Here is a 144,179-nt window from a genome sequence, read left to right on the forward strand (position 1 = left end):
GACTGAAACTGGACCCACACCTTTCCCCACTCACAAAAATTGATTCAAGATGGATAAAGAACTTAAATTTAAGGCATGAAACAATAAAAATCCTCCAAGAAAGCGTAGGAAAAACACTGGAAGATATTGGCCTGGGGAAAGACTTCATGAAGAAGACTGCCATGGCAATTGCAACAACAAGAAAAATAAAGAAATCGGACTTCATTAAACTGAAAAGCTTCTGTACAGCTAAGGAGACAATAACCAGAGCAAAGAGACAACCTACACAATGGGAAAGGATATTTGCATATTTTCAATCAGACAAAAGCTTGATAACTAGGATCTATAGAGAACTCAAATTAATCCACATGAAAAAAGCCAACAGTCCCATAAATCAATGGGCAAGAGACATGAATAGAACTTTCTCTAAAGATGACAGACGAATGGCTAACAAACACATGATAAAATGTTCATCATCTCTATATATTAGAGAAATGCAAATCAAAACAACCCTGAGATATCATCTAACCCCAGTGAGAATGGCCCACATCACAAAATCCCAAAACTGCAGATGCTGGCGTGGATGTGGAGAGAAGGGAACACTTTTACACTGCTGGTGGGACTGCAAACTAGTACAACCTTTCTGGAAGGAAGTATGGAGAAACCTGAAAGCACTCAAGCTAGACCTCCCATTTGATCCTGCAATCCCATTACTGGGCATCTACCCAGAAGGAAACAAATCCTTTTATCATAAGGACACTTGTACTAGACTGTTTATTGCAGCTCAATTTACAATCGCCAAAATGTGGAAACAGCCTAAATGCCCACCAACCCAGGAATGGATTAACAAGCTGTGGTATATGTATATCATGGAATACTATTCAGCTATTAAAAAAAATGGAGACTTTACATCCTTTGTATTAACCTGGATGTAAGTGGAAGACATTATTCTTAGTAAAGCATCCCAAGAATGGAGAAGCATGAATCCTATGTACTCAATTTTGATATGAGGACAATTAATGTCAATTAAGGTTATGGGGGGGGCAAGGAAAAGCAGAAAGAGGGACGGAGGGAGGGGGGTGGGGCTTTGGTGTGTGTCACACTTTATGGGGGCAAGACGTGATTGCAAGAGGGACTTTACCTAACAATTGCAATCAGTGTAACCTGGCTTATTGTACCCTCAAGGAAACGTCAACAATAAAAATAAATAAATTAAAAAATAATTTATAGCCTACGAAATACAAGGTTTGGAGTGATCTTTTCCGTAGACATCAATAAGATCTCTGCCAGGGAAAATTTATTTGTATGGTTTTAAAGCAGAATAATTTGCATTGCTATCAGTTTTCTATCAATTCTTAAACTAATCATTAGCATATCAGTTTCTATTAAGAGTGGGTTTCAGATTGTACAAATTGACACTTTTACCAGTGATGCACAAGAAGTCAGGTGAATAAGACTTGGTTTTGTGTTGTAGTTTTAATGGGCACTCACGTATTAATGAGATTGTTCATCTATGCTGTGATTATTTCTATTTATTCTTCATTTTAATTCTTGGGTTTTATAATCCCACTTTTGAGATTGCTTAGGTTTTGTTTATTTGCAATTATTTCATAGTCCTGATGCTAATAATTTTCCACTTTTGTTTATTGGAGATGTTTTCTCTAGTGTGTAGTTTGTGTTTGTTGTTGTTTATTTGTTTACAGTGGGTTTTTTTGGAAACAAAAGTAGAATTTAACTTGTAATTAAATGTATCAATCTCAGCTGGGCATGATGGTTTATGCCTGTAATCCTAGCATTCTGGGAGGCCTGGTTGAGAAGTTTGCTTGAGCTCAGGGGTTCATGATTGGCCTAAACAAGAATGAGACCTGTCTCTACTAAAAATAGAAAAATTAGCCAGGGTATTGTGGCACATGCCTGTAGTCCCAGCTATTTGGGAGAGTGAGCAAGAGGATCACTTGAACCCAGGAGTCTGAGGTTGCTGTGAACTAGGCTGGTATCATGGCACTCTAGCCTGGGCAACAGAATGAGAGTCTGTCTCAAACAAAAATTATCAATCTCTTTATTGTTTGAATTTTGGGCTTTGAAATCATTCCTTAACTCAAGATCATAAAGGTATTGTCTTATACATAGTTCTAACACTTTTTCAATGTTTTTCTTGTCACAGTTACAACCCTAAGTTGTATAGAATCAACTTTTTGGTATGATGTAGGAATGCAATATATTTCCCATATGCAGATCTCAGACCTATTTACATAGGGTGAAATGTTTTCCTTATTTTTATTAGATAATCTTTTAATATTGTTATTTATATCTTCTATATCCTCACTGATTTGTACACTTGATTTCTCAAATAATGAGAAAGGTATATTGAAATCACCCATTAACGTGGTGAATTATAAATTTTCCCTTTTGGTTCTATGTCATTTTCTGCAGCATACACTTAAAATGTATGCAACTGGATGTAATCCAGCTTAGAATTGTGTCATCCTGCTGAATCTATTACTCTTTTTTTGGTAAAATTTTAATCTCTTTTTTTCTTTTTACAATATTGCTACTCCAGGAATCCTTTGGTTATATTTGATATATATTTCCTATCATTTTAGTTTCATTCATTCTCTAACTTTGTATTTTAGGTGTGTCTTTTTTGAACAGAAGATAGCTGGATTTTGCTTATTTTGTTTTGTTCCACTCTTTATTCCATTCATTCTGTAACTTTATATTTTAGGTATGTCTCTTTTGAACAGAAGATAGCTGGATTTTGCTTGTTTTATTCCATTCTTTCTCTTCTATCTAGAGAATTTGGTCCAATTATATTTATTGTGATTAATATATTTTGATTTATTTCTATTTCTACCACCTTATTTTGTACTTTCTGTAAGTTCTTTTCTAATATTTCACTTTTTCTCTTTCCTTGTCTTTCTTTAGATTGATATTTAAGTACAGTTTTTTTTGTTTATTTGTTTGTTTGGGGGTTTTTTGTTGTTGTTGAGACAAAGTCTCACTTTATCACCCTTGGTAGAGTGCCATGGTATCACAGCTCACAGCAACCTTAAACTCTTGGGCTCAAATGATCCTCTTGCCTCTGCCTCCCAAGTAGCTGGGACTACGGGCACCCACTACAACACCTGCTTACTTTTAGAGATGGTGTCTCACTCTTGCTCAGACTGGTCTAGAACTCCTGAGCTCCAGCAATCCACCCACCTCCGCTGGCCTAAGTCCAGTTTTTTTCTCTCTGCAGGAGTTGGCTTTATGCACTCTATTTTAATCTTTGGGGGTTACAATCGTAATTTTTACATGTTTAATTAATATAAGCTTTATTAAGTCTAAAATATAAAATTAATCAATACCACAATATCATCTTCCTTTCCAACAACATAAGAAATTTATTATGTTTTTATTTTATCTCTCTCTCTCTTTGTCTTCAGCAGAGATCTCCTATGTTCCCCAGGCTATTCTCTCCCTCTTGGGCTCAAGTGATCCTCAGGAAACTGAGGCACACAGTCTGTATAGTTTAACTCTCCACACCACTATAGTTAGACTCTCCCAAGTTGCACATCACCATTGCCCAGTATTTCAACTGATCTTTTTTATTGCCATAATTTTTTTCATGTTTTGGTCAATGTTGACTTAGATTTATCTATGTTGTTACTATATTCTTTGCTTGCTGTTCTTTCTTGTTTACAGCAGCTCCACCATCAAGTATCATTTTGTTTCATCAATGCATTCACAAGAAGTTCCTTATGAAATTACAAGGAGGTGGAGAAATTTCTCAGATCTGTTCTCTGGAAATTCTAGGTCTCTAAAGATAGTTTTGAAAACACACATAGTGAGAATAAGATGCAGTCAGGGCCAACAAGACACAGCTCGTCTGCTGGGGTTAGGTCCTAAGTGACCTTTACCCCTGTCATCGTTTTATAATTGTAGCTTCCATTCTAAAGATGCCTATCTTGAGTAGATTAGGTGGATTGATTTAGGAGATTAGCTTTTGAACTGAAATGCTGTAATAGGTCACTGAGTTATGCTGATTATTATTTAGAATAAGAATTAATGTAGTCTTTGCTTTGAACTTTTGTGTATAAAACTGTAATTTCAGAAATGAAAGAACAGTCTTGGAGAGGCTACTGCGGCTGTTCTCCGGAATCTCCCGCCTTCTGACAAAGTTTAATGGATCTCTCCCAGTCTCTGCTCATTGGCTGACAGTGCAGCCACTGGCCCCTAGAGGGCCACTGGACCCTCTTTGACCAGTAACATTTTGGCTTACAAAGGGCTACATAATTGGATCTGCTAATTGTCTGGGTTCTGGATGGGAACATAGGGGTGTTGAAATTGTCTTCTTTGCTGCGTCCCTCTTGGCTGGGAGTCATAGCACCAGTTGAGTCAGTTCCTCGGTATAGGCCACAGGACTGGGTGAGTCAGCCATTCGACTGGAATGCAGGGCATGGAAGAAATCTCAGAACTTAGCCCCAGGTTTCACATGAGTGATGTTATCTATGGTAGCAGTGAAAAAAGCTAAGAACCTCTGTGGCTGTCACGTATGTGACTTTTGAGTAGTAAACAATTATAGGAAAGCAAGCTGGGGGGGAAGCTGTTTATACTCATATTTCCCCAACTATAGTTCCCACTTTGTGGCCCTTTATTAATTTTATGAGGGGTAGGTCCCTTACGTGAGAGTCGGGTGGCCATAATTCTCTCAATTTTTATTTAGCGCAGTCTAACAGGGACTACTTTACTGTAAAATTTTAACTTGGGAATATTCAAGCCACATTAATTAAATTCTAGCCCTACATCCATCTGAAGTCTGCAATAAATATTTGTTGTGGTTTTTTTGGAGACAAATCTTGCTCTGTTGCCAGGGCTAGCGTGCATGGTATCAGCTGAGTTCACTGCAACCTCAAACTCCTGGGCTCAAGCAATTGTCTTGCTTCAGCCTCCAGTGTAGCTGGGACTACAGGCACTCACGACCATGCTCAGCTAATTTTTTTAATTTTTTGTAGAGTCAGGATCTCCCTATATTTCTCAGGTTGGTCTCCAACTCTCAAGTGATCCTTAAGCCTTGACCTCCCAAAGTGCTGGGATTATAGGCCTGAGCCACCCCCATTAGCCCTGTTGTAAATTTATTGGTCTTAGTCAAGGCTGATAAAAGTGAATATATTTATGTTTCTGAGGGAAGAATTGAGGGGGACAGTGGGAGTGAGGTTTAAAGTTTTGTTTTGGTAGTTCACCTTTTCACCACTGGTGTTTCTTTTCAGTGGCCCCAGTTTTATGTAGGAATCTTTGATCTGATTTTTTTCATCTTTCTAGCTTTGAATGACATCCCTGGGACTTGTAAGCTCTGTTAAATGTAAGGCTGTATCTCCTCTCTAGGAGTAAGTCGTTTTGATGTTAAATACAGGTAATTCCAAGTTCAGGAAAACTCAGTATGAATTCTCCAGTGTGTGTGTGTGTGTGTGTGTGTGTGTGTGTCTGTGTCTGTGTGTGTGTGTGTGATTAAATGTAATTCAAGGAAAAAAGGAATCAGTGTTGAAAGCAATTCATATACTTGGCATTGAATTAAAAATCAAGGAAGCAACACACACAAAATAGCGGAGCTTCAGTTTTTCTGAACTCCTTGGCAGTTATAGCTGCTAAAGACAGCTTTTATGAAACAAACTGTCTTTGTGCAAAAAAGTATTTCCTTGTTTTTTTACCCTTCTGAGAAGGATTCTCAGTGTGAGGAGTGGTGCTGCCCGGCCGGATTAAATTGACAAGGGTCCACACACGTTGCAGCTAATTTTAGTTGGTAGGACACATGTTAGCTTATTTTTATCTGTCTTTCTGCTTCCACCGTCTACCTCCCAGGTACACATGTTATGAGATTCCCTAGAGTCAGAAGGTGGAAGTGAAGAGTTTCAGTGCAGATCTTGAAATCCTATTTGCTCTGACCAAAGGGGTTGGGGGGAGACACGGAAAAGAAAGAGGGGACAGGAGGAGGGAGGGACGGTAAGAAGGGAAGGTGAAGGAGGAGAAGAAAAGAAGAAAGAAAGGAGGGGAGAAGATTTTGAAATGAGAAAGAAAGGAGTGAAGCTTGAGTGCGGGAGAAAAAGGAGGGAGAAAGAGCCAAGAGTGTGAGAAGAGACGAGCTCCCGGTCTCGGGTCCTCCGCGCTGCAGAATCCGCAAGAGTCAGGGCATTGTTTTCTCAAAAGCCCCGAAGCTAAGCAATTCCAAGAATGTTTGGCGAAGCCCTTTGGGGAAGGGTGAGGTGGGGGAAAGGGGGGACTTTCTCCAGTCCATGCCGCCCCACGCCGGCCCCCACACTTGAAATGCTGGATCCGGGAGACCTCGCGGAAACCTTCAGGTCACCCGCGGAACTGCTGGTCCCACCGGTCCAGCCGCGGCGCGGGGGGGCGGGGTGGGGGCGCCGGGAGCACCGAGAGCGCAGGGCGCGATGTGCAAGTGGCGAGGCTCGGCCGAGCGCAGGCGGGAGCAGCCGCCCAACTCCCGGCGCGGGCTCTGCTGAGAGGCCACGGTGAGTCTCTCCGGGTGCGGGTCCCAGGGCTGCCCGGGTTCCCGTCGCCCCCTGGCCCGGGCGCGCCGGGGCCGATGCACCCACCGGGCGGCGCGCGCGGGGCTCCCCCGCCGCCTAGCCCGCAGCCCGCCGCGCCCGGCCCCGCGCGCTCATTGGTCGGGATGTGTCTGCTCCGCAGCCTCCAACTTCTCCCGAATCCCACGGGTGAGTCCCGGGAGAGCGAGCTGGCACCTGGGCGCGGAGGGAGAAGGGTCCAAAGGGCGCGAGCGTCCGGGGCGCCGGGAGCCGGTGGGCGGGAGCGGGAGGGCAGAGCCTCCGGGGGCAGCGGCTGCCCGGGGCGTCCAGCGGGGTCGGCGGCTGAGTCCGGCGCGACCCGAGCGCCCGGGACTCCACGGCCGTGGGCGAGGGAGGCGTGCCCCGGGGGGAGCCGCCGCTGGGACCTGGAGAGGGAGGGAGGGAACCGGGCGCAGGGGGGGATCCGAAGGAGGACTCCGCCAGGGTTGTCAGGTCGACCCTCCGAGTTCATTGCCCGGGGTGTTAGGCTTGGTTACCAAGATCAGCGCTACCAAATTGCTGCGGGGCTGATTTGGGGGCTGGGAATCTGCCAGTCTGCTGTACAGACGCTGATTTTTTTTTTTTTAAAGCAAGGTTTGTTTTTATTTTGTTTTCTGTCGGATTTTCTCAGTTATAACTCACTTTTCTGTTTTTGCTTTTCTTAACCTGAAGATCTTTTCATTTTCCTACCTCTTCGTCTTGCTTTGAACCTTAATTTTCTATTATGTAATTTATGCTTAAATCACACAAGGGTTCCTCTGTGCGGGGAGGAGGTGTTCTTTTGCAGATGAAAGTTCTAAGACCATCTCCTCGCTTAACTGGTCTCAATCTATTTTTATTGTTTTTAAGTAAGGATAATTGCAAAAGAAAGCCCTTCCTTAGCCTTTTGATCAAGTCTATTACTTCTCTCTATATGATTCAAATAGCAATTTTATTAAACTGAAAACTAGCACCCGACTTGCAGCGTCAGCGTTTGGAAGCTGCCTTTTGACTCGGCTATCAAGGCATAGAGTTTCACCCCCTTGAGTTATTGCTAAGTTCCAGCACTTTAAAAAAAACTGCCTGGTAGTTTCTTGAACCTGATGCTGTGTCTTTGGTTGTATAGCTACACTACGTATGGGGGGAAATGTGATTGGGACTTCGTGTCCGGAACTCATAGTTCAGGCCCAGAAAACACCTACAATTAATGTCTGGGACACAGGATGATTTCTCCTGATACCTCCCTCCTCAGCTTCCTCAGGCCTGGTTCCAACAGGGAACTTGTTTCTGCGTCTTCCTGTGCCTCAGTTTTCACAATGCAAACTGTATTTGCACAGCACACAGTCAGGGACACAGAAATAAGTTTATGTTGTCATGTGCTGTGAAGATGAAAATGGTTTAGATAAGTCTGCAAGTCTGCAAATAGACTCCCCTTAAAGAAATCAATTCCTCAGGTTCCCTGATTTGACTGTCTGATAAAGTGATGCTTGTGCTCAACTGCAGTAAGAATCGCTGCTTCACATTATTTGAAATTTAGCTTATCTTAAGCAAAATAATAATTTGGTGATGTTGTCGAGCTGAAGTTGGTCTGGTTCTTGTTGAGTGAGACCTATTCATTCTCTGTGGTTTAGACATGTTAACTACACATCTCCCGTTGAGGAGAAATATTTTAAGGATGTAGTTATGTTTTCGCATATCCTACTTTGTATGGGATTACAAGAATCAACTTTTCAGTTTTTTGTATTCTTTTGTTTACTTGTACCCCTTCTCCCTCCTCCTTAAATGCGATTGGGTGTGATTGAGTTGCATATTCAGATGTTGGGGTTTGTTAGTGATATGTTCCATCCTAAGGTTCAAGATTCTGTCCCCTATTTTCCTGAAGGAAAATAACAAATCCTCCAGAATTAACTGGAAAGGAATGACAATGTTACTCAAGAGGTTAAACTTGTGTTATTTTTGCTGTTGCTCAATGTTGCCAAAAAGTCCTACTTAGAAGCAAAAGACTTCTTTGAAGAATTCATGGAGCATTACAGGAGGGACAGATGGAGACTTTACAGGTTATCAAAGGTGATATTCATTTGCTGCGGTCTTCAGTCACTGCCTTCATTTCCCTGTTACTGTTTACAGCCCTAGGTGCCCAAGCATTAAGAGTCCAGCTGCATCACACCACAATCTCCAGGGTAAGAAGAAGAGCCAGGGAAAAGGAACTCAGAAATGGGAAAGAAATGACTGTCTACTGGCTTTACCACCCCGTGCTAACCCTTATCCACCCTTCTTCCCCTATCCTAACCTTTACTTTGCAGAGACACTGCTGTTTCTAAGGAAGAAGTATTAATTTTAAAAAAGTGGGTCATTTTATACCAGTAAAACATTTCTCCAGATTGTCTTCTGAAATATTATCAGACTAGGGGTAGATATATTCAAGAGGGAGAAATACTAAAGCAAATGTGATTAATATTCCAACGTTCTTTAGGTCAGTCTTGAAATCTGGAGGGACTGGAAAAATTACTCTTTTTATCGTTTACCTCTCTGTAAGGTGTCCAAGTATTACATTTGTTCCCATCTTTTCTTTGCCCAACCACTATGCCTATTAAAATAGGCCCCAGATCAATGAATGCAATTCCATATCATAACCCCAGGGGTGGTGAGACTAAGCCAACATGAGTTACATAACCATTAAGTAAGACATTTTAACATTCAGGTACATTACATTCCACTTTTATAGAGCAGACACAGTTTTCATTGTCTCATAAAGTATTTTTATTTCATAGTCTGTCTTTGCTTATAGAGCTTTGTAATCACAGGGACAACATATTTAAGACTTTGTATCAAGTACTTTAAAGTCTAGTTGTGGTTCACTTATTAGTAACTCACTGGGGAGGTTATATTTCTAATTATCTGCTATCTCCCCCCAGACCACACTTCAGATATAGAATATGTTTCTACTTTCTCCCATGCCTCAGTTCCCACCAAACAACCTCAGAGAATTGTGTGTATTCAACAAAAAAGAGCATTTCTGAGCAATCACTTCTCTAGGAACTAAATTCTAAGATTAATTTGTGCTAAGCTATAAACAGCCAATTTTTTTTAGTTTGAGATGTTCTTTTATGCAGTCGAGAAGAGAAGTGGAAATTGTATGTTCTAAGCTTTGGTGACTGACTTATGAAGAATCTCTAGGCCTCTAAAAAAAATATTGAAATGTAATATTTAGGCCTACCTCCCCTTAATGCCCCCTGCCCAATTTCTGCAATAAGATCTGAAATAGATTTTCTGGAATGATGAAACAGTTTTATTTAGAACAATGACCAGATGAGTTCTTTACAGAGAGTATTGACTAGTTGGGTCGCCTTGAGCAAGTTACCTGAATTCTCTGCGCTTCATTTCCCAGAAGATAAAAATTGGAATATTAATGCCCATGTTATGATGGTTAAGTTAATTAGTACATGTAAGATGCTGAGAACTGTAGCTGGCACATGAGAAATGTACAGTAAGTCTCAGCTATTATTAGTAGAATTATAACTATTATTAATTTAAATATAAGTGAAATTTATAGCTTAACACTTAAGACCCTGAGCTGCAAGGTAGAAATATTTTTAATCATGTCATTTTTTTTCCTTCGGTCCCCAAGAAGACATTGATGCGGTTAACATTTTTCATTCCACTGACTTTTGATCCAATGAGTGACCATTTTCAGAATGTTGTCTAACCTGTTAATAGATAAGATATCAGCAGTAGTAGTTATTTGGAGCTGTAAAAATAAAGTATGACTAAAATAATCTGCCTCAACTGTTCCTTTTGGGTTTTAATCTGTATTTATATTTGAAATTATTGCTTAGTCAAAACCTCTAGGTATTAGTCACTGATTTTTGACCTTATAAAGAAAGCCACTAGAGCAAGATACACAATTAACCTTTGACGTTAGTCTGAAGTTCAGAAGAGCCGTTTAAAACTTTCTTAATGACAGCACAGCAATTATTTGCTTATGAACTGCCGAAGCGTTCCTACATGAGCATTTAACCAAGTCTCTTTGCCTAAATTTACTTGGTTCTTCAGGGATATAGGGAAAAAAGCCCAAAAAGGTTGTAACAGGGACCTGTCCAATTTATCTGGCTCTCTATTCCTAGTTTTCAGGATCAAAATTTTCACTTTAAGAAAAAAATAAAAACTTTTATTTCTAACTTAAAAGAAATTGATTTTTTACTTTTATTTAGCCACATTAAGCATTTGGAAAATTGTCTGTGAGTTTTCTCTACTTATCAATTTATTCGTTATTATTGGTATTTTAACTTTTTGCAGATTTTAGGTGATGGGCAGATCAGAAAGTCAGATGGATATAACTGATATCAACACTCCAAAGCCAAAGAAGAAACAGCGATGGACTCCCCTGGAGATCAGTCTCTCGGTCCTGGTCCTGCTCCTCACTGTCATAGCTGTGACAATGATAGCTCTCTACGCAACCTATGATGGTGAGTTACGCCCATGTACATGTAAACACAGAAGAGAAGGGAATCTTCATCTGCCTAACAAATGGATTAACGCTAGAGACACGAAGAAAATCATACAAAGATTCATTTGTAAAATGTAACACCACTATGTCAAAACAACTAACTCTGACTACAGCACAATGTCTTTCAAGTTTGAGCTACCTTGGTTAATTGTCAAGTATATTTAGTGCACTTTGCTTACTTTATGGGGATTCTAACATACAATTTTATTTGATTAAAGTACACACAATTTTATGGCCAACTTTAGTAATGTTATTGGTCAACTTTTGTTGTGTCTTTAAAGTCTGAAAGACTTTACAGGAATGTAAGAAATCTAATTTGATTCTTGGAAGTTTTTCACAATAAGGATTAGGAAAGACTGGTTGTTTAATGGGAAAAAATGATTTCTAGACTAAAACAACTAATCATTTCAATTTAATAGGACTACAGCTTACTTGGTAGAAATGATATATAATAACATTTTCCTTCCTAATGGAAATTTTATATTTAAGATTGGCCTATTATATTTACTTATTTTTTTCTAACCACTGACAATGATATGCACTACTCCATTTTTAGTTCTTTTTGTAAAGGAATTGCTAATTTATTCAGTACCTTTTAAAGGAACAGAAGATGGGAAAAATTAGGAAAGCCTGTATTGCAAATATTTACGTATATACCCTCCTTTTTCTAGATGGTATTTGCAAGTCATCGGACTGCATAAAATCAGGTAAGAAAGTGGTTTTTACATTTAGTATTTTTACAATTAATGTATAACATTGAAAAATCATTTGTTTCGTTTATAATTTGATTTGTTATTGGTAACTTATTCACGTACCATGCTTTACAGTCAAGGAAAACTAAAATATATTTAAAGAGCCTATTAGGTTTTTGGCCGTAGGCTCTGTAGAACTGTGATAGAAAACCATTTCTTTATTTTTATGGAGCTTGCCATATAGTTGGAGAAAGAAAATGAACACAGGTGAAATAGCGGCATCATTTCATCAAATGTTAAGTTTCTCAGTGTTCATCCTTAGAGGGGGGAGAATTAGGAAGGCAGTGGCCTTGCACTCATGTGAGTTGAGGTGGAGGAGTTTAGATTTTGGAAGGGCCTTGAAGTGGAACAGGGATTTGGAAGTGGAGGTACAAAAGAGGGAATTCCAAACAAGGAGATAAAACAACAGGAATAAATCATGTTGTTAAGAAGCCATAAAAATGCACTGTAGGTGTGGTCCCACCATTTACACTCCCCTCACCTGTCCCCTCTACAGTGCATTTTACAAGGGTACATGTTGAATTTACTAAGTGTAGACTATAAATGTCTTAACACAATGACTAAGAGAATGCAGTGAAGGCTATGCTAACCAGTTTGATGTAAATATTTCAAATGGTATATAAAACCAGCACATTATACCCCATGATTGCATTAATGTACACAGCTATGATTTAATTAAAAAAAAAAAAAGAAGAAGAAGAAGAAGCCATAAAAACGTAGGCTGGATAGATAGGGGCATAGGTTGGAATGTCTGGAAAATCCATGTTTAGTTTTATTTTTAAAAAAGAAGAAAAACATGTTTTTTTAAACCAGGGAGTGACCAGGCAGAAATTGAAGGATGATTCTGGGAAAGCTAGACTGGATGGATGGAGTGAGATGTGATATGCCTGGGAGGGCAGGCTGGGCTGCTGCTGTGATCCAGATGTGCGCTGAGAAGGTCAGCCTGTAGGGCCACTGACGTGACAGCACGGGGGAGCTGGAGGAGTCAGTCAACTGACTTGCTAAGTGAAATGAAGGGTACAAATGAGTTGAAAATGATGTTAAGTTTTAAAACCCCCGGGGTCTAAGGAGAATGGTGGTAGCCCACACAGAAATAGAGAGGTTCAGAAGTGGATTTGGACATTTTTGGTAATATTCAAGTGAGGAGAGACAGCAGGAAGGCAGAGGTGGGGAAGAAGAAGCTGGAATTTGGATTTGGAATCTGTCGACGTAGGGGTGATAGTGTAAACCTTGGGAGCATTTGATTCCCAAAAAGAGAAGAAAAAAATACAGGGCTGACCTTAAGATGACATCAGTAAGGAGGGTAGGAGGAAAATAAAAGCCAGAGGGGGAAACAGAGAACTGTAGGGAGGTGTATAGTCAACAGTGAACACAGAAGGGCATTTGTCTTTGCTTCAAGGAGGAGCAAGATGATAGCCGGGTGCAGCAGCCTGGGATATGAACATAATGTTCACACCCCTTAACGAGAGATTCCAAACCTCCTTTCTTTTTGACAGAGTCTCACTATGTTGCCCTTGGTAGAATGCCGTGGTGTCACAGCTCACAGCAACCTCAAACCCTTGGGCTGAAGTGATTCTCTTGCCTCAGCCTCCCAAGTAGCTGGGACTACAGGGGCCCACCACAACGCCCGACTATTTTTTTTTTTTTTTTTTTTGCAGTTGTTTAGCTGACCTGGGCCAGGTTTGAACCTGCCACCCTCAGTGTATGTAGCTGGCTCTGTAACCACCGTCCTACGGGCACCAAGCCCCAAACCTCCTTTCTAATGTCCGCAAATTTTCTAAGAGACAAACTCTCCCAAATGATTTTATCCATTTTCTATCATATATTCTTACCTGGGATTTTGTTACTCACAGAACTTTGCATAAAAATGGCAGGAAAACGTCTTGGAATTCTAGGTTATAATCTTACATCTTGAATCCGTGCCCTTTGATTTTCTGTATTGCTTTTTGATGGATTTTTTGTTCTGCATCTCAGACTCAGTGGACGTACACCCTAGATGTGATGTGGGGAGCTTGAGGGAGGCCTCACTGAGATATTAGCCATTTGCTGCTCAGTAGAATCACATTCATTTTTCATCCAAGGCCTTTTCCAGAAACAAAGAAGTTTCTTTATTCCTCAGGGAAATGGTTGCACAGGTACTTCAGCTGGGAAATATTTCCATGTGAAATTCGTATGTGCCCACTGATGAAAGTTACCATTTACTTCCTCCCCCACATCTCCCAGCTCTTTTCTCTCTCACCTGCTACCCTATCATATGCCCATGTCTGTCCTGTTTTGAGAAACTTTCGCTTATGTATGGACATGGAAGGGTTAGTTCCTCTCTCCTTGATGAACTTGACACGTCTCTAAATTATCTTAATCTGTAAATTCTGTGCTTGCTTTCTCTCCCTTCCTTTTTGTTTCTTCTCCTCTCATTTTATTTGTGAAGAAACTGGATTCTTCAACTACGTAGACATATTTCCATCAACCCCTGAAGGTGGTTTTTCCCTAGTAATACCCATCCCTAGGAACAACTGGACCTTTGTAATCCTGAAGTATGATGTGATCTTTGGGGATATGGTTTTTAAATAGCATTTGACAAGTCTCAATTCACTAAAACGTGGTTAGCCCATATCCTTTAATTGTACCTTACCAATCATAGCAAATGTAAAATGCCTGGTGGAACTGTAGCTTGGCAGATAAATGTATACAGTAGAGACAGACTCATTGGTATGCATGGCTCTGTACAGCTGTGTTTTTCTCCATTTCTCTCTGTTCATTCCTAAGCCATGGGAATACTTTCATACTCTTTCATATCCTCCCTGGGGGAATTAATGATGACACACAGCGAATGGGTGGTGTACCTTCATACCTTCATATATACACTCTTCACGTCATGCCAAAAAACAAACAAACCAAAAAAAAAAAACATACACAATCTTCTGCTAATTAGGAAATCTTTTCTGCCACAGAAAATACAACTATTTTTTTTATAGGTTTTTGAAAATTAGGAAGACTCTAAAGGAAGTCTTGCACAGAAGCAAGTATTAAAGAAGAGTGAGTAGAGAGAAGTGGATAGAAAGGACAAGAAAGATGTTGAAAAGTTTGTTATAAAATATCCTTATATCCTACCAGCAATTCTTTAGATCCCTTTAAAAGACTGAGAGAGTGCAAATCTGAGCTCAGAAATTCCTGAGACTTGGAAAAGTAAGTATTGATTGCCAAGGTGCTTACTTTAAGTGAAAGTTGGCTCCAGCTTGAACCTGTGTTACAGTGGAAGGGAATGTCATGGCACTTGAACTTTTCTCTTTGATCCATTGAAGTCAAGGGATGCAAGCCAAGCCATTTCAAGGCAGAAATAAAATATTGCAAAAGGCTGTGCATAATGAAATTGTTTGGTGTTATGAATTTAAAATTTTTGCATATATGACTTAAATATTTATGATGTACATAAAATTGTGCTTATCATACATACTCTAAATTAAGTTGCCTATATGTGAAATGCATCATTATGAAAGATTATACCAGATATAAAACAAATACCACTTAACAAATAATAACTTAAGGCAGAGTCCAAAACCCTACTGTTAAGATGTATTATTCACAACTTATTTACCACAGAAAATTGTCAAAAACTTAGAGTTATAGAGTTTGTATGTGATTCTGTGCACTTCTCTGTGTAAGTGTAAATCCTGAAGCTGGCTTCCATTGCATTGAAACCTTCCTAACTTAGAAGATTTCAAGGAATTTTATGCTTTAAATCATAGTTTCTTAGCCTCATCACTGTTGACATTTGAGGCTGGAGACTTGTTCATTATGAGGCTGTCCTGTGCAAGACAGGATGTCTAGCAGCATTCCTGGCCTCTGCTGAGGGTAGATCCTCTACCCACAGCTCCCTACCTATTTTGACAACCAAACAATGTCTCCAGACATTATCAAATATCCCCTGGGGACAGCAGAATCCCCTTTGGTGTGTACCACTGGTTTAAATGATCTCAAGAGGTTGTCAATGCGTTTCTCTTTGTAACATGCAGAATAATGGCCCTCTGAAGATGTTTTCATGTGTAGTTCCCAGAACCTAGGATTTTGTAGCCTTATATGGCAAAGGGCAAGATTAAGTTAATGATTATCTTCTCTGAAATTATCCTAAATTATTTGGGTTCTTATTTAATTATAAGGGTCCTTAATAAGGGTCTTTTGCCCTCTTCCCTCTGCCATGGGAGAAGGGACACAGCAAGAAGACCCTCAACAAAGGGGCCTTCATCATGATCTGCGACTTCCCAGAACCTCCAGACTATGAGAAATAAATTTCTGTTCCTTTTAAATTATCCACTCTCAGGTAATTCATTATAGCAGCACAAAATAGACTAAGACAAAGAATAAATATAATAATAGATTATGGGAGAATAAAGACTGGTAGACTACAATAAAATTAAAATACAATAGTGATGGCTTGTGTGCGATGCTTGTGTGCTGGCACTCCTGTAGGCAGTTTGCACGGATTAACACACTTGATCCCCATAGAGACCCAGTGAGATAGGTAAAGTTAGGCCTTCTTTTTGTAGATGAACAGGCTATAGCTAGGATTCCAACCCAGGTGGCAGGGCTCCAGAGCCACTATTTGTGGCCACTTCTCTTTGTTCTCTCAAGGGAGACCAGAAGCCTGGCAAACTTTTTAATACCCTATGCCTATATAGACAGTACATGAGAGTAGATTCCTCCCCTCTCCTGCTAGAACATGGAGCTCAAAAGCCTAAGATAGATGACTCTCAGAGAGTTAAAATACAGTACGATCTCTGCAAGTTGGCCAGCCTAGGCACTCTAACCAAGTGGTCAACATACAGAGGTGCTCAAGAGAAGGAACAAGGCCTACTGCACCGATACGTATATGTGGTGTATGTGGTATATGTCTGGTCTGTGAAAATTAGGCCAAGTTAAGGAGGTGGTCAATGTAAGGAGATGGTCAACTATAGTGGGTCTGCTGGAATTAAATCCAGATTGAGAAGTAAGAAAATAAATACTTCTTAGGCTCCAGAAAACAGCTGCTTTACTAATAACAATGAGCAACATTATCAGTGATTTCAGTACATTCAAATACGACAGGGAACTGAGGGATCGAAAGAGGCAAATATTAGCAATGTGGCCCTAAACTATCCACGGGCCAGAGAAGCCAAGTCAAGATTCGTGAGCGATACAACTCACAGGAGAGTGCAGGACCACTGGGACAGTCACACATGCTGTACACTGAGCAATTGTCTGTGGCAGCCCTGAGGACAGGCTTGTGGAACATTAAGACCTGGGTGAAACACCTCTCAGAACTGTCCACTCTTTGTATTTTAATTCTGTACTTCCTAAGCAAACTTTTGATCTGTATTCAATTATTGATATAAGCAAAGTGGGGGACTGTGTTCACTTGAAGGATAGATGTAGCATGGTGAGATAATGCATAAGCAGTCAACCCTTATCTTCAGGGATAGCCACAAAACCCCCAGTGATTTCTCTGAAACTGCAGATATTACTATGTTTTTGTTTCTATAAATACCTATGGTAAAGTTTAATTTATATCTTAAACACAGTAAGAGATTAACAATAGCTGATAATAAAATAGAGCAATTATACTTAACAATATGTCAGCATCACTAGTCTTATGCTTTGGAGCCATTAGGGTTCCTTGAACCAAGCCACTGGTGGGAGATGAGGCTAGTTGATTATGTAATTAAGTTTGAGAAAATCCTTCATGCAACCAGAACGCAGCAGGCATCTTACTGGAAAGAACACTGAAGCATATTTTTGTTAATTTAAATGTGGCATGTGGCAGTCACCTTTGGGGGCTTCTCTGACACAATTCTTGTGACAATTGTATAAGAATACTGCCTTTAAATTTTTCCATCTAAAACTAGCAAATCAAATAATTCCCAAGAAAAAGAATCAATAATGTGACAAATACACAAATACAAGTGTTTTTAACCTTCTAGGGAAATTTTAAGCAGTAGTTGCCTATCTTTTTTTTTTTTTTGCAGTTTTTGGCTGGGGCTGGGTTTGAACCCACCACCTCTGGCATATGGGGCCAGCGCCTTACTCCTTTGAGCCACAGGCACTGCCCATAGTTGCCTATCATTTTTAATGCATGGTCAAAGGATGGAAAACATAGATAAGTCAAATAAAACCGTGTAAGGGAAAGAAAACCAGCAATGCCTGGGAAGCTTAGTGGCAATCCAAGGGTTCGTTTGGATAATTTACAAAGCTCATCTTTTATGTAAAGGGGGGGTGAATATAAACTGTAGCTCAGACTGGAGTAAGGATCCTGATTTTGCACTTAACATTTTAGAATAAGAGATATGGAAAGATTCTTCTCTCGTGGAAAGATCCTCTCTTGTCCTTCTCATCAGCAAATCCATGGGGTAGCAAGGTGCTTTCTCCCAAACCTTTGATATGATATGAAGCTCAAGTTGATAACATCAATGGATTATTGAAGGAAATGGAAAAATACAGAATTAAAGAGCTCATAAGAAGAAAGTTACATAAACCCTTGAATTCTAAAACTTGTCATTCTTAAGACTATTCAGAAATGGGGATTGGGTTGGTGGTAGGGCTGTTCTTGTCTTACTTCTGTACTGACTGAAAACTGGAGTAACTTCTTCCTGTTGAAAACATCCTCTGGAAGGGCTCATATTAGTCAGGGTGCTCCAGAGGAGCAGAATATATACACTCATCCATATATACACACTTAGTATGTAGATATATTTATATATACAGAGAGATATCATTACCGGAAGTAACTCAGGTGATTATGGAGGTCAAGAAGTCCCATGATATACCATCTGCAAACTGGAGAACTAGGGAAGAAAATAGCATAAGTTCCAGAGTCCAAAGGCCCAAGAATATGGAGTTTTGATGTCTGAGAATGAGAGATGATGGATAGGGAGGGAATTTGCCCTTCCTCCGCATTTTTGATCTATTCAGACCCCCCGTGGACTGAAGGTGCCCATCCACGTTGGTGAGGTTGGGGCTTCTTTACTCAGTCCACTGATTCGACTGCCAGTCTCTTCTGGAAGTACCTTCGCTAACACATTGAGAAATAATGCTGCTTCACTTATCTGGGTATGTCTTAATCTGGTCAAGTTGACACCTAAAATTAAGCACCATGGGCTAAAATAAAAAAGAGACAATCCCAAGTATTGGTGAAGATGTGAAGAAAGTTTACCATCATAAACTGCTGTTGGGAATATAAATGTCAATACATCTTGGCTCAAAATGTAAGAACAATTTTGGAAAACAGTTTGACATTTTTATGAAAAGCTAAACATACACTTTTCATACACTCTGCGATTCCACTCCTAGGTATTACCCAAGAGACGTGAAAGCCATGTGCTCATAAGGATTTGTATGTGATCGGTTATTACAACATCATGCATAATAGCCAAAATATGGAAACAACCCAAATGTCTTTCAATAGGCAAATATATAAAATGCCATCTGGTTACCAACTGGAATACTATCCAGCAATAAGCAGGAACAAACTACTGGTATATACAACAATATGGATGGACCTCAAGCACATTATGCTAAGTAAACTAATACAAGCACAAAAGGTTACATACTGTCTGATTCCATTTATGTTAAACGTTTAGAAAAGGCAAAACCAGAAAGAAAGCAGAACGGTGTCTAACTGGGCTAGAGGCACAGCAGGGATTGACACCAAATGGGCACAGGGAAATTTGAGGGTTAATAGAAGTGTTATAAAATGGTAGATTGTGATCAGTTCTCAGCCTTTTAACCAAGATCAAGTTTAAGTTGGTTGTGATTATGGTCACACAACTGTATAAATTTATAAAAAAAATCATTGGGCAACTTGCAAGGTGTGGTATGCAAATTCATAACCCAAACAAAAAATTACTCTCATTCTTTTTCCCACCTCTCTGTCCATTTTTGTGGAATTATCTTACATTTACATATATAATTTTTTCTGGTTTTTTTTTTTTTTTTTAGAGATAGAGTCTCACTTTGTCCCCCTCTGTAGAGTGCAACCTCACAGCAACCTCAACACCTGGGCTTAAGCGATTCTCTTGCCTCAGCCTCCCGAGTAGCTGGGACTACAGGCACTTGCCACAACGCCCAGCTATTTTTTATTGCAGTTTGGCCAGGGCTGGGTTTGAACCCGCCACCCTCGGTATATAAGGCTGGCACCCTACCCACTGAGCCACAGGCACCACTCAAATTATCTTATGTTTTGATCTTATGCTTGCTATTAAATGTCAAGTCCATTAGTCCCATTTGCACAATTCAAATGATTATGTGTACTTTTCAAAGTCTACCAAATTTTCATTAAATAAATTAACTCAAGTGTCTCAGTTTGAATGAACTCTGGTTATTTGATTATATTACAACCGTATTGATGAGAAGTCTATGGAAATAGTAAATCAACTGGGAGGTTAAAATTATTTCAGAATGAGGTATTGGAAGCAACGTTTGCATCCCCTGAGATATCACTCAGAGAGGAAGTCGGAGATAAATGAGGCCAGGTGTACCAGCCATCTGAATCAAAGCCAGACCGCTGGGTCTGCCGCAGAGCTGTTAGAAGTTCCTGTTTCTGGAAAAATGTGCAGGTTTTTTATACAGGGGCTGTGAGGTGGTTCCTTTTTCACCTTGACTGGTAGAAAGTCAAGCTAAATTTATAACCTGAAATTATGAGATCTCTTTGTATAAACTTGACTCATTAGCCATATTTCTGTTCTCTTTTGCTTTCTTACCTGAAATACATGAGTTTATTTTATGTATCCCTGTAAGGCCATTCAGAATTCTTTTAGGAACAATGTTAATAGTAAGATGAATAGAACATAAATTCCAGCAAGAGAGATAAGCAGGGGAATGGCTTGAAATTGTAAACTTTGTTTCAAAGAGATGCAAGTGTTAGGAATAATGAAACCATAATCTTTAGAAAGCTTACTGCTTCTTTTAGTTTTTGAAAGAACATCTCACTCTGTTGCCCAAGCTGGAGTGCAGTGCCATGGTCATAATCCACCATAGCCCCTAACCTCAAGGTTCAAAAAATCCTCCTACCTCAGCCTCCACAGACTACTTATGACACCATGCCTGGCTAACTTTTTTTTCCCCATTTTTTTGTAGAAGTGGGGTCTTTCTATTTTGCCCTGCCTGGTCTTGAACACCTGCCTCCAGTGATCCTCCCATCTTGGGTCCTCTGGTGCTAGGGTTACAGGGATGAGCGACTGTGTCTACTTGCTTTTTGCTTCTTTCCAGTTAAGACAACTTTTAGCATAGGAGCGCCAGGCTGTAAGTTCTAGCCACATTCTGAGTTGTTGGTATGTGACCTTAATTAAGTCATTAAGCCTTCTACATTGTACTTTCTCTATCTACAAAATTGGAATTAAAAGTGTCTCATTTTACAGAGAAACAGCAAAGACTAATGATAGCCCATTTCATGTTACGTATCTTTTAATGAGGTACCACAGGTATATTTTACTTAGCATTTCATTTCATGAAAATTACAAATGCACTATTTCAAGATTTTTATTGAGAATCAAGAAGCAAACAACATAGTTTTAAAAAGAAAGATGTGATGAGAGGGGAGAGAATTAGTTCCTTCAAGTCTTTGCAGGTAAAACTCTTTTATCCTTATTAACATTTTCTTTGACTGCAGTGTTCTATCCTAGCATGCAGATGATATTTCAGAGTTTGAATCAATTAAAATGAGCACAGTCAGAAAGGAGCACTTGAATTCATGTTTCTTTTAAAGCAAAACCCACCAACAGGTACATCTCGATTTGAAAACCTAGCTATTCTGCTCACCCGTGCAGGTACTTGCAGTTAGTCATTTTCTGATTACTACTGATTAACTTCTAAAAGTTAACTAACCAGAAGCTCAAGGCAGGGTCCTTGCTACTTAAAATGTGGTCTGTGGACCAACAGCATCAGCCTGAGCCTCAAGTGATCCTCCTGCCTCAGCCTCCCAAAGTGCTGAGGTTAGAGATGTGAACCCGGCCAGTTACTCCTTCTTTTTCAGTTAAACCAACTTTTAGCATGGGAGAGCTAGTATGTAAGTTTGGCCATTCCTATGTAGGAAACATCATCACTAAATTATAAAAGATAGTCAGAGATTGCCTGACCGAGTGGAGCAGAGGACATTATCCACACAGGCTGGATCCAAGATGGAAGTGAGAGCTCGGTAAGTTTAGGACCTGCAGGTGGTTTGTGATGGCTGGAGTGCAGTCTGGGGGCACACAGACTAGCCAGACGTGACGCTGGGCAAGTAAACAGGGCCTCTTATGCCAGGCTAAGCAGGTTAAAAGTCCTCCTAAATTCTATACAAAATGAGCAAAATAGGGGTGACGCCTGTGGCTGAAAGGAGTAGGGCGCCAGCCCCATATACTGGAGGTGGCAGGTTCAAACCTGGCCCCGGCCAAAAAAAAAAAAAGAAAATGAGTAAAATAAATATGTTACTGGGATCACCTAAAGGATTTTAAACAGGGGTGGGGGTGGGGTATGTTCAGGTTTGACAAAACCTAGATCTGGTCAAAAGAAGTAGAGGCAAAAATTTACCCAAACAAGGTGTTACCACCGCAGTGTCCCTAGTGTGAGAGAGAGACAGAGAGAGCTTACCAGGATCGAGGGACTGAAAGACTGTCTGCAGGGCTAAGTTACAGAGGCTGTGGATAAAGGTATGGAAGTGAGGACGAGAAAGGGAAGCGTTCAGTGTTGGCAAAGAGATAATCAGGGCCGGGCATAGTGGCCCACACCCGTAATCCTAGCACTCTGAGCGGCTGAGGCAGGTGGATTGCTTGAGCCCAGGAGTTTGAGACCAGCCGGAGCAAGGGTGAGACCCTGTCTCTACCAAACATAGAAAAACTAGCCAGGCATCGTGGTGCATGCTTGTAGTCCCGGCTACTCGGGAGGCTGCTGCAGGAGGATTGCTTGAGTCCAAGAATTTGAGGTTTCTATGAGCTATGATGCCACAGTTCTCTGACGGAGACTCTTGTCAATAAATAAATAAATAAATAAATGAGCAGTAGTTGGAGCTTGTCTGTGTTAAAATGTCCTTACCACCTACTCGTAGTAGTGGAAGTCACAGAAGGGTTTTCAGTTAGATACGACTTGATGAGAATTATTGAGAAGGACCACTGACGGTAACTAAAGAATGACTGTGGGCAGGAAATGAGGCTACAGCCTAATTTATTTATCTGGATGAGAGTTATAGTTGGTCGGATCTGAATGGTAATAGTCAGAGTGGTGAGAAATGGACAGATGTGAGAAATGTTGAGCAGGAGGTAGAATTCGTAAGGCATAGTGTTTCTGTGCATAGGTGAGATGATGATAAAAAGTGAGAAAAGATCACTTCTCCATGACCACTGGAGACCCTGGGCTGTGAGTGCAGTCCTGCACCAAGCCAGGGAACAGGAGGAGGAGCTCGCCGGGCGGCAGGCTGGGAAGGACACAGCAGAGTTCGCTTTGAGATCATTTAAATGCGGGGCCCTGGTAAGTTGTCTTTGGTTGTTTCTCAGAGGTATGGACTTCCTTCAAAATTAAAAAGAAAGAAAGAAAAACAGAATTATCACGTTTCAGAAGTCAAAATATCTTCTTTTTAAAGTCTTTAAGCCAGAGAAATTAGACTATTGCACCTTAGCTGTGAAGCTAATGAAAAGGGAGTTGGTCCAGGGAGGTCCAATTGAAGTTAGCAGGCAGGTAGGCCAAAGCCAGTAGTGGGTTTGCTTTTCTCTGCTTGATGCCTAAGCAAAAACCAGCAAGCCCAGTATAAACTGGTGGGTGTGGCCTAGGCCAGATATTTTAACTAGTTTCTTTTTGTTGTTGTTGTTGTTGTTCTTTTGGTTTGGGCTTTTGCTGTTGTTGTCAATCAGGAATTTCCTGACTTCAAAAAATTTCCTAAAGGCCTCCCAAGTTGTTAAAGAATTCTAATAAAATGTGTTTGAGGATCCAGTGGTTACTTAAAAATGCTTCCAGAAAAGAAAGTTTGCGTTAAATTATTTGGCTTAATTTTCTGGCATAATAAAATGAGGGTGTTTCTGATACCTTTGCCAGTCGGAAGGTAAAGGACTCTGTTATCTCCAAAGCATACAGGAACAGCAAATGATGATTTTACTTAGAAGTCCAGAAGCAAAATAGTATTAATTGTATTTGTGACAGGCAAGGAATTTCAATCATCTTTGGGTGAATTAAACATACCTATTCAGTAGAACTTTTGTACATCGACCACCAAGGGTGTCAACATATAGAGGTGGCAACCTAAGGAACTTGGCCAACTGTACTGATGCTCCTGTGTGGTGTGAGGCAGGTCTGTGAAGATTAGGTCAACTGAGGGAGGCAGTCAGGTAGGGAGGTGGTCAGCTGTGGAGGTTCTACTGTGTTCTGTGATGCAGTATACACTTCCTCATTAACTGTAATCTTCTCAGAGCACTGTGTATATAATATTCTGTAGCAAGATCAGACAGTATGTTGAAAAGAAATGATGCACATGAAACCTTGAAAGTTGCCTTCCACAAACTCATATCCCTGCAAATAGGACTCTTGTAAAAGCACATATAAAATAGTAGAGCCACGTGTGGTGGTACATGCCTGTAGGCTCATAGTCTAACTGTTCAGTAGGCTGGGATAAGAAGATCGCTTAAGCCCACAAGTTCGAAACCAGCCTGGACAACATAGTGAGACCTCATTTCTTAGGAAAAAAATGTAAAAAATTAAGGTAGTAGCAGTAGTTGCTATGAAACTTTGCATGGTACATATCAATTATAGTAATACAATTAAAATAAGACAAGATGTGAGAAGATTCAGAATATTGACAAATCACGTTGAGTGTTCCATGTGCGGCCCCCGTGCCAAGCCCAGCCCTGTTCCAGACCCCACACTTGCTGAGCCAAGGTCAGTCTGCTCAGCCTGCTCCTGGCAATCTGCTCCTGACCCCAGCTTTACTAGTCAGCTTTCTGCCTTGTCCTTTGTGGCTCTCACTTCTGATTGTTCCCCACTTCTGGAAAGTGAGTTCCTGCTTTTCTCTCCTGCCTTCTGGTACTGAAATGTAGTTTAGCCTACCCTCAGAACCTCTGCCAGGCCCTGAAGAGCTCCAGCTTTCTTGGGTCAGCACAAGCCATCACCCGAGATTGGAGCTCCTTCCTCAGTGGCCCGCTGGTCCCCTCCCTGGGTCGTTTCTTCCGGTTGCGTGTAGCTGGGAACGTCCTCCTTAGAGTTGGTCTAAGCCAGGATTGACGCTGACTGGACTGGTCAAGGTACTTCTACCTGCGTCCAGTTTATATGACAAACATTTTATATGGAAGAAAAATGTTTCTTCATTTATAGAGAAAGGAACAGCTTCATTGGTTATGTACACTGACATAAAAAGCCCAGGAACCTGCTTGCTGCTCTCCAGTCAGCCACCACACCTGTTATTTTGAAAACTTAGGGGTGGAGGAGAAATGAGTTTGTTCTGTTTTATTTAATAAAAAAGGCTAATGATCAGTGAAAATTTCAATAAGTTTTAAATCCTGCTTACTTGATATTTAAATGAGAGAGAGAAGTCACTTTTTTTTAATTCAAGGGTAGTAATAGGGAAAAAACTAGTACCAAAATATTTTAAAATTCTGGTGAAGTACGTGCTTGCATTTTAGTTTAAAAATAGCAGATGGTGATAACTTACTACAAGAAGACTTCATTAATTGAGAATGAAGGATCTTTGGGAGGTGTCCATCAGAGGCTAGGTGTTGGGATTAGAATCCTTCCCATGCAACACTCATGTTGAACTTTACTTGCCAACATAACAATATTAGTAGGTAGAACCTTTCAGAGGTGATTAGGTAATGAGGGCACAGCTTTTATAAATGGATCAAAGCCTCTATCTTGTGAGTGGCTTAGTTACTGCACAAGCATACTCTTGATAAAAGGATGAGTATGCATTCTCTTCACATGATGCCCTGCCCCCACATACGACCAAGGAGGCACCTCGATCTTGGACTTCCCTACCTACAGAATTATAAGAAATAAATATATTTTCTTTAAAAAAAAAAAAAAGAATCTTTCCCATGGGTGAATCATTGCTTATAATCACCTTGATATATATTTTATTTCAGAAATTGTGCGTAATATCCTGATCTGATAATTTGGTGCATTATTGATGATCTGAGGCTCTATCCCCTCACCTATCCATGCAGTCATATGTATTTGCCACGATGTGTGAACCTTAGGAAAGGGGGCAGCCGGCAGCCTAACATCTGCAGACCACAAGATAATCTCTCCCTAGATTCATGGAGAGTCCTTGCCCAGGCTCAGCCGTGTGAAAGCATAATTCAGTTTGCCAGGGCATTTGTTAAAGAGATGGTTTAAAACTTTGTGACAAAAAAAAAAAAAAAACTTTGTGACCAGCCATCATGGCAGCTTGGAATAAAGAAAAGCTATTCCCAGGAGATGCCCATGATGAGGAATTCTAGGGCAAGGCTGCCATTTCCTGCAACCTCAGCAAGAGTGTGTCCTCTTTCCAATGAATCAGGCCCCTTCCACTCACCGGTCACGATGACAAGGCTACTCTGTGCTTCCAGCAGCCAGACACGGGCAGCTGCCCCTCCACACTCATGCACAGCCACTCTACACGCCAATGTTTTGCTTGCCCCTCTTATCAAAATTGTCACCCACTCAAGGAGTAGGGCGCCGGTCCCATATGCCAGAGGTGGTGGGTTCAAACCCTGCCCCGGCCAAAACAAACAAACAAACAAAAAAAAGATTGTCACCCACTTTCTCTTCCTGGAGCACAACTGCGTGTACCTGAGTCAAATGTTTGTTGAATGGCTAATGGAGTGAATAAATCCATAAATAAAAAGGCTCTTTTCTCCTCTGCCTTTAACTAGCAACTCCATCTTCCTTTCCAGAGCACCCCATACAGTTCACCCATAGCTTATACCTCACTGGTTACTTGTCCCATGTTTGGTTTTTGCCCACTGAAAGGTAAGTTTTGACTGTTTCTGTCTTACTCATCATTCTACTTCCAGCAACTAGCAAAGGGTATAGCACACAGTAAGTTACCGGTAAATATTGGTTGAATGAGTGCTCGTAGTCTCAAGTTCCTTATCTTGAAGTTACAAAACCACTAGCCCTCTACACAAGGGGATTTGTCCAGGAACCTGATACACGAGTAGAGCAGCTAAGAAATATTTTCAGTCTACCGTTGTCCTGTTCATTCAAGTCAGATTTCTCAGTTCTGTAATTTTCTGTCAAGCCTTCTGAGGTTAGCCCCTTCCCGAGCCCTCTCCTTTGCCTAAAGTAAAGACAGTTACTGTCTTCTCAGTTGCCTAATTTAGGTCAACTAGTTCTATAACTAGGTCAATGAGGAAACAAGTTCTGTACGCATTTCTCTTTTCCCATTATTTTCCAGTTTGAGGGAGAAGTTTCAACTAATTTCCTAGTTGGGTAAAGCATTTCCAGCTCTCCAGCTTGAACGTGCCTACCACTTTTTCTTACCTGGTTTTTCCTTTCCAATTCAAGTTCTTTCTGAAGTCTTCCCTTCTCATCACTCATTTCTGTTCTCCTTTAATTAAGCCCCTGTGCTCTTCTTTTCCTGGACACCATTATTTAGCTCAGTCTTTCTGTTCTTCAGCAACCATCATCCTCTAAAGCTCCTCTCTCCCTGGGCACTTCATTCACAACCTGCCAATTCAAATTCCTAGTCAACACACATATGCAAGCATACGTTTATTTATGGAGGCACCTGCAAGCGACTCCTTACCTCTAGGTTACCAATAAAGTAGGGGATTTACTTGTCCATGGAACACTGGGTAAGTTGGGGAATTGAAGAAGACCCAAGCATAACAAAACAGCCCTTCCTACCTAGATACGGTTATGGAATAGGAACTCACGTGCGTTATCAAAGATGGAGTCTTGTCTATTTATCCACATGGCATATGCGGTTCCTGATAGTGTCAGACATAAAGAGGTACTCAGTGTTTGTAGGAATAAAATGGAAGTTTCAGAGTCTTTTCACGTTTTGCAAGGAGAAAATCCTTTGGAGAAGGCAAATGATTTAACATAATCCTCCGAGTCTTTTGTAAGAGAAAATAGCTATTTACTCAGTAAAAAATTTAAACAATGAGGAACCAAAGATTGTCTTTTGTCAACCAAATACTTGGTTAATTAATAGGTACTGAATTTAATAGTACTCTCCAGAGAAGAGCCTTTTTACAGTTTGTCTTCATTTTAGGCAGAATTCTAGAAGCACTGTTGATCTGGCTTGTCCCCTTGCTGGTCCTTTTATAAGAGACTTTTTATCATTTGACTTCATTTGAGGCAATATTCTAGACTCACTGTTGACCTCCCCCATCCTCCACTCCCTAATGAAAATTTATGCAAAGACAGGATACTTTTTATTACTCTCAGTGACTACATATTATTGAAGTCTGCTGGTCATACCTGACCAACAACATGATCCAAACTAATAAAACGCGAGGAAGGAGGGTGTGTGATCCCTTTGTTTCCCCTTCAGAGACATCTGCCAGGGTTCAGGAAACTTGGGTTCTACCTGAAGAGTGTTACTAAGGGAACAAAGTAGCCTTTTCGTGACCCTTCTATAGCTTTAGTTAAAAAAGGAACATTATCATTCCTTGACATTATAATCAACAGCAGATCTGATAACTTATTTTAAGTGATATATTGTATTTAAATTACAAGTATATTCCCTAATAGCTTTTTGTCAGCAGAGTCTTTGGGGATTCAATGCAAATTGCACCTGAAAAAGAAAAATTATTTTTAGACTTATAGCAGTTTAACTGTAACACAGTTACAGTGCTTCCTTTTTTTTTTTTTTTTTTGGAATTAACAGAATATGTTTTGGTTTTGAATTTTTGAAGAATCTCTACTGGAAAATTATTGCCAGTCCTCTCTTGGCTGTGAGCTATTTGTTGAAATGAAATATGAGATAAGGCTGAAGAATTTCACTAATTTGGGATGTGCTAACTAAAGATTATTACTGTGGGTGCATTGGACTTGAGATTTCTGCAATCATCTCAACAAGTTCTAAAACCCAGAGTCAAGTAAGGGAAAAAAAAAAAATCATATAGCTGTACACACGTTATGGAGCAATTAAAATCTTAATGGAGTGTCAAGAAAAACAGTGGTTACTGTGTAACTTAATTTGAATTCTCGTCCTCTCTCTGTAGAGCCTCTGAAATGTCTTTAGTGTTATTTGGGGGAAGGGTAGAACTATGCTGTGGAAAAATCATCAACTTAAAATTAGACCTAGGTTTTTCTAAATTCATATTGGTGACCTTGGGTATGTAACCACCTTTTGCTTAGATTTCCTTGGAGTAGGAATAAATGTGTCATAGTTGATAAAGCATATTTCATGGAAGAAAAATGATTAAAACCAAAGAGGTAGTTTAGCATAACAGCTAAGAGCCTACTCTTTGGTCATCAGGATAGTTGAGTTCAGACTCCAGCTTTGCCCCTTACCAACTATGTGACCTTGGCCACAAATTATTTATCTTTGGTTTCTGTATATCTAAAATAGGGACAAAAATATAGTTACCTTATAGGTTTAAATGAAAGCAAATATTAAAGAATACATTCAGAAGAGTGTCCAGCATGAGGTAAGCACTTGATGTTTGCCACATGTCAAACATTGGTTTCAATTTTGTTGCTGTTATTATTATTATTATATAAGCCTCTTTGGTTGAACTCAAAGGAGAATCCTACAGTTTACATTATATGTGTAAATAGAATGGTGAGTTTATCTGTAACTCTGATAGCAAATGGGTTCCAGGTTGACTATTTATAGACTTATGCCTACATGTGTGTCCGTGTACTTGTGTTCAGGCATGAGACCTATGCATTTAAGGTAAACTAGCCACGTATATATGAAATATAAACGCATTGCTCCTCAAGCTATCACAGCAAAGGTGGGTCTTACTTGAGAGTGCAGTTGTGAAGAGCAAATGCACTGTGCTTGGAAACTTCTCCCAGATTGTCTGGTGTAAATCCACAGGCAGTTTCTGTATAGTTTTATGGTAATAGCTTTTCTTGGCACTAACCAATTAACCAACCAAGTATAAGACTTGACCTTGGCTTACTTGGAACTTAACCAGTGGTTAGCAGGGAGTGTTTCAATTGAATGATAAACTAGCATCCCAGATTATACTCAGAATCTGGTACCCCTCACCTTTCTTCAACCAACGCAGCACAAAGGCAATCTGGGGACAGGGACTTTCATTTAAAAATGAAGACTAAATTGTGGGGGAATCTAGAGAGTGTGTGTTTAATGAGAGCCATTTCATTTTTATTAGCATTGGAGTCTGTGTACTCGCTAGTTTTTAGTCATTTTCTCTTTAGGAACGGCCCCCCAGATTCCAGTGTTCACACTGCTGCTGCCTTTTGAATGGAGTCCTTTGTGACCTGTTGTGATTACATTGCATTTTCCTCGTGTTCTTTCCAAACGTTCTGACTTGGCCTTGGTTTTGGCTAGGGCTGGGGTGCGGTGGTGGGAGGAGGGTTGTCGCAGGGGAATGAGGTCAGCAGAACCTTCAGAACATGGCCAAAGGCGATTTTTAAATTGTCAAAAATTGCCTAGTAAGTAGTATCAATCAGACTCAGTGTCTGTTAAAAAGTGAGCATTTTTGACAGAATATTGGGCCACAATGGGTGTCTTGAGGTCTCCACAAAAGAAGATTTGCTTGTGGGTGCCCCAGCATTTCTTTGACCTCTTCTGGACACTTCCAGAACACTCATAAGTCAGGCTAATTACAGTGATTTTAGGTACTGACATCAAAATATTGTGTGTTTGGGGTCAGGAGGCTGACCTGCCAGCTTGGAGGGAACAAGCTGCTCACGAACTGTCCCTTAAACTGCTCTTCAGACAAGGCAAGAATAGTCAATGTAGGAATTTTGCTTGGCACCAGGTATGCTTATGTGGTGCACATCTATTGTAATAGATGTTACCTTATTTAAAACATGATTAATTTATAGTGGGGTGGAGCCTGTGGCTCAAGGAGTAGGGCGCCAGCCCCATGTGGGTGGCGGGTTCAAGCCCGGCCCCAGCCAAAACTGCAAAAAAAAATAAATAAAAATTTATAGTGACTTAGAGTTGTTAAAATAGAGTAAAAATTGAGAAAGAAATTATTTGTGCCTCATTCACATTTAATTTTGTTGTCTGTTTTCTACATGCTCCCAGATGTTTTGAAAAAACCCGTAGGAAAAAGCAACATAAGTATGGCCACTCCTTGTTATTTGTGAATTCCATTTTGCTAATTGACCTACTCACTAAAATTTATTTGTCATCCCCCAAATCCCTTCTCACTGCTCTTTCATATACAGAAACAGGCAGGTTGGTGAAAACGTTTGCATGTCCCTAGGGGCACGTGCCCAGCTGGGGTCTAACAAAAGGACGGAGGGCAAGGGTTTGTATTGCAGTTCATTTTAAGCCATGCTTTTGCACTTTGGTGGTGTTTAATTTTTTTTTTTTAAATGGTTCACAAGCATAGCGTGGAGGTGTTCGTAGGTAAAAAGAAGGCTGTAATGTGGCTTACCAAGAAAATACCCATACTAGATAAGCATTGTTCAGGCACGTGCTATAGCGCTGTTGCTCTGAGTTCAATGTTAACGACAATGATATATGTTAAATAAGGTGTCTTTAAGCAAAAACGCACGTGAAATAAGGTTATGCATCGATTAGATGTGAGATCAGAAGCTCACAAGAACCCAACCTTCATAGTAGGGCTGAGTACATTGGATACTTTTCTTCCATTCCTGAGATACTTTGCTAAGAAGAGTATGTTCCAGCTCTATCCGTGTAAACATGAAAGAGGACTCAGCCCTACTATAAAGCTAAATTATAGCTTTCACATGAAGACTATAACCCAACTATAGCACAAGACTACGGGGAAAGGGCCAAGGAAGGGGGGGGGGGAGGTTTTGGTGGAGGGAGTGTAATGGGTGGGGCCACATCTATGGTGCATCTTAGAATGGGTACAGGCGATTGCACTAATGTACACAGCTATGATTTAACAATAAAAAAAAGAAGGTTCTCTAAATATAAAATAGGATTGAATATTGTTAAGAATCTGAATAAATTTCACCAACTTGTTTAGAAAAAAAAAAAAAAAAAGGAACCCAACCTTGTATTTCCCCGAGGTCACTGCTTCAGTATTCACTAACTCAGTGTTAGTGGTGACCTCATAGAATAATACTCCTGCAAATAACAAGAGTCAACTCTATTTGTTTTGTACTTCTCATGAATTCATTTGTATGGGGAAGCCTCAATGGCCTGCCAGCATTAAAAAAGTAAACCCCTTTATAAAGCACCACAGTGCAAGACTTTATGCCATTTAGTTTATTCATTTGCTGCTTAGAGCAATCATACTTATTTCAGTTTTCCTCTGTTTTACTGATAATTTCTCCAGCATCATTTGACAAAGGCAGAAATTTCTTTAAATGTATTCACACACACATACAACCAGAAAACTAGCCTCTAGGGAATGTGCATGTATAAATATTAAAATAGTTGTTTTGTATAGTGCCAAAAATCCTACTTTCAGTTGGCAAATTCTTGGTGTACTTGGAGAGAGGGGCATGCAGAATGGGGGAGTCCTGTGGTGTAGAGACCATCGTCACTCAGAGGCAGACCAAGGATCGATTGCCTCTTCTTAACATGCGCCTGTAGCGGGTTCCAGTGTCGCTGGAATTCCACTAGTCCTGCCAGGCAAACAGTGTCAAGTCTCTTCTGAGAGTCCTGGGAGCCTCCTGGGATGGCAACAACAATTTCCCTTGACCGTCAGAGGAGAGAAGTGATTGTGTATTCAGTATGTACGGTTTTTACTATTATAATCTCTCTAAAACAAGGCCTGTTGGTGTGTATGGCTCTTGGGAGAGGAGGACAAGCAGATAATTCTAGGACCGCTATTTCCCTGTGGGCACAAGAGCCCTGTTGAGACTCAAGACAGTGAAAGATGAGGGGCAGGTTTTTTCCCTGCATCATTCTGGCACAGCACCTGGAGGGACCTAGACCCCAGATGAGGTCTGGGCAGGACGTTGCAGAAACTAATGTTGGTGGAGCAGAGTGGAGGCCTGGGGAGTGGGCGTGTGCAAGTGAGACACATGTGAGGTTCCCTGCAGTCCTTTGCCAGGCACTCATAGGAGATTGAAATCTCTGCAAAATATAGGTTACTGTGACGTGAGCCTGTTTTCACTTACAGACCGAAAAGGCAAAAGGAACTATTCCTGACTCACAAGTGTGGGCCCTTTACTTTCCGATAGTAGACCCATTTGTCCTCATTTTCCCTGTTTCTCTTTTGTCTAATACGGTGATGCCCCCGGCTGAACATTGGAACCACTCAGAAATCCTTAGAAAAGAATGCCTGGATCTACCCTGAGGATTCTGACTGAGTCGATCAGGAGTGGATCCTGGTGATCTGCATGTCTGAAAGGCTTCTCAGGTGATACACGTGCGTGGCCAGAGTTGAAAAATACTGCCCTAGACCACATGACTCAGTGGGCCTTACTGACAGGCAGGAACCCTGCTACACATCTACCTTAAGAAAATGCACTCCTGGGTGTGCCTCTGACTAGTTCACCCCTGTGGCCTCCAAACCACTGTCCTGTCTGCTGATCCTGTGTGAAGAATTATACTGTGCTTTCTCCTGACTATTCCACCTGTCACTGGGGATAAGTCTGACAATGGGGAAGGAGATAAGCTCTGGAAGGAAGCAGAGGAAACGCAGCCGAGGGTGTGGCTGGGGAAAGTAAGTCCCCTTTTCCCTACTTCCCTAGTAGCCAGTCCTTCCCACATACGCCCTACCTGTGAGGAAGGAGGGAGGAAGGCAGAGCAAGGCTGAGTCTCCCAGGCCCCCTCCTCTGTGTCCTAGCAAGGAGGAAAGACCGTGAGTCAGAGCCACCCTTGACCTGGGGCTTCGTCATTTACTAGCTGCTTTATCTTGGGAAAATTACTTAATCTCATAAAAAGCAGTGGGGCTCTGGGATTCAAAACAAATCTATCTGACTCCAGCACCCAAACAGTTTCCCAGCGAATGCAGCATCTTCCAATCCATACCCACATGATAGATCTCTGGTGATGAATACAGTAATTAATAACTACCCAGATGATTGTTGAGCTTGTTTTTAAATTCCTATAGTCAAATAAGTTGGGAGAATGTTACAAGAAGATTAGTTAGAAAAAAAAATGGTGTCACTTATTATCAGCTCGAAACATTCAGAAATGTCATTTGTAAGAAATAAGCTCATTATTAATAGAAGATTACTTTTCTTGTCTTTATGTGACTATTTTTTTAAATCAAAAATAAACTTTTTTTCCTTATTGCAAAAGCAATGCCTGTTTATCTAATACAAATTGGAAAATAAAGATAAGCAAATCACACAAAATTAAACACACTCATAATCCCTCTACTCAGCTATAACTGCAGAAAATGCCTTAACATCATCCTCCTGGACGGTCTGTACTTTTTTGCAGGTTTTAAAAAATCATAGCATACTCTTTCTCACCGTATGAGCTCCGGTCAACAACATCCCATGTCAATACTTTTGCTGCATCACTTTTTATGTCTACTTATTACGGTGAATAATTTTGTTTGAATTTAAGCTGCATTTGTTTACTCAGATGTCAGAGACCAACAGATAAGGAAACATCTGAAGCGCCCAGGTGTGGCGAGGTTGAGTAATTCAAAACAAAGTACTATGTACAAAACATAAAAACAATCGCAACCAGTTTGACAGTTGTGCGTCTGTTTCCTATGGCCTCTACCCGTGAGTCTACTGCTGACTTCAAAGGAAAGTCAGCACAGAGGAGGTCCGGAGGGTGAGGTGCAAAACGAGAATCAAACCCACGATAAGAGATTAAAGGAAGTTGATCAAAGAACCAGCATAAAAGTGTTAGCCCATGACTTGCTTTGGCCCATGGCCCCCAAATACTCAGCAGAGCAGGGAGTTCTCTTTGAAGTGATTGGAAGCACCTGTGCTCGGCGTAACTCTGGGGTCAAAGGAAAATTTAAAAAGTGGTCCCAGAAGGAGTTAGCAAAGTTCCTCTGCGTATCCCTCACAAACTGTTTTCTTTGGTTTGTTGGGCAGATGCCAGTAGTTTAACTGGACTGGGTATCAGGTGAGAAAATTTGAGCTGGAGGAAGGGGGAGGTTCCTTTTTCCTCCTAGGATAGTTAGGAAGTACAGTTGTGTTTGCAAGACAGAGAATTTGCCCTCATCATCAGAGAAGTGCAGCCGCTGCCCATCTTTTCTATTCCTGGCGCTCATAAGAGCATGTGCCGTTTCCAGTCGGGCAGGTGATTTGTTCATGACTCTCCAGATTCCTTCTGCCTGCCTCGTTCACTGCTCCCTTGAACAGAGTTTATTGCCCTGTGGGTTATGACATAATCCATACATTTTCCCCAGAGAAGGGGAGAAAACAGAAAAGCTCCCCAGTAGCCTTTACTGCAGTTTAAATTTTTTTAAGTATTTTCAAAGAGAAGAGCTGCATAAAATTGCTAGCTGTACTTTCTTAGAACATCTGCAGTTTGCACTTCTTTCTGGCTTCGATTTTCCAGGTTTTCACTGGACATGATAATCATCTATTCACTGTCTTTATTTTTCATTCCCCCCCCCATCATCTTATCATTATTTCCTCCAGAGTTCAAGGGAATTATTTTCTCCCTCTCCCTTTTTTGGATGGGTTTCCTAAACTCCTCCTGAAGTATTAAAGAGTTTTCTCTGGCGAGTCTTGACTGAGCCCCGTGTTAGGCTCCAAGAAAGAAGTGGAAAATGTATTCCCTACTTTCATGGAGCCACAATCCAGGTGAGGAGAGGATGAATTTGCATGAAAAAATGCCCATGAGGCAAGCTGGTCCCGGCTTTGATAGGACAGTCTTTCAAGAAGGAAGATTTGAAAAAGGCTTTAAATAGGCCTGAAATTTCAAAGTGTGAAATAATACAAAAGAATATCTATCAGTAGGGGTGGTGGCTGGAGAGCACAGTTAAAGTTACAGAGCAGAAAGTTGTTTTGTAAAGATAGAACATGACTCACAAGAGAAACTAAATACACACAGAACTGGGGCTGGTGGCTCATGTGAGGAAGTAATGAGAGAGAACCGTCATTACATATATTAGTGTTTGAGTGTGCTATGGAATCTGGATTTCATTATCAATGCAAAAGGACTGTGCTAAAAATCTTGAAGTCAAAGTGACATGATAAAATGTTCTGAGAGAATTAATCTGCCTGTGGAGTACAGGATGGACCAGGGTGGGGAGAGGCCTGGGGTACAGGTTGGGCAAAAGGGCAGAAATGGAGCCTGAGTAAGAGAGGGCCTGAGACAGAATGGAAACAGTGGGGCCTCGAGGGTGGGAGAGACTCTGCAGGCAGTGAACTAAGAGCTGACCTGACTTTGGGGAGCAGAGAGGGGGTGTGCAGCAGGAGAGGGTAGGAGGATTCAGATGATTTAGGCACATGTAAACACAATTTCACCCCTATTACCTAGATGCTAGGTTATGGGAATACAAAGAGACTAATGACATCTTCAGTTGGTTAGGCAGACAGAGTAAGTATCTACAGTGGGAGACCCAAAGTGGCTTCCTTGAAGCATTAAAGATCAAGTGAGGCAAGGAGCTCTCAGGAGTTTAGAGAAAGAAATATTCCTTGAAGTTTGGAATCGTGGAAGCATCAGGGTAGAAAGATGGTATGGGAGTCAGGTGTAGGGGGACAGGAGTTATAGCTGTGGGGTGGGGAGGGCAGAGCAAAGGGACAAGACTAGGTAAACACAAGGACATCTTCCTACTTAGGATGAGGCACACTGAGCAGGCCCATCAGGTTGGAACAGACTTTGCACTTAAAAAAAAAATTGAAGATGGAGCTGAGAGTCCTGTAAAGGTTTAGAGGCCAAGTTAAAGAGCTTGTAGTTTAACCTGGAAACGTCAAGCCAGAGACATTTTTGAGCAAGGCCATGAGCACTACAAAAGGGTTGTGGAAAATTTAATCTGTGGTTGATGTGCAAAATATCCCAAGGTGGCGTCTAACTCGGTTGACAGTGACCATGAAATGAGATGTATAGAAAACAGACAAAGGGATGCAACAAACCCCAAGGAAAGGGGGAAATACAGAGTCCCACCCATATGGTCAAACCCAAGAGGCTGGGAAGACAGTTGTGCTGTACCAAAGTGTGACAGTCAAGAGAGAGGAATGGATGGAGGCGGCTCCCAGGTGGAATAGTAAAGAGCTGTAGACAAGAAACATGCCCACAAGGAGGTTAGCAGTGTGCTCGAGGCTCAGCTGGGAAGCAGATTCCCACACCAAGTTAGAAAACTCCACATGGCATAGCAAGTGTTTGAAGTCTTTAATGATGCATTAATTAATTCATGAAGTATTTTCAAAAGCTTATTTGAAAGCTCATATTCTTTTGATACACATGAATTCTCAATTGCACTTTTGTTTTCATTGCAAAACAGTTCAATCTGTAGGAGACAGAAATTGGGGTGGGTAGGAGCAGGGTTTTTTTTGTTGCAAGTGTAGATGTTGCCGGCATTGGGCTGTATTCACCTCTTTGGTGGTAACAAATCCCATTTCATACCCTGTCCTATCAATTGCAGCATGTAGCAACGCACATTGTACAATCCTTGCACATTGTAAATACTCGGTGTTGGTTGACTTGCATTTTCCTCCTGGTCCTCAAAGATGGAAGAGTGGACCTGAGAAAAACTAACAAGCTTACAGCCAACTTTATAGTGACAGACTCTACATAAGCCAATGCAAATTGGAAAACAAATTTGAATTGCAAAAATTTTGTAAGCAAGGTCCGAGAAGTAATAACTATGCCTTCAGATCATTACTAAAATGATAAAAATCCATTAGCAATCTTCCATCTCTTGAAGCCTCAGAGACATTCAAAAGTCACAGCACCTTGAAGAGCAGAGTTGACAACTAAAGTAGTCAGAGCAAAGAATGACATGTCAACCCTAGGCCCAGGATGACCAAGGCACAGTAGACCTTCAATCTTTGTTATTCTGAGATAGGTACTAGCAAGAAATTCAGACATTGGAGAGCCAGGAAGGGGGTTTGGGACTCTGTATTTCCCCCTTTCCTTGGGATTTGAAGCTGGGAGATATAGAGTGGGAGGACCCAGATAGCTCCAAAATAAAAATAATCAACTATATGGCTCAGCACCTGTAGCTAGGCAGCTAGGGAGCTAGCCACATACACCAGAGCTGACAGGTTCAAATACAGCCTGGGCCCACCTATCAACAATGACAACTACAACCAAAAAATAGCTGGGTGTTGTGGCAGGCGCCTGTAGTCCCAGCTACTTGGGATGCTGAGGCAAGAGAATCACTTAAGCCCAAGAGTTTGAGGTTCCTGTGAGCTGTGATGCCACAGCACTCTACCCAGGGTGACAGCTTGAGACTCTGTCTCAGAAAAATAAATAAATAAATAATAGCCAACTATAATGAAAGAAAAGAGATCTATGCCAAGACAATGTTCATCATTCCACCTGACTTGACAGTTATATAAGAACAAAAAGGAACATCTATCCAGTCGCCATGATCAACAGGCCTCTTTTATTCCTTCCAAACTACTTAAGAAAGACACCCTTCCTTTTTAACTAGTTCTTTCCCTGTCTTTCAGCTGCTCGACTGATCCAGAACATGGATGCCACTGCTGAACCCTGTACAGACTTTTTCAAATATGCCTGTGGAGGCTGGTTGAAACACAACGTCATTCCCGAGACCAGTTCCCGTTACAGTAATTTTGACATTTTAAGAGATGAATTAGAAGTCGTTTTGAAAGGTTAGTGGAGATCGTGTCTGTGCATCAAAGATTTCTCAGTTGATATATCCATTTTTTAAAGATGGAACTGTTAGCCATTACAAGGAACATTGCAAAAGATTAAAGTTGGTAATCCCATCAGATTTGTGGCCCACCACTGAATCACCCAGAGGTGGGTAGAGGCTGACATGGGTGTGATAACATCTCTAGCCTTCCTGCTTTCATTGACAGGAATTAAAGCTCTACTCAGCCTTAGAGATAGGAGTTAGATTCCATTTATGGTGGAAAAAAAATCGATTGCCACAAAAATTAGTTAATTTTAATGGTTGTGTTTCAACCAGAAACATAAGCATTAAAATTAGTTCTACAGCCTCTCTACCCCACTCCTGTGTTAAAATCACTTACTTACTGAGATTTCCCTTCTCAGCATAGGTATATTATTCTAAGACACAACCAGGGAAGTGGAGAAAGTCTGGATGAATCCGTACATATGCCATCCTCCGTCTGTCCTCCTCTAGAAGTTACTTTGTAGAAAAACAACTCTTTGCTATTTTTCTTTAACATCCAAACAAGTAGAACAATTCATTTAATTCATCTGGAGCCTGAACAGTACAATCGCACACAGATAATTATTTTCCAGCTATCAAAAGGACTGTCCACATTGCATTCCAAACTCCTCTGTTTTATTTTTTGTTTTCTTTTTAATCTCAAGTTCCAGAAAAGTAACTACTATCTGTGGCAGAGAAGTACACATCACTTTATAAAAAAAATAATAATAATCTAGTCAAAAAGACTTTGCTCTAAGTTGTCTAATGAAACTAACACCCAGCTTTCTAAGGTCTTGGAATGGAAAAGGAGTGAACGTACTTCCAGAAAAGAGAATTTATTACCGCACCTAAGTTGCAAATGTTAATTACTGCATCAAATGAGCAATTACGTTGATGCATTTTGTTGAATGTCCTATTTCAGATGTCCTTCAGGAACCTAAAACTGAAGATATTGTAGCAGTGCAGAAAGCAAAAACATTGTACAGGTCTTGTGTGAATGAATGTAAGTGCAGCTCATTTGATTTCATTAGGAGTGTGCATATATTGGTGCCAAAATATGTGCAGACTACATATTGAATTTATTCTCATTGTTTTCAAAAGCTGCTATTGATAGCAGAGGCGGAACACCTCTACTCATACTGTTACCAGATATACATGGGTGGCCTGTAGCCACAGAAAACTGGGAGCAAATATATGGTGAGACTATTGTTTTTCTTTTTTTTAAATTAATTTTCACTTAAAATCTATGTCACATTGTAGTATCATTAATGAACTAAAGTTTCTAAAGATATATTTCACCTTTCTTTGCTGTAGGTACTTTGTGGACAGCGGAGAAATCTATTGCACAACTGAATTCTAAATATGGGAAAAAAGTCCTTATTAATTTTTTTGTTGGCACTGATGATAAAAATTCCATGGACCATATAATTCATGTAAGTTTGTGTGGCAAACAGCCAAAGTTATCTTTAAATTATGGCAAAACTTCTACACGTATTATTGTTACTGATATTTAGAGATGATAATGCATGTTTTCATTTGAGTTGGATTAAGAAAGTGATGATAAAGTCACACTCTGTCCCTTTTCTGATACCTGGATTCTCAATTTTGAAAGTACTTTCTTAATATTGTGTTTTCGATATTCAGCTCTCACTTTTCCTATTTCTGTTTTAGATATTCCTCACTTTATAAAATAAATAGTAGCAGAATCTATTCAGGAAAAGCACCTAATTTCTTTATATATTTAATGAAAACAGCATGCTTTCATTTATATAAGTAATGCAAAAATTCCTAGTTGTTTTTAAAAAGAACATAGAAAGAAATTTTGAGATAATTTTGGTTCTTATTAAGACTATTTGTACTGTTTTTCCTATCAAGGTAAATAAAATGCCATTGTTTTTAGATGGCTTTATTTGATTTTTTTAAATGTGAGTCATTTATATAGGTGTCACCTAAGTCTAGATTAGTGAGTATGTTTGAATGGACTAAAAATTTTACAGACTTTTTATTTGTTCTCCTATAAAGGAAATTAGAGCAAAAGTTGTATGTTATAGAATTATACCCTTGTCACTACTGCATAAATCTTTATGATCATTTTTTATCAAAATCATGAAAGGAATTACACCCGACTCTCTCCAAAGTGTTGTTTTTCACTGACGACCTGATCCTTTATCTGGAGAACCCATACAACCCCACTAAGAGACTCCTGGAATTGATTAATAAATTCAGTAAAGTCTCAGATTTCAAAATGTCTGTGAATAAATCAGTATCATTTCTATATCCCAATAACAGTCAAGCTGAGGGTTAAATCAAAGACTCAATACCATTCACAATAGCTACAGAGAAAATAAAATACTTACAAATAAACTTAACCAAGGAGGTGAGCGGTGTCTACAAAGAGAACTACAAAACACTGAGGGAGAAATTGGCAGAGGACACACACAAATGGAAAAACACACCTTGCTCGTGGATCGGTAAAATCAACGTTGTTCAAATGTCCATACTACAAAAGTGATTTACAGGCTGAGTGCAATCCCCATCAAAACACCAAAGTCAGATTTCAGAGATCTAAAAAAATTAATTCTCTCTTGCAGTGAGCTCCTTTCTCCCTTCCAAAATTCTTTGCTTGGGCCAAATGCCAGCCGTCCTGCCTGATCACCTTGAAAATCAGGAGGGAGGGAAGAATCGGGGCCCTTCATCTGGAGATACCTTCTGGCTATTTCTATGCCAGTTCTTTGGGTTATTTTTCTTTTCATTGGCGCAGGCTCTTCATGGCTGCTAGGATTTTCACTTTAACCCACAAGTACCCATAAATCCTCTGGTTCGTCCCCACGCTCATGTCACTGTGTGGCGAATCTCACCAAGTTCTGAGTATGCCCAGGTAGCTCTGACTCGGGGATTGAAGGTGGACCAGACACACTAGGGCAGAACTGACTTTCTTCTTCTGCTGTCTGGCTGTGCTGACATTCTGAGCAGAGCTGCTCTGGGGAGAACCAAGGAGGAGCCTCCCCCACACCCCTATAGTAGAGGATATTAAAAAGTTTCTGGTGAGAGTTACACCAGCTAAAAAGGTCTAGAGTTACCATGGATGTTTTCCACTCCCTCCCCACAGCAATCCAAATAAACTTGAAGGAATCACTTCCACCAATGAGAGTGGAGCCCAGTTAAGGGTGGGAGTGGTGAGAATGTTTCCTAAAGCAGTGCAATAAAATTGCAGAAGGCTGGGAAGCCCTGTACATACGTGTGAGTTAGAAACTCCCTGGTCCTAGAGCGTATCATGGTTCGAATCATGGTTCTGTTTATCCGCACCCTCTGCTCTGCATTAACAATCCTTCCCAGTACATTTTTTGTTTCTTTTCTGCAGTTTCCCTTATATACCTGCAGTGCAGTACTCCAGATTATCTGCCACTGGTTAGTTTTCCACAAATAGTGTGAAAGCATTTCCTAGTTATGTATTTACTCAGGATCTGATCATTACCCTTACAAACAGCAAGACCAGAATCTGTCTTGTGCATACACAGATAGGCATGCTTGCATTTTCACCCTGTTTTATATCAGCTGAATGATTTATTTTATGTATTTTTTTTTTATAGTTTGACCAACCTCGACTTGGCCTCCCTTCCAGAGACTACTATGAATGCACTGGGATTTACACTGAGGTAAAAAAAAAAAAGAGAGAGAGAGAGAAAGAAAGAAAAGAAATAGATAAAACCAAATCGTAGGATCATCTGGTGTAAACCTTAAGACTGCAGCTAACATTTAAACTTAACCTCTTATAGTATTCACTCAGGGTAGACACTTAGAAGTCACACATCAGAATGAGCTACCTTTGATAGAATGAATGAATTCAAGTATTTTAAAAAAACAAGCAAACTTATAATTTCTTATTTGCATGAATATACAAATCATATGACCTATTTTTAAAAGTTAATTTTAAATGCTTTAATCCACCTGAAATTGGATCATTTAAAAAAAATAAACAGAGTTATCGTGGTCTAGGATAACGGGGACTGAGGTGAGGGCCAGTTAGAGACATAGTGTGTGCAGCACCCTTCTGGAACATTCTGACTTGGCTGTCAGGTGACTGTGCAGGTAGGAGCATTGGGCTCAGACAAACCTTTGCAGCTACTTTCTGACCCTGACAACGGTCAGCTAGTCGGTGGACATCTCATCAACACCCATCTCACACTGCACGTGTGGATATACTGGAATTCTTTCTTATTGTCTCACAAACTTCTCCCCAAGGCTGACATTCACACACCCTTCAAACTGAAGTAAGGAATAACCAGAGACAAAACTAGTAATGTTATGCGTGATTAGATATTGGGGAGAAGTTGTGAGTCCCACAAAAGTTTCTCTGACAGTAATTTTGTGCGTCAGAGGTCAGTCAGGTTTCCCGTTGGTGATCCTAGTGACTCGCAGTGTGCTGGTGTGACTGCAGTTACTCCGGAGTTAAAATTATCAGCTAAATGTGTTTTATAATTAACATTTATTTTGCTTTATTAAGTTCAAATAATGTGGAATAAATTCACTGTATCTGTCTTAGTCCATTGTCATTGCCATAAAGAAATACCCAAGGCTGAGTAATTAATCAGGAAAAGAGGTGCATGCAGGCTCTGCAGGCTGTCCAAAAAGCCTGGCTCCAGCATCCTCGTCTGGGGAGGGCCTCAGGTTGCTTCTACTCATGGAGGATGATGAAAGGAACTCAGCTGTACAAAGATCACAGGACTAGAGAGGAAGGAAGAGTGGATGCCAAGCTCTTTTGTAACAACCAGCTCTCAGGAAGCCAAGAGAGAACTCGCTCATTACCACGGGGAGGACACCAGGTCATTCACAAGGTTCTGCCTCCATAACCCAAACACCTCCCGGGAGGCCCCTCCCCCCCGCCCACCTGATCTCAACAGGAGGTTTGGAGGGTCAGATAACCAGGCTATAAAATTTCTTTTTGAGTGACTACATAACACTGCAATGAAGAAAAAGACATATTAAATATTATCAAAGACCACATTTAATAGCCAAGATAATCCAATGGGCATGGGATATTCGAGTTTAGTACAATCTGGTTACTGTAAGGTAGGGCACAGCTATTGGCTTTAAGAACTGTCCAGCTGCTTCCTGTTATAGATTTAAAAGAAAGGAATTTTGGCTCATTATATTACATTTTCATCATCACCAACTGTGTTGTTTTTCATATTTAGGATGGCATCCTTATATCAAATTTTTCCAATCCTAGGATAATATTTGTGCCCATTTCTCTTACCAAGGTATATCTGGTAGTCAATGTGTACATTTAAGGTGGTAAAGTTGCCTTCTTTGTTTGAAAAAAAAAAGCATTATGAAGGTGAGGGTGTATTGGTGCATTTTATGTTCATTGCAATCCTGTGATCTAGGACGGGTCACACACTAGCAGTCTTTAGCTTCAATCATATAGAGAAGCATTTTTGTTTAACCTGCAGTGTTTTGTTTTTAATTTTTAATTAATTGCCAAGATTTTACAACATTTGAAGATTTCATTTGGGAACCCGTATTTCTTAATAAATTAGTAGAATTTGAAAACCTGGCCTTCTAATCTTATATAGTAGCAATTGGCTGGAGTCGTGTTGGGGTTGCTTACTTTATATAGTATTTATATGTGTTTGTGTGTGTGTGTATGTATATATAAATGAATACATATATACACATATATAGTTCTTCATTTGTTCAGGTTTGAACTTATCCTCATCTAAATGATTTATTGATTTATAATGACTTCCTGGTGGACTCTTGCGTGTACATATTATTTAGATCTTGGCTAAGCTGTTGCACTAAAGACACCCAAAATTACAGTAGCTCAAATAAGAGAGAAGTTTATTTCTGTCTCCCATTCCAGTCCAGAATTAAATAGACAATCCAGGTGAGGTAGGAAGCTGTGCTTGTGGGAATGTTTGGGACCCAGCTTTCTTTCATTTGTTGCTCTAACATCACCCCCCTTCATTATTTACATTAATCTGTTGAGTCAAAGTCGGTTCGCCAGTGCCCTGTTCACTTATTAGGCTGGAAAAAAAAGTGGGAAAGTAGTGGGAAAAATAGTTTCCTTTGATGTAAGGGATGCAGAAGTTGCATATATTTCATTGTCTTGTGCCACAGCCGAGTAGAAGGGAGGCTGGGAAATGTAGTCCCAGCACGGGGGCCATGTGTGTGCCTGTCATAGCCCCATTAGCAGAGGGGAAGGTTTTACCATTAGAAAAGAAGAGGAGCATGTATACCGAAGACATTGACCAGTCTCTGCCATGGTTTACATCCACTGATCTAGGAAATGTTGTATTTGTAGTCAAATAACCCAGTGGTGATCAAATCTAGAATCAATAATATATTATGTTTAGAATGCTTTTGTAGGTGAAAAATCTGAGTTTCAGAAGTTTGCCCTGGGATACCCAGCACTAGAATTTTTGTCCCTGTCTCTTCCTCCTTCCAACTTCATTCCAACTTCATGGAGTAGTACTTTACACCAGTAGAGTTCTTTAAGTGAGCAAATGGTAGAGAAAACTCACAGCCACTGGCACTTCCAGCCTAGACGTTATTTATTCTCAGCTCCCATCAGAGCCCTCTGCTGTTCTGGATCAGACCAGCAAACGCACATGCTTGCTGCCTTGGTCCTGTTGGCCATTTGGGCGCAGCACTCCTTCCCACTAACCTCAGATCGCAGAATCCTTCTCCAGGCAGCTCCAAGCAACCTCTTCCAGAGGAGGGGAGTTGGCATGTGAGATGAAATCTAGTTGTCACCCTGAAATGGATAATTATTTGAGTATTCCTTTCTTTTAAAATCCATTATTTTGGGGGAGGGGTTGCATGTAGTTACAGAAAAAATTCCAGTCTTTTCCTTGTTTCCTCAGCATTATTTGCTGCTCTGTCTCAATCATTGCCAACGACAACCCCTCCCTCAGTTTCCTTTGCATACCCAGCCAGCTATCAAATAAAAGTTAATTCCAGTTTTTCTCTACCTTGCCATCGCTAAACAAAGTCAAACCCCTTAAGTATTTTCTTGAAAAAACAAAGCAGTGAGAAGAGATCGAGTAGAAAAGTTATAAAGGAGAAATCTTAATACCATTGTACCAGCGTATCAGTGGCCTTCATTGATTTTTCTCACTTTACAGGTTTTTATATGTTGTTCCTTTTGTCTGGAGTGTGGCCCCCAACATATGCCACCTACTCACCCTTTTTCTTTTCTCCTCACCTTTTAATTCTAAGCTTATATGTCACTTTCTCATGAAAGCTTTTCCTAAAACTTTAGACTAGCTGAAGATACTGATATTATAGTAGTTTTCCTAGCACTGCGTTTCTCTATACTTTTTTATTAATGTCACTTTTTCCTTAAAAAAGTAACCCTGTAAACTAAATGGAAACAATGCTGCCCTTTGCTCTTCTCCTGGTGCCTCGCTTAGTTTCTGGCCCTTAGTAATGACCAAATAAGCATTACTGAATCAGTGGATCAATGGGTGAGGGGGAAGATGTCAGGGAAGAGGGGAAGACAAGGAGATCCTTCCTGTTTCCCCACCTTGATTCTCAAGAAGGTATGAGCTCTAGAGCATCAGCAGTACTAACATACATTTCATGAGCATCTTACAAACCATGTATTCCTCCTCCTTTTTTTTTTTTGCAGTTTCTGGCCGGGGCTGGCTTTGAACCCTCCACCTCTGGTATATGGGGCTGGCGCCCTACTCCTTTGAGCCACAGGCATCACCCTCCTCCTCCTCTTTTAAGTCCCCAATTATTTCTTTGCTATGCGCAATTTCTCCAAAGGTATATCCATACATTCAGCGTCCCCCATACTTTTGCATTCCGTGTTTATTGAAAATAACTGAGAGAAGATTTGAGGATTGGCATAGGGTCACCAACATTTTTTGCTAAGAAAAATGTTCTGTCTTTGACCATAGAATCCTGTCCTTCAGCCAATGATTTTCAAACTTTGGTGTGGAGTCTAAGTACTGCAGGTATGCTTCAGGGGCTGGGAATTAGGGAGGGTCATGCCTCTTCCTTCAGTGAAAAGAACTGTCATTAAAGATCCCCTCAACCAGATCATAAACTAAGCCCATTCTCCCAGGTGCTTTCTGAGCCCTCCTTCAGGGGTACCCAGCTCATCCAGGGGAATCGTCTCCCATAGTCCTATAACCACCCTTCTCATGAATTTTGAAAACAGGCCCTACAATTACTAAGAGAGGCCATTTCACTTTACAGAAACCCTTTTTAGCTTTCTATATTTTCAGAATGGAATTTTGTGTGATAATATTTGTATGGGATTCAAAATAGTAAAATGCCCTGTATCATTAAGTCACTAAGTAATGAAAATAGATAACAGATTTTTACAGAACTATATCTCACTCCCTTGGTTAAAGACAAAACCCATTTGTTTTCTCTTGTTCAAAGGCCTTTCTGTCTTTAAAATGAGCTTTTATTCTCACAGTTTGAAATGTTATATTTTGAAATACGCATGTTGTATTTCCCTTTTTATTCTAGACTTCCTTTTCACCTTCTGTACTTTCTGTCAATTAAAAAGGGAATATATCCTATGGCGATCAAAACTGAAAGGGATTTATTCTTGTCTTTTTTACATAACCAAATTATATGTTTTCTTCAATAATTAAGGTTACTCATGCACAAACTTTATGAGCTGAATGGCCCTTTAGGAGATAATTTAGTCCAGCATTTCACTTTATAAATGAGGAGATGGGGAACCAAGGAAATAAAATAACTTACTGAGAGTCACAGAAGATTCATGTGTCAGATAGGAACATTAATTGTAAGCAACAGAGACCTAATATGATTAAGTTACAATTTTAAAAAGTATATTTGTTGGCTTGTGCGGCTCACCCAACTGAAAATGGCCAGGCGTGAGTTGGTTCCAGGAGTGTGACCACATCATTTTACCTCTTCTTTTCCCGTGCTGAAGGTTCTGCTTTCTTCTGTGTTGACTTCTGCTCCAGCAGGCTTTCTCCACCAGATGACCCCTGGTGGCTTCACCCAGAAAAAAGAAACTCCAACTCTTCCAATGTCTTGAAAATGGTTTTAATTGGCCCTGCTTGAAGCACCTGCCTCTCTCTTGACTGATCACTATGTTCAGGGAACTGGGCTCTCTAATTAGCTCGTTGGTAGTGCCTACCCATCTAGTTCTATAAAGAAGAAACAGAGCAGAGGGTTTGTTATGAGAGGATAAAGAGACATAGCTAGTATAGCCCACCCTGCCATGGTTCTGTTCTCAATCGAGCTTTGCTTATAGAAGGTTCTATTTCTACAAAAAATCCGGAGAGCAAATCTCATTTAAAAGTATTAATTAAGTCAGCTCCCATGCATGACACCAGCTGGCAACCAAAAATAAACATTATATTTTTCCTGAAGTTTATAATCTAAAACTGATAATTTGGTGTTATGCAGGCCAAATATGAATCTGAAGGCCCTATAGACATTTGTGTTAATACTGGAAAAAATCTACATGTTAAAAATTTGGAATGTTTTACTGGTTTGGATTTATCTCTGTGACATCCTGTTGTATAAAGCTCCCTTCCCAGGAGATTTAAATAGAATTTCCCAAATGTCATGGCAGAAGGCTACCACTTTTTCTGGGCCCAGTGACATATAAACCTCACTTACCATGAGATTTATTGAGAATTGGTTAAGTGTCTTTGAATCCTAATTTGGATTCTCAAAATACAAAATAAACCATGCTGACATCTGGAAGGATACACATGCCTTTGATATGATTTTTTCCCTTGGACAGAAGAAAAGAAATGAGTATTGCTTATTTCAGGAGTGCAATTTCAAAGTATCCTTTCACTGCAATCTTTTAAATGTATTAGACTTTCTTCATAAAAGAATTGTGCATACTGCCATCCTATGGAGACCTCCATATTCCTATAATGAAGATAGTAGGCTGAGTATTTTAGCCTTGGGGTACAGATGGACTATAGATTCCTTGCTAAGGGATCTATACTGAGTAGGTAATGCCGACAAGAAAAACTCTTGCCCCTTGACCTTTAATGATTCTATTTAATGTTCTGGTCTTTCCAAGAGAAAAAAAAATGTTCAGCCAGTATGTACTAGGGTGGTTACATGGTAGAGCTAACCTTGCCGTATAACACAGTTTTGACTTGGCAACACACCTGCAAGGGAAACTGCTGACCTCATTTTGTCCTTTCTGGGTACCAGGTGACTAATAGTGAAAAGATTTCACCCTGTCTAGGTATCTGTATTTAACAAAACATAAAGGAGCTTTTTTACTTGGGACTTAGAAAACATGACAAGAGAATTATTTGAGATCAGTTGAACCCAGTTTATAAAAAGAACTGTGTGTAGCTTCCCAAACGTGTGCAATAAACCCTAGAAGTTGTACAATAAATTGTTGTATGCACCTCCAGGTTCTCTTTAATAACCCAAGGAAAGCTTCAGCCAGTCCCCATGCTGCTCCAAGGTGGATCCTCCTGGGCCCTCCTGGGTTCCTCCTGCACTGTTTGGGTTGAGGCTGTTTCTCACTTCCAGAACCCAGGAACGGCGGTGACTATAAGTTTACAGTCCCTGGGAGGGGAGTGAGTCTCTCTGTGCTGGCAGCTGTACCCTCTCCGCCATGCTGCTGACAGTTTGCCAGCTTTCTCAATAAGAAACATAACTTTCCTGCTTAGTCCCCCAGTGGGTGCCCCAGCACACTTCTTGTGTAACACTGTTAAATGTCCCCCGACATCAGTGTCCAAGAATAGCACAGTCCTATGAATTCCCAGTCACTTCATACTCCGTATGCTGTGAGTTTTCTTCCCAGGAAGGGGAAGACAGAAAATTGGTAAGAGCTGGGCATCTCAAAAAGAATCTTTTGGATAGTTGGTCCACTAAAGTACCCCAGACATCAACCAAGCTGACCGGAGAGCTTTCTGTTCCTCCTTGGTTCTTTCTGTCATTCATCAGGAATAATATTAAAGTTTGAAAGATAATCGTCAAGCGGCCGTTCTCTCTTCCTCTTTAGCAAGGCTAACAAATATCAGCTCTTTCCCAGGCAGAAGACCCACTTCTAAGGAGCCAATTTATAAATGGTGTTGGGTGTTAGTAAATATCACCTCATTGATGGTGTGTGATTTAAAAACTCATAAAATTGCTATTACATGGATTTTACCTAACCATTGAATAATGATTGTCCCCTTTGAAACTATTGTAAGTGCTGATACACACACATACACACACAGACATATATAATATATATAATTTTTTGTTTGCTTTTTATATATTATAAAACATAATTTTATATTAATTTTATGTTTGTTTTATATATTATATATATAATTTTTGTTTGTTTTTTAAAGAAAGAGCTGCATGGATGTGTTGGTGCTTCTTCAAATAAAAGATCATTTTGATATTATGTCTCAAGGCTACAAAGCAGCTGCCTAATGACTGTCAAAAATGATAGCTGACTCTAGCCTGTGTCCTAATAACTAGTAATAATTGCTCTCTCCACACACACACACACACACACAATCAAATTTCAATGTAAAAAAAATCCTCACCAATATATGATTTAAACATTAATTATGTATTTGGTTACTTTCTCCCCAAATCAAGACAATTATAATTATTTGGCTTTTTACGTATCTAGAAGTATCTTAAGAATGAAAAGTGAAGCCTCACATTTACAATCACATCTTGTAAATGGGATTTAATGTCAGCAATAAGCTTGTTCTGACAACTACCCTGTTTCCCCAAAAATAAGACAGTGTCTTATTTTAAGGTATGCTCCCAAAGGTGCGCTAGGTCTTATTTTCAGGGGACGTCTTATCTTTCCTGTAAGTAGGTCTTATTTTCGGAGGAGGTCTTATTTTCGGGAAACGGGTTATTAGATAACTTTGGAAGCTAGAGAAAAGAATCACGAGACTAAGACACACATTTTCATCAGTCACACTGGAGTAGTTCCCATAATGGACCTCACAAAATGTAGTATATTCCGTGTAGCTATATTAAACATCCAAACATCCTAGAAACTCCTGACACAATGTGCTTCCAGTTTCCTGAGAAACTTCATCAGTTCAGCAGGGCAGGCTAGAAGCATCCTTCGAAGTTCTTGTGCTTGCCTTGTGTTAATTTTCCAAAGTCTTTACATCCGTAAAGACAAAGGTACTGGAGTAGAACCAGTTCGCAGAATCAAGAAAGTGCATAAGAGGATTCTTGTCATTGTTTTCTTACCTCATTAACAAAAACATCCCATATATAAAGACAAATCTTAGTAGCTTGATACTGAAAAATTCAAATTATGATCTCCTTCATAGTCAGTAGTGATTCCTTACTAAAGACAAATGGATTTATATGCTTCAAAGTACAGTTAATTCAAAATCCTGCATGCTTACACTTTTTGCAATAGTTGGTCCCATGAGGTACAAACTCAGACATATTTGTTTCCTTCAAACTGAAACAAAAATTCTGATTACCTTTTAATAGGAAAAGAATGACATTAGCAAGAATATATATAAAATCATCTTTTTATTCTTGTTACCTTAGTGGTTAGATTTTGGGGGGGGGGTTCTTTATTCAAAATTTTTAGTTATTTTCTATTTCAGATTAAAGTGGGGATACAAACAGGTAGATTCCATAGTTTGCATTTGTAACATTAAAGTCTGATTTGTGGGTGTGTCCCATACTCAGGTGGTGTGCCGTAGACCCGGGCATTGTACCACCGGGTGGGAATTTACCCAACCCCATCTTCCCCCCTCATCCTCCCTACTTGAACTTCATTCACTTCTTCTCTCATGGTAGCATGTAGGTGTCAATTTACTAGTTCCAACTTAGTACTAGATATATGTGATGTTTGTTTTTCCATTCCTATGATACTTCACTTAGGAGAAGTGATTAGGTTTTTAATGAAGATACACAGCCAAAAAAGTATTTGCTCTCTTGAGTACCAGATCCATGGATAGAAATGTTAGCTAGATAGCCCCAACTTTGAAAGTTTCCACAAAAAGAGAGTGCCTTCTCTCCAGGGAAATGTTTACTTAGCATTTAATAAAGGCCATGGAATGCCAGTATGTAAACCTCTAGACTTTCAGATTGATAATAACTTGGTACATTTTGCTTAGGTTCTTGCTGGATAAGATATTTTCATTCCTGTAGCAGCTTTATCTTTGAATATGGAGTCCATGTAAATTTAGATGTGCCTTTGCCCTCACAGTGGATACGAGGGTGTCCCTTTCATTTGTAGTTGATTAGTAGGGGTAAACATTTGTAACGCTGTAAAAATCTTAAGCACTTTATAGCTTTTCTGTGTATTTAACCCATAAACAAGTCTTAAAAGCACAGAAGACCACCATTTCCCTCATCACAACCGCCTCTCTAGCAGTAGTAAAGTTGGGGCCAGAAAGTTGAATTTGGGGTAAATTGTAAATGAATATGGAATCGTATTTTATTTTAATTGCTGACAGATAATAATGGCTTATACATAGCAATGAAATGAGACCTAGCAAAAGTGAGATTCAATTTCCTTGTGTTCTCTCTAAACTTTATAAATTATTTATGTATTCTGTACAAGGTCAGTAATGTAACTGGCAAAACTAGCTTGGTTTTGCAAATTCAAATGTATGTGAAGATAAAATATAATGAATTTGAGTTCTTGGAAGAAAGCTGATATCTAAATCTATGATATCTTATAGTGAAATGAAATTTCACAGTAACAGGGGCTGGTGATACAATTAACTAAAACCCACAGGTGAGTGTTGGAGGAGTTCTTAGGAGCACAGCAGCCTCATTAAAAAAATACTGCTTGGCCTGAGGAGACAGCTGTAAAGATGTCCTGATTATATTACATAAGTTTGTAGCCATTTCTTTATGATAATTGAAAAATAATTGTGTTAGTTATGAACACAGAAAACCTGAGAAAAAGAGATTTGGTAAGAAATTGTATTATTATTTAAGAAAATGTGTGTTATTAGTTACCAAGTGTTTAGCATTCTTTTTTTTTTTTTTTCTGGCCAGGGCTGGGTTTGAACCCATCACCTCCAGCATATGGGGCCGGCACCCTACTCCTTTGAGCCACAGGCGCCGCTCTTGGCATTCTTATTATAGCAAAATACCTTGAAAACTGTAGGTTATTAGATCTCTATAACCAGTTGGTCTCAAATTACCAAATTACTTAGAACTTTCAAAGTGATGCCTTATTACTCTGCTCTAAGCTCTAATTCAAAGAAACATTGACTATCTAAGAATCTGCAGAGCATTTCATTAAGTATTTTGGAAAGGATTCTACTTTACTATGCTTTATGTGTTACCAGATATTAATACTGAATTGAAAACAAATTTCAAGTTAAAGTGTCATGATGTTTAGAAGGTTCTCTAATACCTACTGCTATTTATTTCTTGCAGGCTTGCACAGCATATGTGGAGTTTATGATTGCTGTGGCCAAACTGATTCGTCAGGAAAAAAGATTGCCCATCAATGAAAGCCAGATAACGTTGGAAATGAATAGAGTTATGGAACTGGAAAAGGAAATTGCCAATGTAAAACATATTTTTTCTGATCCACTGAATAATCTCAACCACCTTCTTTTCCTTTCCTGTCTGTATCATGTTTTAAGGGTAAAAGGTGAAACTCTTTCAAACTGATACAAATGCATAGCTCAGTCATAGATGATTGACTTTAGGAGTGTCTTTGAAACTATAGAATTTTGAGGTAAACTGAGTCACACTAGATTTGACAAGTACTAAACACCAAGTTGCCTATTTTAAGTGGATTGCATCAGAATTTTACCTTCCTCAGTCAGGCTGTTGTTAGATAATGCTTGAGACTCAGGACACATGCAAAACTATTTTAGTTTTGCTTTATACAATTTCACTTTATTTTATTTTAAAATGATTACAAAGATTGTCTCTATCCCTTTGCTAAGAAGTTTTAGCCCTGACATTGTCACATGTCAGATTCAGATTGTTATACCTCTAAGGGAGTGTAACACAAGGTGGACTTAACAGCAAAGTCCAACAAGTACTCTTGAATTTCCTCTTCTAGTTGAACCCTTGGAGTCTGAGTCAGCACTTTCTTCCCTGACACTCCTCTGCCCACGCCCTACAGTTTCAAGCGAATGAAGTCTGAGTTTTAGGTTATGGATTGAGCCCAGGGTCAGATTCTCTCTCTCTCTCTCCTTGCAGAGAACAACCGGCACCCCCAGCTCCCTGTATGCTTGGCTTCATCAAAATTTAGAAGAGTAAAAATTATGGAGGGTAATTTTAGCTTTCCTGGGGCTACTTGAAACCAGACATCTCCAGTTAAAGCCAGAATGTGCTTGCAGCTAGTACTGGATGAAGGGCGTTTGACAAGTTCCACGTGGTTCTGTGTTGGCAACAGAATTTGTTAGAGAAGAATAGTCCTGCCCTGGGTTTTACCACTTGCTCCTTCCCAAACCATGTCCTGCTTTGACTAGCCTCAGTTCTGTGGTAGTTCAATCTTACCGCAGAATCATTTGTCTATATTTTCACTCTTGTCTTGGACTCTGAGATTAGCATGGATCTTAGTCATCTTTGAATCACCTGTGTATCTCTCAACAATTTCCAGCATAGTATTCCATGCAGAAGATGTTCAATAAGTAATTGTTGTCAATAAAAGAATAAACAAGTGACCTAAAGGGGAAACTGGAGCCACGGGCACTGAGAACTCATCCCCATTTTAAAACTATCTTTTGAGTCTTCTCGCTTAAAATTACCTTTACTTATTTCAACCACTTGTTGGGGAGTTGCTGTCACAATTTTCTTTCTTTTCTTTTTTTAATTCAATGGAGAAAAAAATGGATGCTGTCACTTGTAGAGGATTAAACTGTTCAGAAGGGTGGGAGGACAGTCACAAAAATAGGTGGGGTTGCCATTCTCCTCAGATAACTTGCAATTTCACTTGCTGTGTACTAGGAATTTTCTGTGTTACTTGCCATAAATTCTTGTAAAAACTGTTGCACTTCCCCTCCCCCGCCCCGCCAGTGAATTTTAAGTAGGACACTGAGTGATGGGGGGCAGGGGGAGAGCATTTGAGATGTAAATTGGAAAGGACGATATCCAAGTGAGTTATAATATGAAACAGCTACAGATATGACTGAGCAGGCCGTGAGCCAGAGCCCACAAATATTGTGCATGGGGCTTGGCAGTTGTGAAAAGACAGAAAGATTTTTGAAGAATTTAAATGTGACACTGCAGCCGAATCGCAGGGATTGTTCCTGAATATACTTTTACAGTACACCTTTTTAAGATGACAAAATAAATTGTAAAACAAGTAAGTCCAGTGAGGCTGTATCTGTTTCATAGATTTTTTTCTCATCCTTTTCTGAAGAATTCTTAGTCCTAAAATAATGATCAAAAATTAAATTCATAGGCTACAGCTAAACCTGAAGACCGAAATGACCCAATGCTTCTTTATCACAAAATGACCCTGGCCCAGATGCAAACTAACTTTTCACTTGAGATCGATGGGAAGGTAAGTGGCAAGGCTTACATCCCCTCTTACTGTGCCATCTTCTAAAATTATACCACTGAGTTACCACTTTTACAATGTATGTATTTCTTATTTGTTAAAATAAATTGAACTTTAAAAGGAATTTAGATGACACCATTCTATGGGTTTATGACAAGACTTCAAAAAGAAAACTACTTGAAATCATTATCTATATACTAAGTTGGAGGGATTTCAAAGGTAACGCTCCTTTTAAAGTAGCTAGCTATATAACAATATTAGAAATAGCATAGAAAAAGCTTAGGAAAACATGAAAACTAAAAATCTTTCTGAAAGGCCATTATATATTCATTCAACTTGAACAGTCAAACAATAAAAGTACTAGATTTCTTTTTAACTCCTAAAAAGCATCATAGAATTGTCTGTAATCTCATCAAGGCTCTCTGTGGAAGTGTTCAGAATAATAACAGAGAACTTGGCTGCAGCAGTGAAAAGGAAATGTGTCTCATAGATTCCATTTATAAAGACCATCGACTTCCTTTTGCTTAGCTAGAATCCAGCAGTTTCTCTTCAGGCTATACATTCATTCTCATGTATTTGTTAATGTAGAGAGTTGACAAATGAAAGAGCAATATCCATGGGGAGATTTACAAAATGCCACAGCCAGGGATGGAATACTTCATGGCACTAATTCTAGTAAACAAGGACTTCTTTTTTTTTTTTTTTGAGACAGAGTCTCACTGTATCGCCCTCGGTAGAGTGCTGTGGCGTCACAGCTCACAGCAACCTCCAACTCTTGGGCTTACGTGATTCTCTTCCCTCAGCCTCCCAAGTAGCTGGGACTGCAAGTGCCTTTCACAACGCTCGGCTCATAGTACAGTGGTTACGGTGCCGGCCACATATACCCAGGCTGGCAGGTTGGAACCCAGCCCAGGCCAGCTAAACAAGTACTTTTTAAAAGGCAATAACTTATTGAGTTAGACATTTCTTACATAAAACTTTTGAATGTTATAAATATTTAATAAATACATTTTTGAAAGAATGGTACAAACCACCAAAGGAAATCAAGAAAAGCGATAGCATAGCACCTCACACGAGAAAGACAAGCAACTTTTAGCAACTCCGAGTTAACTTCTGAAGTATAAAAACCGAATGCCTGTAGACTCAGTAGTTTAAAGTGTGTCTGGTTTGGCTTCATAACATCACCGAGCCTCTGCTGTAACAGTGTGTTTTTGTTTATAGCAGTATCTTCAGGGGGATGTATTACTGTTGTTTGTGAAAATCCACTTTTAAAAAAGATAAACACTTTGTACACATGTTCGTTTTTGCATGAATCTCAAAAGATTTATTTTTAGTGCTTTCTTTTTCTTATTTTTTAATATTGGTTTAGACCAGGAATATGACATCGAGCCTAAGTCTAGTTGTATGTGTTTTAAGCTTGGAGGCTTTCTTTTGCTCTTACTTAAATGATGAGTTTAATTCTCTTATTTAAATTAATCATGCCACAGACCTAATTTTTATTCAAAAAGTGAAGCAATGGAGGGAAAATCCCAAATATCACACTGACCATTGTGTTCATTTTTTTAGTGATGCAAAAGACATTCTTTAATGTCTGACCCTCTAATAATAATTGTCTTGAAACAGAAGAAAAATCCATTAATTACTGAATGTTTTATGCCTTTTTTTTTTTTTTAGCCATTCAGCTGGTCAAATTTCACAAATGAAATTATGTCAACTGTGAATATTAATATTCCAAATGAGGAAGATGTGGTTGTTTATGCTCCAGAATATTTAACCAAACTTAAGCCCATTCTTACCAAATATTCTGCCAGGTAGGTTTGCCATAGTGCCATGTCATCAAAGTTTAACATTTCATATCACTCTTTAGAAGCTTTGCAGCCTCATCTTTTCTGTTGCTGGGTGGTGGGTTTTTTTATACAGAGATCTTCAAAATTTAATGTCCTGGCGGTTCATAATGGATCTTGTAAGCAGCCTCAGCCGAACCTACAAGGAGTCCAGAAATGCTTTCCGCAAGGTGAAGAAAAAATCTCTCTTTTCTTAAGACTTAAAGCATAAGGTGACACCTGGTTATAAAGGCTTGCCATGTACACTGTTAGAGTGTGGTGAACTTTGCCAAGGGACAAAGTGCCAAATGCTGGTTATTTTGCAGGTCAGTAGGATATGTTGTCTAGGAAAGAGATTAGCCCGTATGGGCTTTACCATCCTATGATGGTCCACCCGGCACCATGATTGCATTGCCCTGCAAGGAGTTTCACTGGCGTTTGAGCAGTTCATGAAAGAATACTGCCTTGATTTTCGTTGTTGTTGTGTTAAAAGTAACTGCAAGGGTATCTATCTGAATTAACTTGACTTTCAGGTGCTCATTGCACACTGGACATACACACATGGACGGCAAAGACCCGGAAATCCACTGGGAGCACACCTGCACACCTGCGGGATGTAGCTTGGAGGCCTTTTCTTAGGCTGTAGCTACACTTGTGTCGGAAAATCATCATTTCAGTCCTGTTGTGAAGGGAGTAAACAGCAGGAATTGAGGAAGGAGGGATTCTAGCAAACATATTGGATGGTGTCCTGAAAAGAAAATAACTCAAATAACTAATTGGTTGAAATTTCCAGTTTTTACCCCTAAAAGAGTAGACACAATTTTTTTAATTAAAGAATGCAAAGATGGTATTGTGCTGAATTTCCCTTACTTAAGTTAATCCCCTTATAATACGTAAATGTATATATACACAGTTCTATGTACCCACAGTTCAGCTAGAACATTAAAAAGCAGGAATGTGTTTTCTTATACACCAGATTTCTCCCCGGTACACTCACTGAACATTACTTTGCATTTATGTTTAGGCAGTGGTTACAATGTTGTGGTTTTTTTTCCCAAAGCTTTCTAGAATGATATTACCTTGTAATAGCTAAAAATTCTAATGGGACATGATCCTGAAAATACACCTTATTTTCAGATCATACGTAAGTGAACAATCCAGTCAGATTATATTTTATCAGAATCTAAGGACATGTGGCTTGTGAGGAGAAGCAATGAATATTGCAAGGATATAGCAGAGACATAAAGATTAGAGCCATGTGAAATTTGTGCTCTTACCACACGCCAGTCCTCGACTGCCCATCAGATGCCATTTCCCTTTTCTCTTCCCCAGGCCCTTTATGGCACAACATCGGAAACGGCGACTTGGAGACGTTGTGCAAACTACGTCAACGGGAACATGGAAAATGCTGTGGGAAGGCTTTACGTGGAGGCCGCATTTGCTGGAGCCAGTAAACATGTGGTAATGTTTCCAGAACAAGCACCATCAGCTACGCAGTGCGCTATCGGTTTGCACTGATGGGCAGTGACAGCTGTCCATCCTTTGGCTGCTGTTTTATTAATTAGGCAGAGAACCTCGGAATCATAGTAGGCCACTGTTTCCCAGTAAATTTTACCCTACCTTCCCCAGGGCCTCGTTACCTTTCTGCTCCTAAAATCATTCAGTCTAAACTCTCCATTTTCCAGAAGCAATATATGCAAAGAACCTGGTCACACGTTCCGTTGATAGTCACTTGTAATCTCCTTTATCATCAGAATTGACAACGAAGTGTTGTTGATTTAAAAACCTAGAAAGTACCCCGGCGTTTATTTGAAGTGTCAGAGATGTGCAAGTCTGAAGGCATGGAAGTGGAACTTGATATGGGGAAAGAATCTATTGAAATGCTACCTCATGCTTAACTAAACCACCCATTACCCATGGTAATGACAGCTAATAGTTTGTGTTGCTTCTTCAAATTAGATAATGGAAACCATTAGATTCTGAGGATGACCTCTACATTAATGTATGTATTAAGACCTATTTAATCAGAAGTATTGATAGTAGCAATATCACTTTATAATGATCCCATGCATCTGTTTAGGTCACAGTTTGTTTATAATTTTTTTTTTTGAGACAGAGAACACTGTCACCTTCAGTAGAGCGCCCTGGCGTCATAGCTTACAGCAACCTCAAACTCCGGGGCTCAAGGGTTCTTCTTGCCTCAGCCTCCCGAGTAGCTGGGAAAACAAGCATATGACCCAATGCCTACATAGTTTTTCTGTTTATTTAGTAAAAACAGCATCTTGCTCTTGCTTAGGCTGCTCTTGAACTCCTGAGCTCAAGCAATCCACCCTCCTCAACCTTCCAGAGTGCTAGGATTATAAGCATGGGCCACCACACCAGGCCTGCAAATTTATGACTGTATGATTGAGTCACATAAAGACAGCATGCAGTTCTAATTTTTTTTTAATTTGTGTTACAAAGAATGACTTAATGGCCTAAATTTGTCTTCTGATTTGAGGTTGAGGATTTGATTGCACAGATCCGAGAAGTTTTCATTCAGACTCTAGATGACCTCACGTGGATGGACGCTGAGACGAAGAAGAGAGCCGAGGAAAAGGTAAAGAGCATGCAGGGCTCACTGTTAGAGGGAAAAATCGTGCGGGAAGATGGACGTTAAAAATACTTAGGAAAAAATACAATCAGAGGTTACACGAAACATCATAAGCTCCTCCAGTTTTCATGGACATAGTTTTTTTTTAATAATATGATTTTCATTTTTTATCTCAGCACCCACATTGCGTGTTCACTTAAAACTTTGAAAGTACAATCATTTTCTATTCATTTAAGGAAGAGTTTGGAAAACAAGAGGAAAAACTTATATGAACCAATAAAGAATTAAAAGCTACTCCATATCAGTGGTTCATATTTTTTCCTCCTTTTATAGAAGTATATCTAAAAGATCTCTATAAATGACTAAAAATGTTTCTTCAATATGTAATGCAGAATTCTGGTTAAACTTTTAAATCATGTCCTATTTATTAATAGCTTTTTAAATGACCTTGGGAGAAAAAAATACTAAATTTCTGTATAAGCAAATGTAACATGGTACATTATTTGTGTCTTATAAGATCTATAATGAAAGGGATAGTGAAGATGCCATTTTATAACTATTTGTATATACTTTTAATGTGTAGCTTTTACTGGGACTTTTAATAGCTTACATAAGAATAAGTGTGAGATTTCTAACAAAATTGCAGGTTAAGATTTACTATGAGCCTTTGTCTTTATAAATTATGCGTAACAACAACCAGGAGGTCCATGTCCTGTGATAACGGTGGGCATGGTTTGTGAGCAATAATTCACATGCAACCTACTTCCCTGTAGTTAGGGTGGCAGAAAAAACAGACTATTCTTGGGATTGATATAGGAGTCCCTAATAAACTTTATTTTAATAATATAATCAGCCTCTGGTCTAGTTTTCTTTAAGAATTAAATCAAATTTAGAAAGGCTCTCATTTTTCAGCTCTCAAAGAGCCCTGCGGGGGAAGGGACTATCATGTAGACCCCCAGTACAGCTCTCTCCATCGCTCTGGCCAGCTCCTCGGGTGTTCAGGCTGGATTTGCTCCTTTCACGTTGTGGCTCCATAATATGGTTCTTCTTGTTGTCGATAACTGAATTACTCTAGACCAACATTTCCAGAGTGGTGTTACAACGTGCTGCACCTGCAGGTTGTTCTGCAAGAGTCCCATGGTCGGAAGAGCTTGGTAATCACTGCTTGCAGGAAGGCTTCTGTTATCCCCCCCAATCTAGGTTCCCAGAGTGTGATTTCCATGGCAGCATACACCACACTTGGAAGTTAACATGTTAATATTCATTTCATTGCTTATTGCTTTTCATGGTAGGCTCTATGGGGAAAGAAAATTCTCCTAGAATTACATCCTCAGCCCTTTACCAAGTGCCCAGCTCTTGATAGACACTTGCACATATGTTGAATGAATAAATCAACAAATTAATTCTTCCTCCTAGACACTTCTGGACACTTACAATGACCTCAGTGTCTAACCTTTGAATCTAATCTTTTTATTTTTTAATTATAAGAAGTATTCTCATAAAGAAACTTGCTTAATATTTTTGCTACAGTATTTACCCAGAGTATTTGACAATAAATCCTTTTTATGTAGTACCATTTATGTTCTGTAGAATTCGTGTCCATTAGAACATTATGCAGAGAAATGCCTCACAGGAAATAAAGTGTTGTGGAGAAGAGGCTGATTTGTAAGGAGTTAATGGTCTGGAAACCTACAAGAAAATGGGCTTGCCCTAAATGACTTCAGTGACACATATGCTACCTGATCCACTGGGGAAATCCTGGGCTACGTAAAAGATTTGTGATAAAACTTCATTCATTTAATGACAAACCAAGAAACTCAAAGGATACCGGCTGAATTCCCCATGAAATATTCAAATTCATTAAATTATTTAAGAGCAATATGATATGATAAACTCAAGAGTCAAAAATCTTTGGGAAAATTAAGAGAGAATAAAAAATAAAAGAAATAGCAAGTAGCTAAACAAGTGATGATAAGGAAATTATAAAAAGAAGTAAAACAAACCATTTTAATAGAAATAGTAGATTATTAGGAATAATGGTAAGAAATAGTAAATATGTGCTGGGATAACAAGAAAAGCACCGTTTTTCACTTGTTTAATTAATGTCATTCATTTACCTTGAGAAGATAGGTACACTGGCTTTAGAAAACAAAGGAGATCATAAAAACTCCAGGAACCAATATTTAGGAAGAATATTAGCACTGAAGCTGTAAGGCCCTATCTGTTTTCTCAGCCAAATCAATGAAGTGGAAAGGATAATTATAACCCGCTGGAACAGAAGCTGTAAATCTTACCCAGTCTGTAAAGTGGAAGAAAAAAAGGCTTTCAGAGCAAAAGTTTATCAAAGTGCAATATATGTGGAAGGATGACTTCTGCCAGTTTTCATTTTTTTCTTCTTTGAGAAAGGTGCAGCCTTTTAGAATAGGGCGGTAGAAGCTCAATTTCAGACCTCTTTTTTGTTTATTTCTGAACTCCAGGAAGAAAGGAGCTGTGGCCGAGATCTCTGCTTCAGAGTTGTCAGATCATCTTTCTGTGAATAGTACAGATCAAGTTATTCAAGGGCAGATTTTAATGTTTGTATCTGAAAGTTACATAATCATCTTCACACTCAATATTATAATTTTCATAGGCCTTAGCAATTAAAGAAAGGATCGGCTATCCTGATGACATTATTTCAAATGATAACAAACTGAATAACGAGTACCTTGAGGTAAGTCTCTATAAAGACTCTGGGCTAATGATACTGGGAGCCGGTGGCAATCTCATTTTTAGCTATGGGGTGCTAGAAATAATTGAAGCAGCCTAAAACCATAGGTCTTATTATATAAAGCCTTTGACACTGATGCTAGAACTATGTTTTAATGTTTTGTTTCATTAGCTCAAACTGTATTTTTTTTTTATTTTGGTTTCATATATTCCATTTAAGTACAGTAAGGCAAATCTGCCTTAAAAAGCACCAAAGGGTAGACATCACGGGATGGGCAAAGGTTCAGCTTTCTTTGCACTCTTGCATTATTCCCCCAACTGGGTAAACGAGTACATGCTTCCTCTATTTAAAAAATAAATAAACTAATATTTGAGAACCAGAAACTACTTCTTCTCCTTTGGTAATATAAGAATTAAAAGAGAAGAGAGTCGATTGAACTTAATACAGTACTGGATTCCATCCTAACCTTGTGGTCACTCTTAACTGTTTGATAACCTGGCGATGAACAGGTGATCAATCCTTGCCCAGTTTCAGAGATGGCGTGATTCCTCACCCACTGATTATTAGCTTGACATGGTGGTTTCCAAACCATCCTGCCCTCTCGTCTCTTTCCATTTGCAGAAAAACTTGCCTTTCTTTTTTATTTATTTATTTATTTTGGTTTGGCTTTTGAAATGTTGTTTTTTGTTTGTTTGTTTTTCAATACATGCCTTTCTTTTTTAAATGAGCAGACTTCTGGTTGCAATCCCCAGGGGCCCTTCTGACAGGAGTGTAGGGGTTAAAACAATAAACTCAAAGTCAAGTTCCCTGGGTTCAAATTGCAGTTCTACGGATCGAAACTTTGGCAAGTGATTGAACTGTATCTCAGTTTCCTCAGCTTTAAAGTGGGACTAGCAGCCCTTTGTTCATAGGATTGTTACAAAGACTACATGAGCATAATCCATATTTAAAGTACTTAGAACAGTACATGGCACATGGTAGGTAATAAATAAAAATGTGCTGTTATCCTTATGTGTTATATGAGGATCAGTATCACCCCAGAGAGGTTTGTCGGACACCTGGTTTCATTTGATTGATTATGAAAGAGTAGACTGAAGTTGTGAGGTGGTTAGAGCAGCACTGGCCTGTAATGTAGAACTAGGCTAATTGGACCGAAATCCTTTTTTGGTAAGTTTCTTAATGTTCCCAATTAACTTTATTAAATCATAGAATTTAAGAAAATATCCATCATGCTTTTTAGAAAAAATATTGGAAGATACTGGTTTTAATATTTCTCCCAAATCTTTTATATAATATAGTTGAACTACAAAGAAGACGAATACTTTGAGAACATAATTCAAAATTTGAAATTCGGCCAAAGTAAACAACTAAAGAAACTCCGGGAGAAGGTGGACAAGGATGAGTACGTATCTCCCAGGGTCTAACGCGTTCGTTCAGGACAGGGCTTTTGCCTTCCTTCTCTGTTGTGATTAAGAAAAAGAGCCTGACTTAGAAAAAAATGCTAAAAGGTACAAAGTTCTCTTTCCATTGAGAACCTCTTAAAGCATTTAATTATATTTATGTGAAAGAGCTAGGTCAGGGGCGGCGCCTGTGGCTCAGTCGGTAAGGCGCTGGCCCCATATACCGAGGGTGGTGGTTTCAAACCCAGCCCCGGCCAAACTGCAACCAAAAAATAGCCGGGCGTTGTGGCGGGCACCTGCAGTCCCAGCTGCTCCAGAGGCTGAGGCAAGAGAATCGCTGAAGCCCAGGAGTTGGAGGTTGCTGTGAGCTGTGTGAGGCCACGGCACTCTACCGAGGGCCATAAAGTGAGACTCTGTCTCTACAAAAAAAAAAAATAATAATAAAATAAAGAGCTAGGTCAGAAATTTTACCAAATTTAATTTTTTTCCTTGAGATATCGTCAGACTGACCTTATTTCTGTAGTTTCTTTTTATATCATTGGCAGTCCCCTCTAATTTATTTGTAAACAAGGTTCTCAAAAACACCTTAATTTAAGTTACCTAACCCCTAACTCCTTTAAACCTTCTCTGAGACCTTACTCTGCTTTCCCTGTAAGTCAGGAATCCCACACCTCCATCCTCTGCCTAGATTGGTTCATGTTTCATAACTCTGCAAATGGGAAATACCAGGAACCACTCTCATTCACAGCCTGCAAATGTTCTTGATCTCTGCTTATTAGTGACTTCAGTACTTTGTAATAACTGTTAGTTAAGTGTTTATTTTTCAGCTAAATAGATGTGTTTAATGTATTCGTCAGCATGTGTGTTGGTGCGGAACTGCTTTTGCTAACTATTTTTTTATTAAATCATAGCTGTGTACAATAATGCAATTATGAAGTACAATGTGTTGGTATTATATGTAGTTTGAAATATTTTCACCAAACTGATTAACAGCCTTCATGGCATGTTCTTATTGTGTTCAAACGCTTATACTCTACACTTAGTAAATTTCTCTCGAGGCTCATAGCCCTTATAGAACAGGGGCTGTTCCTTTTGACCGTAGCATCTCAGCCTCTAGCACATAGATGCTTCTCGGTTAAAACTGAATTAATGAGTGAATGAGTGTGTGAAACAGAAATATACTAAGTGGATTTGTGTAACTAACACAATAATGTGCTACAGAAGTGCTTTCGTCCATTCATTCATTCTTTAGTTCCTTCACTAATTTAACTAATTTTTTGGAACGCTAAATCCAGGTGTCACTAGGAGAATCAAGGTGAACTTTGGTTAGACTATGTTACAACAGCAGAAAGTAGACAAAACTTGATGTAATAAACCATACACAGGGGAGGAAATCTTGTACCGAGAGAAGTACAAAGTGCAATGGGGTTGTTTGATGATAAGGCTGTTCTGTTCTCAGTAAAACAAGTGCAGGTTGGACTAAATTACTAATGGAAATGCAGATAAATTGTAACCCTTACTTGGTGTTTTGAACTCTTGCAACACTGAACTGCCCTGACAGAGAGGGACCCTTCTCCTGACTCACAGGTTGATACTGGAGCAAATGTGTTGGCTGATGCTAAAAATGGGGCTGCAAATATCATAGAAGATTTATTGTCCCTTCTAGGAAAGATGTGATTGATGTTATAATAATGTTATTGAATCCTGTCTCTAGAAACTTTTTATCTTTTTTATAAAAAGTTATCAAAAAGAATACTCTAGGTAAATTTATAATCTGAGAGGTTTCTTACAAGTCTGAATATTTTTATTTCTTTAAAAACAGTTTGTTAGCACTGTAAAAATATTTACGGACAAATCTTGTCAAATATTCTTTCTGAAAGGGCAAAATAAGCTGTGCCCATAGGACACCGGCAAATTTCTCAGAATTTTAGAAATAGTTGTTTAATAATTGCTTGTGTTTCCTTTTGAAGTTAATTTAGTGTTGGTTTCACAATCACTTTGGAATGCAGTGTATACTTTTATTCCCTTTCATCATAAGGGCTGATTTTCTTTGAGTCCTTTGCTTTTTAAGATAGAAAATCAAAACTCAAAATTGTATTCAATACTTTTCATGAATATTCGGTCAATACAGCACACTTCAGTACTTGTACTTTCTGGGATATTTCTATGAGCTTCTGATAGTCACAAGTGCAAAACGAATTCCTTTTTTTTTTATTTTTTGCAAAGTGACTTCTAAGGTCTTCTGTATCCCACAGTACCAGCTTTTCTTCCTTCTCTATCTTCTGCCTGTGTGCAGAATACAAAGGTTCAAAACACTGGCTGCAAGTTAAATCACCTGGGGACCACTTAAAAAAAAATACTGATCCCCCAGGTATCACTCCAGATTGTCATGTAGTTACTTTCTGTCCAGGACTCAGACACTGATATTCCTTTAAAATCCCACTTCCTAAGTGAGGTCCCTGAGTTGCTGTTATTTTCTTTTCCTATCGTATCCATCTTGTTCGTATTTAATTTTGTGGAATCTTTTTCAAGGTGATGCCTTTATTTGGCAGTTTAGACTTGAAATGTATGTTTGTCTTCCAGAATAATCAGAAATGTTCTTTTTTTTTTTAAATGTTCTTGACAGTAATTGCATCAAATCATTAGGACTGAGCCCTATCGGATACAAACATAATAAAAGTTCCTTTTATTTTATTAAGAGTTCTTACAGGGAAAGTTTCTGATTTATTTTGGATCTGCTTAATAGCAATAAAGTTACTACCTGATATTCATTCCTTTTTTACATAGCACCAAGTTTAAGTTTTCAGTGTGTATGTTCAGACAATCTCTTCTTTGTCACACGGTACTTTAGTCACATGGCCTCCTGTAGTTACACCTCTGAAGATTTTATTTTCAGATGCTCAAGCTCCTTGCACCCAGGGTCTTGCAGGAGAAATATATGTGCAGACCTAAAACTGGGGGAACAGAAACAAAACATAAGCAATGACTGTTATATTGCAGGGTACTTTAGAGAAATCATAACACATTCCATTTTTAAGGCAACAATTACTCTTAATAAATTGAATTAGCCAAATAGCAAACTTGTAGACATTTTCTTTACCTGCTCCCGTGCTCTCATTAAGCAAACACATGGAGCTGATACCTTTTACCGTTGTTGTGACAGCTAAATATTTGGGTCTGACTCCGTTCCATTTGCTGAGCTCCAGACACAAATGTCCAGCTGCTTATGAAACAGCTCCATGAAGATGTCTCGTTGACCCCACAAGCACAGCGTTTGCTATTTAGGCAAAATTAATGATTCCAGATCCCCATATCTGCCCATTTCTAACAACCTCCATCTTTTGGCTCCCAAGATGGAAACCAGGGACTCAAAACATCCTAGAGGGATCCCTTTCTGTCATCCTGGCATCTACTGTGACACCTAACTTCAATCTCCCTGTACAAAATAAAGTTCTTCACCTACCAGCTGCTATTCAGATATCATTCAGGATTGAGGGGAATTTTACCTCAACATCCTTATCATCACTTCCTTCAGACACTTCTCCTTGTTCACCAGAGTTATTTCTATTTGTTTCCTAATTTTTATCACCAATCATGTTACACATCTTCACTTAGTTCTCCCATACTTACTGCCCTAGAGAGTTTTGGAAGACGATAAATTGAGTCACGTCTTTTCCCGATGAAAACCCTTCAGTGTGTTCCATGGGAGTTCTTGTGAGGCATGACCTCTTTGCACAGAGGTCCCTGGCTCTCCATCACTCCCATTAGCATTCCAGAATTCCTTTAGCTTCACCTTCCCTCCGACCTGTGCCCAAAGCACAAGCCATATAAATTTTTCCAAATCACTCCTTCCCCCCGTCTTCATTTCATGCCTTGGACCACTCCGTATGACTTTGTTCATCTAACAGAAACCTGTGTAGGAGACCAGATGATTCAAGGGAAGGAGAAGTGAGAGTTAAGCTATAAATGCTCTGTAACTATAAGAAACACCTGTGATATAACAGCTCACTAACACCTCAGTGATAAGGGCACAGGGAAGGGATTTGGCTCTCCTTAACGCATCAGTGCTTGGCAGTCTCCATATCTGTGGTGCAAATAGCCACGGGATCACTTCTATAAGTAGCTGCAGGAGAGCTTAGTCTGGATTCATTCATTCTCTCACAGGCTCGCTCACTCCCTTTTGCTCCGCCTGTTTGGTACTCTTCTACTAAGACTGTTTCTCTCTCTCTCCTGCTGAGACGAATTGCCCTCCAGCACCCACGGGGAGTTGATCCCAAGCAAGATAGCGCAGTGGTCTGCATCCAGGCAGTTAGATAGGCTGGGGCCGGCAACCTGGTGTCCTAGACTCCCACAAACCTGCACGTGTTTTGAGCTTAGTGACTCCTTTTCTCACAGCAGCCCCCTGCATGTTTGCCTTCACCCTGTGCCTGCTCTGTCCCTCATACCTCTAGTCAAAACACCAGAGCATTTTACTGCAGCGAGGTGTGTTAGCCCATGCTGAAAGCAGAAACACATTTGTGTCAGCAGAGCTTGAACTCTGATGAACAGAATGTAGAGCCTTCATAAATGTTTATGAGGTGAATAAGTTAAATTCACCAATAAGTTAAAATTAACCATGCTGATAAAGCTAACTCAGCTGCTAAGATAAAAATTGTCACATCCAAGCATTTCACCATCATGATTGGTGAAGATGTTCCACGGCATCTCTAACAAATTCAAAAACTGGTGGAAATCAAAAGGTCTGCATATGATATGCCCAAGTGAATCATTTTGCTAGGAAGCCTTCCTTCTGCCTGTGTGAGCCGCTAGAACCAAGACCAAAGCTCTTGGTCATGGTTTCTGAGTGCCTAGTATGTGTTCCCAAAATTATCTCAATCATTGTGTGTTCTAAGTACTTAGTGCCAGTTTACAAAGAATTTCAAACATATCATATTATCAAAAAAAATAATGCAATTGGAAATATGTTATCTATTAGTAATATGTCTAATATATTTACTTCTAGGAACATAATTATTTCCTTAGAGTTCATAGACCAAACATAAACCTCTGAAGAAAAAAATAGACAAGAACAAATCAAAATGAATCCCTTTTGTTGGTTTTAGACACGGTGTTACTTTGCTAGAGTCTCAGGACAGAACTTTCTGGGATATAATTGTGACAGGTGGTGCTGGTGTGTGTGAATCGTGACTATTGAGCCCCGGAGGTCCTCTCCGTCAATGACAAAGACTTATTCCATTGGCGTCCCTCTCCTGCTGTTATACATCAAAATAAAAACACACAGACAGTGACAGGAACCAATTCAGTAAAGATTGATTGGGGAGCTGCTCTGTGTAAAGCACTGCGCTAAATACAGTGAGGATGGGGAGATGAGAAAGATGTTGCCCTTCACTCGGGGCCTTCAACAAGAGGCAAGTGACTGGAAACTAAGCATGATGAAAGGCAGGGTTAGCGTGGTGCTGTTACAGAGAAACAAAGCGCTAGAACTATTTTCTTAAAATCACAATTGAACCTTTACTTACTAGTACAACATTGGGAACAGTATGTCAGCGTTTAAATTAACACTGGCGTGAACAGAGGATCATATACACACAAAAACAAAAATGGGTGGCGTCTTTCTATCTCCCCTTGGTTGCTTGCAGTTTTTTCTATGAATGGTAGCAAACCCCTGAGAGAAGTGGCATCCCCGAGGCTGGCCACTCACCCGCGGTGACTCTGTGGTTCCTCTGGGAAGACCCAGGGCCACCAAAAATGGCAGTACAGTTGGCACTCAGTAAAGTGCCACAATAGTTTTGCCACTGCAGTGAATCTCTGATACTGTCTTCCAGTTCTACCCGTTACTACCTATGGCCTTTTGGAAGCCATGTGGTTTTCATATTTCCAAAATGAGCAGGCTGCCTTAGACGGTATAAACTATCTAAGGTTCGTACTAGCACTAAAATTCTATGGCCCTCTTTGTGAACTTTTGATAAGAGCCATGACATTTCCCCCCTTGGTTTCCCCACATCGAGTAACACAAGAAAAATAGAACATGTTACTGAGAAGTGAGGGAAGAGCCTCACTTTCAAAAATTCCCTTCTGCCCTTCTGATCTTTCCTTTTCACTGGTGTTTCTATAATTAACCTTCTTTCTAATGGAGTCCTGTATTGTTCAACTTGGATATCAAAAGACAAATAGGTGTGCAGGATCTAAATGGGTGAACGTGGTGGCACAGAGGAGGGAGGTTGGCAAAGTCTGTCCAAGGCAGGTGCGCAGAGTGTTATTATGATCCCAAGATGAAAATTCTCCTTTCCTTCTTTCCGTGCAGGGGAACTTGTACTGCACTGCTAGTTTCCAGGGCACGGCTCTGAGACTACTAGACACTAAGCGATTGAACACTTGCAGGAATGACACATCAACAATTTTGTTGTCTTCCATTTTAAAGTTACACAAGAGTGGGTGAAAGAGAAATTTGATTTCCAGTGCGTTGCAATCCTGTAGTTCTATCATGTCCGAAAGGCTCTAGAATCGGCCCGTGGGCCTCTGCCTTTCTTCCCGTCTATGGAAGTATGGAAGCGATGTCCGTGCACTTGCATTTCATCACCACGGAGCTGCTTCAGGATAGTAAGAGACGGAAGATGAACGCCTGGTCCCTCTCTCAGTGTATTTCAGTTGTGTGTCCACCCAGGTGGTGAGGGCAGCTTCGAGGCCTTTGCTGCCCGCCGTGGCCCTTCTTTGTTTTACTGTGAAATGCCCCCAAACAAGAATCATCTTACTGGACAAAACTGCATCTAAGAAATGAAGAAAAAAGTTTCTTATTTCTTGCTTTCCCACTCGTCCCTTTCTACCTCGCACACGCACACGAGTACACATACAGACCACGGGAGGAAGGAAAAGGAAGGGAAGAACTAGGTCCTTCACCGGCTCCGTCTCAGCTCTGACCTGGCGTGGAGGCTCAGGGAGTCTGGCCAACGCGCGTTCAGGGTGTCTCCTGGTAGCCTGTACTAACCCTGTGTTAGGGCAGAATCGCCGCTGTTTGGTTTTCTCTTCTGTGGGTGTGTTTTTCTGTTCTCTGTGCTGCTGTTGCAAGTCACATATGTCTGTGTTCCATAAAGGGAAGCTTCCACGTTTAGGAAGACTGCACCCAACTTCAAAGATACATTTTGTTATACTTTGCTTTTAATTTGAAAAAACATTTTCGCTCAGTTAATTTAGGTTGAACATTGACATAGTGAGATATTTCATGACTGACCACACATGTCAGACCCTCAGTTTTTAGCTATTATCGTTGCCTTATTTAAGATGTAATGATCTAATCACAGTACTTCAAGTTCTGGTTTTTGTCAGGGACAAAATGCCTCGTGCTTTTGAATCAGAGTAATTCGCCCAGAGTGGTCTGAGGACACATCATGAAAGATCTCCAGAAAGAAAAGGCAAACACCTAAGTACTAATCACCCTAATTCTAATTTTATTTATGTGTTCTGTGGTCATAAGTAGCTACCCATTTTCGTGATGGTGGACATTTTAATATGCAAAACTCTTCCTACTGGAAAGTTACAACATTAATCAAAATGCAACCTGAAAGCCCTCAAGATTAATATAACAGAAGAAAAGAAAAGCATTAAAGCAAAAGATATGATATTTATTTATTTTTCTTTCTTTCTTTTTTTATTTATTTTTCTTTCTTTCTTTTTTTTTTTAGACAGAGTCTCACTCTATTGCCCCAGGCTACAGAGCCATGACATCATAACTCACAGCAACCTCAAATTCCTGGCTCAAGCAATGCCTTTGTTTCAGCCTCCTGAGTAGCTGGGACCATAGACGCCCACCACGAACCCCAGCTAATTTTCTGTTTTTAGTAGAGATAGGGTCTTGCTCTTGCTCAGACTGGTCTTGAACTCCTAAGCTCAAGCCATCCACGTGCCTTTGGCCCCCCGGAGTGCTAGGCTTACAGGTGTGAGCCACCGCTCCCTGGCTGATGTGACATTATTTTTACAAAAGCATTAAACACAGATGGGTAATATCCTGTACACTTCATTCATCTCTGTCCTACTTTTGAGACTCCTGGTGTCTGAAACACCAGTTTTGTGTATCTAGTTCCTGTCCTCTATAATGACAATTTAAAAATAATTTGAATTGGCACTTTTTCTATTTCATTATTCAAATTTTTGACTAGTCCAAAGCAAAACAATTTGCAAGTATTATTTGTAATTACTCGTAAAGTCTATGCAGAATTTATTGTCAGCAAATCAGAAGTTCATAACTGAGAAACTGAAACTAATGAGACCTGGAAACATGTTTAACTTTCATAGCAATTAAAATTTTAGTAACTATAAGCTGTTTAGATATACATGTAAAATTTACTGCCCTCTTTGCAATAAAAAATTTGAGCAAACATCAAAAACACCTGTTTCGAATTATACAAGGAACAATATTTTCCCTCAAGAGTGGCGTGAGTACATTTTTCATTTTGACCCTTATGCCAGGCAAGTTGGAACTATATTTGAACCTAAGTTTACTGGGTGAATATACGTATATAGTTGTAATCTTTCCCCTATCATGATATTTGTTTATATAAATATTTTCTCTTATAACATTTCCTAGTCACACAAATGAAAACTACTTGTTCTATCGAGTTTCTGATTTCTCAAACGTGGTCTAATATCCCTGGGTTTACAAATACATGTTTTCCTTGTGAGTCATCACAAATTATGTGGGAAGCAAGTGGAGTTTAAGTAAAATACATAAAATTATATTCTTGCAATCATCAACCTCCAAGAAGTACTAAAATATTGATGACTGGAACTGTGATGAAATTAAGTCGGACTGCTGTCCCAGTCCCTCCATCCTGTTTATAGTGTTTTTCTCCATTTAAAGCGATGGCAGTAACAAACTAAGAAAAAACATGTTGATCAACCATTCTTCCCCATTTCCAAACTTACTTTCTTCCGAAAGAAAAATTCACAGAAATGTGAACTGGATTTTTTAAAATGTCCTCAATCCTTTCTATGCAAAGTCTTAATTGTATTATTGGAGAAGACAACATTTATACTTGCTCTGAATTTATCAGAAAATGGTTATATAATGTGGCCCTCAGCCAGTTGTTTTAAGAGATCACAACAGGACTCACCTCTAACATCCCTCAATAGTTGCTGATATTGTAACTAAAAGGCTGGTTCTAGACCCTGCTACACCAGGTAAGCCAGGCTTCCCTGCTTCCAGAGTGAAGCAGGGTCTAGAAACAGTTCTGATTTACCTCGTGGTACTAATTACTATAAGCTCAGTCTGTGAGTAGGATAATAACTGTCATGCTTTGCTCTGAAAGTAGAATAATAACAATGAAGCCATTAGATAATATATAATTAAGTGTATGCATGTGTACCGACTTTTAAGAGGTTATCTGAAGTCGAGCAGTGTCCATTTTTCAGTGAGTGTATAATGATATTTGTAAGTCTTTTGAGATAAGAATACTATTCCTGTTGCACAGAAGTTGGTAACACATGATTATTGATAGGCTGTCTTCATCACTTCTGATCAGAAAGACATGAGAACATCGGCTCCTGTCCTTCAGCCCTCTAACTCTCGTCCAGGTCTTATATTATAATTGCTTATCCGTCTTTCTCACCTCTTCAACTAGAGTCTCCTGAAGTCAGGGACTAGATTTTATAAAATTTCTAGATCCTATACAGAGTGGTATACACAGACCAACCAACAGCTCTACTGAAGAGCTACCCAAGTTTCATTTTAGAGTTGTACAAAAATATACCTTTGCTGAATTAGGAATGTTGGATTTTTTCAAAGGATAATTTTTATTATTTTATGTACAGAAAACTCTGAAGTGTATGTTTAGTCCAGTTTTGTGTCAAGTTCTTTGGCCTTCACCATTTCCAGCTTGGCAGTGTGAGGCCACTAATTTTGGACCCAGGACGTCGTGTCCCTGGAGACAATAGATCTCACCATGTCTGTTGTGGTAATTGGTCCTGATAGCTCCCCCCAGCCTAGCCAGAGCTCCTGTGTCTTCTGAGGTACCTGGCATGAAGGTGACAGTGGTGTAGGTCTTCCTGCGGACCAGATGCCCCAGCCTGGCCTTCCCCTTGATGATGCAGGAAGGGCCCCCCATTTTCTGGCACAGGGCAGGCAGGACGACAGTCAGCTCAGTAGGTTCCACCCAGGGACAGTCAGCACCAGCTGAGCCTTCTTGTTCTCCACCAAGGTGGTGACAGTGTTAGCCCCTGCTTGCAAGACAGGTGGCCTTTTCGTGGGGACAGCCCCTTTGGCAGAAACTTTCTTCTCAGGCCAGGCCAACAGTCACTGCTTCTTCTCTTGCTCTCTCTCTCTCTCTGTCTGTACTTGTGGGACAGCTTCAGCAGCTGAGTAGCTGTTTGGTGTCCTGGTGAACTGGTTAATCGCAGGAGGCACTTTCAGCTGCTGGAAGAGGATAGCTTTGTGCTACTGCAACCAGATATAGCAGGACCATTTGACAAAGCAGAAGAGGTCCCTTTTGGGGTGGATGTCCTGTCCAATGCCAAAGTTCTTCTGCCTTTTCTCAAATGGGATTCACCACCTGCTTGGCCTCCTGTTTCTTTATAATGGCAGGGACCGCAGCTTCCTTCCTTGGCCATCTTTCTTCTCCTCATCTTGAGCTGCTGGAGCAGCACAGAATGTTGGATATAAAAAAAAAAAAATAGATTTAAAAGACAATAATCAGAGGCACATTACTGCGATTTAAGTACCTGAGATAGCTTAATTCCCTAAAAGGCTCATGTTTTAAATATACTTGAATCTAAAGTTTTAAAGACCTGTACTTCAGTATTCTGTCAACTGATACAGAATTGTTGTCATAGTTACCTAGTATCAGGGACATAAAACTAAATACATTTCAATCTAATCTTAACTCATTGCAATTTCTGAAAAGATACATTTTAATGGGGTTTGCACTGTCAAGGTGCTTTCATAAAAATGCATGCAAATAAAATAACAATTGCAGACCTGAATATACTATATGCTGGTGTTTTCAAGAAATAGAAACACTTTCAAATGAGTTCTCACCTAGTGAGCTAATTTTAATTCCTTGATCATATTTCAAAGGGAAAGTTAAGAGTCATCTAGGAATAGTAATAATGCTTTTATTGTAGTGAGCAGATTGAATCAGGTAATGCATTTGTAATGAGTTCTTATGTTTTTCATAGGTGGATCAGCGGAGCAGCTGTAGTCAATGCATTTTATTCTTCAGGAAGAAATCAGATAGGTAAGGTGTATTTCTGAATCATTCTTTAACATTTCTCTGTTGTTCTTAACCAATAGTGCATTGTATGACCAATTTGACAATACTTTCAGACAAGCGCTACTGAGGATGAGTTGTTAATTTATTGAATATTCTTTTTGAAAGTAAGTACCTTCATGCACCTTATAATTAAAAGTACTTCTTTTAATTATAATAGGGAAATTTAATATTTTGTTGTTATTGTTTACTTGGGTTTTTTAATTTCAAAATATTAAGGCAGTACAAATGTTTTCCATTACATGGATCGCTTTTACAATGCTTGAGTCAGGGCTATAAATGTGCCCATTGCCCGTTAGGTAGGGTTTTTTTCACCCATCCCCTTCTCCCCTCTCCAGTGCTTGATTTCCAGTGAGTTTTAAATGGCAATAATCTGAGGCACATTACTCCAGTTTCACTACCTGAGATAGCCCAGTTCCCTAAAAGGCTCATCTAGGTCTGATTTAATGGCAAGTACACATGGTGCTTGTTTTTCCATTCTTTTGATACTTCACTTAGGATAATGGTTTCCAGATCCATCCAAATGGTTGCAGAAGGCATTAATCCATTATTTTTTATGGCTGAGTAGTATCCCACGGTGCACATATAGCACATTTTGTTAATCCACTCATGGATTGATGGGTACTTGGGTTGGTTCCACCCCTGCATAATTGTGAATTGTGCTGCAATAAACATGTGAGTGCAGGAGTCATTTTGGTAAAATGACTTCTTTTCCTTTGGGAAAATACCCAGGAGTGGGATTGCTGGATGAAATGATAGGTCTACTTTTAGTTCTTTGAGGAGTTTCCATACCGTTTTCCATAGAGATTGTACTAGTTTACAGTACCATCAACAGTGTACAAGTTTTCCTTTCTCTCTGCATCCACTCTGGAATCTATTGGTTTTGGAGCTTATTAATAAAGCCATTCTAATGGGGATAAAGAGATATCTTATTGTGGTTTTAATTTCTATTGCTCTAATAAATAGTGATAGTAAGCATTTTTTCATACATTTATTTACCATTTGTCTATATTTTTTAGAAAAACTTCTGTTTGTGTACTTTGCCCACATTTTAATGGGATTGCTTGTTTTTTTCTTGCTGATTTGCTTGAGTTCTTTGTAGATTCTGGTTATTGGCCCCCTATCAGATGTATACCTTGCAAATATTTTCTCCCTTTCTGTAGATTGTCTGTTTGTTCTGCTGATTATTTCTTTGCCCCTGTGTAGAAGCTTTTTTAATTGAACCAAGCCCCATTTATTGATGTTTATTTTTGTTGTTGCTGTCATTGCCATTGGGATCTTTGCCTAGATCAGTATATAGATGAGTCTTTTGCACATTTTCTTCTAGCATTCGTATTGGTTTCATGCCTTACATTTAAATCCTTTATCCATCTTGGATTAATTTTTGCAAACTGCTAACATGCAGTTTTCCAAGCACCATTTATTGAATAGAGGTTATTTTCCCTAATGTATATTTTTGTGTGGTTTGTCAAAAATCACTTGGCTGTATGTGGATGGTTTTATATCTGGGTACTCAGTTCTGTTTCATTGGTCTGTGTCTCCATTTTTGTGCCAATACATTGCTGTTTTTTTGTTATGATAGCCTTGTAGAATAGTTTGAAGTCTGGTAATGTGATGCCTTCAGATTTGTTCTTTTTGCTTAAGATAGCTTTGACTATTCAGGATTTTTTTTTTCTAGTTAGAAACATTTTATTTACTTGCAATGTGCTCCATAGTTGTGTCCATTCAGGATTTTTTTCTGACACTAAATGAAGTATAGAATTATTTTTTCTAGATGTGTAGAAGATGACATTGGTATTTTGATGGGAACTGCACTGAATAAATCACTTTGCTGCATAGTATGGACATTTTGACAATGTTAATTTTACTGATCCATGAATAAGCTATGCTTTTATATTTGTTTGTGTCCTCTGCCAATTCTTTCCTCAGTGTTTTGTACTTCTCCTGGTAGAGATCTTTCATCTCCTTGGTTAAGTATATTCCTAGGTATTTTATTTTCTTTGTAGCTATTATGAGAGTCTCTGATTTGACTCTCAGCTTGATTGTTTTCAAGAAATGCTACTGATTTGAGTAAGTTGATTTTGTAACCTGATATTTTGCTGAACTTATTTATCAATTCCAGGATTATTTGGCATTTTCTAGATATAAGATAATATCATCGGTAAAAACAACAATAGTCTGACCTCCTCTTTCCAGTTTGGATACAGTTGATATCTTTCTGTTGCCTGGGTGCTCTAGCTTAAACTTCCAACATTGTGTTGAGTAGAAGTGATGACGGTGGTGTCCTTGTCTTGTTCCAGTTCTGAGTTGTAGTGCTTTCAAAATTTAAATTATGGCAAACCCCACTAGGTAGTTTGTTTCTCTTATCATAATCCTAGTTCTCACTAAAATGGTATTTCTTACTTTTAAGTACTTGTATCTTATTCATAAGTGCTTCTTAAAAGTCCCTTAAATATGTCTATGTAACATTATGTTGACTTTCAGACTTACTAAGCATCAGAATATTAAAGTGGCTTAAGATTCCCAAAGTCCATTTTTCACAGATCCAATTCTCCTGGCAATTCTGCCTGCTGGTTCTCTACGTTATCTTTATTCTGGAAGACTCCAAGGGGTTTAGAAAGTTGAAAACTCTATTATATTAAGGTGAACCATATGCAATTATCTTTACCTAACCATTTAGGAATAAAAAAGAATAGATATGTCCACCAATACTAATATCACAGACACATATACATAAAATTAATACATGCATGAATTATCATATGTAATGAATAATTGAATGACTTAATATGACCAAGATACATACTTTTCTCTTCCTCGAAGGCCTGGACATCTTTAGACTTTATCTCACTTATCTCATAAATGGACCCAGTTTTTTTAGAGGGTTACTAGCATTAGAAAGGTACCCAACTGACTCAGTACCGCCAGAAATGTAAATAAATAGTAGAGCTCGTGAGATGAGAGCAGTGGTGAATTGGCAGTCTCTACAGCTGTGGTGTTGAGAGGCACAAGATCAACCTTACATTAGGGTGGAGGAGAAGGCAGTCAGGAGCATGCACATTGTATCATGGACCTGCTTACTCTGACTGTGACTCCTCTCCTGCCTGCAGAATACCAGCACAGCGTTTCTCTGCTGAAGATTACCAAGCTCTACTAAAGACTAAGATCTATCTATTCTAAGACTGCTTTATTTACTGTCTCTAAGGCACCTCTCTGTTTCTTTCTCTCCAGCTAAAGTAGATAGCCCTCAGGCACCTGAGAGAAATTGTTCCTGAGCAAGGTAGCTTAGCAGTCCGTGTCCGGAACCTAGTTAAGCCAGGCCGAGACCTGGCCAGTCCCGGGCCCTGACAGTGATGCGTGCCTAGAGGCCTAACTACTTGGGAGGCTGAGACAGGATGGCCACTTGAGCCCAAGAGTTTGATGCTGCAGTGAGCTAAGATTTTGCCACTTACTTCCTAGGTGCCTAGGTGACAGAGTGAGACCCTGTCTCTTAAAAAACAAGAAAAAAAGAAAATAACCTCACCGTTATTCTAAACTCCTCTTCTTATATCTCAGAGTCTATTGTTAACCTCATTTGCTTTGAACTTTATTACCAATTAGAAATTATAAAAAAAATCCTTCAAAATATTTATCATTGATCAATAAACAAATCTGAAAAGAAATTATACCCTTTTATGTTAAAGTTATGTTATACATTTCTCTATTGCTTTTAAGCTGAAAGTCAAAAAAAAGGTAGATGAAGAAGTTATATACATCTTCTAATATTTTTATGGTTTCTATGTTTTGTAGTAAAATTTTAATCTGTCTAGAATTTGGTATATGACACGTAAATGAGTTCAAAAGAGATTGTCTTTATATATCATATAGATAATAAATGAGACCTGTGAACCCAGGTTAAAATCAGTTAGCTCAAAGTCTAAGCTAATTTGTTTTCTCACTATGGAAATGATTGCCTAAACTTAGACCAGAGCCCGATTAATGATCAACTCCTTGGAACCCACATAGTCAATCCTTTGTAATGTATTCCTAAAACCATTCATAGGTTTACTTAGAAATGTGTTTCTGGATGTTCACTTTGAAAACCTCTTTTTAATATTCAATAGACTCAAACAGAATAGTTAATTTTCAATGTGGTCTCAAGGCACAGTGAAGCCATCCAGAACCTTAGCTGTGCATTAGGGCAGACCAAAGAATGTAGCTTCAACTTTCACTCCAGCTCAGGAAGGACCCTGGATCCTGTCCGTCCTGGTGCTGCTACATCTTTAGTACGATGACTTTGGGAAGTTCAGCCCTTTAGCCCTTCTCTAGGGCAGGCCCAGACAGCCTGTGTCAAGATGGGACCTGTTTTGACTCTCAATTAGCCAAGTCTATGGAGGTAGCTCAAAATTGGTCTACTTCAGAGATTTCTAATCAAAAAAGAGCTGGAAATGTTCTCGTTTTGTGTTCGATGGTCAGGAATCAAACAAGCACATAGCAATAGGAAAAAGAAGATAAAAGTGGCCCAACATTTCACAAAATAGATAATTATCCTCTGAATAATCAAGAGTTGACTTTAAGAAGCATTTTTTCAGAGACAGAGTCTAGCTCTGTCTCCCAGCCTGGAGTACAGCCTTGAACTCTGGCTCAAATGATCTGCCTGGCTCAGCCTCCTGAGTAGCTGGGACCACAAGCATGCACCACCATGCCTGGCTAATTTTTAAATTTTTTATAGAGATGAAGTCTCTCTGTGTTGCCCAGGCTGGCTTTGAACTCCTGGACTCAAGCCATCCTCCTGACTCACCCTCCCAAAGTTCTGGGATTACAGGCGTGAACCACCATGCCAAGCCCCCATTTTTAAAATATACTTTTACCTAATAAATGCAATCACTGTAACCTGGTTTCTTATGCTCTCAATGAATCCCCAACAATAAAAAAAAAAGTAGGAAAGCCCTTTTTAACAATTCTTATGATAAATGCATCTGATGCAAATATAAAATAAGAAAACTTGTTAAGCTCTTTTGATATGCTTGTCTGCTAAAAACAGCAGGGGAAAGTGTCATGTAAGAAGGGAAATCTTTGAAATATGCACTTTCTCACTTTGACAATTCATTTAGACCTTCAAACTGGGGGGGGGGGCGAGGGATTATATGAACTAAAAATAATTGAAGATTCAGATCTGCATCTTTCTCCTTAATAAAAATGTGTGTATGTATGTATAAATACACATATGCATGCATATATATCTATGCAATGTTATCTTCTGCATATTTTCTGCAACACTGTCTCAATAGATTTGGTATGATGCTCATTATAGCAATAGAGTTGGCACAGAATAACACATACCATGTAAGTGACATTCCTCACATAGACATACAAATACCTCAAAATAGATTGTGTGTAATTTTTCCTGGGATTGGTCATTTTATGTTTTTATGTTAAAAAATAACTTATTTGCCAGGTGTAGTGGCTCACACCTGTAATCCCAGCGTTCTGGGAGGCCAAGGTGAGTGAATTGCTTGAAGTCAGGAGTTCAAGACCAGCCTAACCAAGAGCAATACCCCATCTCTAAAAACAGCTGGCATAATGGGGGGAGCCTATAGTCCGGCTACTCGGGAGACTGAGGCAAGAGGATCCCTTGAACCCAAGAGTTTGAGGTTGCTGTGAGCTATGACTCCATGGCACTCTCCTGAGGGTGACAAAGAGAAACTCTATCTCAAAAAAAGAAAAACTTGGAGGCGGAGCAAGATGGCAGCCGAGTAACAGCTTCCTTGCATCTGGGCACCGTGAGTCTGGGGAGATAGGACTCCAGGCGTCTCTGGCTGGTGGGAACTGCCTATCATCACTCCTATGAGGATACAGGGAGTCAGCGAGAGACTTCTGGACCCCAAGAGGAGGACTAAATCCGTGGAAAACCGGCAAGTGGTCGCGTGTGTTCAATCCGTCTAAACCCGCCCACAACTGTAAGTTCAGTAGCAGCGAGACTGCAAACCAGAAAGGCCTTACCTGTGAACTGTTTTGATGTCCTTGGACTTGGCACTGAGTTGAACTGCCTTGGGGAAGGCCTGAGCGGGAGTGCGAGAACTTTGGCCGTTGTCTAGGGCCCCAGTCTGAGCCGCTGAGCCAGACGGAGCTAATAGTGTTTGGCGGTGGGTCACACGGATCCATTGTCAGCGATCTGCCCCGGCAAGCTCCGCCCTCAGGGTCGCAGAGCTAGAAACGGGTGGGAGCTGGTAACCCAGCAACCAAGTAGCCTAAGGGTGGGGTCTGAGCCGCCTTGCAGCCCTAACCCTCAGGGGCAGAGTGAGACCGGTTTTGGCACACTGAGTAAGTGGATAGCCACTTCAGCAGCGATTCCAGCAAGAAAGCTGGGAAAGCTTCTGCTCAACAAGTTTACAAGTTCGAAGTGCCTTTTAAGTAGGCTGAAGAGAGATTCAGGGTGTCTACCTGCTGGGGTTTGAGTAATCAGCAGCCTCCAATCGTATCTGAACTGTGACTAACATCTCATACCCCAGAAGACCACGTGTTGCCCAGACAATATTCAATAACATATACAAACTGCTTTGTTTTTGGTTGTGTATTTTTTTCTTTCTTTTTTTGCTTGGTTGTTTTTTTTGTTTGTTTATTTTGACGTTGCTGATATTCTTTTGTTTTTTTAATTTCAATCTTTTCCACACAGATCCCTTTCTCTTTCTCAATTTTCCTAGTTTAATTATAATTTCCCATTGCTGCTTTTTTTAATAACTTCAACTTCATTTTTGCTAGTGTTTCTACCGATATAATTTGGTTTTTCACCCAATTTTATCCCTGTAAAGTTTTCTGTTTGCTTCTTTTGGTTTGATTTATAGCATTTTTGTCTTTCCTCTCTACTTGGTGGAGGTGGGGTACTGTGTCTGATCAGGTTAGCAAAGAGCTGCTGACCTCAAGGGAACCACGCAACTGGGCACCCCCAGAAGGTGGGGTTTTTTAAGGTTGTGTCAAAGTACCCTACTGTACACCTATATTGCCCTGTCTCCCTCTTTCTGTGCCTCTCTTCTTTTTGTCAATATTCCTTATACCCACCCCCTCTCCTTTCTCTATCTTTCTTTTTTTCTTATCACTCGGTCCTCCTTTCTTTCATCCCCTTTTTTTTTGCTCTTCAACCTTCTCACCCTTCTGGTCCTGTAACCTTTAGTCCACAGGCACAAGAACTTAAAGAGCAAGAGGAAGTGAAAGGAAAATTAGGGCAAGCAAACAGATAAAAGAAATCACTCATGAGGAAGAATCAGCAGAAAACTCCAGGCAACATGAAGAACCAGTCTAGAACAACCCCACCAAGGGACCATGAGGTAGCTACTGCAGATGATTCCACCAGTATAGAAATGTTAGGAATGACAGAAAGGGAATTTAGAATACACATGTTGAAAACAATGAAAGAAATGATGGAAACAATGAAGGAAATTGCTAATAAAGTGGAAAATAACCAAAAGGAAATCCAAAAACAGAATCAAATAAGAGATGAACGATATGAAGAATATAAAAAGGATATAGCAGACCTGAAGGAACTGAAACAGTCAATTAGGGAACTTAAAGATGCAATGGAAAGTATCAGCAACAGGTTAGACCATGCAGAAGAAAGAATTTCAGAGGTAGAAGACAAAGTTCTTGAGATAACTCAGACAGTAAAAGAGGCAGAAAAGAAGAGAGAGAAAGCAGAACGTTCACTGTCAGAATTATGGGACTTTATGAAGCGTTCCAACATACGAGTTATAGGAATTCCAGAAGGGGAAGAAGAATGCCCCAGAGGAATGGAAGCCATACTAGAGAATATTATAAAAGAAAATTTCCCAAACATCACCAAAGATTCTGACACACTGCTTTCAGAGGGATATCGGACCCCGGGTCGCCTCAACTCTAACCGAGCTTCTCCAAGACACATTGTGATGAACCTGTCCAAAGTCAAGACAAAAGAAAAGATTCTGCAAGCTGCCAGGAGTAAGCGCCAGTTGACCTACAGGGGCAAATCCATCAGAGTTACCACAGACTTCTCTAATGAAACTTTCCAAGCAAGAAGACAATGGTCATCTACCTTTAATCTACTTAAACAGAACAATTTTCAGCCCAGAATTCTGTACCCTGCTAAGCTAAGCTTCAAAATTGACGGAGAAATCAAATCATTTACGGATATACAAACATTGAGGAAATTCGCCACAACAAGACCAGCTCTACAGGAAATACTTCAACCTGTTCTGCACACTGACCACCACAATGGATCAGCAGCAAAGTAAGAACTCAGAAATCAAAGGACAGAACCTAACCTCCACACTGATGCAAAAGATAAAACTAAGAAATGGACTCTCACCAAATAAGACGAATAGAATACTACCACACTTATCCATTATCTCAATAAATGTTAATGGCTTGAATTCCCCACTGAAGAGACATAGATTGGTTGACTGGATTAAAAAACACAAGCCATCCATTTGCTGTCTGCAAGAAACACACCTGGCTTCAAAAGACAAATTAAAGCTCCGAGTCAAGGGTTGGAAGACAATTTTTCAGGCAAATGGAATTCAGAAGAAAAGAGGAGTTGCAATCTTATTTTCAGATACATGTGGATTTAAAGCAACTAAAGTCAAAAAAGACAAAGATGGTCACTTTATATTGGTCAAGGGAAAACCACAACAAGAAGACATTTCAATTCTAAATATTTATGCACCCAATTTAAATGCTCCCAGATTCTTGAAGCAGACCTTACTCAGTCTGAGCAATATGATATCTGATAATACCATCATAACAGGGGACTTTAACACACCTCTTACAGAGCTGGACAGATCCTCTAAACAGAAATTAAACAAAGATGTAAGAGATTTAAATGAGACCCTAGACCAACTATGCTTGATAGACGTATATAGAACACTCCACCCCAAAGATAAAGAATATACATTCTTCTCATCACCCCATGGAACATTCTCCAAAATTGATCATATCCTGGGACACAAAACAAATATCAACAGAATCAAAAGAATTGAAATTTTACCTTGTATCTTTTCAGACCATAAGGCACTAAAGATGGAACTCAACTCTAACAAAAATGCTCAACCCCACCCAAAGGCATGGAAATTAAACAATCTTCTGTTGAATAACAGATGGGTGAAGGAAGAAATAAAACAGGAAATCATTAACTTCCTTGAGCATAACAACAATGAAGACACAAGCTACCAAAACCTGTGGGATACTGCAAAAGCAGTTTTGAGAGGAAAATTCACCGCTTTAGATGCCTACATTCGAAAAACAGAAAGAGAGCACATCAACAATCTCACAAGAGATCTTATGGAATTGGAAAAAGAAGAACAATCTAAGCCTAAACCCAGTAGAAGAAAAGAAATATCCAAAATCAAATCAGAGATCAATGAAATTGAAAACAAAAGAATCATTCAGAAAATTAATGAAACAAGGAGTTGGTTTTTTGAAAAAATAAATAAAATAGATAAACCATTGGCCAGACTAACTAGAAATAGAAAAGTAAAATCTCTAATAACCTCAATCAGAAACGATAAAGGGGAAATAACAACTGATCCCACAGAGATACAAGAGATCATCTCTGAATACTACCAGAAACTCTATGCCCAGAAATTTGACAATGTGAAGGAAATGGATCAATATTTGGAATCACACCCTCTCCCTAGACTTAGCCAGGAAGAAATAGACCTCCTGAACAGACCAATTTCAAGCACTGAGATCAAAGAAACAATAAAAAAGCTTCCAACTAAAAAATGCCCTGGTCCAGATGGCTTCACTCCAGAATTCTATCAAACCTTCAAGGAAGAGCTTATTCCTGTACTGCAGAAATTATTCCAAAAAACTGAGGAAGAAGGAATCTTCCCCAACACATTCTATGAAGCAAACATCACCCTGATACCAAGCAAAAAGGAGAATTTCAGACCAATCTCACTCATGAATATAGATGGAAAAATTCTCAACAAAATCCTAGCCAATAGATTACAGCTTATCATCAAAAAAGTCATTCATCATGATCAAGTAGGCTTCATCCCAGGGATGCAAGGCTGGTTTAACATACGCAAGTCCATAAACGTTATCCACCATATTAACAGAGGCAAAAATAAAGATCACATGATCCTCTCAATAGATGCAGAAAAAGCATTTGATAAAATCCAGCATCCTTTTCTAATTAGAACACTGAAGAGTATAGGCATAGGTGGCACATTTCTAAAACTGATTGAAGCTATCTATGACAAACCCACAGCCAATATTTTACTGAATGGAGTAAAACTGAAAGCTTTTCCTCTTAGAACTGGAACCAGACAAGGTTGTCCTCTGTCACCTTTACTATTCAACATAGTGCTGGAAGTTCTAGCCAATACAATTAGGCAAGACAAGGAAATAAAGGGAATCCAAATGGGAGCAGAGGAGGTCAAACTCTCCCTCTTTGCTGACGACATGATCTTATACTTAGAGAACCCCAAAGAGTCAACCACAAGACTCCTAGAAGTCATCAGAAAATACAGTAATGTTTCAGGATATAAAATCAATGTCCACAAGTCAGTAGCCTTTGTATACACCAATAACAGTCAAGATGAGAAGCTAATTAAGGACACAACTCCCTTCACCATAGTTTCAAAGAAAATGAAATACCTAGGAATATACCTAACGAAGGAGGTGAAGGACCTCTATAAAGAAAACTATGAAATCCTCAGAAAGGAAATAGCAGAGGATATTAACAAATGGAAGAACATACCATGCTCATGGATGGGAAGAATCAACATTGTTAAAATGTCTATACTTCCCAAAGCAATCTACCTATTCAATGCCATTCCTATCAAAGTACCTACATCGTACCTTCAAGATTTGGAAAAAATGATTCTGCGTTTTGTATGGAACCGGAAAAAAACCCGTATAGCTAAGGCAGTTCTTAGTAACAAAAATAAAGCTGGGGGCATCAGCATACCAGATTTTAGTCTGTACTACAAAGCCATAGTGCTCAAGACAGCATGGTACTGGCACAAAAACAGAGACATAGACACTTGGAATCGAATTGAACACCAAGAAATGAAACTAACATCTTACAACCACCTAATCTTTGATAAACCAAACAAGAACTTACCTTGGGGGAAAGACTCCCTATTCAATAAATGGTGTTGGGAGAACTGGATGTCTACATGTAAAAGACTGAAACTGGACCCACACCTTTCCCCACTCACAAAAATTGATTCAAGATGGATAAAGGACTTAAATTTAAGGCATGAAACAATAAAAATCCTCAAAGAAAGCATAGGAAAAACACTGGAAGATATTGGCCTGGGGGAAGACTTCATGAAGAAGACTGCCATGACAATGGCAACAACAACAAAAATAAACAAATGGGACTTCATTAAACTGAAAAGCTTCTGTACAGCTAAGGAGACAATAACCAAAGCAAAGAGACAACCTACACAATGGGAAAGGATATTTGCATATTTTCAATCAGACAAAAGCTTGATAACCAGGATCTATAGAGAACTCAAATTAATCCACATGAAAAAAGCCAACAATCCCTTATATCAATGGGCAAGAGACATGAATAGAACTTTCTCTAAAGACGACAGACGAATGGCTAACAAACACATGAAAAAATGTTCATCATCTCTATATATTAGAGAAATGCAAATCAAAACAACCCTGAGATATCATCTAACCCCAGTGAGAATGGCCCACATCACAAAATCTCAAAACTGCAGATGCTGGCGTGGATGTGGAGAGAAGGGAACACTTTTACACTGCTGGTGGGACTGCAAACTAGTACAACCTTTCTGGAAGGAAGTATGGAGAAACCTCAAAGCACTCAACCTAGACCTCCCATTCGATCCTGCAATCCCATTACTGGGCATCTACCCAGAAGGAAAAAAATCCTTTTATCATAAGGACACTTGTACTAGACTGTTTATTGCAGCTCAATTTACCATTGCCAAAATGTGGAAACAGCCTAAATGCCCACCAACCCAGGAATGGATTAACAAGCTGTGGTATATGTATACCATGGAATACTATTCAGCCATTAAAAAAAATGGAGACTTTACATCCTTCGTATTAACCTGGATGGAAGTGGAAGACATTATTCTTAGTAAAGCATCACAAAAATGGAGAAGCATGAATCCTATGTACTCAATCTTGATATGAGGACAATTAATGACAATTAAGGTTATGGGGGGGGAAGCAGAAAGAGGGATGGAGGGAGGAGGGTGGGGCCTTAGTGTGTGTCACATTTTATGGGGGCAAGACATGATTGCAAGAGGGACTTTACCTAACAATTGCAATCAGTGTAACTGGCTTATTGTACCCTCAATGAATCCCCAACAATAAAAAAAAAAAAAAAAAAAAAAGAAAAACTTATTCTACTATACTATCATATAGGGAGTTACTTATATCAATAATTTCTACTTTTTAATTCAGTTCCTACCATGTTTTATCAGAATTCACACTTGAATTTAATTTAGAGGCTACACTTGAATTTGTTGTACCCTCACCACTTCACATCAACAAAAAAAGTCAATTTCCAAGAAAAAAGGCATACTGAAAGTGTTTAATTCAGTCCTCCTCTTGACACAGCTGCTTCATGGAACTCTAGATGCCTCCCATGCCATGCCATTAAAAATGGTTCCCAAATGTTTCTCTGCAAGTTCTAGGCACTGTTCAATCATCTCATTAAACCTTAAACTCCTGTCCTAAGAAATGATCAAGTCAGATGGTTAGTCTTGCTACTGCTGTTCTCCTTTTTTCATTAAAATTTCAGTAGGAATCTTCTAAATGAATATTTTTTAATTTCAGGAATCTATAAGCTATTTAGTATATTCAGTCTGTGTGGTCTATAAATACCTTAAGATGATTAAATTTTCTGAAGTGTCATTTTCATTCCTAGGAGTACTATTTTCAGACTTGAAAATTGAGTAAATGTTTCCAAACATGTTGCTACTCCATTTAATTGTAAAAAGAATGTTTAATTATTTTCCGCCCCCAAAATTTTACCTGATTGCAAACGTGAGCTTTGTCTGAAATATTCTAAAATCAAATTGCTCCCACCCTTAAAGGAGTAACTTAGGAATGTTGCTGGGGTGACGTGGGAGGGGGTGGGAACCAGAGAAGGAGGGAGAGGAGAGATAATCTTTTGTTTCACGGACCACTGACCAATTTCATTAACTAACTTGTTGACAACCACGAATGCGAAAAATGTAGAACCAAGCAGTGGGTTATAAACAACAGTTGTGAAGTCTACAAGGGGCAGCAAGAGGGCTAATAGAGAAAATCCTCCTTGGCAAGATTAGCTGACGAAGTGAACAGGGAGACCGTAATTAGCAACACAGAACTTAAAGACTAGTCTTTAATATGAGCCATAAAAATCTTATCACTTGTCTGAAGAATGGCATATCAGGGTATAATTAAAGCAGCAAGATCTTTATAGTTCATGTTTAGTCTTGGTAGCACATTTCATAAGAGCATTTTATATAATGGGTAAATTTTAATCTAAGTACATAGTGTGGGAGATAGCATTCACGTTAAGTTAATAAAGTACTGTGCACAATTTTTATACTTTAAGCTAAAAATAATTTTCTTGGCACTGTTTAGCTCAGGCAGCTACACGTGAGGTATAACTTGCATCAAATTCATCAAGAACAAAGGCATTTTTTTATTACTTTGTCATTTGACTGTCAAGGCAACTTTCCAATGTTTTTAAATGTCTGAGAGCAATGAAATTGCTCAGAGTATTTTTAAAGTCTTTTCTGTAAATATCCAATATTTGTCCCTGGAACTCATGTAAGGTTATGACACATTCAGCCCACCTGAAAGACAAAGAAACAGCACTTAATTTAAGTAGATCTCAAATGTCTCAGTGTCAAGGCCCACGGCTTTGCACATTAACAGGTGTCGGTACTAAAGATTTTGTTTGTTTCAGACCATAATGCCTCAGTTCCTCAGTGGATACTAGCGTTTTAAAACATGAAAGATAAAATCGTTAAAGTAGGAGCATTAATTGTAATTGCTTTCTAAGATCAAAGATTAACTACCTCTAAACAATATGACCTAAAATTATATCAAACAGATGACATGTACTCCAAGAGAAGACAAAATATGGCCTTATCTTGTATGTATGTATTGTAAGAGGGTAACAGAACAGGCCCTGAGGGAGGTGGGGAAGAAGGGAGGACCACCGAGACAAAGGCGAGGAAGATGTTGTGTTTAGGCAGAGACCAATTAGAAACCTCCCCAAGACTTTTAGCAGGAAAGTAATAATGACCAGAGTTGCTGCTGGTTGCAGGATAGATTCAGATGCCAGATTAGATTAAAGATAGATTCTAGATAGTTGGCTGAGACAGGAAATTTGGAGGCACATTAGGAAATTAATTCTTAAGACAAAGAATGAGAGGACGGAGCAGGATAGTGCCAGTAATGCTGAGAGGAGCAATAAACACTGGAGACGGGTGCATCACCTGCTCTTGCCCTAAGCAGACTGGAAAAGGCTTTGTAAAAGAAAGAGGGCTGGGCTGTGGCTCAAAGGAGTAGGGCGCTGGCCCCATATGCCGGAGGTGGCGGGTTCAAACCCAGCCCCGGCCAAAAACTGCAAAGAAAAGAAAAAGAAAGAGGGCAGCTAAGATAAATAGAAACATTTACAATTACGGGTGACTGAGATCCTATGAGTGCCATTAGCAGAAGTAATAAAATCAAGAGTTATGGCTTAGAGGGAAAATCAGTTTGATGTTTGGCTCACTAAAAGTAAAGTGTTTGTGAGCCCCCCATAAATGGAGAAAGTTAGCAGGTTACTGCAGAGTGTCAGAGTGGACGTGTGAAAACTTCGTTTATTCACACAGTGCAGATGATGTTTCCAGTGGTTCTAGTTTTAGGCATTGAAGCTAATAAACGATAAAAATAAATGGAACAAAAACCAAACAAATGTATATAGAGACTCACAAATCTCTGCTCTTAAAGGGCTAATATTTGAGAAGCTAGGGTCAGATGGGACAGACAGAAAAAGCAAAAACTCTAGCCATAAACAAATAAGAAGAACATAAGGTCGTCATAGGCACCATGATGAAGTAAAGGATGGTTATGTGACTGAGGGACATCTTCGGTTGAGTGACACTGTTTATTTAAGATGCTATTGTAGATGGACGAAATTTTAGAAATAACTTTGAAAGTATTACTTTCAATATGGAGTATTTCAAATATGTAGTAACTATTTCTTCTACATATTTCTAAGGGGGAAAGGGCCACCTGAATGAAGATTGTAATTTTCCTTTGCTCTAAGCACTTTACAGCAGAAAATCTTAAAAGAGAGTGGATTGGGGTTCTAAATCATTGATTATGGTGCCCCTCCAGTATGGACTCTTTGTCATAATCAGTAATTAAAGACCTGCGTTTGTTTCTATCACAGAAGGACGTTGTGAATCCAACATGCTGGACACAGCAAGCGTGACATTGACTCCAAGCCTGCTGTGGTAGAATAACGCCACACATCCTCTCTAACCATCCTCTCTCCTTCTAGTCTTCCCAGCTGGCATTCTGCAGCCCCCCTTCTTTAGTGCCCAGCAGTCCAACTCATTGAACTTTGGGGGCATCGGCATGGTCATAGGACATGAAATCACCCATGGCTTCGATGACAATGGTAAAGCATGAGTGACATTCGCCATTGGCTGAGATATATCGTCATAAATTTGATTGAGTTACTATAATGTATCATACCACGTGTATTTATCTGTGTACCATTCTTTCAGTTTCCTCTTTAAACTGTTGCTTTAAAAGATCAAAACATTCTAATATGGAGGTAAGCAGTAGGTGCTTTACACTCTGGCAGAGTAAAGCAAATATTTATATTAAGAAAACACTGTGATATTTGTCACCACCAGTAATAATGCTTGGTTTTATTTTCTGAGTGCATACCACTGACCTTGCCAGACTCTCAAAGGACAGGGTCCATGTCCATCTCTTAGAATTAGATATAAAATCAGAAAGTATTGCCAGTCTAAGTTCCCATGAGACTCTCAAGTTTAAGTGCTAAGTGATTATGGACTTTTTTGGCTATTCGACATCTTATACCTACTACATCAGGCGTCCTCAAACTGCAGCCCACAGGCCACATGAAGCAGTGTGAATTGTATTTGTTCCCATTTTGTTTTTTACTTCAAAATAAGATATGTGCAGTGTGCATAGGAATTTGTTCATAGTTTTGTTTTTTTTTTTAAACTATAATCCGGCCCTCCAACGGTCTGAGGGACAGTGAACTGGCCCTGTTTAAAAAGTTTGAGGACACCTGCATAGTTCAGGCCCTTGCAACAGTAGATACATATATATATTCCCTAGAAATAGATTTATCATTTCAGTGAAAGCAGAATTCCTAAGAGGAATAGAAGTAAGGAGATGGAATATGTGAAGAAGTGATAGTTAAAGCTATCAATGACATTACTGAAGAAGTGAAAGGAAAGTTAAAAGAGAACAGTAGCATGAAAATAAATAAGCCTTAACTAGACCCAACTTTAGAGAGCTGGGAAAAAGAGACAGGGAGGGGGTACTTTTGTAAAAGATTAAGAGTCTATTAACTGGTTAACCTATGCAACAGTCTTAACTGGTAAATACTAACACTGTTTTCAGTCTTCAATCAAAAAAATAAAAAAAATAGAGGCTACTGAAAGATTTTCTCAATGTTACAAAGCTAGGAATTGGTGGCATCAGGAGGAGAGTTCAAATAGTTTGGCTTCATGGCCTTTTTCTTATTCACTACGTCATAGGTAAATATTAAAAAGGTGATAAAATTAAATGTACAAGCACGTGATATATCTAAATGCAATTAGGGCTTAAAAAGAAGACAGAGCTGTGTAATTAAGAGCTGGTAGGAAAACTTCAGGAGAAGAGGGAAACTCAGCCCACAGTAGTGTGTTGTGTGAAGGGTCTGAGACTTCGAAATAAATGTCAAAACAAAAATGTTGACTTTTTAAAAATCTCAAAATATCAAATTAGACTTGGTTGAGGTAAAAACCACCCAGGAGATTTCAAGAGTGTTGTCTGGTGTCCTCACCCAAGATGCTAAGAGCCAAGGGTAAATAAGCTTGGTAAATAAGCTCCAGTGCTCCAGGCTTTCCCAGTCCTGTGGGTGGGGAGGGACTACAGTTTCTCACAACATCCGACCACTTTTACGTGGAAGTCTTTAGGTTCCTATACTTTGAATTAAAGATATTTTATTATAATTCTTATCATAATGAGTTCCCATTTTACTTAAATAAATATATTACAGGCAGAAATTTTAATAAGGATGGAGACCTCGTTGACTGGTGGACTCAACAATCTGCAAATAATTTTAAAGAGCAATCTCAGTGCATGGTGTACCAGTATGGAAACTTTTCCTGGGACCTGGCAGGTGGACAGCACGTATGTTGATAGCATTCTCTCAAAAAGTCTTCAATCTGTTCAATCCTCAGCGAAATACTGATGCTTTTCTCAAGGATATTAACAAAGGGTCTTTTTTTAAACAGCTCAATGGAATAAATACTCTAGGAGAAAACATTGCTGATAATGGAGGTATTGGTCAAGCATACAGAGTAAGTAATAATGTTTTCTTCCCATTTTAATGAATAGACTGTTTATCATATTGAATCATTCATATAAATCCTTTTGCAAAAAAAAAAAGTCACATATAATATAAACAGTAAATGATGAACATAAAATGGAAAAAAATGTGACGAGAAAGGGGTTTGTAAACATATCAACCATAAGGGTCAATACAATTGATGAGATAGAGTTGAATGCATCTCTTAAAGTTTGCAAACACACACACACACACACACAAGAAAAAGAAACACAGAATGTTACAGCAACAGAAATGAGGAGATAAGCAAGTGCCACAAAAGAGGCAACATATTTCTAAGAAATAATATCTGAAATAAATGTTTTAGAAACAATGTCCCATTGGAAGGATTATTTCAGACTCCTTGATCAATGTAATGAATAGAACTCTCAGTTTCACAGCAGATGGGGTAGCATTTGGGAACAATAATCAGCATAAACCAGAGGTGTAATACTAAACCACAGTTCATCTGGCATGACACAATAAGGGACTGAAGTGATAATTGTTCCGACACGTGGCCTTACAGTCAACCAAACTGGCATATGCAAAGGAGTATTATCAACAGAGCATCCCTTAGGATTCCCCCGTAGCTTGCCATTTATTCTTGCATTTGGTAAGTGTTTGCTGAGATTTTACTAGGATTTGGCACTATTCTAGGTGCTAGAGATATAGCAGCAAACCTTTCATTAAAAATATCATTGTTTGATGTCCTGAACAGAAGATGTTCTAGTGGATGCCATGTGTATAAGAAAAGTAGGGATTTTCACTAAGAAGTGGAAGGATGGTGGACTTGGAAGCGACAAGGAGCGAGAAGGGTGACTTTGAGTGCTGCTCGCAATCCTGAGGTAGTCCATACGTGGCAGAATGGACAGAGTCTACGTGAGATGGTACAAGGGACCAGGTGTCCCTAGGCTCGAGCTAGGTTTCCCTAAAATAACGATGGCTGGAATGATTGCTGCAGTGGATGAGAAAGCAGGATTATCTGTTCACCACAGAAATGTTTGAGTTAAAGGGGAGGAGAAGAATATGAGTGGTCGAGTCAGAGAAGAGAAAGGATCAGAGAAGTGTAGGGAGAGATGACTGGCGGGTCCTGTGTCTAGGCAGGGATCAGGATGATCAGAGCGTGAAGCTTGGAAGATTAAGCCTGCTGTGTTTCCAAAGGAATAAGTCCCTGTCAGTTCCTGGGGGATGGTGGTTCCTGCTGCCTTGAATACCTGGTAATTTTCTTTTACTGCATGCAGGACATTGTGCATTTTGCCTCTTTGGGTTTTGGATTATTTTGTTGTTGTTGTTTTTCTATAAATATTCTTGAACTTCATTCTAGGATATAGTTAAATTCATTGGACCTCCTGGGTTTTGCTTGAGAATTTGGTAGGTGGGCCTGGGACGCTTCTCAAAGACATAAAGACATTATGTGGTTCTACCACATAAATCTTGGGCTTTCTATTCTTGTCCTGTGTGAATACCAGGCATTTGTACTTCTAATCTTGTTGAATGATTCTTTTCCTCGCATTCAGTAGTTTGTTTGTACACGTCTCCAGGTCAATACTGAGCCTGAGGGTGACCATCTGCGATCTCTTTTTGTGTAGGTTTTTTTCTCTGTACAACTCTGTCCTTGGTGTCTCTGAACTCTCAGCTTCTCCTCAACTCAAGGAGTTCCCCAGGCTCGGACTGAGGTTCTCCTTCCTAGGTTGTGTCCTGAAAAATCTCAGGACAATACATTTGACTATCATAGGATGCACCTTTTTTTTATTTACCATCTCTCAGGGATCATTCTTTTTTTCTCCCCTTGATGTCCAGTGTTATGCAAATCATTGCTTCATATATTTTTTCTATCATCTGGTTGTTTCAGCAGGAGGTTAAATCCAGTCCCTTATCTTGGCCGGAAGTGAAAGGCATTAGTGCTCTTAATTCTCCCATAGTGATTCTAATATACAATGAGATGGAGAATCAGTACTGTATGAATCTAGCCAAAGTTCGGGTTGATGGTTCTTACTTCTGTAGAAAGTATAGAATTATAACTGAAGTAAAATATAACTATGCAAATATTTTCACGGTTATTGTCACAAATATTATCACAGCTTGAAAATGCCTTTCTCTCCTGCTGGACTGTGTGCCCCCTACGAGGGAGCAGGTATATTCTTTCCTCATATCCCTAGCACCTTTATATAGTAGAGGCTCAATAAATCTATGTTGATGGCGAGTAGGAAGAAATGAAATATAGCTATCTTCTGTTTATCTAATTGATCACTTTCCTTTATATTAAATTAGAAATTACACATCTCAAAAAAAAATTATTGTCAATCCCTTTTCAATTATATTTAGTAGAGGGAAACTATCATTTTTCAATAATGTTTATAAATCCATAGGAGTTAAGAACATTTTATGACATTCAAGTTCCTAAAGTCCTTCTTTCTAATGTATTATAACTGAAGTTCAGTCTATTTTGTCCTGTCTTTAAGGGACCAGAATAGTTGCATAGCCTTATCCTCAGGCTCATAAGATACTAGGCCTCTAAGGAATCTCAAGAGAAACCCTTGACTTTTGGTAAGAATTACTCAGATTGAGTCTGGTGAGTCTATTTTGCTAAGAGTAGTGACTAAGCCTCACATAGCAATTGCAGACTTCCTTGGGCCATTCATTCATCCAAGAGGCTGGCCTCATCCATACAACAACATTTAGACAAGTTTTTCATCACTTATTTTAATCATCCGTTCATTCAACTGACATTTATTGATCATCTAACTTATGCTAGCTTTTTGTCATCTGCTAATCAATATCATGTTCTTTTCAGAGCATTTGTAAATACATTCTAGTTTTCTCTCTAATCCATGAAATAGTTGTAGTTTGCCATATCTCAATTATTATGAATTATTAGATAGATTTTGATATAAAGATTAATTACTTGGTTACATGGTCTTTTGCAAAGGTTTATATACAAACTTAGAAATTATAATCATCTTTTTTTTATTTTATCAACTGCCTAGGCATATCAAAATTATGTTAAAAAGCATGGTGAAGAAAAATTACTTCCTGGAATTAACCTCAATCACAAACAACTGTTCTTCTTGAATTTTGCCCAGGTATTGTATTTCTCTTGAATGATAGATATGGAAATTATTTTGAATTATGATTTCACAGTAACTTAGTACATACCAAGTTTTCTTGTTTTAATCGATTGTGGCAGAGCATTTGACTAGACTAACTTTCTTTGTCTATAATAAGCTGTCAGATCATATTAATGATAAATAGTATGTTCCCAGTTGCACATTATTTGATGAGTCAATGTCTGAGGGGTGCAAATTTTGATTTAATTTTGCTTCTTTCCCCTTAAACAGCTGAAATAATAATCTTCAATTGACCCTGAGCATGCTGTTTTGCTTTTTCTATTCCTATCTTAGGTATGGTGTGGGACCTACAGGCCCGAATATGCAGTCAATTCCATTAAAACAGACGTGCACAGTCCAGGCAATTTCAGGTGTGTGGGGATGAAGAGAAACCAAGTTGCTCCTGTGTGGGCTCCGTTGCTTCCATATTTGAAATATGGCCTTTTCTAACTCTGGTTATATACATTTGGAAATACAGCGCTTCTTTTTATTTATTTATTTATTTTTAAGAGTCAAAGGATCAACAGGACACATTGTGTTTTTATACCAGCATAGGTTTGGCTGCTCTTTTTTTCTAGAATCTGTGTGTCCAAGGCTTAGCTCCTGATGAATTCCAATAAAGATGAGGCCTCAGAACAGAGGCTGTATTTAAAGTTAGTGCAAAGACATTTCTATGAGGCTCTACATGATTTAGTTCTAGACCAAGGAGTTACAAATTTTAAAGAAAAATTTTCATTCAACCCAAAAAAAGCTTTATTTTATTTATTTATTTTTTTATTAAATCATAGCTGCGTACATTAATGCGATCATGGGGCACCATACACTGGTTTTATAGACCGTTTGACACATTTCCATAGCCTTCCTGGCATTTTCTTAGTTATTGTGTTAAGACATTTATATTGTACATTTACTAAGTTTCACATGTACCCTTGTAAGATGCACCGCAGGTGTAATCCCACCAATCACCCTCCCTTTGCCCATCCTCCCCCCTCCCACCCCTCCCTCTCCCCCTTCCCCATATTCTTAGGTTATAACTGGGTTATAGCTATCATGTGAAAGCCATAAATTAGTTTCATAGTAGGGCTGAGCACATTGGATACTTTTTCTTCCATTCTTGACATACTTTACTAAGAAGAATATGTTCCAACTCCATCCATGTAAACATGAAAGAGGTAAAGTCTCCATCTTTCTTTAAGGCTGCATAATATTCCATGATGTACATATACCACCAGGAAAAAACTTTACTTTTTTTCTGGCCGGGGCTGGGTTTGAACCCACCACCTCCAGCATATGTGGCTGGCGCCCTACCCCTTTGAGCCACAGGCACCGCCCAGAAAAAACTTTATATTAATTAGAGGTTCTCCAACTTGGAGTAGCACCATTCCCAATACTCCAGAAGGGAATACATTGAAGCAGAGGTCAGAGGATAGTCCATCAAGGGTGCTACAGAAAAATAGTCCACAGAGTGAAAGACTGAGTTAGAAGTTCTTCCCAAATTAGAAAATCTATGATAACAATGGACCAAACGAGATCGTTCTAATCAGTATTTGAATATTAAATCCTAGATTCCGTTGTGTTTTAGGAGTGAATTCCTAATGCTACCCTTTTCTGAAATATACTTAACACTGAGTCACTCATTGGCTGACCAGCCATTACACCTGTCAGGCAAGAAAGTCTGGGGGGAAATCCTAAAATTTTCTAGGATGGTTGGAAAATGGAATTGGAGAACAAATGGAATAAATTTCAAAAGCACTACCTAAAACACATGTAAACATACTGCTGTGGGGGAGGAAAACACGTTCATTTATGAGGAAAAACATGTTCAATTACGAATCTACAAAGTAACATATTTAAAAATTAAATAATTTACTCAGCTTGCTCCGGCCTCATCTCTGTCATTGTCATCATCACTGTCTAGTATCTGCCATAACAATCTGTCACAGTCCACTCACTCAACAACTGTTCATCATGTGTAATGCAAACTAATTTTTGTCATACTAAATAAAATTCATAAATTAGCTGCTTTTTAGGTATTATGCAACAAAAGTCACTGGAGCCATTCCCAGGATGGTTTACCCAGGAAACTTATAGTTTTAATTTGTAAAAGTTTGCCTTTTTCCTTACTGAAGTCTTTAGAAGTTAAGGCGTAAGAATCTAATTCTGAGAATAGCAGAAGGATACACAAACCACCATACAATAAGTTTCTCAAAGCTTTGTCCTGTATTACCCTGTGAGCTAAAACATAAAAACCTCAGTAAACTTAAATAATCTTTTTATAATACCTTGCGTATCTGTCATCCTTAGAGAATGAGAGGTTACCAATTAACTTTTTGATAGTAAAGTTTGTCTTTTTCGAATATTAACATTTTAATCTTAAATACAGAATTAAAATTTCTTTATCTAAAGTATACCTCCTTGCCCTAACACATTATCCTGAACAAAATCTAATCTCTTTCTTCTGATGACACAGACAACACTGATGATGCTCATTAGCTGTGGTCTTGCTCTTTAAAAATTTAGTGAAATCCTCAAAAGCTGTAGCAGGTGCAACTAGTTCCTCCTCCAGCAGGGATGATGCTTCTCGACTTCTCATTTTGTCCTTTTACTAGAGTTTTTCTGTGTATTTGTCTCTTCTCTAGTTCTCTTCCCTCTTATGATATTGCCTGCCATCAGCCACCCATTTCTCCATTCTGATTAGCTCAGAAAACATATTAAGTTCACGTGGTAAAAATGAGCCTAAGCTTTGAAGGAAGAAAAACTGAGCTACACCCTTGGTTCCACCATTTACTAGCTGTTAAACTCTTTACTCCATTTGCCGTGCCTCAGTTTCCTGATATGTAAAATGAGAATTAAATTATGAGCGGTGCTGGAGAATTCAGGTTGACGTCTATGAGATGCGTATTATATAGAAGTGTTTGAAAATTAGTACCAAGATTAGTTTTAGGTAAGAAGTAGGAACAGAATAAGAATTCCTGTGAAAACGTATTTATGGACTTTGCAACATTTCCACAGCAGCTGACAGTGAAGGGCTTTTTTTGGCTTATTTTTTATGTTCTGCACAGGTTAGAATGTTAATACCTGATTACCCATTAAGTGGTAGATAGGTAAGTAAGGTATTAGGTAACTATTTTATACCCCCAATTTCAAACTGAAAATAATACTTTATTATAAATGTGTGAAATTACTTGTATCTTTATTTTTGTGTGTGTGCTGGCCCCAAAGCTGCCTCTTTGACTATTTTTCATTCATAATAAGAGAAGTACGTACATGTGTTTTTGTTTTTGTTTTAAGTGTAAATGGAGTGCCAACCTTTTGTCAAGGAAATAATTATTTTCTCTGGAGGTAAAAAGATTTCCTTGGCAAAAGGTTGAGGTTACATTTAGTTTTGGAAACAGGCTGCTTCCTGGCTGTACAAAGTAAAACAAATTTTTTAAAGAACTTTACTAATAGACACTGAGCTACTATTGAAAATTTGCACTTGGTGGTTTGTGTAAAAATATTTTTGAAACAGAGAGATATTTATAACCTTATGCTCAAAAAGCCACAGTGTTAAAAACAAAAGGCAAAATATACTTTATGTAAAACAATCTATAAAATCATATTTGTTAGGTCTCACCCATAATTATTTTCTTCTTTATAGCTAAAGCCTGTGGACTTTAAAATAAGCTTTTAAAACCTTTTCCCTTTAGTCATCTAGAAATTAAATCCATAATTTAAATATTTACTACCTTTTGGAAATCCAGATTTTAGTTAGACCAAATCCATCGTCACTTCAGAAAATGGTGATTTGCTATAATAATAATAGCATATAATTTATAAATATGTTTCTAAAATTATTTAGATACACTATTTCTATATAATAATAATATATAAAGATCTGATAATTTTTAAAGAAAGTCCAAATAAACAAAACGATTTAGATGCTTCAGTTGCTCAATATTACTGACAAAGTGAGATTCTGTCTCAAGGAAAACTCACAAAAAAAGGACAGCACTTTATAACAAGCAAGAAATGTTTTTCACAGCAAAATTTCTAATATTTTTGAAAGAATATTCTTTCTAGTATTTTAAGTAGTCAAGAAATATAACTACTTTGCTCCTTTTTATTCTATAATTTAGCATGATAGTCTAAACTCTTTTTGAAATACTGATTGTTTTTTCCATTTGCCTCAAATGCTAGCATTGTTTTCTGATGTTTTATAAATATCAGTATGAATTTTGGTGGGCTTTGTAAAATTTCTGTTAGAACCTATTAATTTTTAGCCCATATCTAGAAATGTATTCAGGCATTAATTTCTTTACAAATTTCAGTGCAGTACTTTCTAAGGTTATACAGAAATCCAAAGTCATCACAGGGGCCTAGAAATGAAGGAATAGCTTCCAAATCCAGCCTGCCATGGTCACTGCTAAGATCCTTCAGTGTAAGAGCTTCAGCTGAAGTCAGGTGGCTCCATTCCCTTCCAGGGGTCTTGGGGAAGGGCTGCCAGAGCCTTCACTCTTCCACTTCAGGTTCACCAACAGCCAAATACTGGGGCGGGGACATGACACTGATCAATGTGACTTTGCTTTGAAAAAAGTTATAAAAATTAGTTAATGATAAGGCCAGTTGCGGTGGCTCATGCCTGTAATCCCAGCACTCTGGGAGGCCAAGGCCGGTGGATTGCCTGAGCTTATAGGTTAGAGACCAGCCTGAACAAGAGCGAGACCCTGTCTCTGAAAAATAGCCGGGCATTGTGGTGGGCGCCTGTAGTCCCAGCTACTTGAGAGGCTGAGACAAGAGAATCACTTGAGTCCAAGAATTTGAGGTTGCTGTGAGCTGTGACACCACAGCACTCTACCAAGGGTGACAAAATGAGACTCTGTCTGAAAAAAAAAATTAATTAATGATAAAGATTAGATAGTTTACTCCTGAACAAAGCCAGTTAACCTTATAATCAAGCCATTCATTTAAAAGTAATAAAAAATTGTAGGACAGTGCCTGTGGCTCGAAGGGGTAGGGCGCCAGTCCCATATGCCAGAGGTGGCAGGTTCAAACCCAGCCTCGGCCAAAAAAAAAAAACCCACAAAAAACAAAACAAAACAAAAAATTGTGAGAGCACTCGTTAATTGTAAAAACTCGTTTAGTAACTCAAAATTTCCATTAATTACAGGCAGGAGTGGTCAGATACATTATAGGATATAAAGTCCATTCTTTATCATGAACCATACAGTATCCATTGTTGTATCTCCTATATGTTTTATTAACAATAGAAGTGATTATTTGCCAAGGGAATAGGCAGCAGTCGTGCAATAAATTATTCAATAATCAATGAAAATCTTTATTACCTCTGTTATGAGAAATACAAAACAAGAAGTTCCATAGCTTTCATACAGTGGGAAATTCACGTACATATTCTGTGTAATACTAATGAAATATGATCTCGCTCTCAGAGAAGGGATTCATTTTATTAATAATGTATCCACTTTACAGAATAGATTATTCATATCATCCACTCAGAGATTTGATGTTATAAACACCAAACATTAATTAGAGTCCTAGGAATGTAAGTGAGACCCTGGTGTGTTGTTGACCTGATTATTCAGGATTAAATGATCTCAGTGAAATCTTTGACAGGAAAAAGAAGAGATCAGCTGGGCGTGAACAGGCGAGTGCATACTGTGTTTGATGCTTCTGCATTTCCGGCAGACAGCAGCGGTTTTCAAAGACTTTTCTTTCATTGAGGTGTTTTTTGTTTGCTGTTTTATTTTTTAATTACTTTTTAAATTTTTAAGAGAAATATGGAATGAAGTCACTGGTTTGGACATTTTTTACTGAAGAACTTGTCCCCATATAACTAAATTTAAGACCCAGCCCTTTTGGAAAATTTTAATTAAATAAAAACAACAAAAAAGTACAGCTTTTCTAGTCAATGACTTTTAAATTCATACCCTGTCAACCAGGGAGCTCTTGCTCCCAGAGTGAGGAGCGTCCAGGCCACAGTGATGACTTAGCCAGTACCTAGGGCTTCCTGAATTGGGAAGAGGATTGGATTAAATGAATCAAGCTCCTCTCTAATATAAAGAATCATCAAGCCTACAACCTGAAAAGACTAAAAACCAATGCAAATTCCTAATTTCTAAGATCTTTTAATTCCTACTTATACTACTTACAGGCACCTTTGACTACATTATAGAAATGAATTTGTTTGTTTTTCCTAATAAACAATGGAAGTCTATTTTTCACAGTTCTGAAGGCTGGTTGTTGAAGATGAGGGTGCCGGCGTGATCAGGCTCAGCTCTGGTGAGGGCCATCTTCAGGGCTGCATGCAGACTGCTCATGTCATTACTCTATCAAAAGAGTCCACATGTACTTTAATATTTCAGAAGATACAAACCTCTTTTTTTTTTACATCATATTAAGTCAACCTCTAAGCTCCTGGCCTGAGCTAAAACATAAGCAATTTAATTTCAGTGCAGTACTTTCTAAGGTTATACAGAAATCCAAAGTCATCACAGGGGCCTAGAAATGAGGGAATAGCTTCCATCTCCAGCCTGCCATGGTCACTGCTAAGATCCTTCAGTCTGAGAGCTTCAGCTGAAGTCAGGTGGCTCCATCCCCTTCCAGGGGTCTTGAGAAAGGGCTGCCAGAGCCTCCACTCTTCCAGTTCAGGTTCACCAACAGCCAAATACCAGTCCTGGGCCCCACTTCATTCATGGGGAAGCCAGTCATCTTCCACTCAAGTGGACTAACAGATATTTTTCTTTTTTTTTAATTTCATAATTTTAGGGGGGTACACATTTTGTTTACATACTTTGTACAGATTGAGTCAAAGTTATGCATATATATATGTATATAACTTTGACTCAGTTCTACTTACATATACACAAATGTACCCTTTACCCAGGTAGTGTACCCAATAGGTGAGAATTTACTCATCCCTCCTCCCCAGCTTAATTTTCATTGAGATTTACTTCCATCATATCACCAAAAGTGTTGATCCGTTAATTCCAATTTGGTGTTGTATAATGTATTTGTTTCTCCATTCGTGTGGTGTTTCACTTAGAAGAATAGTTTCCAGTTCCCTCCAGGTTGTCCAAAAGGATAGCACATTGCCAGTAGTACTCCACAGTGTGCACGCACCACATCTTCTTAATCCATTCATGTATTGGTGGGCACTTGGTTGTTTCCACATCTTTGTGATTTGAACTGCGCTGCTATAAACATTCAAGTGCAAGTGTCCTTTTTACAAAATGACCTTTTTTCCTTTGAGGGTATATCCAGCAGTGGGATTCTAGATCATATAGTTAGTCTACTTTGTGTTTTGAGGTGTCTCCATCCAATTTTCCATAGAGGTATGCAGTCCCACCAACAGCGGATGTAACAGTTCCTTTCTCTCCGCATCCACACCAGCATTTGTTGTTTGGGGACTTTTTCGTAGCCATTCTCATTGGAGTGAAGTGATATCTCATTGTGGTTTTGATTTGCATTTCCCTAAGGATTAGAGATGTTCAGCATTTTCTCATGAGTTTGTTGGCCATTATCTATCTTCATCTGAAAAGTTTCTGTTCATGTCATTTGCCCACTTTTTAATGGGCTTGTTTGGCTATAGTAATCAGAACAGCATGGTATGGACACAAAAACAGACCCATAGACCTGTGGGTCAGAGCAGAGAACCCAGATGTGAAATCATCCTTACATGTCCATCTGATTTTTGACAAAATGGATTAAAACATCTTCAGCAAATTCCCCAGCTCTATTTCCACTTCACCTCAACCCTCCCACACCAAAAAGATTCCTTGTATCTTTAAGACTCCTCTAGGAGCCCTGAAAAGCAAATAACCAAAAAAGGTTACACCCTCTCTGCAGGGTAGGGGGTGTGTAAAGGGGCAATGGAGGGCTAATACGTTGATGGGTGACATGAGAAAGTCAGACTTGTATGAAGTCCGTAAGGATCTCTCTTCCCTGGATTTGGTCCATAATAGAAAAAATACAGGAACTCTAAACAGTGTTTCTATTCATTATGCCCTGTTGCCCCTCTGCAGGTAATCACCATGCCAAGGCCACAGGTTCATCCATTCATTCATACTGAGTCCTGAGATGCACATTGTTATGCTGGGCTTGGAGGGTGAGCAGAGAGCAAGACATGGGCACAGCACCACCCTCCCTTGGTATCCATCAGGGAGTAGTTCCAGGACCACCCCACAGACACCAAAATCCATGGATGCTTAGGTCCCTGATATAAAATGGTGTAGATTTGCATATAACCTATGCACACCCTCCCTCTAGGGGAGGTGATTAATAATCACCTCTAGATTATTAATAATAACTAGCACAACATAAATGTTGTATAGATAGTTGTTATTCTATATTGTTTAGGGAATAATGACAAGGAAAAAGTCCATGTATGTTCAGTAGAGATGTCATTTCCACACACACGTATTTTCATCCGTGGCTGATTGAATCCATAAATATGGAACGCATGGATAGGAAGGGAAGGCTGTATTTTGCCTTCATCGAGATTATAGTCCAGTGGGTGTGTAGGGAAGTAAAGGAGGGGAACAAATCAATGTAAATCATGATAAGTGCTTTGCTGGGATAGTACAAGTCAGAGGAACTAGTTTAGATGATAGTTAAAGAATGCCACCGGAAGGTGGGTTCTAAGCAAAGGCGTGAAGGGTGAGAAGGAGTTAGCCATGTGACAGCTGCAGGTAACTTTCCAGGGAGTTGGTAACAGCAGGCCCTGAAGAGGGAAAGGGCATGGCTGGTTTGAGGGACAGAGAGGAGGTCAGCATACAGTTTTCCAAAACTTACCCCTAAAGTCACCATACATAGAGAAAATTGGAAATTCTTGCTAAATGTACCTTTATTTACAAAAAATTCATTGTAGAATTTTGTAAAATATTTAAGAGATATTCTGTACATGTTGGCTGTGTCTTTGTAAAACTGTAATGTTCTATAAATTATATTTTGTAAATAAAGGTACATTTAGCAACGATTTCCCATTTTCCCGTATCCATGGCAACATTAGGGGTAGCTTTGGGGGTACTTCAAGGAGGCCACGAAGGTAGGCTGGAGCCAACAGGACCTCAGAGGTTATGGAGAGGAATATGAATGTCCTTCAAGGCCCTGCAAGATTTTATGTAAGAAACTATGGCATCTGATTTAAGTTTGTAAAGATTCCTCTGTCGGCTATGTGGAGAAGGGTGGAGAGGAGAGATGTTCTGGGATGGACCCACGGTAGGATGTGTGCAGACGGGAGAGTTCTGTGAATCAGAGCAGGCTCTCCTGTCACTCACTCCTAATCTTCCCCTCCCCGTGGTCCACGCGCCCAGGCCCTTCCCTGCAACCCAAGGTGAGTGTCCCTGCTGGTTCCAACAGTGAAAGAAGGAAAGGAACTGGTTCAGGGTTCAGGGTTGGTGTGAAAAACATCACCTCTGCACCACAGTGCTGGCTGTTTCTCCCCTCAAATGCTGCCCAGTGCTGATAGGGAGTTGGACTGTGTTGTTTTGGCCCACTGGGGTAAGAGATAAGTAGAAATTGGCATTTTGCCAGCCCTTTCCAGTTATTCAGGCCGAATCCAGTATCTGATATTTAAGGAGTCCTTTTGGAAAAAAAAAATAATAATAATAACAACTCTCTGTCTTCCCTACTAAACCAAATGAATGAATATCTGATGGAATCCTATTTCATTTTCAATTACTCTGTAAGCCCTTTCAAGAGGTAGTGAGAAATTATGATTTCATTCTTTAACCGAACTCTTATTACACCTCCAAACAGCTAATGACAAATCAGTCACTTATTTTCTAACCACATATAGAGTATTTGTAAATTATTACCTCTCTGTAACAACCTTAAGACTCAGATTGTATTGTTTAGAAACTGAGGCACATGGAGGCCTCATGAAGCAAAATTCAGACCGTGCAATCTGTTGCCAAAATCTGGCCTCTTACCTACTGTATTTTATCTCTCCATTGAAAAATTCTGTGGACAAGAAGAATTGTCCACAGACTCATTGTGCCCGTTTTCTTTTTTCTTTTCAACTTTCGGTTTCCAAATTCCCTCACTTGGCCGGTACAGAACAATGGTACAGCACCCAGCATGGTATGGACGTAATTATCAAATGCCAATGGTGACTTTTTATTTATTTGTTTGTTTCAAAGGATTATTGGGACTTTGCAAAATTCTGCTGAGTTCTCAGAAGCCTTTCACTGCCGCAAGAATTCATACATGAATCCAGAAAAGAAATGCCGGGTTTGGTGATTCCAGAAGCAGCAGCAGCACAGCCCTTGGCCAAATTTGCCAACATCGCAGGAATGGGAAACTCTCTAGTTGGGGAGAAAACAGGCCCTGGGAGTCACTGAAGTGACCTGGGGAGACTTCACAGAGATGAGAGCATCATCACGCAGGTGAAATTAGGCTGTTCTAGAAAAGAAAAGCTGTGAAGGGAGGAAGGGGGTCTAAGGTCTATCCAATCAATCACTTCTCACTGTGTAAATAACACTTAATCTCTAAAGATAATATTACCATTCGTTTCTGTTTCCTTTATGGCCTGCCAGTTTGATGTTGTCCCTTGAACAGTGTTAACCACTTGTGGGTAACAATGGGATTCGTGAAAATTGGTGAAATGCCCTGAGATTTCTAACTGAAAGTAGAAAGAAGAAGCTGAAGAAGACGGTTGAGTACCAGAAGCACAGAGGTGACATTGGGTCAAAACACATTGCCCAGGAACCTGTTTTTACTTTTGTTTGCAACATTCATGCTCCTTCAAAACCCTTCCAAAGAATTCTTATACACAGCGGGGCCTTGGGCTTATATAGTTTTAAGCTCATTTTGCCATCCATCAGTTATTCATCCTGTGACCATTTTATTTTAAGCATCCTTAGGGCAAAAATGAATGTCTAAAATTGTTTTTTTTGTTGCTGTGGTTGTACCTGCCTTGACTAATACTGAGATTCTTGAGGCCCCCTGTAATTTTCTAAGCAATTTCTTGCTCTGTCTCTCAAAACCTTGGCCTTTTTAAGAGATTTATATGTAATGTATAAATAATAATTTTATATTTAATTATTAACGACATTCATGACGAGTAACTGTTACAAGTAATCATGGAATGTTGCAGTTTCAGACCAGGATAAACAGTTATATAAAGTGGTAAACAAATGAAAATATGGGACTTTTTAAACTTATAAATCATATTGATGAAAAGCTTTAAGCACAAACTTTGGGGTGAATGTTGCCAGGGGACGATTGTCTGGAGATTTATAATACCCGAAGCTTACAAGCAGGACTATTAAAATGAAGTCTGTCGCTGAGGGTGGCTCTGATAAAAGGGAAAAACTGTGTCTCTATAGACCCGTGTCTCCTATCTTTCAGGTCTGTCATCTGATGGAAATATTTTGATAATAAATTGAAATCGTGATCCCATTATTCACTAAGCCTGTGTACCAGCCGTCTAGTTTTAGGAAGTACATTTCTGAATAGAAATGTATGGGCCTGTGTCTAGAATTCTAAGTGACATGGCATTCTGGAGCAGCCCTGTGTATTCCCTGGTAGGCGTTTATCCCTCGCGACATCTGGACTCCTCTTTTTCCCTTCCCCATCGACTAGTTGGCCATCTGATGAAGATTTCAAAAGAACTGCACTTCCAGGGCAGCACCTGTGGTTCAAGGAGTAGGACGCTGGCCCCATATACCGGGGGTGGTGGGTTCAAACCTGGCCCTGGCCAAAACTGCAAAAAAAGGAAAAAACAGAAAAAAAGAAGTGTACTTCTAAAATCCTTATTTTTTCCTCACAAAAGGTGAAAGTGAGGGAATTTCTATCCAAATTATGGATGTTAGTTTTTCTCCTACTTGAAAATTGTCTATTTGCCTTTTTTTAAGTTAATAGAAATATTATATATACAAAAATGCCATCATACACACGTGTACAGTTCGTTGCACTCACTCCCACTGCACACAACCCTATAGCCAGCTCCTAGAAGAAGCAGATCATTATTAGCAGGCTAGACGTTCCCCCTCGTCACTTCCTTCCTCCAAGGACAGTTACTGTCCTGACTGCTAACATCATACACTAGCTTTGCCTGTGTGTGAACAGAATCAATCAGTATGGATTCTTTGGCGTCTGCCTCCTTTCTCTCAGACTTACATTTGTGAAATTCATCTTTATTGTTGCCTTGACTGTGATTCTTTCATTCTCATTCCAAAATAATATTTTATCTTATGACTCTGCTACACCTCATCCATCCCATTGTCGTCAGGCACTTGAGAAGGTCTGGCACTATTCCAAACAGTGCAACTGCGAATACGCTTGCACATTGCCATCCTGACTTGAGCCTTTAGTGGACTCATTTCCTCAAGTCCTTCTTCCAAAAAATTATCATAAATATTGAAAATACAGTTTCAGACTAACTATCCTTAGGTCACCCTTTCCCCTTATCCTTTCCCCTTATCACAACCACCATTACCATGGGTAATTCAAATTATACTTACATCTGTATTTTCTTAAAATAAACTTCAAGCATACCTAAGTGATATTTGTAGTTGGAGTGATGGGAGCTTCCAGCACTAATAAAATAACCGTCTCTGGGTTATTTTATTTCCATCCAGCAGATGAAGAGCAAGAAGTGAAAAGGGACTCATACAAATTGTTAAAAGCCACCAGGCTCCCACTGCTAGCTCTTTAAAACATCAGGCTCCCATCCCATGGAGGAACAACCGCCCAGTGCCTACATGCCTCCTCTACATAAATACAAAATTTTCTGGGGCTAAGAGATAGATCAAAGTCAGAACAGCCATGCCTCCCTACCCCTCACACATGGAGACATCATGAATAGTATTCTTATTGAATCAAATGAGCTTTCTGATCTCTCTCAAACACTACAGATCATTTGGGAGCCATCGTATAAGATCAGACATAGCTCTAATCCCACACATAAATCCAAGTCGACCATAGCTAAATTCTGGTCAAAGGAAAAACGTTTAGAAGCTAAGACACCAAGGATTGGGAGCTGATGTAACTTGGGAATCAGCATAAAAAGAAGCTCTTAGTGATACCTGGTAAGGAGTTTGCCCCACTCAGGCCCACATGGATTCCAGTGAGGTGGGAAGGATGCCTTCCTGATAGAAGTGTCCTTGTTCTAGTCCTGTCCTGCCACAACTGACAAGGTGACCTTGAGCATTCGCTGTATTCTTTTGAGTCTCTGCTTCTCCCACCTAAAAAAAAAAAAAAAGAGAGGGCGGTGCCTGTGGCTCAGACGGTAGGGCGCCAGCCCCATATACGGAGGGTGGCGGGTTCAAACCCAGCCCTGGCCAAACTGCAACCAAAAAAATAGCCAGGCGTTGTGGCGGGCGCCTGTAGTCCCAGCTGCTCGGGAGGCTGAGGCAAGAGAATCGCTTAAGCCCAGGAGTTGGAGGTTGCTGTGAGCTGTGTGAGGCCACGGCACTCTACCGAGGGCCATAAAGTGAGACTCTGTCTCTACAAAAAAAAAAAGAGAGAAGTATGTTCTATCAGTAGTTCTCAGCAAGAATAAGAGGGCTGCCTTACCCTCAATCTTTCCTATAGTTAAGAACCAATGGGCAAAATAATCTCAAAACTCCCATCAAGATGTCTGAATCCAATTAGATCACATTTTAGTCTAAAGAACAAGGACCAATGTTTCATAGAGTTTGGATCTGTGCTGCTATTAACATTAAGCATTTAGACAGGGAAGAAAAGCTTGCTAATTTTCCTCAAAAACATTCATCATTCCTGTTGCCACAGATTGGAGTTTTCAAAGTAGAATATATCTTTGGAAAGAAAAGAAGAATCTCATCTGTTAAAGATAGATAAATCAGAATTTTTTATTAGTTTCCAGGGTCAAAAATACAAAAGAAAAAGATTTTTCCTACCAATCAACTCTGCCCCCAAGCGCCAGCCCCATGTAAATCTCCACTTCATTTAGTTGCTCAGGCTGGAGTGCAGTGGTGCTGTCGTAACTCATGAAATCTTGAACTCCAGAACTCAAGCAGTCCTCCCACTGAAGCCTCCTGAGTAAGTAGGACTACAGATGTACACCAGCATGCCCAGCTAATTTGTTTTTATCTTTTGTAGAGATGGGGTCTCTGTATATTGCCTAGGCTGGTCTAAACTCCTGGCCTCCAGTGATCCTCCTGCCTTGATATCCCAAAGTGTTTGGATTATAGGCATGAGCCACTGTCTCCAGCCTCTGTTTATATCCTGGAAAATGTTAAGACTCAATGGAGCTTTTATCTCTGTAATCTTAACATTTCTTGCTATCTTCAAACCGAGTCTTTTGAAAATGATTGACATAAACTATTTAATCTTTTCTTGTTTCGCCACCATCCTTCCAAAGATCACCACAACTTTCTGATTGGATTTGTTTTCAAAAGTTAAGTGAAATGGTTGCCAAATATTTTAGGGAGTCATAAGCATAATCAGACGATTTGGGTGAAGTCAGAGGTATCTTTGTGCACTGTCCCTGAGCTGAACGAGAGGGGTCACACCTGACTGGTGTAACAATAACATGTGTACTGCATTCTAATCTTTTTTCTCATGTTGTTTTCTTAATTTCAACCCCTTTGTATTTTGCATTTTCTCTAAAACAGTAAGAAACACTATTGCCATTTTCAACCTCATAGCCAAAATATTGTGCAGTTTTTTTTTTATTTGTTTGTCAAGACAAAATGCAAGGGAGGCCTGGCAAAAAAGTAAGCATTGGCTTTTGCCTGAAATAATGCTGGGCCAGTTTTGGAGGTATAGAAAGACAGGATGGTCTAGTGTTTATGATATATGTTTGTACTCCTGGATTTCCTTTCTACTCAGAAAGTAAGAAATTATTGGGCGGCACCTGTGGCTCAGTGAGTAGGGCGCCGGCCCCATATGCCGAGGGTGGCGGGTTCAAACCCAGCCCCGGCCAAACTGCAACAAAAAAATAGCCGGGCGTTGTGGCGGGCGCCTGTAGTCCCAGCTACTCGGGAGGCTGAGGCAAGAGAATCGCTTAAGCCCAGGAGTTGGATGTTGCTGTGAGCTGTGTGATGCCACGGCACTCTACCAAGGACGGTACAGTGAGACTCTGTCTCTACAAAAAAAAAAAGAAAAAAAGAAATTATTGCAGGTATCAGGTATATTAACATCTTAATGCATTCTTATACATCTGATCTTAGGCAAAAAGCCAGGAAGTGATTATTATTGTATTCTTAGAGACATACTTGGTATCATCTTTAATCTGATCATCTCAAATTCTAATACCTTCTAAAAATTTACTCTGTGTCTAGGAAGATACAAATAAAGTCCAGCTTCTGGATTATCATTTACCTAGGTGTAAATCCTTCATCCATGCTATGAGTGATCTGCATTCCCTGAAACACTGTGTATATATTTAAGACAAAGATGTTCACGACAGCCTTTTTTTTAATTTTTTTGTTTTTATTAAATCATAACTGTCTACATTGATGCATTTAGTGCTTCAGTGTACTGATTTGATATACAATGTGAAATTCTTACATTGAATTGATTAACATATCCATTGCTTAATAGTTTTGAAATGTACCATTGCATCATGCACGTTAGGTGAGGTCCCCCCAAATGCCCTCCCTCCTCCTGCCTCTCCCCTCCCCTCCCTTGTCTGTCCTCTTCCCTTCTACTTTCTGGACTGTAGTTATGTTTTACCATTTGTATGAATGTGTAGATGATTATATATTGATTTCATAGTAGTGTTGAGTACTTTGAATACTTTTTTTTTTTCCATTCTTGAGATACTTTACTAAGAAGAATATGTTCCAGCTCCATCCAGGTAAACATAAAAGATGTGAAGTCTCCAAAGAAATAGGAGATTAAAAGTACTAAATAGCAGAAAATGTTTAGATTTGTTAAATGAAAGCACAAAGAAGACCCGAGGTCGAATAAGCATTGTAATTTTAACTATTCTAAAACATCATCTCACAGAAAAAAATGGAGAAAATATGCCAAAAATTAACCAGGACTATCTCTGGATGGTAATATTGTGATTTCTTTCTTTCTGATTTTTATTGCGGGGGGGGGGTGCAGGTTGGTTTTCTACATCTTAAATTTTTCCGTAATGGGAAATTTTACTCTTAAAAGTCATTTTTCAAATTGTTTCTTGAAATAAGAAAGGGGATATGAAAGAGAGGGGAATGAGGGGGAAATTGACCCCAAAAAAAGGAATATAATTTCCTTGAATGTAAGGCTTATTAATTCACTAAGGAGCTATTCATTCTGGTGTCTCAAGCAACTTGGACCCAATGACCCTGGTGCAGATTTTGGTCAGGAGCCTCCGTGCCCCAGGGTAGACGGGAGCTTGGGTTAGGAGGTGATTTTGACTGACAGAGCTTCACACAGAGTAGCAAAGTTGGTGGATCACCCTGTGTTTAAAGTGGTTCATGAGAACAGAGCATATGTTCTAAAAGGATTTGGAGGGTTTTGTCCTGAAAATGCTGAAGTGTTGACTACTCCTGCTACGCTCTCCCACCCGGCATTCCCTCGCCAAACCCTAGCCAAGGTTAAGGATACAGCCTGCGGATACAGAAGCCAGTCTATTAGGCAGTGACCAAACTTCACTGCTTCACCTGGTAGGCACCTGGTGGTCAGATGCTAAAATTTAGAGGTTGAATAGGGAAGAAACAGCAGAATATAGCTAATCCCAGGTGATTCATTGCTTATATACGCTTATATTTGTTAAGCCTTTAATTGCAGATACAAAAATCAAACTTACACTAGTGCAGCCCAAACTGGAGATTTCGTTGAACCATGTTACAAATCCAGGGCCGGTGTGAGTAACTGGGCCTTCTTTCCATGTGTCTACTGTGTGAGCACAGGCTGCTTTCTCCAAAATAAAGTCACCATGCTCAACTTCACCCAGGCTCAAAGATTCTTCACTTCCTCACCAGGAGAAAGGCAGACTTATAATTGCAATACACAGTTGGCAAATCCTAGAAGAAAATCTATTGGTCCATTCTGGAAACATGCCAACCCCTGGGGGTCGTGCATAGGAAGTGGAGAGGTTGGAGAAATCATTATCTTTGGTCACCTATGGAGCCAAAGAAGGGCCAAAAAAGGAAAAGCAACCTTCCAAGACAAGAAAGGGAAAGAGAGAGACATCCAAACACCCCCAACAGTAGATAATGACCTGCGAAATGAATGTTAGTACCCACGTTTCACAGATGAATTTAAGTTTCAGAGAGGTTAATAGATTTCCCCAAATTCACACAGTTAGTGAATGACAAGACCAGGGACCCAACCATAATGTTGAAGTACAAAGGGTCTGTGTAAATTTACTATTAAATTTCTCTATATGACTATAAAATGCAGCTTAGCCTATCAAAATCAACTCATTGTTTTTAGCTAACAATTCCCTCAAACCTATATCTTTTAAGAAAAATGAATGGAAATCAATCTATTTTCTAATTTCTTTATTCTTTACATAGGCTTTTGTTATTTTTTGAAGAGCAGTATTTTAAACAATTATGTCAATGAACTGTGTACAAGATACTATGTCAGAAGCAAAAATAAAAGTTAGAAAAGAAAAGCAATCTTTTTTGCCTAACACTGCACTTGCGCACTGTGTCCGTTCATTTATTCATTCACCAAACATCAGGCATCATTTCTGCATGATGCTATACTAGGCCCATTAGAATATTAAAAACAGGCAGGGCTGGGGAGCTCACACCTGTAATCCTAACACTCTGGAAGGCCAAGGTGGGTGGATCGCCTGAGCTCAGGAGTTCGAGACCAGTCTGAGCAAGAGCGAGACCCCGTCTCTACTAAAACTAAAAAACTAGCCTACTGTGGTGGGGGAGGGGGATGTGTGTGCCTGTAATTACAGATACTTGGTAGGCTGAGGTAAGAGAATCTCTTGAGCCCAAGAATTTGGCCTGCTGTGAGCTATCATGATGCTACAGGACTCTACCCAGGGTGACAGAGTGAAACTCTCTCTCAAAAAAAAAAAAAAAAAAAGATGAAAACACCTGGCCTTTTAATACTGTACAGACACTAAAAAAAGTACACAAGTAAACATAATATACAACTAAAGATACGACAGGCCAAGAGGTACAAATGAAACAAAATTTGAAAATTGAGGGGAGTTTCCTTTCCCAGCAGGCCAAAGGCATCCTGGTGGGAGTAACTCTTGAGACGCATTTGAGGATGGATGAGATTTTGATGATTAAAGAAAAAGATAAGGAAATATTGTGTCTTAAGGGTACTTTGTCTGCAAAATTAGGCAACAAAAGAGTAGGAACTCTGCAATTTCTCGGTAGCAATGCTAACTCTGAAAGAACACACCAAAGGGGAGTGGGCGTTCTGAGTCTGTCCACACGGTTGTTCATTATCTCCAGTTGGCTTTTTGTTGTGTCTTGTATTACACACACACACACACACAAAAAAAAAAAAAAAAACCGTCCTTATCTGAACATTGTATGCTATTCTCACAGTGTATGCATTATCATTCTACTTTGAAAGATGGCCTGCTGCGCATTTTTTGGCATCTGCTAGAATTCGCGTGATGAGGGTCACATTTTATTCTCTTCCTGGGAATTTAGAACTCAGCCCTTACCCCAGTCATGTTGCGAATGAACTAATTTGAGCAAATGAACTAATTTCTCTGCATTTCCATCCTCTCAGGATTAAAACCATAGTTAGAATGTGGCCATCTCTAACCCGGGAGACAGGCAGGTGGAATTTTGCAAACCGCACTCCTGAGAATGGTGAAAGATACGAGGGAGCGCAGTGTCCTGGGTGCAGACAGAGCCAGGCAGTTTCATTCAGGGACATTTGGGATCATAGCAAAGACCCACCAAATGGCCATAGGCTAAGATTTGGCTCCTATAAGCCTCGATTTCCTCCTCTTACAAAATGGTCATCCTCACGCGCCCTTCTCTGGGAAGGATTCTGTACCAATTGCCAACAAGTATTTTCAACTGATTTGAAATTTAGTACCTTGATTTTTACCACTGACTTTTCCCTGGCACTAATTGAGCTCTGTGGATCTTTAAAAATATAAGAGCTTTTGGCTAAAAGACCAAAATTTTGGGGGGGGTTTTGTTTGTTTTTTACCATATTGCTTTTCATGTTGCTCACTTGGGGGAGTCGCTTGATCCCTTTTGAATTATTTTTCTCACTGAAAACCCTTGAATCAGCAAGGGCACAAAAAGTGCAATCCTTTTTATAGTAAGGGGTTTCATCAAAAGTTCAAAGAGCAAAAGCCAGAACATATTCCAAACAAAATGGAAATTTTCAGCATGATGATGATTTGTGGGGAAAAAATTTAGAGCATTAAGCAAGCATATTCACTTTGCTCAGAAAGTGTCATTGGCCCAGAGACCTGGGGAGAGCCACTTAACCCTCTGGAAACTTAATTTTCTCCAAGGTAAAGTGTAAAAGTGTAAACACACTTTTGGCATTCAGGTACATGGTAGGCAGCATAATGGTTCCCAGAGATGTTCGTGTGCTAATCCCCCAAACCTATGAATATGACAGTGTATGTGGCAGAGGGGGCTCAAATGTTGCAGGTGGGATTAGGCTGCTAATCAGCTGACTTTATAAGAGTGCCTGGGTCGGGTGGTGCCTGTGGCTCAAGGAGAAGGGCGCTGGTCCCATATGCTGGAGGTGGCGGGTTCAATCCCAGCCCCTGCCAAAAACCACAAAAAAAAAAAAAAAAAAAAAAGAGTGCCTGGGTCACCCAGGCAAACCCAGTGTAACCACAAGAGTCCTTAGATGTGGATGCGGGAGTCAGCAGAGAAGGTCAGAGTGATACGAAGTGAGAAGGACTTGTCCTGCTCTTGCTGAGTTTGAAGATGGAGGATGTTGAGTCACAAGCCAGGGAATGTGAGCAGCCTCTCTACGCTGGAGAAGGAAAAGAAACGGCTGCTCCCAGAGCTTCCAGGCAGGAGCACCGCTCTGCTGACACTTCAGCGAGACCCTTGTCAGATTTCTGACCTATAGAACTGTAAGATACTAAATTGTGTTGTGTTAAGCCACTAAGTTTATGGTAATTTGTTAAGGCAGCCATAGAAAATACACAGTTTAAGTAAACATTTAATAGATAATCAATCCTTCAGAATTATTTAAACCTTTTGAAAATGATGTTAAGTATAGGTATTATCTTCTAAATGGTGAAATAGATGCAACTATAAAAATTCCATCTAAACATATTTCCTCTTATCTGTTACTAAATGGGGAATATAAGAAAACAACTTCAATTTGAGATAACTAGATAAACGTTGGTATTTTTCTAAACTAAAATTAGTAGTCATAATTGATTCACTCATGCGAAACTAAAACATTGGCCTTTATAAAATAAACATAATTTCTCACACAGAGGTTAGGTATTTGGCAATTAACAAGCCTTGTCTATCACCCACCTTTCATCTCAGCAGGCAAACTAATTAACCACTCACAGGGCCTTCCTTGGATAAGAATATGTCAGGAAATGTTTATGGCTTTAACCTACTAAAGTACCTAATATATAAATTGTTTAGGCAAAGGTTTGAGAAAATAGAAACCCAGAACTATGGAAATATTAAAGTGAAGGCAGCCTTGAGATTTTATTGCACTTGGCATATTGCATTTTCCTGAAATTTATTTATAGCTACTATTTTTACCTTAAGCAAGCTAATAATTAATTGCTATGTTCTGAGGAACTTCAGCAATTCAGCTTTAAGGAGTATGTCATAAAAAAGAAATGCTTGGGCAATAAAGAAGGGATGGTCACACTGGCAAGTGTTTGCTGTCCTTGGTAGCAACACACAGAATGTTCCTGGTTGGTTAATGTACAACACCTGTAAGTTTCATATGTGATTGCTCAGGGCTTCAGCAGAATTCTGTAGACAGAGAACTTCAACATGTTCAATGAGTGAACATGCTCCAGTTCACTCATTTTTCTACAGAACTCAGTTGAAGTTCTCTGTCTACAGAATTGCTCAAGCGTTTCAGTAGTATGTCTTTTCTATGACATACTCCTTAAGCTGAAGTGCTGAAGTTCCTCAGAACATAGTCTTCTTAGTAAGGTATCTCAAGAATGGAAGAAAAAGTATCCAATGTACTCAGCTCTACTATGAAACTAATTATGGCTTTCATATGAAAGCTATAACCCAGTTATAACCTAAGAATAGGGGGAAGGAGGAAAGGGAGGGGAGGGAGGGGGGAGGTGGGCAGAGAGAGGGTGATTGGTGGGATTACACCTGCGGTGCATCTTACAAGGGTATATTTGAAACTTAGTAAATGTAGAATGTAAATGTCTTAACACAATAACTGAGAAAATGCCAGGAAGGCTATGTTAACCAGTGTGATGAAAATGTGTCAAACGGTCTAAAAAACCAGTGTATGGTGCCCCATGATCGCATTAATGTACACAGCTATGATTTAATAATAAAAAAATAAATAAATAAAAAATAAGTAAATCAATAAATTCTAGGTACATGGATACCTAGATACATGGATGTTAAAAAAAAAGAAAAAAAGAAAAATGAGTGAACAAAGCCCCGCCTGTGGTGTGCTAGAGCCAGCTCTCAACAGATTATAAGATTGTTACATTCTCAGGAATTTTGTGAACTAGTGATGTCATGTGGATAGCTTGAAATCAGCCAACACTATAAACTGGGGTTAGTTGGTTGATTATCTTTTTCCCAGAGAGTCAGCCCGTCAACATAGCCCTGACCAAAGGCCATTTACCATCTACGAAGTGAAACCAAGGTCATTACTTCACGTCCTACACAATCTAGACTTTCTGTATGTCTGAGATATAGTAGATCTGCATGTTTGTAACTTTTCCCACAGATAACCACAATTTTCTCATTTTAACAGAATTGGTGTAACAGTTTTCCAACAGATGGAAGTAAAGTATCTCGAGCAAGGGGTCCCTTTTTCTACTTCACACAATGACAAGATGTGAGGCTATTGCTAACTCAAGGGGCTTAACCAAAGTCAATGTTACAGATTGAATGTGTCCCCCAAAATTTATATGTTGAAACCCAATTCCTGGTGAGATAGTATTAGAAGGTGGAGCCTAGGAAAGGGGATTAGGTCAAGAAGGTGGAACTCCCATGGTTGGGATTTTTGTCCTTATAAAAGAGACCCCAGAAAGGTCCCTCACCACTTTGCCATGTGAGGACACAGTAAGAAGAAGGCCATCTACAAATCAGCAAAAAGGCCCACATGAGACATCGATTCTGCCAGCTGTGATCTCAGACTCTCTAGCCCCCAGGACTGTAAGAAATTCTGTTGTTTCTAAGCCACCTGGTCCACAGTATTCTGCAGCAGGTGACAGGACTGACTGAGCCGGTCAGAATATGATGTAGAATTTCATCATGATGGAAATGCTGAAGAAGTTCAAGTCAGGAGGTGGATCGGACAAGAATTCTAAGAGAAGAGTGTAACCTGAATCGACGGTTGTAGTTGGGACGGTTCTTCAAAGAGCAAATTGGGGTTACCTCAAACTAATCAGAAAAAAATATATGTATTTCTCAAGGTAGTTTGGAGCCAAACCACAGGGGTCTGGAATGCCAAAGTAAGAAGTTTTAATTTTGAAAGTGCATTTGACATTAAAACCAGATTGTGTGCACAAAAAAAGGCTATAGTAATGTGAAACCAGAGACGTAGTGAATGACATGAGAGCAGGCTTTGTGCCTGTTTTATTACCATTGTGACTTCAGGGATGGTTACAGCACCCAGCACATTTACCCCTCACTTGTTTTTGTTGCTGTTTGTTTGGGGATTGGGATCAGAGTTTATGCCATTGTCCTTAATCCCGCTACCACAAAATACACCTGTTAAAATATTCTCAACACACCCCAACTATGCCAATCCCCCAAAACATTGTTTGAGTCAGTTTATAAAATAACTTTTATATCCTTTACTCCTGTAAAAATATTTTGCCAGCTTAAAACGTAAGAAGCAAGATTAATGATATGTAGAACATAATTAGAATAGAAAATTGCTGACAAAAGGCTAGAGCGAGGATACTTGCCTAATGGTACGGTTCTCACTCTATTTGCGGAGCTGTGTGAATCAGAAACAGTGAATGGTTCTTAAAGTGAGGGCAAGGCAGAACAAGAGAAAAAGTGGAGTTGAATGAAATGGGAGAGATTTTAGTGGATAGGCACATTTTATTTTAGCCTCAGAATTACCTGTTCCTGAAAAGATAGTGTATTACATTGGGGGGTGGGGGGGATTTCGTCTTCTGGGAATCCAGCCTTTTGAAAAGATTATTCCCATTAATGCTAATTCCTAATGCAGCAAGGCCCACAAAAGGGACTCTGGCTGCTAATTCCCACCCGAGGGACAGCCTCAGATACCTATCTCTAGTAATACAGCTCTGAGCACGCTGATGACAGTCCTCAAAGGAAGTGTCAGGTCACCCAAGGCCTCTGTCTCTTGTTACTGCCAAAGATCCCAGCACAGAACCTTTCTGCTGCATCAGCTACCATGTTATTGACGTCTTGTGTCCCCACATCCCACAGAGATATTTATGGGGGGAAGGATAATATATTTCTATCATGTTTATTTGCCTTTTTGTTACAGACCCCTTGACCTCAGGCTCAAATTTAAACTCAAGCTGACGTTCTGAGTGACAGACCAATGCAGTGAGCTCAGACACTCTTTTTTTCCCAAACCAAACTTTTGAATCTCAGTTCTCACTTCCCTTAGGATAAATTCTTTCCCATGAAGCTCCTCCCTTTATTCTAAAACTCCTACTGAACATGCCCCACTCCCTACATAGACTGATACTCTGTTAGCGGATCTGTTTACAGCTGGCAGCCTTTCTGACTGATTGGTGTTAAACACAGAGTGACATTAAGTTCTGTGCAATTTAAAATGGTTTAGCAGTACATTGCACACAAACTTTACGTCCAGCTTGTATTGTGGCTGGTCCCCTGCCTTCAGCCTCCCTAAACCCTGAGTAAACTCAGTGGGAGCTAGCAGAATGGCACTTCTAAAACTGTCATAGGAAAGTATGTTTTTTATACCTTGGTTTCTTAATAATGGGGAAAATATAAGATTGCTACATCATAATAAGCATATTGACTATTATTTGAGGAGGTATCTATGCTTCTCATTTGCAAGTAAATACACTGTGGCATAGTGCAGAGTATGACAAATATAATCCCTTCTGATACTGAAGCATGGCCCAAAGATCCCGATGAGGTTCGTCAGGTAAAAACTGCTAATTGTGTCTCAACTGTCCATTCTCCAGTTCTTCCTTCTTATAATAGAATTCTTGAGATTTCTCTGATTACATGGCCACCTGGCTAGAACCCATGTTTTCACAGTCAGAAGCAAATACATGGTTAGAAAATAGAATGTGAAAAGAAGCAACAGAATGTGAAAAGAAGCTATATGTCCACGCACAGCTCTGGTCACATCATTTAGGAATGAGATAGCCTGCACTCCATGGTGCAGACAGCAGCTTACAAATGTGGTGCTGGTGAACTAGCTTCAAGCTGGGATGGTAAAGAAACAAGATAGAAAAAGCCTGGGTTCCTGGTCAGCCTCACTCTGGGCCTATTCTGGACTGTTGAATGAAAGAGAAATAAACTACCTTGAGTCTGAGTTGTTTGTATTTTTGTGTGTGGGGGGGGGGTGTCTCTTTCTTACGCCAGCTTATCCTCTGTGCTGACAATTACACAGAGCCATTATAAAGCTGCTGTCTCTAGAAGGAAGAGAGAAAGTATCTAGGAATGAGCAGAAAAAATACCTGGGACTATGTTGTCTTGTGGGAATAATACCTAATGGGAAGAAACACCAGGGGCTTAAACATCAGATCTCACTCATTACAAACTACACGGCACTCTAGAAACCAACCCTATTGAGAATTTCATGTGTCAAAGAGAATTATGTTAACATAAAGATGTTTCCTGATGTTTTCTGTAGCCCCTTTTTTCATAGGACTTCCCAGCCCATCACAGCAAAATGAATAAGATTTTTAAAGCAGTTGGATTTGTCAGGGTAATTGATACCAGCTAGTAGAATAAACGACACTCCCCCAAACTGAGTACACAGTAAAAGTTTTGTTCTCTCTCATACAAACTGCTATGCAGGCTGGGCGTGTTTCCTGGGCGGCTCTTTTCTTGGTTACTTGGGCTCCTTATTATTCCCCATCTTGGAATTCTTTGCCTCCCACAACTGGATTCCAGGGTCAGTAGAGAGAGGGCCTGCTGGAGACACACAGAGTATGTTGTCACTTAGGCCTAAAAACGAGAGCCACAATTTCCACATACATTTCCTTGATCAGAACTAGTTAGGTGCGAGACTGGGGAATGAAAAGTGCTCAGGGATCTTCGTTAATATTCACAGTCTGTTCCACAGCAACAGCTTTGACTACCCTAAAAAGCACCCATCCTAAACATGCTGGTTGTAATTTATAGTCCCTTGAACCCTGGTCTTCTGCGTTCTGTGACGTATGCCCTAAAGTGTGGTCTGTAACTACGTCAGAGTTAGGAAGGATTCAGAAAAGCCCTCATTCTGCAAAATTGGCTCTAATTTCACGGGAGCTGAAAGATTAAAATTTATTTTCTCATTTCATCTGAAATCCTTGGTGAAATGCTGAGATTATATCTTAACATACTTCCAACCTAGAGTTTAGTCAGTCTTTTCAAGATAAACCTGTAAATTGCTGTGTGCTAGGCCAGGAGATGAAAGATGTGTGTGCCCGGTCAGGCTGCCCCCTGACTGGCTGAGTGCATTTAGGAGAGTCAATGTCCACGGCCCCATGTCCTCATCTGGAAGTCAATAAACAAGCAAACCACTGGAAGGCAGAGAGTGGGAAACTGAACTAGATGATTTCTGAGGTATCTGTCATGTCCAATATTCAATGGTTCTCTAATTATATTTGTTTATTTATTTCTTTTATTGTTGGGGATTCATTGAGGGTACAAAGAGCCAGATCAATTGATTGCTATTGTTAGGTAAAGTCCCTCTTGGATCACTACTTTTAAATTTTACATCTTAGAGATGGAGCTAGATGGCGGCCGAGTAACAGCTTCCCGGCAACTGGGCATGGTAAGTCTGGGGAGATAAGAATCCAGGCATCTCTGGCTGGTGGGATCTGCCTATAAAACCCCCTTTGAGAATACAGGGAGTCAGCAAGGAACTTCTGGACCCCAAAAGGAGGACAAAAACAATGGAAAATTGGCAAGTGGTTGCGTGTGGTCGATGGACATAATCCCACTGGCAGCCGTAAGTACAAGCAACAGTGAGACTGCAAACCGGAAAGGCCTTACCTGTGAGCTGTTTTGGTGTTTTTGGACTTGACAGTCAGTTGAACTGCCTTGGGGAGAGCTTGAGCAGGAGTGCGAAGAACTTTGGGCATTCTCTAGGGCCCCAGACTGAGCTGCGGAGCCGGCCGGAAATAATAGTGTTCAGCTGCAGGCCGCAGGGAGCCATTGTGAGAGAACTGACCCAGCAAGCTCCGCTCTCAGGGTCACAGAGCAAGGATCAGGGTGGGAGCTAGTAACCTAGTGACTGAGCAGCCTAAAGGCGGGGACTGAACTGCCTTACAGCCTTAAACCTAAGGGGCAGAATGAGACCAGTTTTGGTACACTGGAGCCTCAGGCTCTTGCCCTGGGTAGAGTGCTGTGGAGTCACAATTCATAGCAACGTCAAACTCCTGTGCTTGGCCCTGCCCAGACCTCCATAAGAGCTTCTCCGTGACCCCCGACCCATGACCCGCACCCGCCGGGCCTCAACATGCCCTAACCAGGAACTGCGGGAGCCGCACAACCCTGCGTCCTCCCGCCTGTACCCTGCCTGCCTCCACACCAGCCCGCTGATCTGGCCAGGGACTCTGGTAGCCACATGCCCTCTGGAGCCCTCCCTGCCTCTGTGCAGAGCCCTTCTCCTGGCCAGAGACTGCTGGAGCCTTGGGCTCTCTGTGCCAAAGTCACTGGGTGCCAGGCACTCCCAGAACTGTGTGCACCACCTCCCACCCTGTTGCTGGATCCGGGTGTATCACACTCTGGAGCTGCTTCCAAAACCAGAACTCCCCGGCTGGGGCAGTTCCAGAGGAAATACACAGGATCACTCCCTACCAAGATCCAGCAACAATAGAGTGATCCCGCTGGGGTCTAATCTTGGAGAGACACCTCCCAACTCTGAGGATGGCCAGAAGCAAGAGTGAAAAACAATCATGAGGTGAAATCAACAGAAATACTCTGGCAATATGAATAATCAGAGTTGATCAACTCCCCCATGGATCAATGGGGCAGACACAGCACAAGATCCCATGCACAAACAAATACCTGAGATGTCGGAAATTGAATTCAGAATCTGGATAGCAAATAAGATTGAATAAGAATTCCAAGCAGTAACCCAAAAGATATCTCAAGAATTCAATGAATTCAAAGACCAAATGACCAAAGATTTTGACACATTGAGACAAGAAGTTGCAGCCCTCAAAGATCTGAGAAACACAGTAGAATCTCTTAGTAACAGAATGGAGCAAGCAGAAGAAAGGATTTCTGACATAGAAGACAAAGCTTTTGAACACTCTCAAACTCTAAAAGAGGAAGAGAAATGGAGGGCAAAAACAGATCACTCTCTCAGAGAGCTCTGGGATAATTCAAAGAAAACCAATATTCATCTTACAGGGATCCCTGAAAGCGACAAAGTGGCTTCACAAGGCACAGAGTCTCTTCTCCATGAGATTATGAAGGAGAACTTTCCAGACATGCCAAGAGATCCTGAAATTCAGATAGCAGACAGTTTCAGAAATCCAGGACTACTCAATCTGAATAAGACATCCCCCAGACACATCATAATCAATTTCACTAAAGTTAATATGAAAGAGAAAATTCTGAAAGCAGCCAGATGAAAGAAAACCATCACCTACAAGGGCAAGAATATTAGAATAACTGCAGATCTCTCTGCTGAAACCTTTCAAGCTAGAAGAGGATGGTCATCGACTTTTAATCTCCTAAAAAAAATAGCTTTCTACCCAGGATCCTGTACCCAGCTAAAATGAGTTTCATTTATGACGGAGAAATTAAACACGACATTCACACATTGAAGAAATTTGCCATAACTAAACCAGCTCCTCAGGATATTCTCAGACCTATCCTCCATAAAGACCAGCGTAATCCTCCACCACAAAAGAAAACCCACCCAGAAAATTTTGATCAAATTCCAACTTCCACAGTCGCAAAAGGATTAAAAATGTCCACCGGATGCTGGAAAGGCTTATCAATATTCTCAATTAATGTGAATGGTTTAAATTGTCCTCTAAAGAGGCACAGGTTGACTGACTGGATACAAAAACTCAAGCTAGATATATGCTGCATACAAGAATCACATCTTACATTAAAAAACAAATATAGATTCAAGGTGAAGGGATGGTCATCTATACTCCAGGCAAATGGAAAGCAGGCGTTGCAATCTTATTCGCAGGCACAATAGGCTTTAAAGCAACCAAAATAAGGAAGGATAAAAATGGACACTTCATATTTTTTAAAGGTAATACTCAATATGATGAGATTTCAATTATTAATATTTATGCACCCAACCAGAATGTGCCTCATTTTATAAGAGAAACTCTAACAGACATGAGCAACTTGATTTCCACCAGGTCCATAGTAGTTGGAGATTTTAACACCCCTTTAGCAGTGCTGGATAGATCCTCCAAAAAAGAAGCTAAGCAAAGAAATCTTAAATTGAAACTTAACCATTCAACATCTTGGCTTAACAGACATCTACAGAACATTTCATGCCAACAAAACAGAATACACATTCTTCACATCAGCCCACAGAACATGCTCCAAAATCGACCACATCCTAGGCCACAAATCAAACCTCAGCAAATTTTTAAAAAATAGAAATTATTCCTTGCATCTTCTCAGACCATCATAGAATGAAAGTTGAACTCAATAACAACAGGAACCTGCATACCCATACAAAAACACGGAAGCTAAACAACCTTATGCTGAAGGATAGATGGGTTATAGATGAGATGAAGAAGGAAATCACCAAATTTTTGGAACAAAACAACAATCAAGACATGAATTACCAGAACCTCTGGGATACTGCAAAGGTAGTCCTAAGAGGGAAATTTATAGCACTGCAAACCTTCCTCAAGAAAACGGAAAGAGAGGAAGTTAATAACTTAATGGCACATCTCAAGCAACTGAAGAAGGAAGAACACTCCAACCCCAAACCCAGCAGGAGAAAAGAAATAACCAAAATAAGAGCAGAACTGAATGAAATTGAAAACAAAAGAATTATACAACAGATCAATAAATCCAAAAGTTTGTTTTATGAAAAGATCAATAAAATAGATAAACCTTTGGCCAATCTAACCAGGAAAAAAAAAGATTAAAATCTCTAATTTCATCAATCAGAAATGTTAACAATGAAATAACAACAGACCCCGCAGAAATTCAAAAAATCCTTAACAAATACAACAAGAAACTCACACTCAGAAATATGAAAATCTAAAAGAAATCGACCAATACCTGGAAGTATGCCACCAACCAAGACTTAGCCAGAATGAAGTGGAAATGTTGAATAGGCCTATATCAAGTTCTGAAATAGCATTAACTATACAAAATCTCCCTAAAAAGAAAAGCCCAGGACCTGATGGCTTAAATTAAAGTGAGAATTCTACCAAACCTTTAAAGAAGAACTAGTACCTATATTACTAAACCTCTTCCAAAATATAGAAAAAGAAGGAATATTACCCAACACATTCTATGAAGCAAACATCACCTTGATCTCCAAACCAGAGAAAGACCCAACAAGAAAAGAACATTATAGACCAATAACACTAATGAATATTGATGCTAAAATACTCAATAAGATCTTAGCAAACAGAATCCAACAACACATCAAAAGAATTATACACCACAACCAAGTGGGATTTATCCTAGGGTCTCAAGGCTGGTTCAATATATGTAAATCTATAAATGTAATTCAGCACACAAACAAACTAAAAAATAAGGACCATATGATTCTTTCAATTGATGCAGAAAAAGCTTTTGATAATATCCAGCATCCCTTCATGATCAGAACACTTAAGAAAATTGGTATACAAGGGACATTTCTTAAACTAATAGAGGCCATCTACAGCAAACCTGCAGCCAATATCGTGTTGAATGGAGTTAAATTGAAATCATTTCCACTTAGATAAGGAACCAGGCAAGGTTGCCCATTGTCTCCATTGCTCTTTAACATTGTAATGGAAGTTTTAGCCATTGCAATTAGGGAAGAAAAGGCGATCAAGGGTATCCACATAGGGTCAGAAGAGATCAAACTTTTGTTCTTCACAGATGATATGATCGTATATCTCGAAAACACTAGGGATTCTACTACAAAAATTTTAGAAGTGATCAAGGAATACAGCAATATCTCAGGCTACAATATCAAGACCCATAAATTTGTAGCCTTTATAGATACCAACAATAACCAAGCTGAAAAAATAGTCAAGGACTCTATTCCTTTCACAGTAGTGCCAAAGAAGATGAAATATTTGGGAGTATACTTAACAAAGGATGTGAAAGATCTCTACAAAGCAAACTATGAAACTCTAAGAAAAGAAATAGCTGAAGATATTAACAAATGGAAAAACATACCATGCTCATGGCTGGGAAGAATCAACATTGTTAAAATGTCTATACTACCCAAAGCAATATATAATTTTAATGCAATTCCTATTAAAGCTCCATTGTCATACTTTAAAGATCTTGAAAAAATAATACTTTGTTTTATATGGAATCAGAAAAAACCTCGAATAGCCAAAACATTACTCAGCAATAAAAACGCAGCAGGAGGAATCACGCACCAAACCTGAGGCTGTACTATAAATCAATAGTGATCAAAACAGCATGGTATTGGCACAAAAACAGAGAAGTAGATATCTGGAACAGAATAGAGAACCAAGAGATGAACCCAGCTACTTACCATTATTTGATCTTTGACAAGCCAATTAAAAACGTTCAGTGGGGAAAAGATTCCTTCTTTAACAAATGGTGCTGGGTGAACTGGCTGGCAACCTGTAGAAGATTGAAACTGGACCCACACCTTTCACCATTAACTAAGATAGACTCTCACTGGGTAAAAAGAGTTAAACTTAAGACATGAAACTATAAAAATACTTGAAGAAAGTGCAGGGAAAACTCTTGAAGAAATCGGCCTGGGTGAATATTTTATGAGGAGGACTCTCCAGGCAATTGAAGCAGTATCAAAAATACATTACTGGGACCTGATCAAACTAAAAAGCTTTTGCACAGCCAAGAACATAGTAAGTAAAGCAAGCAGACAGCCCTCAGAATGGGAGAAAATATTTGCAGGTTATACCTCCGATAAAGGTCTAATAACCAGAATCCACAGAGAACTCAAACATATTAGCAAGAAAAGAACACGTGATCCCATCTCAGGGTGGGCAAGGGACTTGCAGAGAAACTTCTCTAAAGAAGACAGATGCACGATCTACAGACACATGAAAAAAAGCTCATCAAGCTTAATCAACAGAGAAATGCAAATCAAAACTACTTTGAGATATCACCTAACCCCAATAAGAGTAGCCCACATAACAAAATCCCAAAACCAGAGATGGTGTGGATGTGGAGAAAAAGGCACACTTCTACACTGCTGGTGGGAATGCACACTAATACGTTCCCTCTGGAAGGATGTTTGGAGAATAATTAGAGACCTAAAAAATACATTACTGCCATTCAATCCTATAATTCCTTTGCTAGGTTAATACTCAGAAGACCAAAAATCACAATATAACAAAGACATCTGTACCAGAATGTTTATTGCAGCCCAATTCATAATTGCTAAGTCATGGAAGAAGCCCAAGTGCCCATCGACTCACGAATGGACTAGCAAATTGTGTTACATGTATACCATGGAATATTATGCAGCCTGAAATAAAGATGGAGACTTTACCTCTTTCATGTTTACATGGATGGAGCTGGAACTTATTCTTCTTAGCAAAGTATCTCAGGAATGGAAGAAAAAGTATCCAATGTACCCTGCCCTACTATGAAGCTAAGTTATAGCTTTCACATGAAGGCTATAACCCAACTATAGCACAAGAATATGAGAAAGGGCCAAGGGAGGGGAAGGGAGGAGGGAGCTTAGGGTGGAAGGAGTGTAATGGGTGGGGCTACACCTATGGTGCATCTTAGAATGAGTACAGGTGAAACTTACTAAAGGCAGAATACAAATGTCTACATACAATAACTAAGAAAATGCCATGAAGGATTCATTGAACAGTTTGATGAGAATATTTCAGAATGTATATGAAACCAGCACATTGTACCCCTTGATTGCACTAATGTACACAGCTATGATTTAACAATGAAAAAAATGGTAAAATATATATATATAAATAAAAATAAATAAATAAATTTACATCTTAGAACCCAGGATTTTATAAGAGCTTCCTGAATTTTATACATTTTTACTTTTAAAAGCCCCTCCCTGTTTTATAGTAAACATATTAGAATGTACTCAGATTCCACATAATTTTGGAAAATTATACACAGTTTTTTGTCTTTTGGAGCCAGTAACTTTTTTTGAGTCTGAAATACTGATCTTAACACTGTGCATAGCATCCAGTGATACAGTGATTCCCCCAAAGGACCGTTCTCCTGGTTCTCACAACGTGGATTTCAGTATGGCTCAGTGGGTTCCACAGTGCAGAGCTCCTATGAAATGGGACAGATATTAAAACATTCTTAACCTGGATGGGCTTGATGGCTCACACCTGTAATCTCTGCACTCTGGGAGGACAAAGCAGGTGGATTGCTGGACCTCGGAAGTTCAAGACCAGCCTGAGCAAGAGCAAGACCCCATCTCTACTAAAAATAGAAAAACTAGCCAGGCATTGTGGCAGGCACCTGTAGTCCCAGCTACTCAGGAGGCTGAGGCAAGAGATGACTTGAGCTCAGGAGTCTGAGATTGCTGTGAGCGATGACACCACAGCACTCAACACAGGATGACACAGTGAAACTCTGTCTCAGGAAATAATAATTTAAAAAATGAAATGAATTACTCTACACTTAAAAAATCGTGACCACACAAGTCGCTCCACTCACTTGAGAAACCAAAGGAGCTGGGATAAGGATTGGCAGAAAGCCCAACCCAGAGTGACCAGGCAACCCAGAGCTACCCAAGCAATTAGGTCAGTAGCCTTGATTACATGTTCTCAGGACATGACTGTGGAGCAAGTTGGGTGTGTTGAAAAGGATTTAAAGAGTTGAAAGGAAATTTGATTTTATATGGAAACATCATTTATAGTAGTTGACATGCAAGAAAATGGGAAATAGACATTTTAAAATTACATGGCTTAGTAGAACAAATGGTCTCTGAAATTCAGCAGAAACTCTTGGACCCTTTTCTGCAAAAGGTTAGGTAGCTTGCTCAATCACTATTTGACACTACCCTCCATGAGCTTTTCTGAGAAAATTGTTGCTGAAGTGCAGATACTCTGTGTTACCCAGAAGGGCAATCCAGCTGGAGCCACTTCTGAGGGACTTGTGAAAAGAACAGCACTTCTTTTAAAGACTTTCTCCCCAGGGACCTTCTGACCCGGAACAAGAGCAGGAAAATCATGGCCTGTAGATCCAGCCTCGACCCAGCCAGGCACGTGCCCAGTTATACTGCTCACTTCTCAGAGCTCCAGCTCTTCCTTGGTAAGTCATCTTGGGGTCAGTGCAGATAATCTGAACTGGGAAAGGCTTTGGCAACTAAAGAAGTTCTTGTTAATAGGCTTACTGACATGCTATGTAACCATCAAAATAAAACAATATTTATGGTAATGATTTTTTTCAAACTGTCTATCACCACTGGTTAATCTGGTGGCTAATAAGCTCTTTCATCACTTGGATCTTCAGAAGAAAGATAGAGACTTCTTCTCTCTTGACACTGATTAAACTGAATATTTATGCTATAAATGACTGCTTTATTAGGAAACACAAAACTAACATAATAATCTCTTTGTTTGAATGCCTGTAGCTTATGAACCATGAAAAATAAACGTAGAATTACTCTGCTTTCCCAGCCTTGAATATTATGAGATAACATTTTCTTTTAATCCAAGATTACTAATAAAGTGACTATGTAATACCAGTATTAAAAATTATGGAAAAATATTTTAAAACCGTGGCTCATTCTGATATCAACTGGATTTGGCAAGCCCCTAACTAATTACAAAGCTATTTTGTAATTTGGAATTAGGCCAAGGCCTTAAGATAGTCTGCAACAGTTTAGGCTAATAAAGGAGGAACCCAAAAATTAGGATAAAGCCAAAATGAGGAGACCAGCTGCTTAGCACCTGGTAGTTAATAAAAACGGAAACCACATGGTAAGAATAACTAGAGGAATGGTTGAAGTATGTAGTAATAAACCGTGTCAAGATGACCATTTACACACACAAAAAGGAACCTTCCGATGAGAAAGAAAGAATTCAAGCTTCCCAAGCTAATGAATTCTATTTCAAACAATTCAGGTTTAAATCACAGAGGACCTCAGTGCCAACATTTGAATTTGATAGAAGAGGAGGAAGGATAGAAAATTCCTGCCCCACTTATAAGTGTAGACAGAAAGAGACAATCTAAAAGTTTGAATGATCTTATTTCTGTTTCTGATCAACAACCCCCAAAGGGAAGGCTGGGACTAGAAGCTAGGGGATCTGTCCTGAAAAAAGCTGTGACCTTGAGCAAGTTACTTCACCTCCACGTGCCTCAATTTCTCCTCTAAACATAAGGGCTGGGCCTAGATGAGGTCTAAAATCTTTTCCAGCTCTAGCATCTTATTTCACTGAAACACTTTTGAAGTCTCATCATGACTAAACAAGGGTAATGGTGTGTTATTGTGAACAATAAGAACAAGAGCCAGAGGGAAGCACATTCTTGCTTTATTTCTTATCATTGAATTAGGCCGACCATGCCTAAATTCAAAGCTCTTTCCTAATTTCCTGAATAGGATGCTGTTTCTCATGCCGGTGGACAATACGGCTGCCTTCGGGATAATATGCAAGCTTCCCCACTTTTCACTGCGCCCTACTTGGAGGTGTATTTTTTGTTTCTCCAGCCCAGGTTCTGATCTGATGAGATATATTCTTATTGGTACAGCTCCAACAAAAATATTTACCCTTACCTTATCACAATAATCACTGTTTAAGGAGCAGAGTTTATTTTTTGTCCTCTCCAAAAGAACCAGTAGGAAAGCATTAGGTGCAGTGGGTTCTTGGAGCTCTCCTCACCTCACCCATAGTTTTAACTCATCCTTTCCCCTCCCCTCCTTCTGGCTTCATCTAGCCCTCACATCTGGGAACGTGCCTGTGGAGACAACTCCCCAGACACAGAACCTCAGGCTTCCCATAGGAGGAAAAGGCAAACTTTTCAAAGGGAGACATCTACACCAATCAAAATGCCTGGCCCATAAACACTAGGTAAATGACTCAAAACATTTTAGACCCAACGCACCTGACCCTTTCACAATTCCTCAAGATCCTGCCGACCCATCCAATAAAAAACCCCACTCTCCACCAGACACGAGCTCAAGGTCAAAGTGGAAACATTTAAGGAGGAGCTGCTGAGACCAAATGCCTTTTAACACTACATTTCTGGACCCAGGAGACAGAAGAGCAGTTCAGACTCCTTCGGTTTTTGCAACACATATACAGCCTCATCCTTCAATGACATACCTTTAAAAACTACAATCTGATGCTATAAAATTTTCCCTTGTTTAAAGTTACTCATATGGGCAATTTTAAGACTTGAGGGACAGAGTGAAGGAAAATGGAAAGGGAGCAGGAGAGAAGGGAAGTCCTATTTTTGAACTTTGTTAAATTACATGTAGAATGTCTTATTTAAGCCTCAAGCTGTTAGCTCTCTTCTTCACAAAGAAAATGAGGCTTGCAGAAGTTGGTTTGCTTATACAGGTTACTTAGCTGGAAAAATAGCAGCGGGAGGACTGAAATCTAGCTCTTTTTTTTTTTTTTTCTATTCATCTCCTTCGGAAAAGCTTTTCCATTTGTGTTTGGCTCAGATATTACATAACAATCAAAAGAATCACAATAAGTCTGTATTTCCACGGTTCGTGAAACATTCGTTTTTTCGCCACCAAAACTTGTACTCCTGTGTCCCTCCAGGGCCCAGCTTGACATTCTTGATAAATTTCTATTTCATATTCACCTTACGTCACACATTTCCTTGGCAATAATATATCATTGTATGGTTTGAATTGGGTTCCCCCCAAAAAAGACATCAAAGTCCTAAGCCCACAGGACCTGTGAACACGACCCGACCTTGTTTGGAAATAGGCTCTTTGCAGCTGGTCAAGTTGAGGTCATTAGGGGCATTCTTATAAAAAAAGGAAATTTGGACACCAAAGCAGATAGGCGCATGGCAAGAACGCCTCATGAAGATGAAGGCAGAGATTGGGGATGATACTTTCACAAGCCAAGAAATGCCCAAGACTGTCACTAAACCACCAGAAAAACCGAGGGGAAAGGCATACAATAGATTCTCCCTCATAGCCTTTCACCTTTCACTTTTACTCACACCTTGGTCTTGGGCTTCTAGCCTCCAGAATCGTAAGACAATAATTTCTGGAGTTAAAGCCCCACAGTTTGTCATACTTAGTTACAGCAACCCTGGGAAACTAAGACAACCGCCCTTCAGTAAGCCCTGATAAGAAGCAGCACAAAAGGAGACCAGCTGCAAATTACATAACAAAATTAGTCAGAAAAATCAGATAAAAATTCCGAAGGCAAAGTAATCCAATGTCTGATCAAGGTGTATTTATTATCGTCTGATCACTGCTGTATTCAGAAAATAAGCCATCAAATGTAACCAAGTATTTTAATTACATTAATTGCTCACAATATCATAGCTTTTAGTCTGGTTAGTAATTTTAATGCCTCCTGGAACTGTATTCTTCAAGATCCATGCATATGATATTGCCAAAAGCATTTTCAATTCACAGAGGAAAATGATATCGCCCAGAAACCGAATGATGTCTAACTAATGAAACTCAGTTGTACATTTCAGCTCATAGCAGGCAGGTTCTGATTCTGATGATCCAGAGAGTGACAGGCAAAGCTGGCTTCAAAGACCTACCTCCCCAGAACCTTCAGGAGTAGCCTCCAACAGCCCAACCCGGCTCATACTTTCATATGCATTTCTAGTTTGCTTAAAAGCACGAAGAAAATAGAATTCAGATATTATGGAAAATAAATTGTGTTTCAGTCAACCCAATTCAATTTGTTGTCAAATATTTAAATTTATTTGTGAATTAGTTGAAAAATCACCAGAGGGTTGAGACAGCCATGCTTCCACTGTGTATCACGTGAGCTTATTTGGCACCAGGGAAAGGAGACCATGGTAACAGGTCATATAGATCAGCACATTCTGTATTTTTCTGTGTGTGTTTCTTATCACTCACCAACCACCACATATTTTCTGGCTCCAGCTCATTGAAATGAGTTATTCAAGAAACAATTTAAAAATATAATCAGCAACTGTTATTTTTTTTTATTTATTCAACAAATACTTATTTTACTTCTAATGGGAGGGAGTTACTGTCCTAGGACACAGTGATAAATAGAACTGCTATAATTTCTGCCCTAGACTTCGTGTATAAACTTGTGTCTGATGGGAAGGGAGTGCTTAAAAATGTAATATTCCCCTAAGAAGTTTAGGGTGTATAGTAAAGGCTGGACCTACACACATCTCCCAATTTTTAATACAATACACAATGTGGGATTAAAGGTTTAACACTGATATCAACAGCTATATCAGAGTAAAGGAGACTGTTGTTTGTCACAGATATCTGTTGCTTTTTTCCCTAGAATCTCCTTCTTCTAGGAACTTCCCTGGTCCTCATTCCAGGTCCATGACTGCAGCAAGAACAGCTATGTCTCACTGTGACCCTGCCCCCAAGACTATACACAACACCTAAAATTACTTACAATCCAATATGGATTATGATAACTGCTATAGTTAATGTGACCCCGGATAGCAGCTAAGCTTTTCTGTCCCTTGAAATCTGGAGATTGACAGAAAGCCCCATTTTTTTCCTGTGACTCATAAACACCCTCAGCCTTGACTTTATGCTCTCCCAATGTCTTATTTTTCACTATGTACCTTTTTAGTGTATTTCTATTTCCACCATTTTCAAACCAAATATGCCTCTCCAAAATAAATAAATTAAAATAATCACATCTTTTTTTTTCCTTTTATTAAGTCGTATACACATAAATTATGAATACATTTATGCATTTGTGGGGTGCAATGTGTTGATCTTTTTTACAACTTGGAATCCTTAAATCAAACTAATTAATATAGCCTTCACCTCAGATACTTAATTATTGTGTTAAGACATTTATGTTCCATACTTGATAGATTTGACTTCTACCCTTGAAAAATGGTGCATAGGTGTGGTCCCACCATCCACCCTCCCTCTATCAAATCTCCCTCCCCCCTCTCATCCCCCTCCACTTCTCTCCTTCATCCTGGGCTATAGTTCTGATCTATTTTCATAGGAAAGTGTGAGTAATTATAAAATGGTTTCATAAAAGTACTGCGTACATTGGATACTTTTTCGTCCATTCTTGAGATGCTTTAATGAAGACTATTACAAGGCACTTAAAGGTGTGGTGTGCTTCACTGAAACCTTTAGAAACACAGATAGGGCATTTAGGCTGTTTCCACATTTTGGCAATTGTAAATGGGGCCGCGATAAACAGTCTAGTGTATATGTCCTTATGGTAAAAGGACTTAGCACACGGTGGGGGGGTGGGGGAAGGGGAGAGCAGAGAAAGGGAAGGAGGGAGGGGGTGAGAGAATCACGATGGGGGGAAGTGGTCCACCTTTTGGGGACGGCACACTGTTAGGGGAGGGTCTTCATCTGACACAAGCAATTGATGTAACCTGGTTCTTTGTACTCTCAATGAATCCCCAAAAATAAGAAAGAAAGAAAGAAAGAGAGAGAGAGAGAGGGAGAGAGAGAGAGAGAGAGAGAGAGAGAGAAAGAAAAAGAAAGAAAGAAAGAAAGAAAGAAAGAAAGAAAGAAAGAAAGAAAGAAAGAAAGAAAGAAAGAAAGAAAGAAAGAAAGAAAGAAAGAAAGAAAGAAAAGAAAGAAAGAAAGAAAGAAAGAAATACAGACAGGGTGTAATGTACATTCCAATGATATGAACACCCGAAAGGTGAATACCGACATCCCTGATGTGAGCCTTCAGGCTCTGCTCCCACCTACTCGCTGCTCTTCCCCAGCCCTCCCTGCTCACTGCACTCACAAATGCCTATTTATTTCTCACACAGCACGCAGGCTATTTATTGTATTGCCAGATCTTTTACTGGTCTATCACCTGTTTGGGGGATTCTCAAGATCTTTTTCTAAATCCAGGCAATTTCTTCCCTAAGAAGAATTCTTTTATCTGTTAATGAGATTTTTATTTCTCCACTACAGAATATTAGTCAAGTACTCTGAAAAAATATAAAAAGGAGACAGTTGTGTGGAGAAGACTGAAGTGAGGAGGCAACGGTTAGGCGGGTTTTAAATGATCTGCAAGTTTCTTCAGGTGCATTCCAAAAAACGAGACAAAGGTGTGCGTTTTAAAATTTTATTTTACAAAGGGTGTTCAGAGTGGAGGAGATCTCGGAAGGGCAGAGTAATGTCAGAAGAGAGGGCAGAGACCAGGAGTCTTACGTGATACTACAGGTATCTGCCAGGTGAACTTCCAGGTCAGATTAAAAAGGTGCCTTGCGGTGAGAGAGAGACTTGGAAGAAGAGCACAGAAATTAGGCATTATTATGGATCCCCAAAAGTTTTTGCTCTTCATGACATGAGCAATCTGTGTTTCAAGAAACCATCTCTAGGAACGTGTACCAATTCAATAATACATATTAAGAACTCATTATGTGATAAGCACATTGCTAAGAATTGGTGATACAAAATAAGTAAATATTCTAAATGCTGGTATGTTGGGAAGAAGCCAGTGCCTACCTTCCTACCCAGGGTACTAGGACAGGCGCAGCGGCCATACCTGCAGGCATGTCAAGGTATTGATCTCTTCGGCCTTTGAGATAGCTAGGAGAAAACTGGGGTGGAGGAAATATTTTCTTAATAAGCTTTATTTCTCATTTTCCAGGAAGGGAATCTCAAGCATTCTCCACTTTTCTGAGGTCTGCAGACCCACTATCTTCTTTCACTCTCAACAGATGACCTCGGTTCCTACTTCAAAGATACAAAAGAATCAAGCAGATTTAGACTCTGGTCTCCCTACTGTCTCTGCGTGGAAACCGCCCTGCGTCTCTGTCTATCCTTTACTTCTCTCATGTTGAACTGAAGGAGGGAGCATCCCTCCTCCTTTACCTGAAGCCCACTTCTTATCTCCGCCAGCGCATTGTCCTATGAATATCCCCACACTTCTCTAGCTTTCCTTTTTCTTGCTAATTGGATCTCTGCCTTCTGGTTTTCTTCTTGCCAATTTGGCTACATCTTTCCATTTCTTCTTCACCCTCCTAATCCTTGGACTATTTCTTAAATACTGAAGCGCCTCACCTTTCCGAGCGAGAGTGTCTTTTCTTCTTATTCCCTATGCTCCTCTTTCATAATCTTTTTGATACTCATGTCTTCAGCTGTTACCTAGGACTCTCCACTGTATGTCACTGGTACGATTCTCTCTCTGGAGCTCTACTCACATTTGAGCACACACCTCCACTTGGACATTCTACCTCCATGTAACTCAACATGTCCAAAGTGGACTAAAGGCTTTTCCCTGGCACATTCCCTTTATAACGGTGCTGTCATTCGTGCTGGTACACACACTACCTGCGTGTCTTTTTGACTCCTCTTTGCCCTCAATTCTCGTATTCAGTCAGCCACTAAACACTAAATTGTATGGATTTGACCTTTCAGTCTGTCCTGCACCTGTCTGCATCTCATCATTTCACTGCCTGTTCCCTGGTTCAAGCCAAAATTACATGGGCTGCTGCGATAGTCTTCCATTATCCATCCTTAGCTCTTTTAATATATTCTATACATAGCAGTCCTGCATATAACTCTTAATATAGATCTTATCTGATTTTCTCTCTCTGAATAACTTTTTTCCAGTGACATCTTTATGTGGCCTTCTTATCTGTTCTTCTCCAAAGCCCTCTCCTCTGTCATAGCACCTGTCACCCAGCTTTATAAACAATTTATTCTATACTAAATTGATGTTCAAATGGAAATTAATTACCTTCCCTGTTACATTAAAATTCCAGGACAGAGCAGATGATCAATAAGTATTTATTGAATGAATAGTTCAATAACAAAATCCTGTATAGCTCTACTCTCTAAAACGATTCTCTCGCCCTAAGGAAATCTGGAACCAGTCTAATCCCCCAAAGAAGTTTAAACTCTTTCCTTTTAAAACATCTTCCCTATTCGTATCTCAACTCAAAGCATTTTTTACAAAAAGATACAGCCGATAGATATCAATGTTCAAATCAAGGCAAGATCTAAATTCTGTCTTCATTTCCTTTTTGTCTCTGTCATCCCTCAGAAGTTTGTCCCATTTCTCTCTCTTTCTTTTTTTTAGTGCTTCTGGCTTTTATATTTTTTTAATTTTTACTTTCATAAAAATTAAATTTGTGCACAGCTTAGGGATGCAAATTGTTTTACAAAACTTGTTATGAAAAACAGCAATTCTCCAGTCTCCTAACCTTTTTGCCATTCTCCAGAGCAGCCACGTCCAAATGTTTAGCTTTCCAAGTAATACCCTTGACCTGCTACTTTTGACATTTTATTTTTGACCCACACTGCTTGACTCCTCACTATGGAAGAGGAGAATTAACTCTTTCACACATGCACACCTACCATTCCACACATGTACACTTGTTCTCCACTCCTCCCCGTTCAGAGTTTACATAAACTCTTTCCACTACTGACTCATCCAGTAGGCCCAGAGAACTTTTCCTTCCCTAAATGTTTTTTGCTTCCCTGGTGTTAATAACCCTCTTTCTCTAAAATTTTTTGCTTGTCTATGTACTTACCATTAGTTCAACCCCAAACTTTTCACCAATTGTCTAAAGCCCCTCTCTATATACCTTGCTGTATGAATTTTATCTATTTGAAGAAATTTATTATGGATTTTTCCTACCTGCTTTGTTCTAGATGAATTACATTCTATTCTCAGTGCCGAACTTTTGTCCCAGAATCCCTTCTTCCATCACCAGGGTGATTCTCAATTTGGATACAGACATACAGAGAGGGGAAAGGTCATGTGAGCACAGAGATGGTCATCTGCAAGCCAACAGGGGTGGCCTCACAAGGAACCAGCCCCACTGGGACATCGATCTCAGACTCCTAGTGTCCAGCTCTGTGAGAAAATAAGTCTCTGTCACTTAAGCCACCCATTGTGTGGCACTTTGTTCAGGCAGCTCTGGCAAACTAATACTGTCAGCTTTATAGGAGATTTTCTCAATTTTATCTTCCGTCTTCAGAAAACCTTAAATTTTTCTTATACTTGCTGTCTCATTTTTTTATTTTTAAGTGTCTTTGTTTTTTTGTTCTCTGAACATTGCATTTATAACAGCATCTTGCTCATGCTTCAAGGATACAATGTCTTTTCCTTTCTTACCCCCTCACTGAGGATATTAAAGGTGGTTCTTCTCTCCATGTTTTGGTCGGTCTGCACAGCTCTGTTCCCCAGGTTCTCTGCTGTGTGGATGGGTGTTGGTTTAGCTCTTCATCTTTCATGGTTTCCCTTGGGCATCTCACTGCTCCCATTGAAGAGCAAGGCTATCAGAAAGCTGATGTGAACGTCTGAGCACAGGGTGGGGGCTATTGGCTGTGGTCTCCTGCCCTTTGATGTTTCACCCCAGGGTTGAAAACTGGAAACCCATAGGCTGTGTCTGAAACAAACGTGTCTGTGTTTCGTTTTTTAATTATAGTTGCACACCTTTAACTGGGTATGTTCTCTTTAACTACCCATGAACCCCACCAATCCTTTTTGATTTAAGCTACTTCTAAGTTTGAAATTTCTACCTCACATTTCTTTCTGCCAGTCAAAATCTTCCTTGTCCTTTAACACACGCTGGGCTGTTTCTTCCTCTCTGGCCCCGTCTGTGATAGTCTCAGGCAGAATCAGCTTGGCTTCCTCTACATCCCACTGAGTCTCATATCTCCCGTACAGGTGTGCAGCACAGCCCCCCTTTCTGTGGTGGATATTTGATGTGCGTGTGGGATACTCCATGAGACTGTCCGCCCACCTCCCGTGGAGACAGGGCTCTGATGCAGGTATGTTATTATCTCACATAGTAACTTTGGTGACTGCTTAAGAAAAGGTTTCTTGGAAATGTTTGTACTCAATGGGGCAAGAGTTGAGGGAAAGAAGAGAGGACAGAGGAGCTCATTTGATCTTCCTGAAACCCAAATACTTGAGTGATCTATTATTAAAATCATAAACTGTAATTTTCCCCTCAAAGTAAGCAAGATGCTATTGCCAGATCACAATGTGGCTTTAATATACTTTTCAGATGATTACACAGAACATAATCTGTTTCACATGATGGGATATTTCTCAAGCCGAAACAACAGAAAAGAAGAAAAAACAAAAACCACAATGTATCTAAATGAGAATGAAAATACGTCTGCATTTAAAGAGGTACTTTATCCTCATTTTTAATCATGTGCTCTTCCAGATCTCAAAGAAAGCATAAATCAGCAACAATAAATCATAGTTTCTGGTAAATATTTTGAAGGCAGTTTGCAGGTATCTGAGGCCTTAGCATTTCTGGAGCTGTTGCTTCACCATAGCCTTGGTTGTAAAGTATCTTTGATGTCCCCAAGAAGAACGGCTTTGTGCCAGGCACAGCATCCACTTTCAAGAGATCCAGGAACACAGGCTGCGTTCTTATACTATGATCCCACATCCACAACTGAACTGCTCTTTTGCCTTTTTATTCAGCTACTCATGCTGGTCCAATTAAACAAGATTAGCTAGCTCTGTGTTCCTATTAATCTTTCCCTCCCCGGATGGTTTGTACATTGTGGGTTTTTAGTTATTGACAGAGCCCTGGGAGTTACCAAATATACATTCATTCATGTGAACGGCAAACAAAGCATGTTTGGATTCACACAAATTTATGACTGTGGAAAGACCTTGAAGAACCAGATGGATTTTAAGAATTGTGTCTCCAAGTTCTACTCTTCACTGGATATGAGAGTTAAAAGCAGTGCAGATGGCCTGGGCTCCCATCTAGGCCCTGCCGCATATAAACTGAGTAGTCGCAGGAATTACTTCACCTCTCTATAAAGCCCAGTCCCCATCTGTGAAATGGGCAAAATAACTGCATCTACCACAGAAGACTTCTGAAAAGATAAAGCAAGGCAATGTACCTGGCAGACATTCTGCAAATATTAATCGCTGTACTTTTTTATTAACAAAAGCAACAAACTGAATCATGGTCTCATAGAAATTAACTGAAAGAACAATTGTCCATAGTTATAGAAACTGGTTAGACCTCTATACTTGCCAAGTACAAAGCCGAAATGAACTGGTTGATTAAACAGAAATAATCAGAATTTTAAGCTTAAATAAATAAATTTTAACATAACATTCAAGAACAAGAATCATAAAGTAATTAGAAGCATATGAATCCCCATTTTTTTATTATTATGAAAACAACTTTAGACGTAACATCATAAATTGCCAGGTCAAAACATATTTTTCAAGAGTCTTTGCTTTAATTAGGAACCTAGATTTGATGGCCCCTGTGCAGAAACCAGCCTACTCACAGTAAAGAAGCCCTAACTAGGGTGGCGCCTGTGGCTCAAAGGAGTAGGGTGCCGGCCCCATGTGCCAGAGGTGGCGTCTTCAGACCCAGCCCCGGCCAAAAAAAAAAAAAAAAAGAAGCCCTAACTAAAAATGGCAAAGGCCACAGGTGCCCAAACAAAATGAAACAATAAACCTTCACCCATGAGAAAATTAGCTTAACTATTTTTCCTTTCTTTTCTGGGCCAAAAAACCAAAAGCAGTATTTTTTGAGATGGGAGTACCTTGTAAAATGTTCCTTGCTTTTCACGTATGCATTTTGTGTGGCCATCAGTTGGAGCTAGAAAGAACTTCAGCGTAAAATCACCAAACATCATCTTGTCAGGGACATCATGAATTGAAATGCCATTTGGGCCATATTATTATAAATATTAACTTGCTGAATGTCTGTACAAAGTTAAATTTAGCTTGTTCTTTTTATTTTTAAAGCTGGTCATTGAAAAGTTAGCATTTGGACTTGAATAAGGGAAACACTTAAATTACTCTTTAATATAACATAAACCTTTTGGAGGGAAGGCATGCTCTGTGAGTGATAGCCAAATATCACCTTTGTAAAATGTACTTCCTGATTGAATATTCACTTCCATTTTACAAGGATTAGCTTAAATTATTTAAAAGATCGTATGCAAATCTTTAATAATCACATGTCAGAAATGCCCCCTGCCCCAAGCTGCCAAATTTGCTAAAATAATTTAAGTAACTAAAACTAAACAGATATATCATCTGGACATTTCTTAAAGAATGTGCCACAGAGGCCATTAGAATATTCAGTGAATAAGTTTTCTCAAAATGTCACAAAGGACTTACTAACAGTCATTTTAATGTTGAAAATATTGTAAGAATAATTAATTTGAACGTGAAGTTTGAATGGTGTTGTTTTAAAATACATTACACTTTAGGCTCTGTCTCAAAAATAAAAAATAAAATACATTACACTTTAATAGCTGCAGAAAACAACTGGGCAATTCCTGAAAGATAAAGGCCCAGGAAATTCAAAGAACTCTCTTATTCCATTTTCCTTGAATACACTGGAAATCAGCCTCAAATCCACATCCAGCTGGGATCTAATTAGCCCACGCAGGAGCCACCTGAGCACTGGCAGAGTGTCTCTCTCCCCAAGGCGCCTACCGTTTACAGTCAGGGTGGACTTTAGCTAAGTCCCTTTCCGAAGCTCCTCTCCAATCCTGCTTCGCTCAAACTTACAAAGCTAACACTCACTGCCCCAACCCACCCAGCTTGCATTCAGGTGTGGCCACGTGACACAGCTCAGACAGATGAAGCAACAGAAAGTGTGGTGGAGGATTTGGGCAAAGTTATTGTTTTTTTCTTTTTTTCTTATAATAATAACGCATCCTCCTAGACCATGCATGCTTAAGTCTGGGACTTTGGGAGAAATTTTATGATGTTTTTGAATCTCAAAAGCAATGCCAAAGGCCACTTCTTTCTGATTAAGGCACCATGAAAAGATTTTTCTTTTCTGTCACTTGCTGCAAAAATACACAGTTGAGAACTAGTAACACCTTTTCTTTGTGGTTTTTAGCCTATTTGAAGTAACATTTCACTAGATTTCTCTCTCTCTCAAAGAAAAACAGTCTTTAAACACTGCTCAATAATGCAGCGTGCCTGGGAAAATGTGTCTGAAATTCTCTGCAACCCATATATCGCCCAATCTTCTCGGGGAGTTTTCCTCTTGCATTTGGTATGAGATGGTCTATAGATCCTGTCACTTTCATCTGCCCAAAATGTTCTTTTGATTTATGGCACTGTCCACCAACACCTGCTCATTCTTGCTTTTTCACAGAGACTTTCATAATTTTTTTAATGTCATAAATAGGAAATAGTACCTAGTTCACAGAAAGTAATACAGTGAAAAGTCTTCTAGCCCATTATGTTCAAGTGTTAAAAACCATTGTCAGATATTCTTTCTATAATCTAACTCGCTCCCCATGCTCAATCCTTACGTTGGTTTCTTATTTATTGCAGAGACTTTTGATCCACATACAAGGCAATATAAATGTGTTCTCTCTTCTCTTTCCTACACAGAAGTTAGCCTAAACAAACGGCTCTGGCTCTTGCTTTCTTCGTGCAATCACATATTGTGGAGTCTTTCTATATCCACGCATGGTGTCCATATGTCTGTAGTAGAGGAATATTGCATTGTTTGCATGGATGTGAGCTATGTATTTAAACAACCCTTCTTTGTTGGACAGTTGGACCACTTCAAAACAATGCTATATTATGTGTGTGTGATATAACTTCACACACACACGCATCGTCTCACACAGGGGAAGGAATATCCATAGGATAAATACCCAGAAGTGGCCTTGTGAAGGCAGAGGGTGAATGCAGTTTGAATTTTGATCATTAGTGTCAAATTGTTCTCCACACGAGTTATTCCAATTTATATTCCCACTAGCAACATATGGATGTGCCTGAAGGGAAATGTTTAGATTTTACCAATTTACTAGGTGAAAAGTGGTATCTTAATATAGTTTTAACCTGAATTTGTTTTATTATTTTATTGTGAGGATTAAACATCTTTTTCATAAGTTATAGGAACCATTTATATTTACCTTTCTGTATCTGTTTCAGTCTTTTATCAACTTTTTAAAAATTATATATACATTTTAATTTAAAGGACTCTATACATATTAGGGGTATTACTTCTCATTTGTAATATTAACTAAAGATCTTTTTCCTCATTCAGTCTTTGGCTTTTAAGATTTTTCTGGTGTGGCCTTTTTGTCGTGCAGATATTTTTAATTTTTACTTAACCTTTTATGTTATCTGGAATTTGAATTATGTAAGCACCTTTCCTATTCAAATCTTATAATTTACTTATGTGTTCTTTTAGTAATTGTGTGGTTTCAATGCTTTACATTGAAATATTTGATCCACTTAGAGTTTATACCAGTGGGCAGTCTGAGAGACAACTTATTTTTTTCCAGTTAGTTACCCAATTGTACCAAGACCTATTACTGAGAAATGCATGCTTTTAGAGTCTTTAAATATGAACTTTAAATGTCTGGCTAAATGTAGTAGAGTTCATTATTTTCTTAGTTAAATTTTATAATAATTCCCCACTGATTTGTACACAATCCACTTATAGATGACAATGAAAAATGTCATTTTGCTTTTGAGATTCTGTCTTTGAATAAATGGTAAATAGATTGGAATAAGTGGAGAAAGTGAGGTAAAGAAAATGATAGATTATGTGGGAGAAATATTGTGGCTTTATCTTATCTTCTTTTTACAGATTTAAGGCAAGTGATTAGCAAAGATTATACACAGGACTCAAAGGAAAATAACTATTTTCCTTACAAGTGATTGAACAACCTAAAATAGAATTTGATACAATTCTGGCTCAATGATATTTCTGAACCCCACCCCTAATCTAATGAATCAAAATATCTAGGGCTGGGAGCAGGAAGTCTATTTTTACAGAAAGTTCCCAGATGATTTTGATATAGGCGGCCCTCAAGAGTCAATGAACTCATATCCGGGAACCTCTGACTTCTCGCCTGAAAAGGAAGGGGCAGAAGCCAGGTTTAGAATCACAGAAGGAATGCAGAGGCATGATGGGGCCAACCCACGGTCTTCACTCTAATTAAAGGATACAGATTTGCCCTGTCTCTCCCAGAGGCTCAGTAATCCACAAATGTCATCAGAAGCTCAATTTCAAAGTCATCACCCCAACAATCAAGATTCCTGTCTTTCCACACCTGATTAGTCTCTGACTGCAGTTTGAGTCACTTTCATTTTGTCAAATCTACCCCAAGAAAAGAGAAAGGGACAAATATTCCTTGAGTGTCAAAAAGTGTTCCAGGCATATTACATACCTTCATCTTTAACTTGGTCTTTCCGTACACTTCATAAAATGAATATTATCTCACATTGAACTCTCACATTGAAGCCTACAGAGTTTCTACAGCTGATCCAAGGATGTTCTGTGCTAGAACTAGTATTCAGGATCCATTTTGTCAAATCTTT

At 39.4% G+C, this 144,179-nt stretch overlaps 1 protein-coding gene and 1 pseudogene across 6 annotated transcripts; one reads left to right on the forward strand and one right to left on the reverse strand.

Moving 5' to 3' along the window:
- Positions 1–6,360: 6,360 nt before the first annotated feature.
- Positions 6,361–106,851, forward strand: MME (membrane metalloendopeptidase). Of its 6 annotated transcripts, none has more exons than XM_053599753.1 (24): positions 6,867–6,992; positions 8,646–8,698; positions 10,815–10,984; positions 11,697–11,732; positions 38,361–38,522; positions 39,471–39,551; positions 39,650–39,745; positions 39,863–39,981; positions 42,139–42,204; positions 52,904–53,038; positions 54,891–54,992; positions 56,664–56,800; positions 56,910–57,003; positions 58,145–58,273; positions 59,313–59,411; positions 62,035–62,115; positions 63,411–63,514; positions 74,679–74,737; positions 90,261–90,380; positions 92,004–92,137; positions 92,242–92,307; positions 95,321–95,416; positions 95,735–95,811; positions 105,580–106,851. In XM_053599753.1, the coding sequence occupies exons 3-24, from the start codon at positions 10,825–10,827 to the stop codon at positions 105,677–105,679; spliced, it is 2,253 nt and encodes a 750-aa protein (XP_053455728.1). In that variant the 5' UTR covers positions 6,867–6,992; positions 8,646–8,698; positions 10,815–10,824; the 3' UTR covers positions 105,680–106,851. The 6 variants fall into 6 exon arrangements, with proteins under 6 accessions (XP_053455724.1, XP_053455725.1, XP_053455728.1 ...); XM_053599751.1 differs by having other exon boundaries at positions 6,986–7,133; XM_053599749.1 differs by lacking the exons at positions 6,867–6,992; positions 8,646–8,698 and adding an exon at positions 6,361–6,485.
- Positions 73,336–74,104, reverse strand: LOC128592364 (60S ribosomal protein L7a-like; annotated as a pseudogene).
- Positions 106,852–144,179: the final 37,328 nt, after the last annotated feature.

Source organism: Nycticebus coucang, chromosome 8 (genome assembly GCF_027406575.1).
Source record: "Nycticebus coucang isolate mNycCou1 chromosome 8, mNycCou1.pri, whole genome shotgun sequence".
In the NCBI taxonomy this organism is placed as follows: Eukaryota; Metazoa; Chordata; class Mammalia; order Primates; family Lorisidae; genus Nycticebus; species Nycticebus coucang.

Excerpts from the sequence above, each read along its gene's own strand:
- MME (XM_053599749.1), top strand. The coding sequence starts at position 10,825 with ATGGGCAGATCAGAAAGTCAGATGGATATAACTGATATCAACACTCCA. Across the intron at positions 10,985-11,696 it reads TCTCTACGCAACCTATGATG|ATGGTATTTGCAAGTCATCG; the intron begins GTGAGTTACGCC and ends TCCTTTTTCTAG. Across the intron at positions 39,982-42,138 it reads CCATGGACCATATAATTCAT|TTTGACCAACCTCGACTTGG; the intron begins GTAAGTTTGTGT and ends TTTTTTTTATAG.